Source organism: Peromyscus leucopus, chromosome 12, assembly GCF_004664715.2.
Source record: "Peromyscus leucopus breed LL Stock chromosome 12, UCI_PerLeu_2.1, whole genome shotgun sequence".
Classification (NCBI taxonomy): Eukaryota; Metazoa; Chordata; class Mammalia; order Rodentia; family Cricetidae; genus Peromyscus; species Peromyscus leucopus.
Genome location: NC_051073.1, coordinates 73,726,713 through 73,870,891, shown reverse-complemented (window position 1 = coordinate 73,870,891; position 144,179 = coordinate 73,726,713). Strand labels below are relative to the sequence as shown.

Sequence of the window (144,179 nt, the reverse complement as noted above, 5' to 3'; positions counted from 1 at the left end):
AGCCAGTGCTTTTAACTATTGAGCCATCTCTCCAGCCCCCCAATATTTTTAATGTATATTTTAAAAATTATCAATAGTTAATTTTCATTTGATTATTAAAGTTATTTATTCTTCCCTAAAAAATAAAGAATAACCTTTGAATGAATAAAATTAATTTCTTCCTCTTGCTCAGTAATTTTATGTTAGGAATGTGTAGAAAACACTCTTGGGGTACACGATAATTTAAGGTATAATTTCCTGTTCATATTATTTTCATTGAAAAGTTTTATACAGTATAATCTAATCAAGGCTTCCCGTTCCCCAACTCCGCCCCCCATCCTTTCCACTGCCCCACCCACCCAACTCCATGCCCTTTCTTTCCCTCTCTTAGGAAAGCAAACGAAAGAGGGAAGAGCTCCCAGCCCTAACCAAGGAGGCTTCTGTGGTTGACACTGGCTTGCAAAGGAGAAATTAGCATGGCCCATACTACCTTTCTATCAGGAACTGCTAGAGCTAATTAATGCTTCACTCCAAGTACAAACGATAATAGCAGAATGCTAACGTCTAAGCATTTTCTTGCATTTGTAAGTCAAGTGATCAACTATATAAAGTGACTGGAAATGAGAGATAAGGTGAAAAGGTATGTGAAGTAAGAAGCATTGGATAGTTACTAGATTTTCCTCTTCCGAGTGCTGTATATGGGAGGCTAGTGAGGAAGAGAGGCCTCTACCTGTGAGTCCTTGTCCACCACTGGGACAAAATGCCCAAGACACTCCATTGAAAGGAAGAGGAGGATCAGAGTGTGCTTGCACGTGCCTACAGTCCTGTACGGGAGGCCGAGGCAGGAGTATGAGGCCAGGCTCAATTACAAAGAGAAATCCTGTCAGAGGAGGAAGGGAAGGAGGAGAGAGGGGTGAGAAGGGAGTTGGGAAGGGGAGGAGGAGGATCCTCTTTAATGATGGAATTGATGGGAGGCAGGGGGAGGGGGAAGCATCATCTCTCCCTCTCCAGCTACCTCTTCCTTCGCTCTCCCTCCCACTCACTCTCCCTTCCTCTCTCACTCTCCTTCTCCTCTTTAATCTCCACCTCTTCTCTCACATTATTTAGGGTCTTGTTCTTCCTCTTGTTCTCTCGGGCTCAGTGTGGGAACTATTTAGGAAGACTCTTGGGAGCAGATTCCCAGCTGATCAGTCTGCAGTATTAGTTCCTCTTAACCAGTCCATCCCAGACCTCCGTTTCCCACTTTCCATTCCCATTGCCTAGGCCACTGCTGAAGGAATCATTGGGAAACCGGGCATCTGACTCCACGTTTCCACAAACCAGTAGACCAGTATTCCTTGTACAGCTGGGACCTTGTTCACGCAGACCCCCTGCAGTCTCAAGTCCCAGTGAGCTTTAGCTGGGGAGTGAGGGAAAGTCAGAGGAAAGCAAGGTGTGAAGATATTTAATACACGAAAGGCAAATGTGAGGAACATGAGTAACTGATCCTAAGATTTTTGAAAAGGGGAAATGGTTCAAGAAACAGAAGAGAAAATGAATATCAAATGCATACTTTGCCTATTTCATATTTTCCCCCAGAGATTCTCATATCTAAGGTCTTAATGTTCCCATTAATATTGTTAGTAAGTACTTCAGTTTTCTTACTATTTAGATAATTTTTGATGAGTTTAGACTAATCCTCAATACTACTTGTGATATTTTTATCATCTTAAACAGCTGACTGCATCCTTTAACTATTATCCTTAAGTCTGTAGTTCTTCTGTTTGGAACTATCACTATGTGTGCTGGCCATATTATTCTAACACTTTTCTTACTCAGCTCCCTCAGGGAAATAGTCTCAAAAGCTAGTAAAATCACTTCCTGTGGCCCTCTCAGCTAAGCAGGCAGCACGTCCATCTCATAGAATCACTTCTTTGAAAGTTTTGAATCTCCATTATCCTCCAATTGGCTGTGTCTACCTGTCTCCTGAGTCCTTGAGCCTGTGAACATGCCCTCTAGCACCATGTCCACTCAGTGTGGTCTTTGTGTCATATTCACTCCCATCACCATGCATGAATGCTAACAGTTCAGGTTCCTGAACCCCCAGGCCAGCCTCCTTCACTGGAATCTGTGCGGGAACCCGGGAATTTGCATCTCAGGGCTGTGGCATGTTCTGAGAACTCTTCAATAAACTTGGATGAGGCAGCTTCCGGAATTCACTGGCTGTATGGTTTGCTTTGATACTGAGCAGGCTTTGACACACATTATGGCTACGGTTTCCACCTTTCTTGTGTTTCGTTGAGTATTTTCACACAGCAATAAAAAAAAGGTGACAAACACACCACAAACAAAGCTAGCTTTCTAAAATAGTGTATCTGGTATTCTGACTTTCCTGTACCCCAGCACTTCGGGGGCTTCCCTCTTGTTAGCAGCATCGCTGAAACAATTTTGTGTAACTTACAAACCATCTTTTGTGATGTAGAATAATGTAATGCCTGTATGAAGTGAATAGCTAAGCCTGAGAAGCAAGTTCTGACATGGCTGCTCAGAGCCCAGCCCAAACTAGTCTCCATTAGCTAATGAACTAACCTGAAGGTAGTGTTGATACATTAGTGAACCAGCCCTAAGCTGTGCACCCAGATAGTGAAACACTACCCCCCATGAAATGATATGTGATACCAAAATTGGAACTTTGTCAGTGGCTCCTAGGATCGCACTGCCTTGCTTGAGACTGAGTTCTGTGAGTGGCTCTGGCTTCGGTGACCATGGAACTCTCAGCACTGTGGCTGAGCTTACACTCGTCAGCTTGTCAGTGTCCACTACTGGCCAGTGGTCTCAAGGACCCTCCTCCCCGGTGCCATCCTCCCGGCCCGCCACAGCTGAACGACTTCACAGCAGATGTGGGTCAAGCCTGCAGGGTTCCAAAGCGTCCTCACTGGAGAGGATTCCCCACTGCAGCCCTGCAGCCATATTTTCCGCTGACTAACTGTTCCCCACCTGGTAAGTAGGATTGTGAGAGTCACAGTTACATTTTAAGTGTTAATTACTATCCCTAAGAGATCCATGAAACAAAAAGATGTCTCTGTTCTGCAAGCCCCTTGTCCAAGGACAGACAATTCCTGAAATGCTGGAGGCTATTGTTTATGGGAGATAACAAGCCACATGTTTTCACTCCCCTAAACAAGTATGTTTGCCCCATCTGCACCGGATGTGCTTGATCACAGGTGGGTGGGAGGTTCACAAGCAGGAAATGTGTCGGGATGTATGCTTGGCCCTGATTGGATGTGGGTAGGAAATGCGTTGGGATATACGCTTGCCCTTGATTAGATCTGGTGGGAAATACTTAAGCTGCTGCAAACTGTGACTGGGGCCATTTTTCTGGGGAATCAGAGAGGGACCTGACCAGAGCCCATCCACCTGGCCAGTATTTAACTAAAGCTTGCTTCAAACTTTAAACTGTGGTAATTATTGAATCTACTTTTAAACCAAAAAACCAGTCTTAAATATTTTACATTGGTATGGATTTTTATATATTGATACAAATTTGAGGTTATTTTAGTTATACTGTTTATGTATTTCTACTCTTATTTAAGATATTTTTGTATATTGACACAAATTTAAGGTTATTTTTGTTAGAATCTACAAATGTTTGTACTCTTGTTCAAGGTATTATACCTATACAGCTCATTTAACAATGTAGTGTTTCTAGTCCTTGAAAGTTACTATTATAAACTATTTAGGATAATAAAGAAATGCATGTTAATAGTTAGTCACCTATTACAATCAAACTTGTAGTCATGTTAGGTATATTTTAAAGTCAAGCAGAGATGTATTTTAGATAGACAGTCTTCAAACACTTCGGAGATCTACAGAATATGACACTTAAGAAGTTTTACTAACATAGGGGTTTTTTATGTTAATGAGACATGTCTGCTCCTGGCAGCACCAATCTACTTCAGAGAAGATGATGGGCATTGACAAAACTCCATATGGAGTTTACTTTCTTTGTGGCAAAAGTTAGCCACTGGGTTAAAAAACTGCCCTTGCCTTGACTGCTGACAGTATGCTGTCCAAAATGGACACGCAGGACACAAAAGAAAGTGTCAAATTCTGCCAAGACAAGGCAGGACAGTTCTTCAAAAATCCTGCTTCACAGAAAAGTCTGTCAAATATATACTAGGCCTGCAGGCTAAATATGGGTGACTTGGGTGACTGTCTAAGCATCCAGATGTTCTTGTCATTAGGTAACACTTCACCCCTCTGGGGTCTTTGGAGGGGTTGAAGACTAGATAATCATAGTTAAAGTTTTCTTAGTTATGATAAAAGGTAAATTAGGTATAAAACTTTAGACTCACAAAGATAAGGTAGTTAAAATCTTCCCTCTAATTTTGTCAAATACAAATGGACTGGATATTATAACTGTAATTCTTACTTAATAACTGTTTTTGTTGTGTATATAATCTTACCATGTTAAAGTTAAAACCTTCCTTTTTAATTAGACAAAAAGGGGAAATGCTATGGAATAATCCTTTTGTACACTGTGAACATTTGTCACTCAGATTAGTTTAATAAAAAGTTGATTGGCCAGTAGCCAGGCAGGAATTATAGGCAGGACAACCAAACTAGGAGAACATTGGGAAGAAGGGTAGAGTCAGAGGAGATGCCAGTCAGCCACTGAGGAAGCAGGAGGTGTAGAAAATGAGGTAACAAGCCGTGAGCCACATGGCAAAGCATAGATAAGAAATGTGGGTTAATTAAAATGTAAGAGTTAAGTAGTAACATGTCTGAGCTATCAGCTGAGCATTTATAATTAATATTAAACCTCTATGTCTGTTATTTGGGAAGGGGCTGCTGAAACACAGAAAAACTCTGCCTACAAGTAGTCATCTTCTCAATCAGTGGGATTAATAGTATAAGGAATGTTTGTGTGAATAAATAAAGTATATTAGAAAGGCAAAAAATGTGTGGTCAATCCTAATTGCCAAGGCCCTCACAAACCAGCCATACCCTCTGCACCTCTATAACAGAAAAAAATCCCACCTCCTTGTCCTGAAGGAACATGCTCTTCATGTTCCTAAAATTTCACTAGTCCTAGTTTTTAATCCAGTGCATCAGCTAACATGAAACATGCAAACTGCTTTGACATCTAAGAAAATCAGTTTTTCAGAAAAGTAGCATGTTTATCTTAAAAAATTATGGACACTAGCCCAAGGAGGGTCAGGTCAATTATATTATTTTGGTCATAATTTAAAAATACATACATTCTGGAAGATGAATACCCCCACTTCATCTTCAACTTCAATGGAAAGTTTTTCTTCCCATTGCCATCTGCATCTTCTACTCCATAGAAAAGCTCTTTTTTATATACTTGTATTTTCTAAAATGGTCTTTGGGGGTAACAATAGCAACTCTTGCCATTTTAGGATACCAGCCCTTGAATAAATCTGCCTCCCATCTCTTTGGTATTAGCTTTCAAGCTAATAGACGTGGTCTGGTGACATTTCAGTCCTGGAAGCTAAGATACTCTGCACAGAAGGCTCCCTGTTTCAGAACACTTAGCTTGTAACACATTTCTATGTGATGATTTTGTTAGTGTTCCACTAAACTGTAAGGTCTACGAGTGATGTGGAAATACGTCCATTTCTGCTCAGCATTGTATCCTTAGCGTCAGTACAGTACATGACATAATAAGGATACTCATAAGTATTTAAAGAGAATGTCTGATACTTGGCTCAGACCAGGAAGGTCAGTTTACTAAGACATTTGGGGCAGGTGTCTAAAGTCCACTGTAGCTGGAGGGCTTCTCTCCAGGTTCCCCAAGCCCCGCAGTCCCACAATCCACTTATAAAATAATCACTCAGACGCTTATATCACTTATAAACTGTATGGCCGTGGCAGGCTTCTTGCTAACTGTTCTTTTATCTTAAATTAACCCATTTCTATAAATCTATACCTTGCCACATGGCTGGTGGCTTACCAGAGTCTCTACATGCTGTTTCTCCTGGCGGTGGCTGCAGTCTCTCTCTCAGCCTTCTTCTTCCTGTTTCCCCAATTCTCTTCTCTCTTTGTCCCGCCTATACTTCCTGCCTGGTCATTGGCCATCAGTGTTTTATTTACATAGAGTGATATCCACAGCACTTCCCCTTTCTTCTTTTTTTAAAAAGGAAGGTTTTAACTTTAACATGGTAAAATTACATATAACAAAACAATTACCGAGCAAGAATTATAGTTACAATATTAAAGAAGATGTCCTATCTATCTTATATTTGTGAGTTTAAGGTTTTATAGCTAACTTATCTTTTATCATAACTGAGGAAATTACGACTATCTAGCCTTCAACCACATCAAAGACCTGAGAAGGAACATAATGGTACCTGAGAAATGGTAGATGGATGCAAGCAACTTTCGGGAATCTTGCAAGAGTAGACCAAAACAGCTGGCAGCCTGGACAGTCACCTAATAATGTTTCACAGCATTGTTGGTGCATTCAAATTGGCTACAGGCCTAGAGTATATGACAGACCATTTTCAGAAGCAGGATTTCTGAAAGACCATCTTACCCTGTCTTGGCAGAGTACAGTGGTCGCTTTCCTTGTGTCCCGCTTGTCCAGAAAGGAGAGCATTGCATTTGTACTGTCAGCCATCAAGGCAAGGGCAGTTCTTTGCCCAGTAGGCCATTTTGTGCCAAAAAGACAAACTTCCAAATGGAAATGTCTTAGAAGCCCAACATTCTCTCGGGATCAATTGGTGCAGCCAGGAGCAATTGTGTCTCACGTCAACAGAATTCTAAGTTATTTAAATGCCATGTTCTCTAGGTCTATGAAGTGTTTGAAGATTACCTATCTATCTGAAATATATCTATGTATACCTAGAAGACTTAACTAACATGGCTACAAATATGATTATCATAGATGACTGATTATTAATCTATTTTTAATTATCCATTACAATTTTAAATGAGTTACATAAACATAATACCTCAAACAAGAATAGAAATATATATATATATATATACAGTATAACAAAATTAACTTCAAGTTTGTATCAATAAACTAAAATCTATACCAATGTAAAACATTTTAAACAAGTTGTTCTGTAAAAGTAGGTTCATTAATCTACCCTTTTATCTTATCATCTCCATATCCTCCTATATATCATATCCCATTTTCTTTTTTAGAAAGAGATCACATTTATAATCAACCTGTTTTAAATAAAAATATTGGTTTTTCTCTGTCCCACACCAGAGGGCTCTTCTGATTTGGGACACAAGAATCCCTTAACCATTTTTTTTTTTTTAAAGCAATATGTCTGGGTTTAGAGGGGGAGTGAGCCAATTCCACCTCTAAAGCCAGCTTGGTATATTTGGGAATTTGGGCGTAGCATCTCTTACTACTTCCTGCTGGAGGGGGCGCTGTATCTTATGGGGACGCAAAGAAAATTTTAGACCTATGGGGTAGTCCGTGAGGCTGTATTGTGTGAACCAGTTGCCTTGAAACCGATCTGGATGTTGGATCATCTGGGCCATGGTGTCATCGGAGTCCTTTCAGGGGGTCTTGGCTGGTGAAACCTGATGTATCTTAATCTGGAACAAGTCCACAGCCTCTGGCTTTCTGTGGAAACAAAAGCAGAACCTCTTTTCCAAAGTAACATATCCTTATATCCAAATTTTGAAGTCAAAGTACCTTTAAAATATACATTTTGGCATAACTCAACAGCTTTTGTAATCAAATGGTTTTTTTTAGTTATGAATATCAAAGAGAACATAATCCAAATTCTCTGTGTGGTAGCCATCTTTACGTGACTTATGTTTTATATTACCTCGAGCCTATTGCTTTAAACTGCACCATTCTAAGACTGAAACGGCGCTGTGGCTGCTGACTCCGCCCACTTCAGCTTCCCAACATGGCAGTGGTACGTTTTCCGCCAGCTCTGGGAATCATCAAGTCTCAGAAATAGTGGGTCTAAGCTTTTATCAAAGCAGCGTGTAGCCCAGAAACCTCTTTTTTTTTTTTTTTTTTAAATACTAGTAAAGACTAAATCTACCACACAGCTTAATTTGCCGCTGGCAGATGCCTCATTTCCGCCATACTGCGGGTCAAACGCACCCGCCAGGAACCCGCCAGTGTCCAAACTTGCGTTTTGCGGCATCTAGCTGCCTGTATGAGACAAGAAGCAGGAACCTGGTTTTGGCTCTGTTTAGAATTGGTTATTAAATATTCTCAGGTTTAAGGTGGAAACTCGAGCCGTTGGGCGCCATTTGTAGCTGGAGGGCTTCTCTCCAGGTTCCCCAAGCCCCGCAGTCCCACAATCCACTTATAAAATAATCACTCAGACGCTTATATCACTTATAAACTGTATGGCCGTGGCAGGCTTCTTGCTAACTGTTCTTTTATCTTAAATTAACCCATTTCTATAAATCTATACCTTGCCACATAGCTGGTGGCTTACCAGAGTCTCTACATGCTGCTTCTCCTGGCGGTGGCTGCAGTCTCTCTCCCAGCCTTCCGCTTCCCAGAATTCTTCTCTCTCCTTGTCCCACCTACCTCCTGCCTGGTCATTGGCCATCAGTGTTTTATTTACATAGAGTGATATCCACAGCAGTCCACCTGAGAGCTTGTTAAACCATATAGTCCAGCCGGGCGGTGGCGGTGCACGCCTTTAATCCCAGCCACTCAGAAGGCAGAGCCAGGTGGATCTTTGTGAGTTCGAGGCCAGCCTGGGCTACCGAGCGAGATCCAGGAAAGGTGCAAAGCTACACAGAGAAACCCTGTCTCTAAAAACAAAAAACAAACAACAACAACAAAAAAAAACTGCATAGTCTATCCTGGTCGTGGTGGTTTGTGGTTTGAGTAAGAAGGGCCCCCATTGGCTCTTGTATTTGAATGCTTAATCATGGCACTATTTGAGAAGGATTAGAACAATGAAGAGGTATGGACTTGTTGAAGCAGGTGTGGCCTTGTTGGAGGAAGTATGTTGCTTGGAATGGGCTTTGGGGTTTTAAATGGCTCCTTCTATTTTTTTTTTCTCTCTCTCTCCCTACAGATCAGGATGTAGAACTCTCAGCTACTTCTCCAGAACCATGTCTGTCTGTGTGCCACCATGTCTCCCCCCCCATGATGACAATGGACTAACTTCTGAAACTGTAAGCAAGTCCCAGTTAGATGTTTTCTTTTATAAGACTTGCCTTAGTCATGGTGTCTCTTCACAGCAATAGAATTGTAACTAAAACACTGGTCAATAAATACAGGAACCTTTCCAGGCAACAGGTCAATTCCCTCTCCATTATCCCTTTCCAAACCATAGGAAGAAAATAACCCAGAAATATTACCCTTATACCAGTGAGTTTCAATTCAAACTGGTTTCAGAATTCCTTGGTGCTGAGCAACTGGTACTCCTTGGCAGTATCAGGAATGTCACAGAGCCATTCAAGGCAATAGCAGCCTGCTCTTGAAACTGGTACATATATTCAGCTTTGAAAGCCACAAGGTGATTCTTGTTTCACACCACATACTGACCTCTAAAAAGAAACAGTTCTTTATGCACTTAATGTGACAATAGCTCAGGACCCGCAGAGCTCAGAGATCCTATGGGGTCTGTAAGCACTCTGCACAAGAAAAAAAACTGGTCTAAAGACAATAAAGTTTAGGGGTTGTGATGGCTATTCTTCTTTGTCACCTTGAATACATCTGAAATCCACTAAAACCCAAACTGCAGGGTACACCCATGGGGAATTGTTCTTGACTAGATCATTTAAGGTGGAAAGACCCATCCTAAATCTGGATCCACCTTAAATCTGGGACACACCTTCTGCTGGCAGACTATACATAGGGCATGAAAGAAGGAAGCTTTTGCTTGCCCTCACTCTCACTGGCAAATTCATTCCTTTACTAGCAATTAAAGCAGTGGTTCTCAACCTGTGGGTCATGACCCCTTTGGCAAACCTCTGTCTCTAAAAATATTTACATTACAATTCTTAACAGTAGCAAAATTATAGTTATGAAGTAGCAACTGGAACAATTTTATGTTTGGGGGTCACTGAAAGGATTTTGTGGCAAAAAAGTATCTTGGTGATCCTGGGCCAAGGAATGTCTCAAAAACCACATCATACAACAGACGTCATGCAAGAGATTTATTGGGGAGGGGAGGATATAAATTGGCAGCCTCTGACGAGGATGGGGACAGCAGCAGACCAGGTCATGATGGCAGGCTTTACAGGGGGGTTATGGGGCACGTGCACAGAGAAAATATGATGATGGTGATGGTGGTGGCAGTAGAAACTTGTTGCATTGGCCATTAGTGATGGGGGGGACGACATTGGCACTGAGTCATCGAAGGCAGCGTAGGGATGAGGAAGCACCAGGTTCTGGAATGTGGATGGTTCTGAGTTCACTAACAATTACCTCAATGTGAGGGATTGTATTAAAGGGTCTTGGCTCTAGGAAAGTTGAAAACAACTACATAAGACCCTATTTCTTTGGGATTTTGGTATATACTGAAGACCATCTGAGACATCCAGCCTCATGGATGGGACAACTACTGCATTTTTGGACTTTGCATCAGGAGACAGCCATTGTTGGAACAGTCAGACCATAGCCTGCAAGCTACACTAATAAATCCCACAGATAGGAAGATAGATGATTGATAGATAGATAGATAGATAGATAGATAGATAGATAAGTAGATAGATAGATAGATAGATAGATAGATAGATAGATAGATAAATGCATTTTATCATACAAATACAGGGGGTTAATCATTGTCAATAAAACTCTGAGGCAGACAAACCCAAACCACTTCTACATAGGCTTGCTTCTCAGAGAAACCACTAAATCAGGAAAATTAATCATGTATTATTATTTTTTCCCTGAATGTAGTTGCTACATTTCCAGGAGGAGAAAGGACTATTTCTCAGACCTCATCCACCATAGAGGAATGCAGTTGGTGGCTTTATAGGCTTAACAGTTAGGTATCCAAACTGTTTACAAAACACAGGGTGGTTGGTTAGGCAGTTAGACCTAGTCCCTACTGTTAGGACAAACAGTTGAAGTTCCTATTTAACATATTAAAGTGGACAATGGCCACCAGGTTCTCCCTGCATTCCTCAGTCCCTACCTGTTACTGGGTAGGGGCTCCTGGTTGGCATGCCCCACCCCCTACCCTAAATTTCTCTGGGGGGGGACATTGGGCTGCCATTTCCCCAGTTGCCCTTCCCTTTATAATCCAGCCATTTTGGCTCTCTGGCCCTTTACCCTCCTGGCCTCTTGGTCTGGCTTTCCTCGCCCCCGCCGCCCCCCCCCCCGTTTGGTTTAAAAATGATAAGCAGCGCTGGTTAACATTCGGAAAGGTAATGAGGCACAAGCCACGACAAAACCCAATATCAGAGCTTTATTGGGGGTTGGGGAACAAAAGAACCAGGCCTGGGGAGAGGCACATGCAGAGAGCAGAGAGAGAACTGAGAAGAGAAGGGAAGGAGTCAGTGTCCAGATTTTTTTTTTTTTTACTTTAGAAATGGTTTTATTTATGTACAAATAATAAGCAACATTCTATCCATAAATTCTATTTTCCAAAAACAATTGTTTCTTTAAGAAAATCAAAAATGCTGGGTATGATGGTGCACACCTTTAATCCCAGCACTCAGGAGGCAGAAGCAGGTGAATCTCTGTGAGTTCAAGGAAGCCTGGTCTACATAGTAAGTTCCAGGGCAGCCAGAGCTACATAATATGAGAGACCCTGTCTCAAAAAACCAAAAAAGAAAACCACATAATAAGTTTTTAAAAGTACCACGATTCTTCTGCTTCTAGACCATTGATGGGCTGGAGAGAGCTGGGGGGTAGGGGTGTTGGGCCAGAAGTCACAACTTGGAATTGAGCGTTCTCCAAAGCAGTAAGAAGGTACCATTCCGGCAAAATGTGTTCAACCACGTCCCACCCGCACCCTCACAGGCTGCCTATTGGAATGGCTGAAGCGGGCCAGACAGCCCAGCCTAATTCAGCTGCCTTGTAGCATTGTATGCGGCCAGCATGCAACTCTAAGAAGCTACTAACCAGACTAAAGCAAAGCAAGAGACTGAGGTTGTCCTGAGAACGGTTAGTTCCTTGTTTCAATGACCCTAATAAGCAGATTATCCTAGTGCAAGGAAAATATTACATCACGATAGATTTCACATTAGCAAGACAGTCAGCACAGAAATGTTGCCTGGTGCCAATAAGCCAGAGTTCATGCCTTCATCTACACACAAACTACATAAAAACTTTTGTGTTTATGTAAGCATAGCACAGTGAGGCAGAACATTGAGCTGAGATCTAACACCCACGATGGATGCTTTTACAGGCTGCAATATAAGAAAAAAGCATGTGAATCACCTTTGTCTGAGGGACCTTACATAACCAATCAGTAACTTAGGGACCGACAGTCTCCACTGGGTTCCAGTGTGCCCAGGGCTGGTTGCAGGAGGCACCATTAGGAAGCATCCTCCATGTCCACATCCTCCTGCAACTGCTGGACCATTTTTCTTCCAGCTGCTTTCCTTTGCCTGCAAGAGGAGCCCGGATAAGATGGATGCTCTGCTTGACTTCTTTGACGTCCTGAACCTTCTGAAGCTCTTTGTTTTTCTTCAACCTGTTCATTATAAACTTTGCCTGGCGTTTCTGCTTGATCTCTTCAGCCCTCTTTATTGCATCAATGGTTTTACTCCAGAGCTCTCGCTGGTATTTCACAGGTTCATTTCTACGTTTTTCAAATTCAAATGAGTTGTCCTCAGTGAACTCTTTGCCAGCCGCTTTCCGGAAGGCTTTAGTCTACCTGACCTTGCGTGGGTTCCGCTTCTCCTTGAAGTTCTTATGACAGTTGGATTTGCAGAATCAGAACACCTTGCAGTCATTGCGGACAAACATCATGCCGTGGCCCAGGTAGATCGGCCCGGAACAGAAGTAACATTTCTCGATCCTCATGTTGACTCCGCGTCCAGTGTCCAGCTTTTTAAGGGTCCCGAGAACATGCATAGGCAGGCTTACAGAACTATGCCACACATGCCCAAATTGCATGACCACACCACGCATACTTAACCACTTAGTGCACACTGATGACGTAGAACACAAGACCCCTTGCTTAGCCCCTGAACTGCGCATGTGCAGTCATGCAGCTGGAGTGGGGGCAAAATCCTAACACCCCCCCCCTCACATGGTCCAGCTCAGGGTCATGTTTACTCTGGACTTTCCCAGATGCCCCTGCCTCTGGCTATGCTCTCCCTTTTTTGTCTACAGTAAACCGTCTCCCCCACAATACCTAGAAGCGCTCATGTCCTTCCCTTTTATATTTCTTTTTTTTTTTTAATTCACCTATATTACCCCCTGGGGAAAGAACATCCCTTTTAAACAAACACTGACTTCCCTTTGCGTTTCCAGGGGATCCACAACATCACTTCTTGTCATTTGTCCTCCCGTGGGATGGAGTCTGTGTCACCCAGAAGAGTCACAGTCAAGTGTTCTGGATACTAGGGTGACATCAGATCCATGGTGCATTCTCAAACTTCAATGCTTTAAAAGAGTCATTTTCGTAGCTCTCTTGAACTCCAATGAAACGCCTGAACAGAAGGACAGGGGCCCTTATGCTTTCTCAATATTTGTATGAAAAGAAGCTTCTGTCTGGGCGTGGTAACTCAGGTCTGTAATTCCAATTACTCAGGAGGCTGGAAAAGTAGGTCATAAGTTTAAGGCCTTCCTGGGTGACTTAGTGGAATTGTTTCAATAATAATAATACAAAAAATACTAGAGGTGTAGCTCAGTGATAGAGCATTTACCTAGCATGGTGTGAGGCCCTGAGTTCAATACCCAATAACACACACACACACACACACACGTACACACACACACACGTACACACACACACACACACACGTACACACACACACGTACACACACACACACGTACACACACACACACACGTACACACACACGTACACACACACACACATGTACACACGTACACAAAGAAGGAGGAGGCAGGAGCAAAGAAAGAACATCTGCATTTATCCTGTGACCTGCAAAGCAATGTAAAAGAACTCCAAAGAGAAAAAAATAAAGCTTTTTTTTTTTTCATTTTATGTGTGTGGGTGTTTTGTCTGCATGTACATGTGCCATCTACATGCAGTGCCTGTGAAAGCCGGAAGAAGGTGTCAGATCCCCTGGGACTGGCAGTATAGACAGTTGTGAGCCACCAGACATGGGTGGTGAGAATCAAACTTGAGTCCTCTGCCAGAAAAATGCTTTTAACCACTGAGCCATCTTTCCAGCCGCACCCCAAAAAAAAATCAAAAAAAAATTATAACTCTAAAGTGGTAATTTCTAACTGGGAGAATTATACGTAAATTAAATATTTGTGCTTACTTTTTCCTAACTATCTACAATAAGTGTTTACTACACTTAGAATAGTGAAACAGTAAATGTACTTTAGAATTAATGATTATCACTGTGGGACAGGAGGCAGAGGGGATATGTGGTTTCTGCAACTAACGTTTCCATCACCCTTCCTACCTTTCCTCTTTGGTTCAAGTGTTTCAGTTGGGTTCAAAAAAAAAAACCTTTTTTGGATTTCCAAACTAATGGGACGTCAAGCTTCAGCACACACGATGAAAACATTCTGCTGCCACGTGATGCCTAGATCTGCAGAAAAGAGTGAGCTGGAATCCTGTCAGTGACAATAGAAGACAATGAAGTTGGGAACTGGCAGCTGATCCTCCAACAAGTTCAGCACTAGCTGAGGCCAGCCGCTGGCCGGCAGCCAGCCGCTTCTCACCCATTTGTTTTTAGAACTACTGTGGTTCATGGACATTAAAAGTCTTTGACAATGGAATGGTGTAAACAGCCTAGACATGACCCAGCCCTGGGGCAGAAACAGCCGTGAGAAGGAAGCATGCTGACTTATGACTCAATACTGTGCTCCAGAAGCCAGCCACTGCACCTGCTGAGTAAGACCTGTCCCTAGAGCTTGTCTCCAAAAGACCCCAGGTAATCCTAGGTGTGCTGTGTCATTGCTGCACCACCAGTACCATTAGACCCCAAATCAGAGACCATTGACTAAAATACAGATTCCTCCGCATCATCCAAGACCTGCTGAGTCTAGTTCCCTGAGGTGGGGCAATGGGGTATCTGCGGTTGTATCCAGTCACCAGACGATCCACACATACTAAAGTCTGAGATCAATGGCTTCACAAGTGCTGAAGTCTGTTTCTGCCTCTGTGTCATGAAACCGTGAACATGTTCCCTATCTTAGGAATTAAATCAGTGGTATAATAATTATACTCTCGGGAGGCTCAGCATAGGTCTTCGGTGGACAGCATCATAGTCAGCATTATTTGTTAAGTTTCTCCCAAAGGATTCATACCTACTTGGATTATGAGGGAATTGCTTTGCAAATGCAGTGTTCTACATCAGAAAGGTAATAGAGAAGTGTCCCCAAATGTGTACCCTAAATCTGTTTCCACACAGAAGGAAGATACATGAGATGTGACAAGACATCTGGGGCATGTTATGCCTGAATGGAAGAGACCCCCAAAAGACTATCATGGAGACCAAATCCCATATGTAAAAGTAAAGAGCTTTTATTTTCAAGCTCGGAGTTTGGACTCTGTCCAACACAGTGATGAGAGCAGAGAGCCCAGAGCCCAAACAGGTAGGGTTTTTATCATAGCAGAGGTTAGGGTGAGGGATTTCCAGGGTTCAGGACCCTAATTGGCTGACGTTTGTCTAGGGATATAGGAAATGTTTGAAATGTCAGGTATTTCCCCTTAGATGCAGGCCCCACTGGGTGGGGTCAGCTTATGGCTTTTTCTGGATCTGGGTGTTGTCTGCCAGTAAGCTTGTTACAGAAGCTGTGTCTGGGCCTCTAAGCCTGTCATGGCAGTTGTGTGGTCAAACTATTTTGACCCCCCACAGGGCACATTTCATTTTCCACATATATGTGCTCTAGAACTGGCACAGTTTTAAAGGCACCTGAACAATTTTCCCACATAATGAACGTATTCTTCTAAGGGCATCAGGTGATCCAGGTAAGAAAGAAAAGACCCAGGCTCTTAGCTCAGGCCACTTTACTCCAGCATCTGTTTCTAACCAACAAGACAGAATGAATCGTGCCTTCGCTCGGTCTGCCTAGTCTTAGAGATCTCATCTAGTTGTATAAACTTGTCTGGCTTTCAATATAGAAACATCAGTACTTGTAAAGAATATTTTGTTTTGTTCTGTTTTGAGACAGGTCTTCAGGCAATCTAGACTAGCCTCAACCTTGCTACGAAGTTCAAAATGACCTTGAACTCCTGATCTTCCTGCCTCCACCTCTGGATAACTGAAAGGTTACTATTGTGGAAATAAATGGATAATAACATCCTATTACATTCCAGGTATTCATCCCTACCATATGTCTAACACACTTAATTCACAAGGACTCTGTAAGGTATGAATGTTGGTTTTTAAATACGCAGCGCTGGTCACCATGTGAGAAAGGTCACAAGGCATGAGGCATGACAAAACCCAGTATCAGAGCTTTGTTAGGAGGAGGTGGGGGAATGACAGAAAAGAGTAACCAGGCCTGGGAAGAGACACACGCAGAAAGAGAGAGAGTAGGGGGTGGAGAGCAGAAGGAGAGAGAGGAGGAGTCTGTGTCCAGCTTTTAAGGATTCCCCTGCACATGCGCAGGTGGGCTCACGGAGCTACGCCCACATGTGATTGCGTGACAGTGCTGCACACATTTGCACAATCACACAGCACACTGAAGACGTAAGACATAAGACCCCTCGCTTAGCTTCTGGACGGCACATATGCAGTCATATAGCTGGAGTGGCAGAATCCTAACAATGAATTACAATTTTTTTTTTTATAACAGACTAAAACACTTGGCTGGGCTCTCAAAGTTGGTAGTTGTTAGGACACAGATTTGAGTCCAGTCTAACGCTCATCACACCCCAGACCACCTGTGCTCTCCGCCTAACAGCTGTAGAGTCATGACTATGAAATCCTTCTAGTACCTCCAAGAAACTTACTATAAAACGTCCAAATTGCACTCGGTTTTTACATTTACCTAGTTCTTGTTCAGAACTCCCAGAATCTCCAAAATAAAGAAGGAATAACAATGAAGAAAGGGCTAAAATTTTGTTCCCTGACTGCAAATCCTTTTGGCATTTTCTCAGATGCTAAACATTTTGGACCACTAAATACTTAAGGTATTTACATCTTTTATGTAATGAAAGGTTTTTCCCAAAGATTCTACTGGTAAGGTAACAGATGGCAATGTCCACCATGGGAGGAAATGTTTCATGAGTAGGTGATGTAGCCATTATCAGGGTACTCAGGAGTAATGGCCCAGGAGCAGAATATCTGTATGGGAGTTTGGCAAGATGAAACAAGAAAAGCAAAGCTGTAATGGTAGAAATGAAGAGCACAAACACACTCATTGTATCAGTCTATGCCGGGGTCCAGCCTCCGCTCAGGTTCAGGTCCTGAGATGGGGAAGGGGCATCAGCACAAGGAAGGTTCTGACCCAGGTGCTCAAGTGGCCCCGAATAGCTTGAGCCATCTTTATTTATACTTTGACAGATTTTTTTCTACCAGGCTTATATGAACAGTTTTATTATTGGCTCCTATTTTTCATTAAGAAATACATCATAGTCGTTATAAAAGTCCCCATTGTCGCCCTTTATGCTTCCTCAAATACACTTTCCCATCCTCTTATTCTAGACATAGAGTTCAGCATTTTTGCAAGCTTAACTAAATAGGGAGCCAGACACATCCTACTTTTGTAGTATTTACACCAGCTGGGAGCTACTTGCAGTTACAAAGTTAAAAAGTAATGGACATGGCTACAATGCTTTAAAGACAACAGTATTCTAACCCAAACAATTCCTTCATGTCTCTAAGATATGTTCTTATACATTTCCCTTTTCTATAAGAGGGTCCCATGTCTCAATCTCTATAAAAGGCAGACTTTGATAAGACACTCTTTTCCCATCCCATCATGCCATAGTTCTTTCACCAATATAAGCCCCCATGTATGGTAAAGATGACTCTATCCATCCCAAATTTTGCATTGCATTTTTCCCTCACTGGATCATACCAGATCCTACCATTGATTCTATATGCTTGGTGTCCAGGGAACTTACTCTCAAGAGTGGGCACTATGTGCATTCCTGAGGCTTTTTCCCTATTCTGGGTATGCGTGCCTTACTCTCCTTCCCAGAACTGTGAGATAGGATTAATGTTCCAAGTATTGTTTTCTCATATGTATCTATTACTTTCTACCACTACACTTCCATGAGTTTCCTCCTCCACAAGGTGGTTCCATCTACCTTTTCCTTAGAACAATTATAGAAGCAAGACCCAGTAATTTTAACTGCCTTTATAGAGTCAGAAAAGTTCCTAGGACTAAGAGTTGCAGTTAATAATTCCAGATAAGAAATTCCATAAGCATCAGCCTCCTGCTGATTCTAAGGGGAGAATATTTGAGAAAGAACAAAATTTCCAGGGAAAATTACAGCATGTGGCACGTGTGACTGACAAAATGAAACTAAAAACCGCCCAAAGAATCAACATTATAATGAGAGAGAAAAGAGCCTGCAAGCTGCATGAATTTTACAAATTCCTTGGTCCTTGCCAAGTGAGAATCTGTTTCCATGGGTGCCTTGCCCCGAGGAAACCCACTGGACAGGCAGCCATATGCTGATCCAAGGTCAGGCAGCACAGCTCCCAACAGAAAGTTATAGTCAGAAGAGAGGGGTTGGCTGCCAGGCAGATCCATGTGCTGACCACACACAGACATGCCTGCAGTTTAGTATGGCCCTGTTTATATTCTAGGCCCATTTGTCTCCACTTGTAATGTACATAACAATCATCTGAGGATTGTCTTTAAATTCTGTCTTAGTTAGGGTTTCTATTGCTGTGAAGAGACACCATGACCATGGCAACTCTTATAAAGGAAAACATTTCATTAGGGTGGCTCACTTATAGTTTCAGGGGTTTAGTCCATTATCATCATGGTGGGACCTGGTAGTGTGCAAGCAGACATGGTGCTGGAAAAGGAGCTCAGAGCTCTACACTTTGATCCTCAGGCAACAGAGGAGACTCTGTGTACCACACTGAGTGTAACTTGAGCATACGAGACCCCAAAGCCCAACTCCACAACTTCTTCCAACAAGGCCACACCTCCTAACAGTGCCACTCCCTATGGGTCAAGCATTCACACACAAGAGTCTCTGGGGGCCATCCCTATTCAAGCCACCACAGATACCGATTCTGGTACCATGGAGCTGAGATGCTCTACTTTGATGTGTTTGCATTTGCATAACATCTATGATACAGACTAGAAGATCAAACATTAGTAAGCAAATCTCTAGTACTAGAAAAGTTCTCATGTAGGAAGCTACCTCAGAATAGCTCACAAAGGAAGTCTAAAGGAGACAAAAATGTTAGAAAAACTTCCTAAGAAAAAATAAGAAGGTACTGTTTTGTTGTTGTTGTTTGTTGGGTTTTTTTTTTTTTTTTGAAAGAGATGACTTCACATTTCTTAATTTGTTTTTGTTGTTGTTGGTTTTTTTTTTGTTTTTTTTTTTTTTTTGGTTGTGAGCCTAGCCTTTAATGGCTGAGTCATCTCTCCAGTCCACATTTCTTAATTTGTAATAAACTAAATCTATAAGGACTTAGAATCTGAAAACTGACTCATACCAGGAAGACAGACCAGGAATCTGTTTAATTCTGCTGTGCAAATTGTAAAAATTCACATCATTCTTTTACAAATTTTATATTTACGACTCTTGGGTATGAGAAAGCTTTTGTCAGTTGTGTAGGCCACAGACCTAACACTAGCCAGCTTCCCCAACCTAAAGCATTGCTGTAGCTACTGTCGGTTTCTCTGATTTCTCCCATCTATGCATGTGGTCCTCGGGGACAAGACCGGAGGTGACTGATGCTCCTTGATTTGGTGAATGATTTACCCATTATGACATTTCCTATGTGGCGGTTGACCCCATCAGTGCAGCCCAAGAGTTCTTGACAACCCTGATCCTCCCTTCTCACCTGCATGCTTTAACAATTTCCATGGACTCTGTGCTTCTGGTATTATTTTTCTAGTTGTTAACATGCACACCTCTTTAGGGATAGGACTGAAGTATTGCTGTGTCCAACAATAATGATCAAATGACCTATGACTGTCCAGAGTGACTTCCTCCCCATACACGACAGCATCAAAACACAACCTGCTCCTTTTCCTCCAGTTGTCTCTGTGTGTGTGTGTATGTGTATGTGTATGTGTATGTGTGTGTGTGTGTGTGTGTGTGTGTGTGTGTGTGTGTGTAAATTGTTCCACATGCTTCACGCTGTCTCCAATTATGGTAGATTCTGCTTGCTCTTATAATAAACTAGGCAGGGAAAGTTTCACCCACAGATAGATTAGAACACTGAATAAGCAAAAAGAAGCAACTATCTAGAGCAGTGGTTCTCAACCTTCCTAATGCTGTGACCCTTTAATACAGTTCCTCTTGTTGTGGTGACCCTCAAGTATAACATTATTTTGTTGAGGCTTCATATATAGCTATAATTTTGCTACCATTATGAATCATAACGAGTGTATGGCATATAGGATATCTGTAGGTGACCCCTGTAAAAGGGTCATTTGACCACCCAAAGGATTCTCAGTCCACAGGTTGAGAATCACTGATTTAGAGTTACAAATTGTTTTTCTCTAAGAGAACCAGAAAAGCCAAAGGGATTAAGACTTGTGTATATCTGTTTATGCGCTCTCTCTCTCTCTCTCTCTCTCTCTCTCTCTCTCTCTCTCTCTGTGTGTGTGTGTGTGTGTGTGTGTGTGTGTGTGTGTGTGTGTGTGTGTGTGTGAATCTGGGGTTCAGGGTGCTTGTACACAGACTATTAGAATTGCATGCAACAGATTATCTGTCAAAAACAAAGGTGAACACCACTGAAATGCCATGGATACCGACAGTAAACTGTGATTCTAAAATTCTGCTCCACCACTGAAGAGATGAGGAGGAGGAGGGATTATGAAGAAGCAAGGACATACAAGGAACTGGATGAGGGAAAAGAGGAGAACCCAACTCCAAAGCTTCCACAAGGAAAGTGAAAACCAGATACTTGGACCAAAAAGGGAAGTCTATTAAAAAGAAAAAGAACCTTACAAAACTTGTTCTCAAATTGTCATGGTTGTAGATACAGACTAAGCTTTAGGTGATTTATGTAACAAAACTGGCTAAAGGCCTTTTGTGTTTCGTCACTTTGAGCTAATAATCTTTCAAGAAAAAAAAATAAAAACATGGTTCCACATTATGTATCATCTGTATGTGTGTCCATGTAGGTCTATGTTTCCTTCCTTTTCTTTCTTTGAGAGAGAGCCTTGTTTTGTAGCCTCAGCAGTAATGGTTGCTAGTTGAGCATGAAAACACTCTTGCAGACATATCAATGGCTACCTTCCTCTCTTTACACTTGCCCTAACTCATAACTATGGCCATGTCTAGTTACTGAGATGGGTAGCAATTTGTTTGGCACGGAAACATTTATACTTCTGAGGCAACTCCATCCTCTTTTAATGTGAGAACTTGGGGCTCTGTAACAAAGAAAAGTTGCTTTCAAATAGATGCAGCATTTGAATCCTTTCCTTAGACAGAATGGGTTAGATCTCATTTCCCCAGCCAGAACACCTAGGATACAAGTCCAGTGAACACAGCCTGGGCTAGATTTCTATTCTTGAGAACTTTGGGTTTGGTTCCTGGGTCACAGGTGATAGTTTGTCATGCACTGAAAGAATAATCTCATGGTTCTATGAACTAAGTCATGGTCATCTTTATGCAAATGCATACTGAACATCTTCTAGCCCTACACTCTGGCATTCATTATACTCTTATAGCTCCTTTCCTGTGGGAGGAGGTCTGTACTTCCCAGTAAGATTTAGGAAATTCCTTATCCCTCTCAGCCTCACATCTTTAATCCTTGTCTCCCATTGCCACACAGGTGGAGACTATATAGCTTATATACTCCCTAACCTATATACTTTAGCGTCTAGAGTCTATATCCCCTTGCAAAATCATCTGCAGCTAGGTCAGAGTTGCATACAACAAGAGGTAGAGAGCAGGTAGATTCTCAGGTGAGGCGCCATCAACAGCCAACAAGATCTTTTGCAAACTGGCATAGCTGATGCCCCAATGTGGCATTTGTTTAGCTTGGAAAGTAGTGCTGAGCAACACGCATGCATTCCATTGCCTCTGTGTCTCACACTTCCCTAACAATATCTCCTGTCTCATGAGCCTCTGTTGCAAACACACACACACACACACACACACACACACAAGCACACATACAATTTTAAATCTAGGTTCCATATAAAGAGAAAACATAATATACATCTTTCTGAGTCTAGCTTATTTTGCTTACAATAATTTTCAGTTGTATCTATTTCCCTACAAAGACATTATTTCATTTTGCTTTATGGCTACATGGAATCCAATGTGTCTGTGTACTACATTTTCTCTACACTGGTCTATCTTGTCCCGTGGCTTGTCTATTATGACAGGTGTAGCAATATACATTGATGTGCAACTATCTCTGTACTCTGCCCATGTTAGTTCTAGCTTCAGGTTTTTGAGGAACCTCCATACTGATTTCCATAACATCTGCATAAGTTTACATTCTCATCAGCTGTGAACAAGCATTGCTCTTTCCCTACATCCTTGTCAGCACTTGCTATCATTATTTTCTGACTAGAGTGAGGTGGAAGCTTTTTTAAATATTTTTTTCATGTTTTGACATTATGATTACATCATTTCCTCTTCCCTTTCTTCCTTTCAAATCTTCCAATGCACACCTAAGTCCTTGCTCTCCTTCAAACTTCTGGTCTCTTTTTCTTTAGTTATTGTCACATATGTGTGTGTCCCTAAATACATAGATACAACCTGTTCAGTCTTTGTAGTGTTACTCATATGTACGTTTGCATGGCCGACCATTCAATATTGGATAATCAATGGTGCAACCTAGAGAAGACTCCTGCTTCACTCTCAGCATTCCTTAGTCCTTTGTCTAGACTTGATGCCTCCTGAACTTTCTTGGCATGTCTATCGATGTTGTCTTTCTTCGGGTAATGTTTAGGCACCCATGTTGGTGCAGTTTTTGGTAAGACTTCATGGAGCTCTATTCACTACTCCAAGAACTATTAACGTTAAGTCTGGCTCAGGATTTACAGTGAGAGTTACCATAAAGGATATAACCTTCTTGAGAAACACCACTGTTTTTGTTCCTTGTCCTATCACTGTGACAAATCTCTAAAAAAAATAAAGCAAGAAGAAGTGGTGGTGGCTTTTTGTCAGCTTGGAACAAACTGGTGTTTAAGAAGAGGGATTGTCTCCATCAGACTGGCCTGTGGCTATGTCTTTGGAGAATTTCCTTGATTAATGATCGATGTGGGAGGGTATAACCCACTGAGAGCTGCATCACCCCTGGAAAGGTGGTCCTGGGCTGTACAAACAAAGCAAGCAAGCAAACCATGGGGAGCCAGGAAGCAGCACTCCTCTGAGCTTCTGTTCCAGTTCCTGCCTGCAGGTCCCAACTTGGAGTTCCTGCCCAGACCCCGCTCAGTGATGGAGAACAGCCTGTAAGGTAAAATAAAACCTTTCCTCTTCAAGTTGCTTTTGGCTGTGGCGTTTATTACAGCAGCAGAGAAGTAACTGGAGCAGAGCTTATTTTGGCTTACAATTTAAAAACAGTGTATCAGGGTGGAAACATCAGAACTGTAGGACACTGAGGCAGCTGTTTCTTGTATCTGAGGAAAGAAGGGGAGAGCATTGAATTCTCCTTTCCAGTTTTCCTTTTGATTCAGTCAGAACCCAGCCCATGAAATGATGCTGCCCACATCGAGGCCTCCTATCTCACTTAGCCTGATCGAAGCAATCCCTCAGATGCACACCAAGAGGCTCTTCCCAGGTCCTAGGTCCTGTCACGGTAGGGGTCGGTGAAAACGATCCCAACTGCCTTCTGTTCTAAACGTCACTGTGTTCTTGATCCCTGCCTCCTCTCTCCCACACACGGATCCTGCTGCCACGTGCATTTCAGAATAAGCATGTTACACGTTGCCAGAAGGTTATAACAAGTGTGGGGAAGATGAGTGTGGTGAACTAGGTCTCCGGTGAGGTTTAGAAAGTAATTCCTCACATTGGTGGGAAGGGGTTGGGGACTTTGCTACAACTCTTCAATAAAAAGTGCTGAGATGGTCGTGTGGAACTTGATTACAGGCTGCCTCTGTGTGTGCTAGTGAATGAGAGAGTCAGAGTAGGAAATAATAGACTATATCTCCATGACAGAACTAGAGGAGTAGCTTTGGCAATCCAGGAAGGAAATGAAAGGATACCAGAAAAGAGCATGGGCACAATAAAAGATGCATGATACAGGGAGATGAGATGAACAAGCCCCAGCTACACAGTTTCCTGGCAGAGAGATCAGGTTCTAAAAGGTGACCCAGACCAAAGGCCGGCAGTCCTATACTCAGGACAAGCTGGCAGGCCTAGCTTCAAATCCAGGCACGAGTTTTGGTAAGATGGCAATTCTTCTTCTGGAAGATGGGTCAGTGTTGGAGGGAAATCCCATTGTGACTTAGAGGGCAGAGGATAGAGCCATCATGAGAGAGAATTGTCAAAAGCTGAGCTACCCTAGAGCCCAAGACCCGGGACATCCACAGGCTGGGAAAACTCACTTTAACCTGCTGTAGCCATGGACAAGGGAAGCTCCACAGAGGCATCGTGAATGACCTGAGTGCTGGGCATTGACAAACTAAAGGGCACAGGGAGCAGGAAGCTGTCCCAGGACCTCCCTCAGTGGCCAGAATAGAGCTCATCAACCAAGAATTTCATATCTGAGGTTTGATAGCTCTGAGCCAGAGGACAACAGACATAAAATTCTGGAGTCGCTGTCTTCCACCAGTGGCTATACGGGCCTGAAAACTCTCAAGTACCTGGGATGTTGTGATGCCCACAATGAGTAATTAATACTGAAGAGGTTTTTAAAGTGTAAAGACAGGTCCGTCACGACTACCAGTATAAGTACTATGGTTACTTGACAAATTCTTAACACACTTGGAAGACAGCCCCCAGCTAAAACAGTCACCCCAGAGATACAGTCTGAGGGGTCTCAGGAGGGTAAGCGAACCTGCCCAGCTCACAGAACACAAAACTGAAGACAGCCACTGTGGAGGAGACTCCCACAGATGTCAGAGCTCAAAACAGGCTCAGCAAGGTCAGAAACCACCGCAAAGACAAACGTTCACAAGTCCAGCTGAGACTCCCCTCACTGGCTGCAACTGGCAGTGTCCACTTTTCAAAGAATCTCCAGAAAAAAAACGGTCTACAATTCACCTTTCACTTTTTTCTCTACCTTTTTCCTATCTTTTTCAAGCTTATGATGCCCCTTCCTTTTGTGTGCTACACACAATACGATTTTTCGTTTTATTTTAAAATATTTTTGTTTTTATTGTTCTCCTTTATGCATCCACCTGATTTTACTTACACATTTTTCTTTCCATTTAGGGAAAGTATGTTTTATTTACCTTACTTTCTAATTTTCCTTAATTTAAATTTTCCTCCCACACACCATGCTACCTTCTTTCCACCCTCTTCTCGATAATTAGCAGTATTTTTAGTTTACCTTCTTGTTTTCTGATGCTAATGTTTTTACATTTATTATTCTCTGTATTAAGTGCATTGAATCTTGTTTTCAAACAGTTAAGTTGTTAGGAAATCTCGGCTCGTTTTTCCTTTAGTTGATTTTCCCATAGCCCCCAACTTTCCTTTTGTTATTTTTTTCATTTTTTCTCCTATTACTTTTTCTGGTCTCTTGTTCTTTTCTCTGCTAAGACATTCTCCTCTGTTCTTCTTTCTCGTGTGGTTTCTCGCCCTTGTTTCTCCTGTTTCTCTCTTTCCCTGACTCTGCTCTGTCTCGTTCATTCACCACTCCCATAATTATTAACGTCATAGCAAACTTCAGTTCTACATTAATTGGTGATAAGTGAGTCAGTTCTGACAGACTCAGGTGTGTTTCTGTATCATGTATGTTTTTTACATTGTTGCTGAGACATCAGTTTGTCCCCTCTGTGCTGAGTGGCTCTGGGGACAGGAAACCTTCAAAAGTAGCTACTCAGCAAGAAGATCTCCCCCCAAATCTCAGAGGAAACATCCAAATCAACAAGTACGTAAATTGTAACACATACATTCAATGTGAGAAAGCAGCATGACTCTTACACAATTGTATAATCCTTTGCCTATGAACTCAAGGGAACCAAAACAGGTTAAATATCAAGATTGCAAAAGTTTTAGTAAAAATGATCAAGGACCTAAGAGATGGCCCAAACCGGAAGATGAATTCAATTCAGGGATATGGAGAAGAAAATCTGCAACATTGAGGGCCAAGTCACCAACACAGATGAGAAAATTAGTGTGGTGTTTTGAATGAGAAATGTCCCCCAAAGGCTGGGGCATTCAAACACTTTCTCCCCAGTTGCTGATGCTGTTTGGAGAAGTTATGGGGAGGTGCAGCCTCATTGGAGGAATACCTCACCAGGGGCAGGCTTTGAGACGTCATAGCCTTGCTCTGCTTCCAATTGCTCTGTGTTTTCTGTTTGTGTTTGAAGATGTGACCACTCAGCTTCCCACTTCCTTTGCCCGCTGCCATGCCATCCCAGCTATTACAGACTTTCCCTCTGAAACCAGAATCCAAAATCAACCCTTCCATTTGGGGGAAAGCTGTGCTTTCCTCAGAATCCAGTGGCACACAAAGAAATAAAGAATTTGAATATGCAGCTGTGAAATGAATGAACTCGTGGCTCAAAATTAATTTTTGTTTAATTCCTAAATTTCCTTATTTAAAAATAATCCACAGAACGTTACCACCTAAAATACTGTGAGGAGTGGGACAGGTGGGTCGGAGATTAGAGTGTTTGCTCCATAGGCATGCGGACCAGAGTTCAGATCCCAGCACCCATGTGAAAGCCGAGCGTGGTCTTCCATAGACTGTCACAGACCCCAGCACTGAGCAAGGTAGAGAAAGGAGGGTTGATAGGGTTTGCTGGCCATCAGCCTAGCTAAAGAATGGGAACTCCATGCACTGCACTGCGGGAGGCCAGGCCTCAAAGGAACAAGGTGACCGGCAAAAGACAGGGCCACCTGATGCCCTCCTCTGTCCTCCAGGCACCGCAGGTTCACACCCACAATGTGCATATCACACACACACACACACACACACAGCCCTACTCTATCCCTCTCGGTCTGACTCTGCACACACACACACACACACACACACACACACACACACACACACACACACAGACAAAAGCCAGAGAGCCTGATTTTGCTTAGAAAAACAAGGATGAGCCACCAAGGGTGGGACTCGGAGACTGGGAAAACGGATGGAACTTCACATACAACACTTATTATTTGACATCTCAATCCACTGGACTGTCATAATCAAGACACTTTGGACTAAAAAAATTTCTAAATAGCAAAAATGTCTTTCTCATAGTTCCAGAGGCTGAGAACTCCAAAATCCAGGTTTTTGCAGGCTGTCTGCTAAGGCGTGCTCACCGACTGTTTCCTTTCGCCTCTTTTATGAGGGTACAAATTCCATTCGAGAGAGTAGAGTGTTCATTTCCTAAAAGTCCCCACTTCTTAACACTATCGCACGGGCTCCAACACAGGGAGCCTCTGGATGCCCACCCTAGGCCACAGCACCAAGCGAGTTTCAGTCTCACTTTGTCCTCGGTATTACTGAATTTTGTAGTTTGCGGAATAAACATTGAGTGGGGAAACGTAATGCTCTATATGTCAAGAGCTGCCACAGATCACATATCACTTCCTCCCCACACCAGATTTTCACGAAGCTTTTCTTCCTCCTGGGTTTCCTGACACTGGCGCCATTCTTATACTTGGACTAGAACTGGTTTTGCTGTGGGATGGGTTAAATTGTAAAATGTTTAGCGTGTTTATAGATCCTTGCTTCTTGCCCATTCGCTAGCCCAAACAAGCCCCTGCTGAGTTACGGGGACAAAAAGTAAGTCTAAAGACATTGGACGCCTAAATGTCTAAAGACATTCCACAGAGAACATCTGAGGACGGCACATGCCCAGCAAGGCGTGACTCCCTCCACGTCAGACATAGGAATGGTAACGATATCTGAAACACCGCTGCTGCTGACTCCCTGGATTTTAGTTTGTCTGTGCTGGGATGATCTGGTGCGTTTTATGAGACGATAATGTCTATGATCCATTCCAGATCAAAGATCGTCCCTGAGGCACAGAAGGAGATTCCACACTAAGCCAAGTACCCAGGCACCCACACCAGAAGATAGATGCAGAGTGGTCACCTCTCGGTGTCACCGGAAGGAACTGGAACTTCATCCTAATCTGCCCCAGCCTGTAGCGGGCAAATCCAAACTTTTTCAGGGTCAGGTATTCAGCCCCCCAAACCTCTCCACTGTTGATTGTGAACTCCTTTGTTTTTCAGGAAACACACCACACACACACACACACCACCCATAAGATGTTACAGTATGATGATTTAATCCCCAAGTATGAAAATATTCCAGAATTTCCCTAATTCCCATGTCAGCTAGCATTTTTTCAGTGTAGCCATGAAAGTCAGAAATAGAGATGAATGTGACAATCCCTAAGGGACAGAAAACTTATCTAATCTAAACTCAACCATTGTTAAACCACACTTCAACTTTTGCCTATCAAGCATTTCTATTTTTAAAAACTGGCAACACTATCCAGCAGAGGCATTAAAGTCTTTCTCCATTTTTTTTTTTAATTTTGTATGTGGAATACCAGTGTCCTGTAGGCTGTGACAAACGGTGACCTGGATCAGAAAGCCCAGTTCCAGGCTAGTTAGGGTCTGTCACGGGTCAATTTTCCCAGCATTCCCAAACTAAGGTAGATATTTCAGACATAAAAACATCAAGTGTCATGGTAAGGTCTAAAACTATGCAATAAGAATCTTAATAATAGGTAGTTTGGAGAACATCAGAACAAAGTGATAATACTTAGAATAGCTGTTGAAAGGATCTGCTACACTGGTATCCCTGTGAAGGATGCTTGTTATCCAAACTCACTTTACATAGAGATGTGGAGGTGCATCTTACTCTCGGAGGCAGGGTCTCTGGATTGAGCCCAGAACTCACCCATACAACTAGACCAATTAGGCAGCGGACTCCCGGGATCCCCAATCTCTGCTCTCAATGCTGGAATTACAAGTAGGCTGATAAGACCACTGTCATTTCCATAGGTGCTGTACGTAAATATATATTTATATAATAGTCTGTAAATATATAACAAACTCGAGTTTTCATGCATGCTGTTGGTATGGCACTAACAATCCTGCTCATGTATCCCAACCTCACTTTGCATAGAGATGTGAAGGTAACAAAAAGTGGTTTTTACACACTAGCAATCCTGATGCTGACAGTCTAGAGAAAACTGACATGTCCCAAATTACACTTTCTGTATTCTTCTAATGCAGTCCTCATCTGGGTACAACGTGGGTTTCCTAACTCAGAGACTCTCACACCTGTGCTCACTCCAGACCAGGGCCAAGGAGTCCCCTTCTAACTCCAGCCATTAGTACAATCAATACAGAGGACACTAATAAGGAACAAAGATGCCCCTGTGCCTCTCCTTCACAGTCACCCCTAGTCCCTCAACATACACACTCCACTCCAGATCCCTGAGAAATACTAACCCAACTTTTGATGAAGGTACAAAGTCAATACAACGAAGAAATAATTTAATTTCTAACAAATAGTACTGGAACAACTGGTATTCACATCCAGAAAACAGAACTTTGTCAAATTCCTCCACTTTATACAGAAACTAACTCAAATATATCACAGGTTAAATGAAAACTAGAAAACTCTTTGTCCCAAGTTCCTGGCATACAGCCTCCTAAACTAAGACTTTCTTGAATGATGAGTATCTTTCGTTATTCACTATCAACCCATTGTGTCATCCCAGGGTTTCTGCTGGTGGGGTAATTTAGAGAAGGCCTATAATAGCCTCAGGATAGGTCTTAGAAGCCCCACTCACCAGCTCTGCAAAGCGGGAGATTAAACCTCTTGTGCAAGGAAACTGGAAGAATTTCTCAGTTGGTGAGATATTCTGGGAGGTAGATTGCCTGGGGAAGGCATGGAGGCTCTGGGCCCCACCTGCATACCTTGCCTTGCACATCTCTCCTTACCTGGGACAACTGGAGTTGCAGCCTTTATAAGAAACTAGAATATGCTAAGTAAACTATCTCTCAGAGCATTATGAGTTTTCTACCAAAATGTAGACTCCAACGCTGAAGGTATAAGAAGCCCACAATCTGTAGCCTACAGTCAGTCAGAAATGCAGGAGATACTGGTCTGTATTTATGCACTGGTGTTAGCTCCAGGAAGATGGTTATCAGAATTTAACTGGAGGGCATTTAGTTGCTGTCCAGAGAACTAAACAGTTTCTTGAAGGGGAAAAACTCTCACATCAGCTGTCAGAAGTGTTGGGTAATCAGGGAAGTCTTGTAAAGTGAGAAAAAAGGTTTTGGGGCATAGTCTCCAGAGTAGATAAATACAGTTCTGAGGCATGTACATCTCACAAAATAAAAGTTGATGAACTGGAGGTGGGAATGAGGGGTGGGGTGGGGGGAGGGGGAGGGGGGCGAGAGTGGGAGAGCAGGGGAATCTGTGGCTATTATGTTGAACTAAATGATGTTGTAAAATAAATTTACTAAAAAAAAAAAAAAGTTGATGAACTAGGCACCATCCAGATTTAAAACATTTATTATGCAAAAGCTACAGCTAAGAGAATGAAGACAGGCACAACTGGGAGAATATGTGTGACCTATCTGATTATGCCTTACATCTAGGACATATAAAGAGCTCTCAAAACGCAACAGTAATAGAAACAAACAGTGCAATCAGTGAAGGAGAAGATTTGAACAGAAACTTCACCAAAGAAGATAAACAAATGGTTCAAGTACACAAATGAGATTCAACACCATTAGTTATTAGGGAGCTTCTAACTATGGCCATAATATGCCTAAGTCAACTTTGTTGCATTTATTTATTTATTTATTTATTTATTTATTTATTTATTTATTTATTTATTTATTTAGATTTTTCAAGACAGGGTTTTTCTGTGTAGCCCTGAAACTCACCCTGTAGACCAGGCTGGCATCAAACTCACAGAGATCCACCTGCCTCTGCCTTCCAAGTGCTGGGATTAAAGGCATGCACCACCACCGACTAGCTTCTAAGTCAAATTTGTAAAAAGATAAATTACATTTTTTTTTTTTTGGTAAAAGCATGAGAATATGAAGCAGCCTGAATTCTCATTTACCATAGTTGAAATGTGAAATAGTAGAGCCATTTTGAAAAAGTGTCTTACTGTGTTAACACATACTTACTTACGGCCTGCTCAAATCCTGCATGTGAATATATACAGCAGCTTTGCTTTTAATTGCTAAAACCAAGAAGGAACTGAAATGTCCTTCTCTGATGACCACATAAACTGGAACCTCTATTACGTGGCATAATATTCAGCAATGCAAAGAAATAACTAGTAACACAAAAATGTAAGGACAAAAGCCAGGCTCTAAGACTGCATACTCTGTATTTTGATCTTGGCACTCGGTCAGACCGTAAACCAGAAAGAGTAAAAAATAAATAAATAAATAACTTTGGGACTTTATTGTGTAATAGAGAAGAGCCATGCTTTTAAGAAAAAGTAATTTTACTCCATACAAATTTAAAAACAAATTTTAAAAATGGAATCAGAGCAATCATACCATGACATTTTCCATCTTCTATTATACTTGGGGACAAGGAACATTTTTTTTTTTGTTTTTAAAGTTTTATAATTCTATAAGTTCTGGAAGCAGCATAATAATTTTGAGTGTAAAATTTACCAAATATGTAAACTTGGACTTAAAATGGTTGTTTAGCTGGGCATGGTGGTGCACATTTGTAAATCCTAACACTTCCGAGGCTGAGATAGGAGGATCAGGTATTCGGTTGAGGCCATCCTGGACTGCAAAGAGAGTCTGTCTCAAAACTATACAGATATTGTTCTAGACTCCATAGACTTTATATTTATTTGCCATCTCTTTAATCACAAAATCAATTGTACAAAATATTTTTTTCTGTATTCTTGATATTCTGGCATTTGTAGCCTGAATGACTGCCAATGGGTAAGGACCCTGTTGAGAGCATTGACTTCCATATGCAAACCAATCAATCCCAACCACCTCCTTAACAATGTATACACACCACACACACACAAGCATGCATGCACACACGTGCACATACGTTTCCTCCATCCTAAGACAACCTAAAGTAAAGTACCAGATGACGAGAGACCACTAATATGCCCCAAAGTCCAGAGAAATTATTCAAACTAGCCAGCCCTAAATTCTTTCTGGTAATCTCACTCAACTTTCCTCAGAAATTCAAAGTCTCTGGTTCGACTGGTCCCTGCCTTCTGGTTCAAACTAGGATCTCCCCGTGCAGTGTGGAGCAAGCCCTTTCTGTATGTAACTTATGGGTGTAATGAATTCCTGTCTTCTCTGAGGCACTAAGAACTCTGACACCGTGGCCCACGTTCACATTCTCAGGAGAGTTAGCATAGCCTACCTCTTGGGTCTCCATGCATGTAAGCACACTTATTCTCAATCTTGCAGAAAACGCATGCTCATTTTTCAGTTAGGACTAATGTTTGTTTTCTTTTGGTATTAATTTTTTGTGGGTTTTTTCTATTCTTTCCTCTCCTCTCCTCTCCTCTCCCCTCCCCTCCCCTCTCCTCTCCTCTCCCTTCCCTTCCCCTCCCTCCCCTCCCTCCCCTCCCCTCTTTCTTTGCTTTTCTTTTCTTTGAGATAAGCCTAGACTGGCCAGCACCTGGCCAGCTTAAATGCCTGCTCTTTCATTTATAAAAGAAGTATTTTGTATCTTCTGACACAAACTTGATTGAATGATGATTGACTGATTAACTGATGATTTGGTTTGATTTGGCTGGTTAGTTTTTGAAACAAGGGCTCATTCTTAGCCCAGGCTGGCCTCAAACTTGAAATCCTCTTGGTCTAGCCTCCCAAGTTCTGGGACTGCAAGTGTGTATCACCATGCCTAACCACATGCTAGGTTTACTATTTTGAAAGGAAATCATCTGACAGTCCATAGACTTGGTAGAGATTTTGTAAGAGTGCCTCATTGACCCCACAGAAGTTCTGAGGCAGCTATAACTGAGGTTTTTCCAAAGTTTCTGACTGACATTAAGTAACCACACAGCAATTTGCTGCATCCATGAAGAGGTAAACTGGCAGTCACCTGACTACTCTGTGGCTACCTGACTCACGTGACATTGTATATAACAAAATCCCTTCCGTTAACCTACGAAAAAAAAAATTATTCTCTAATGAGCAGGTTGGGTGGGTCGGGAGGTGGGGAGGATCTGGGAGGAATTGGGAGAGGGGAAATATAATCAAAACATAGTATATGTGATTTTTTTCTATAGAAAAAAAATGAACTGGGCAGAGAACTACTGCAATAGGAGAGGAAAGTGAGGTACACAATAAAGCGCCATGTTTTAGAACAAAATCAGGAAGACAATCTAATGACTGGAACTGTCATTTAAAAGGCAAAATGCATTTTGACACTTGATTCCAACTGGGTAACTTTAATTCTGTGTTCCACATGCAGTAGGATACCAAGGGAATACAGTTTTGTGTGGAGATAAGATACAGCCTACAGGTCTAGCTTACATGAGAGAATGCCAAGGCTCAAAGCCCCATGCTGTACTTACTAACATGGAAATACTGGGGAGATCACCTAACTCCTCTAAAATGCAGTTTCCAACTTTGTAAAATTAGAATAATTCTACAGTAGAGAAGTAGTTAAAAGGGTAAATTCCAGAAGCAACCTCACTAGGTTTGAATACTGAATTCTTTCATTTATATATTATATAGTGGGTTATATTGCCTTTGGAAGGAGGGAATTACACAATCCCTACAGTTTTGAAATCTCTTCAATTGTAAGTCAGGAATAATAAAAAAGTACCTATCTAAAAGACCGTTGGGAGAAGTAAGTGTACATATATACAGACATAATACAACATTGTGTTATTTCTTATGTGCTTGTCATAATGATTAAAAGACACACAGTAATGAAAAACAAACCTTCAGTAGCTCTCTAATAACAGAAAAATATGGTCTTTACCCTTACAATATATATCTGTACATGAATAGGACAGAATATATAAGCAAAGCCTCAAGAAGAATGTAAACAGTGGATTTGAATAACCAGTATTAATCACTTCCAATTCAAGACATAGGAAAGAATGACTAGTAATCAAGGGAATAAAAATAGTCAAAAAATTTAGGTTTAGGGGTATCCCCACTTTTACCAAACAACAATTTTGAAACTAATTTGGTTAATAGGCTAAATAACAGAGGAAAAGGTACACAGAGTACATTAAAAGATACATTATTTCAACAGAGCATTGGGGTTTATGATAAAGAATACTTTAAGAGTAGAAAATACTAATATCTGAAGTTAAGAACTCACTGGATTTTTTTAAAGATTAAACATAACCAAAGACAAGACCAGTGAACTGAAAACAGAGAAAGAGAAGGGAGGACTAGAAAAAAGCAGAATGTGGGTGACGCAGGGTGTGAGGGAACATCCCAGAAGGGAAGAGGAGGAGCATGTTAGAGAAACCGTGTTTCCAAAACTGATCAAGGACTTTTGGAAGCTGATAAAGATGCCAACTCACAAACTTAAACAGGAAGAAAACGTGATCAGACTTATCAGAGCCAAACCAACAAAAATGAAACCTAACGAGAAAATATTAAAGGCCACCAGTTAACAAGGACGCAGAGACTTCACATAACAAACGACCATTGACTTCAACAGGAAGCACAAAAACCAAATCCAGTGAAATACCACCAGAGGACCCGAACTAATATTTAGAGTTCCTTTTAAAAGTGAAGATAGACGTTTCCAGACAACTGAGTGAAGAGAAATTATGATCAGCAGACACACATTTCAGGAAATACTGAGATATTCTCAAAGCTGGGGCGCATGGTAAAATTAGAAGCTAGGGTTTTAAGAAAAAGAATCAGCCTGCAAAGAATAACCTAAAGGATAGAACTTAGCTAGTTAGCCCAACTTTCGTGTCTCTCAAAATACACTAGTGGCCAGACACAATGCTCGTGTGGTGAAGGTGGTAAAACTGGCAGCCCAAATTCCATCCCTAGAACCCACATAAATGTGGAAGGAAGGAACCAATTCCACAACACTTCCCTCTGACCTACACACACACACACACACACACACACACACACACACACACCATGGTATGCAAGCATCAGCGTAGTGCATGTACGCACTGCATTTGAGACAACACACAGAAATAATAAATTTAAATTCGTTTTAAAACCCAACAGTGGTTATTACAAGCTTATATCTTCCTGAGGTAACTGAAATTTTACTGAACTGCCGCAATCTGTGAGCCAAATCTGGTAACAACCGTGTTGTCAACCCAATCTGACTTTCCTAGAACACATTCCTTTGATAGCTAAGCATAGCAGACTCAGGGAAACAACCGTGGCTGAGATCCTAATTTAAATGCTCTCCCTGGCACCTTGCCTACATGGCTTCATACTACAGGAAACAAAACTACTCCTCAGGACTACTTGTGCTCACTGACAACTACCCTGAAATCAGAAACAGATGTAGGAATTTCCTTCGGAGTAGAAAAACTCTGGCTGTTCCTAGGTTCCCATGGGTTTTTAAATATTGTTATCCCAATTAAGAATTAAAGTATTTGCCTGGGTGGTGGTAGCACACACCTTTAATCTCAGTGCTCAGAAGGCAGAGGCAGATGGATCTCTGAGTTCATGTCCAGTCTGGTCTACAGAGTGAGTTTCAGGGCTACACAGAGAAACACTCTCTCAAAAAAAACAAAAGAAAGGAAATACTCATAATGCTTCCCAGTCATGTGGCATTTCCTAGGCATCTTCATTTGGGCAAAACTGGTACAATAGCACATGCACCTCAAACATTCCTTTAGATCTTGACATTCTATAGCTCACTATTGTGTACAGTCCACAGAATGATCTATGATAGTCATACTTGTGGTTTTGAGTGAGTTTCTGAAGTATACAGCAACCCAAAGTAAAAGAATAAATATCAAATAATAGCTAGATGATAGCTAGATTGATGATAGATAGTAGACAGACAGATTATAGACAGACAGACAGATGATAGATACTAAAACATCAAGTCAGATACTCAAAACATCCAACAGGAACAGGCTGGGAAGCCCCTATAAGCATTCAACTGGAGTTGTGAATAGGTAGAGTTCCAGATGAAGCCGAAGGACTCCTTGCCATGAGGCATCCAAGTGAAAGAATAACAAAAGAGAGATAAGACCCCCAACTGGGAGCTTACCAACATCTAGCAGAAACAGACTGAGGAAGACAGCTGGAGCCAGCCTGCTGGAGTTCTCCATTAAGAGCCTCAGATGTGCTTCAGGGGAGGCTTTGCAGAGAGAAAACGCAGATAAACAGACAGAGATAACATCAAACCAGGTGCTCACAACAGCAAAAAACAGAGAAGCCAGCCGGAGCTCCCTACTGAAATTTCTCCCCATGTACAAGCTACCCATGGCTGAACTTGCAGCTTTTCACCCACTGTAGGTACTTTTATATCATGGCATCAACAACAGGAATGAACAGCTATTAGAAATAGTTCACCTTCCAGCCATCCTCAAAACACAGCGGATTTACTCTTGGGCTGTCTTGCTGTTCTCTCTTCCTTTGCGCAGAGTTAGAGGGCGGTAGGCCATCTACAGACAAAGGGCTTCAGAAGAAAACTTTGAAACAAACATGCTTGTGTCTGAAATGTCAGGTTTCTAAAACCAACTTCTCAGTGAGTCCAAGCAGCACATGGCAATTGATCAATACAATGTGTTGTCTTGTTAGGGTTTCTATTGCTGTGGTGGAACACAATGGTGTTTGGCTCACACTCCACCTCACTGTTCATCACTGAAGGAAGTCAGGACAGGAACTCACACAGGGTAGGATCCTGGAGGCAGGAGCTGATGCTAAGGCCATGGAGGGGTGCTGCTTACTGGCTTGCTCCCCATGACTTGCTCAACCTGCTTTCTTACAGAACCCAGGACCACCAGCCCAGGGCACCACCCACACTGGGCTGGGCCCTCCCACATCAATCACTAAATAAGAAAAAGCCCGACACCTGGATCTCAGGGTCCCTCTTTTAAGATGACTCTGGCCGGTACCAAGTTGACATAAAACTAGCCACCACAACTGGCCCCTTGTCAACCCGACACAAAAATATCACTGTTAAGCATGTCTTTTCCTTCCTGGTTCATCAAATTAATATCAACATTACACTATAAGCATTCCAAATTTCAAAAGCCCCACAGTCTTTAGAAATTCAGTCTCTTTAAAAAATCCGAAGTCACCGGGCGGTGGTGGCGCACGCCTTTAATCCCAGCACTCAGGAGGCAGAGCCAGGCAGATCTCTGTGAGTTCAAGGCCAGCCTGGACTACCAAGTGAGTTTCAGGAAAAGGCACAAAACTACACAGAGAAACCCTGTCTCAAAAAAAAAAAAAACCAAAAAACCAAAAAAAAAAAAAAAAAAAAAATCCGAAGTCTACAACTGTTGGCTCCTATAAAATAAAATAAAAAAATTAAACACTTTTTTACTTCAAAAGGAACAGTCACAATTAAATCAAAGCAAAACCAAACTTCGACTGTGTCAAAAACTCAGTGCCCGCTGTCTGGGATTCACTTCTGAGCTGACTCCTCCAAAGGCCTTGGGTCAAGTCTCCGGCTCCGCCCTCTGCAGCACACACAGTTTGTCTTTGAGGCTCTGGCTGGCTCCACTCCACAGCTGCCGCTGCTCTTGGCAATCCTCCCATGGTACTGGCATCTCCAGAATGCGGGGTCTCTTGTACGACTGGGCTGCATTTTCACCAATAGCTCCTTCTGGGCTCTTCAGGGACTCTAGCCCTGCTACAACGTGCCAAGCCTCCGCTCTCTATGACCCCTTCACGACCTCAAAATCAGTACCATCTGTGTAACTCCTATTTTACCAAGTTCAGCTACCAGCACAAGACACAACCTTGGAACTAACACAGGGCAGGAGCCTGGAGACAGGAGCTGATGCAGAGGCCACAGAGGAGTACTGCTTATTAGCTTGCTCTTTATAGATTGTTCAGCCTAATTTCTTATAGAACCCAGGACCACCAGCCCAGGGATGGCACCACCCACAGTGGATTGAGTCTTTCCCCATAAATCACTAATTAAAAAAATGCCCTACACCTGGATTTTATGGAGACATTTTCTCAATTGAGGTCCCCTCTTTTTAGATGTCTAGACTGTCAAATTGACGTAAAACTAGCCAGCACATGTCTGTTGTACCACTGATTCTACATAGTGACTTGGAATCACGGGGACAACGATGCTCTTTTACAAATTCTGTTGATTGTTTTCATAGATCTTGGAAAAAGGTATGAGATATAAATAAGTATGGAAGACTTGGGTAAGGATTTAACTCAATCTGTTGACTATCTTAGAATCTTTGCCATACTCCACCCCCCTTCTCAATCTGCAAGTCTCACTCATTTTATCCTTCGCTGTCTTCTTCAGTGTCTCTTTACAGTAGACCTGAGATCTTCACCTTGAGTGAACTAGCCTCAGACCTTGCATTCTTTTTCTTCTTTTTTCTTTCTTTCTTTCTTTCTTTCTTTCTTTCTTTCTTTCTTTCTTTCTTTCTTTCTTTCTTTCTTTTTTCCCCCGGAATTCCTTGCTCAAACCAAAGTGAAGAATCAGACGTTCTCTGGATATCTTGGCAAGCCAGCACAGAACTGTGCCCTGGGGACAGCAAACACTCTTGAGCCACAGGACAAGGAATCTGCAGAGCAATCTACAACATATGTACTTCCCTCATTCCAGTTCTCTCTGGATCCTGATTCAAAGTTAAAAGTTAAATTTTTAAAAAGTAACTGGATAAGTAGGGAAACTAAATGAATTTTTCATGATATGATGATAAAATTATCCTGTTTTTAAAGAATCCCATTTAGAAAAATATGTTGAAATATTTGCAAACATAATGATATGTTATCTCCTTAAAGACAATGATAGGAGAGAATGTGGGGGTAGAGATTCAGATAAAATATACTTGGCTTGAATAGTTCATTGTTACATCTGAGCACAGGAATTTGGTGTTTATTCTACTAGTCCTTTGTCTTTTGTGTATACCTAGGTTTGATCCCCAGAGAGACCCAACTCTTGAAAGGTGTTCTCTGACCTCCATATGAATAAATCCATATATATACACTTCATACACACACACACACACACACACACACACACACACACGCATTCATGCATGCATGCACGCGCATGCACACACACGTGCGCGCACATGTGTGCAAACACACACACTCACCAAATATAAATAAGAGGCTTCTGTAAGTATACGATAGGAATAAACATATCATCAATATACAAATACAGAATAATATATTAAAACCTATTATCAGTTTTTTTTTCCTGCTGTTCAGTTTGATATAAGATAAAGCAGAATTAAAAGTCCTGGAATAAAAAAGCTTCTAGAAAGTTGTATGGATCACCCCCCCCTTCACCCAAATATCTACCAGAACTTCCTTTAAATTATATTAATTTCAGAATTACACTAAATATTTTCAAATGAAAAATACTAGAAGTAAGAAATAGAAAAGATTCAGATCTTTGGAAGTTGGGGGTGGATGAATTCCTTTTTGTTGTGATGCTGTCTTTTGAAAATGGAGGACAAAAGTCTTCAAGGTTTGATAGTATGGATGGTAATCTTACTCTTGAAAAAGATGGGGGAAGAAAACAAGAACAGAGTAACTATTTCGCACTCTTGACAACCATGCTTTTCCATCTCTAATGTCCACATCAGTCACACAAGGTGAGACCCAGACCCTCACTGTTCTACAAGTACCCTGCGGTGCCCGCTCTGCAGCCTGTACTTGACACAGTCTGTGTGGTTACCACTCTCCACATTGTCTACAGACTGCAGCCTGTACTTGACACAGTCTGTGTGGTTACCACTTTCCACATTGTCTACAGACTGCAGCCGATTGTAGCGCGGAGAGCTGCCTTTGTGGTATATGTCTGTTTGGCCAGACATGGTATTCAATGGTAATTCTAACTCTCAAGGGGCTGAAGCAGGAGAGTCAAAGTTCGAGGCCAGCCTGGGTCTTGACACCCAGTGTCAACATATGACCCTCAAACAACAAAACACAGGTTGGCCTAGACTGAGCCTAGGATTTGCACTGATCCCAGGGAGAAGTGAGGACATTACCTCAAGTGGGAAACTCAAAAACCAAAAACAGACAAGAACCTTTCAACATACAAAAAAGAAGAAAATATGAGTTTTAAAGACAGAAAAATAAAAAATATGAGAAGTGGTGTCTAAATTACAAAATACCCAACAACTAACATATTTAACAAAAAAATAAAATATACAAATAAAAAAATAAGAGTTGAAAATGAAAGAGTAAAAGAAGGACAGAATAGAAGTTCTTAAAACAGGGGCTGGAGGGATGGCTCAGAGGTTAAGAGCACCTTCTGCTCTTCCAGAGGTCCTGAGTTCAATTCCCAGCACCCACATGGTGGCTCACAACCATGTGATGTGTAATGAGATCTGGCACCCTCTTTCATATACATAATAAATAAATAAATCTTTAAAAAAAAAAGAAGTCCTTAAAATGCAAGCTAAATGGAAGGGAAATTATATATATATATAATTATATATATAATATTATATATATATGGAGCAAAAAACTCCAACAAAGCAAAGGGACAGGAATAACAGTTATTCATAATAACCCAAGAAAAATTTCCCAAAACAAACAGACAAAAGACCTAAATGTTCATGTAGCAGACAAGAAAACCAACCCAAACACCACAAGAACACAGCCCACAGAACCAACTACCCAGGACTCATGTGGGCACACAGAGATGGTAACAGCCATCAGGGAGCCTGCGCGGGTCTGACTGAGGCTTTCTGCACATGTTACAGTTGTGGAGCTTGGTGCTCTTGTGGGGCTCCTAACAGCGGGAGCAGGGCTCGTCTCCGACTCTTCTGTCTGCTTTTGAAACCCTTTTCCACCTACTGGGTTGCCTCATCCAGCCTTGATATGAGGTCTAGGACTAGTCTTCCTGGAACTTGTGCCGTGCTCAGTTCATCCCTGGGAGGCCAGCGCTTCTCTGAAGGGAAACAGAACAGGAGTGGCTCTGTGGGAGGGGGAGATATGGGGAGGAGGGAGGAGAGGAGGGAAGGAAAACTAAACGTATATGCATCACACACAGGGATGCTTAATTCTGTAGAAGAAATGCTATTGTGTCTAAAAATCACATGTTAATCCTAACACACTAATAGACACAGAACAATAGACAAACTATCCAGACAAAAACTAAATAGAGACACTCTAGAGTTAAATGAAGTCATAAATCAAATGGACCTAACAGACATCCACAGAACATTCACCCAAACTCCTAAAAGCCTATGAGACTTTCTTGAAAATAGACTGCATATCCGTGCACAAAGCAAGTCTACACAAACATAGGAAAATTGAAATTTCAACTTGCATTGAATCTGACTGCCATGGAATAAAGCTGAATGTCAACAACAAAATAAACAACAGCAAGTACACAGATTCTTTGCTGTCGTGAGTTTACATGGTGTGGGTATTAGAGCGATTCTGGCTACACAGAAAGAATTAGGGGTGCTCCTTCTCTTTCTGGTTTGCTGTTGTTGTTTGTTGTTTTTAAATAATTTAAGGAGACTTGGATCTGGATCTTCTTTAAAAGTCTGGTAGAATTCTGCTGTAAATACATCTGACCCCAGACTTTTGTTTGTTGGAAGGCATTTTATTACTATTTTATTATCATTTATTTATTATGAGTATGTTAAGATTGTGGATCTCTTCTTGGTTTAATTTTAGTGATTTGGCTAAATCTAGAAATTCATCCATTTCTTTTAGTTTCTTAACTTAATGAAATACATTTTCTAACAGTATTCCCGTACACTACTTTGAACTTCTTTGGTGTCTGTTGTAAAGTTTTCTTGTTATTTCTGATTCTGTTAATTGGGGTCCTTTATATTTTTCAGTTAGTTGGGCCAAAAGTCTGTCAATCTTGTTTATTTTCTCAAAGAACCGAGTCTTGGATTTGTTGATTCTTTGTATTTTCTTTTGTCCTATTTTACTAATTTCTGCTCTGATTTTTATTTAGTTCTTGCCATTGACCAGACTAGGATTTTACTTGTTCTTGTTTTTCCAAATTTTTGACTTGCATCATTGATTTATTTATTTGTGTTCCTTCTGATTTTATATAGCGAGTCACACCAGCTTGATCAGACTCCAGCTGCTCAGGTGCAGGCCACCCCAGTCAGAAGAACAGGTGCAAGCCACAACAATCAGAACAAAGACCACTTGCTGCACCAAAGGCCAAGCTAACCTTCAGAAAGCCAACTCCCAACTTGGACAGATGTAGCTAGAGTTTTTCCGCCTTGTCCACAGTCAGGACAAATCTCTGCCACCCGCCAGTCCCACAGCCGCTCAGACCCAACCAAGTAAACACAGAGACTTATATTGCTTTCAAACTGTATGGCCGTGGCAGGCTTCTTGCTAACTGTGCTTATAGCTTAAATTAGTCCATTTCCATAAATCTATACCTTGCCACGTGGCTGGTGGCATACTGGCATCTTCACATGCTGCTGGTCATGGCGGTGGCTGCAGTGTCTCTGGTCATGGCGGCGGCTGCAGCCTCTCTGGTCATTGCGGCGGCTGCAGCATCTCCTTCTGCCTTTATGTCCTTTTATTTCTCCTCTCTGCTAGTCCCGCCTATCTTTCCTGCCTAGCCACGGCCGATCAGGTTTTATTTATTAACCAATTAGAACAACTTGACATACAGACCATCCCCCAGCACAGCCAAGTGCAGACCATCTCAAACACCTGCACTCAGGCCCATGGTCCCAATCATCCTCTATACGGACCTGCTGGGTAACGCCACAAGGAACCCAAGAAGGGCTCCCACAGGACATACAAATCATCCCACAGCAGACAGAGACTTCCAACTAGACGAGAGATCACACCAGCCCCCAGAAATCTAGGCCACAAAGACTAGAAAGCCAAACAGGAAACAGAAAGCAAGGGAAAAAACATCAATTCAACAAAGGCAAACTCAGAAATCTAGGACTAGAACTAATCATTCCAAACCCAGATGCCTAAATGCCATTGTAAAAATGCAGTCAACAACATCCAGGGCAATATGGTACCACCAATGCCCAGTAATTCTGTGACAGCAAGACCTAAATATTCTAATGCAGCTGAAGCAAAGAAAGCGACCTTAAAAACAACTTTATGAAGATGATAGAGGTCTTTAAAGAAGAACTCCCTTAAGGAAATCAACAAATCCCTTAAAGAATGCCATGAAAGCCAAGAAAAAAAAAACAAACAAACAAATAGGTGAGGTCAATTTCATGACCTGAAATTGAAACAGAAGCAATAAAGAAAACACTAACTGAGGGAATTCAGGGAATGGAAAATTTGGGGAAGCAAACAGGAACTACAGATGCAAGCATCACCAACAGAATACAAGGGATGGAAGAGAAAATCTCAAATGTTGTAGATATGAGAGAAGAAAAATATTCATCAGTCAAAGAAAAAATGTTAAATCTAAAAAACTCTTGGCACAAAACATTCAGGAAATCTTGGACACCATAAAAAGAATAAGAATAATAGTAATAAAGAAGGAAAAGAACCTCAACACACACACACACAAAAAAAAAAACTAGAAATATATTTAACAAAATTACAGAAGAAAATTTCCCTAACCTAAAATAGGACATGCGTATTAAGGTACAAGAAGCTTTCAGAACACCAAATAGATTGGATCAGAAAAGAAAGTCCTCTTGCCACCTAATAATCAAAACACTAAACATACAGAACAAAGGAAGAATATTAAAAGTTGAAAGGGGGAAAGGCCAAGTAACATATAAAGGCAGACCTATAAGAATTACATCCAATGTAATTCTTCTCAATGAAGACTCTAAAAGCCAGAAAGGTCTAGACATATGTCTTGCAGACTCTAAGAGACCATAGATACCAGCCCAGACTAATATACCCAGCAAAACTGAATCACCATAGAGGGAGAAAACAAGATACTGCATGACAAAGTTAAATTTAAATAATATCTATCTACAAATTCAGCCCAACGGAAGGTACTAGGAAAAAAAAAAAAAAAAACTCCAACCCAAAGAAGTTAACTATGAAACTTCCCACGAAAACACAGGCAATAGATAATCTCACACTGGCAAAACTCAAAGAAGAGAAACATGCACAAGCACACACATACACACACACACACACACACACACACACACACACACACACACATGCACGCGGTGGCAGACTATCAACAACAACATAATAACAGGAATTAACAATCATTGCTCATTAATATCTCTCAATATCAATGGTTTTAATTCGCCAATAAAAAGACATAGACTAACAGAATAGATATGAAAACAAGATCCATCCTTCTGCTGCATACAAGAAATATATCTAAACATCAAAGATAGACATGGTGGTTGATTATCTTTGTTATCAACTTGACCTGGAATCAGCTAAAAATACACCTCCAGATGGGCTCACAATGGTCTTTCCTGGGAAGACCGAGGACAGATCTTCCCTCCATGAGCAAACCTTTCTGATGTGGCACACTTACAAAGATTGCTGAGGAAAAAGCAGTACTGCTTTTCTCTTGCCTCCGATCACTCTGTACTGGTGCAAGCACCCACTCTGGCTGCTTAGGCAGCTGCTGTCCCTCACTGACATCAGAACCCAGCTTCTTCAGCCTTCTAACGTGAACTGAAGACCGTCCCTCTCCAGGAATCCTCTAGGCCTTCAGCAGTGGACTGCAATGGCTGAAGCATAAAGCCTCATGAGTGATCAGCTGATGGGTTCACAGTTCTCCAACACAGACCACTGTGCTTGGACTATCCAGAACCGATCACATGATCTGTTGCAGAATATTCCTTTACACTGTGTGAAGATGTGTCACTGTGATCAGTTTAATAAAGAGCTGAATGACCAATATCTAGGCAGCAAGAGATTAGGCAGGACTTCTGGGGACAGAGAGGACTGGGGGAGAGAAGAAAGGCAGAGCCACCAGCCAGATGCAGAGGAAGTAGAACATGGCAGGAGGAAAGCCATGTGGCTGTGGCAATATATTGTGTCCCCCAATATATTGTGAACCCTAATAAAACTTATCTGGGTCAGAGAACAGAACAACCACTAGATTAGACATAGAGGCCAGACAGTGGTCCACACCCCCTTAATCCTATCACTCGGGAATCCGAGATCTGTCTGGATCTCTGTGAGTTCAGAGCCACACTGGGGAACAGAGTCAGGAATGGTGACACATGCCTTTAATCTCAGCACTAACCATAGAGGTCTGGAGGTCTGTACAGACAGACAGGAAGTGATGTAGCTGGGTAGAGAGAGGAAGAGAGATACAGAACAGAAAGGCATACAGGTATGATCATACAGGAAATAGATCTCTTTTTGACTGAGGATTTCCAAGTGGTAAGAATGTGGCTGGTTTCTTTCTGCTTTTCTGATCTCTCAGGTTTTACTCCAATATCTGGCTCTCGGGTTTTTTTATTAATAAGACCTTTTAGCAGCCGGGCACTGGTGGTGCATGCCTTTAATCCCAGCACTTGGGAGGCAGAGGCAGGCGGATCTCTGTGAGTTCAAGGCCCACCTGGGCTACAGAGTGAGTTCCAGGAAAGGCGCAAAGCTACACAGAGAAACCCTGTCTCAAATAAAAAAAAAAAAGACTGTTTAGCAATTCATCCTACATGTGGCAGCATGTACATTAATAGAAATGGGTTAATTTAAGTTATAAGACCTAGTTAGAAACAAGCCTAAGTTAAGGCCAAGATTTCATAATTAATAAGAAGTCTCTGTGTCATTATTTGGGAGCTGGAGGTGCTGTGGATATCATTCTGTATAAATAAAACACTGATTGGCCAGTGGCCAGGCAGGAAGTATAGGTGGGACAAGCAGAGAAGAGAATTCTGGGAAGCAGAAGGCTGAGGAAGGGAGACACTGACAGCCGTCGCCATGACAAGCAGCATGTAAAGACACCGGTAAGCCACAAGCCACGTAGCAAGGTATAGATTTATGGGAATAGATTAATTTAAGACATAAGAACAATTAGCAAGAAGCCTGCCATGGCCATACAGTCTGTAAGCAATATAAGCCTCTGTGTGTTTACTTGGTTGGGTCTGAGCTGCTGCAGGACCGGCGGGTTAGAGAGATTTGTCCTGACTGTGGGCCAGGCAGGACCAGAAAAGCTCTAGCTACATGGAGGTACAGAGAAAGACTTGCTACAATGACCAAATATAATAAATCACTTCTTTAAAAATACATATATAACCCTGACTAATTCAGTGTTGGATAATCAGGTTTTTAAACATCAAGTCCTCTTAAGAACTCCAATTTCCCTGAGCCTCTGCATCCCTTCAGCAACACCAATCCAAGGGATATCAGGCATCTCCAGATCATTGGCAGTTGGGCATCTTTTGACTTAAGCCAACCAGGCAAGTACCTTTGGTTAACTATATGAGCTGCAATATTAAACCCAGAATATCTGCTCAATGGGTCCATATCATAACCTCAGCCTGATACAGTTTTATATTCTTTGATTCATATTCCCACACCCTTAAAATCTACTTGCATACATGTTCCCCAGATTTCTGCTTGCATGAATTAGAAAAGGACTTGTTAAGGTCCTTTAGTGGTACAGCACATCTCCTCATGGACACATTTCCTACCTTACCTCTAGGGCAGTCAGTGGTTTTCAACTTTCCCAGTGCTTCAATCCTTTAATATAGTTCTTCATGTTGTGGTGACCCCAAACCATAAATTTATTTTATTGCTACTTCAAAACTGTAATTTTGCTACTGTTATGTATCTTAATGCAAATATCTGATATACAGGATATCTGATAAGTGATCTCCAGAGGATTCACGACCCACAAGTTGAGAACTATTGCTCTAGGGACTTGCTCTGCCTTGAGTCTAAAGGCAAAGATGAATAGATACTGAGGACCGTCAACATTGTTGACTATGTCATTCAGTATTGTCCTCATGGAAAGTCACTGGTCATTCTATGACAATATGGGTTCAATTCCTTCTGGAAAGGGCTGAGAGGGTTGGGAGTGAGGATGCATTCTCTGCTAAAGTTGAAAATATTACTTCCTTAAGCAAAATAAATCTATTGAACCTGAGATTCAATGTCCCTCAGCCTCACCTGGGTCTTCTCACACATCTCAACCCCAAATTACAGGATTCCACTATTTTCTAGCCCATGTCCTCACTTTAACTTCTCACAAATTTCAAGACTGGGACTTAACTGTCAGTCATCCAAGCATATGATGAGGTCCTAGGTTTTATTTTCAGCAACATAAGCTCTACAGCTGGAAGAAAGATTCTCTCCCAGGCACATTGTTTACATACACCTGGAGCTGAGTGATTTTATCCTTGAATTCATTATTTTCCTTTATTAATTTATTCAAAGATCCTAGAAGCAACCAACCAGCATCACTGTCTTCCTAACTTTTCCATAAATAGTCAAAAGTTTTATATACAGTTCCCAAACTCCTTGCTCCTCACAGAGGTGACCAGGAGTGTCACAGTCATGTACCCAGCATAGTTCTTTAAGCAGTTCACACTATGAATTCCCAGGACTTTCCATGCTACTAGAGGAGTCTGTAGGAACCGGGTTTAATCAAGTCAGAGAGCCAGTCACAAGCCCACTAGAGAAATTACTCCTTGCAGTCTGTTCCTCTAAAACCATCCCCAGCACCACACACTGCAGGTGCCCGAAAGGAACACGATGACAGGATGAAGGTGTTTGTTTTGAAAGAGAATTTGTGAGATTGCCTTACAAGATATGGTCTGGACTTTCCAACAGTGGCTGAGCAGCAGAGAGGCTGGGAACTGGGTAGTTAGTCAGTCAATAAGGCTAATGCCTCAACAGTGGTAACCTGCTGCTTAAGGGCTGGAGGATTTCTGGAGATTCCTTGATCTTCAGTCCCCATTAGAAGCCTGGGGGGAGTTGGGTCTTTATATCAGGGAAATAATATAATAACAATGGCAGCAGTAGCAACAACAGCCATGGAGTAGATAAACCCACTAGCAAGTTAGCAAGACACTAAGGCAAAAAGTAAACCTTTTCCCTGAGACACTGTCCTAGTGAGGATTACTGTTACTAAGATAAAACACCATGACCAGAGCAACTTGGGGAGGAAAGGGTTTACTTGGCTTATGCTCCCATATCGTTATTTAGCACTAAAGAAAGTCAGGCCTGGAGCTCAAACAGAGTAGGAAACTGGAGACAGGAGCTGATGCAGAGGCCATGGAGGGTGCTGCTTACTGCCTTGCTCTTCATGGCTTCCTCAGTGTAGTGGTATGAGAAAGAAAATGTGTGACCTTGTTAGAGTAGGTGTAGTCTTGTTGGGGGAAATGTGTAATTGTGGAGGTGGTCTGTGAGGTCTCATATATGCTCAAAATACTGCCCAGTGTCTGAGATCACTTCCTGTTGCCTGTGTAAGATGTAGGACCCTCAGCTACTTCCCCAGCACCATGTCTGCCTACATGCCACCATGCTCCCCACCATGATGATAATGGACTGAACCTCTGAACTGTAAGTGGGCTACAGTTAGATGTTTTCCTTTATAAGAGTTGTCATGGTCATGGTTTTTCTTCACAGCAATAGAAACCCTAACTAAGACACTCCACCTGTTTTGTTACAGAACCCAGGACTGCCCCCACCAGCCCAGGGATAGCACCACCCACAATGTATTGGGCCCTCCCCATCAATCACTAGTTAAGAAAGTGCTGTACAGGCTTGCCTACAGCCTGATCTTCTGTAGGCATTTTCTCAGTTGAGGTTCCCTCCTCTCAGATGACCATAGCTTGTGTCAAGTTGACATAAAACTAGCCAGCACAGACCTCCCTTTATCTGAGCCTACCAGTATCATTCACATCTATGGTAGGACTTCCCACTCAAATAGCCTATCAAGAAAATGACCCATAGGCATGCCCAGCAGCTTACTTCTTAAATGAATCTGATCCAGTCAAACTGGCAATCAAGAATTCACCGTCACAGAGGGGAGTAGTAGAACACGTTATAAAAATAGAGGGGGGTGGGACATTAAAGATGAAAAGATTTAAGAAAGGATGATGGGAGGGGCTTGGCGAGCAAATGGAGTATGGAAGAGGGCTAACCAAAACTAAGGATATATATATGACAAACAGAAGCCCACTGCTTCGTAATCTAATTTTAAAATACAATTTTTAAAGGGGAATTTGAGCAGAGGTACCCTGAAATGCTAGTCCCAGAAAATATGAAGTGAAAATTGTGGTGTCAGGAGCAGGAGTCCCTATGAGTTGTTGGTTCTAGGGGACTAGGAAGCCCCCAAAACAGCACAGTCCATTGCCACTATTCTCAGTTGTCTACCAGAACTGTATGATGAGATCCTACTAGTGAAAACAGCACACAGTTTGGTTGCAGGACGTAGAAGAATCAAACTAGAACAAAGTTGGAAGCTTCCTTCCTGCTAGCTAGCTTTCCTAGCGTCAGAAGATGCTATGCAGTCTGCAAGTGAAGAAAACACATCAACAGTCATATTCAGCTATGAATCCTGTATACATCATAACTGATCTGCTGAGAGAGATGTGTCCACGGGCGCAACAGTGGTATAATGTTTATAGTGATAACCAGCTCATTTTTGATTGGATTTAAGGCCGTTTTTGATGGGAGGGATAATACCTGGTACTATAAACCTAGTCAAAAACCCATAGCTGGGGAGGTCATGTGCCCTAGTGAGAAACCTACAGCTATTGCTTTATTAAGTGTATAAGTTGTCAAACTGCTTTCTACCTTGCATATATAGGTATAAATACTTGCACTTATGCCTATAGATTAGTGCTGCTCTTGGTTTTAGTCAGAGAAGCTTTCCTCTCCCCTCCCCCTCAGTGGGCAGAGGTTGGTACAGAGATTCTTAACTGGTCAAAGTGCTGACCATATCATAAATAACTGTTGAGAGCTCAGCCCAAAATAGAGCATCTATATGTAGTGGGAATCTACGAGTATCTAGGGTAAACATTAGAATGTAACAGTTCTTTCTCACTGTATCTAAGGTAACAGTTGAATGTATTAGTGTTTGTTGAAGGTACCTAGACCTTGAAGAAATCATGTAGATAGCAGTGATTGTTTTCTATGATTTATAGAGCTGTTCTTCTGAGGAGCTTATCCACCTGTTGCATGACTTTGGTCAGAAGACTATCCAGGTGTACTTGGAGGTCTTGAATTATTGGGTACTGCAAACAGTAAAGACAACAAGGACTAAAGATTGTAGGGGGTGTCATGTCTTCCTTCAGAAAACATACAGAATAGATCAAAGGGGCTTTGGTATGAGGAACTTGTTGTGCCCCCAAAGACTACCTTTGTATACAATCAATAAATATGTTTCTGAACTGAGGTTTAGGGTTCAGGTCTCAGAAACTGTTTCTCCCTGCTGCCAGAGAGCCTAAAAATTGCATTTTGGGGTTACTCTCCTTCTTTGAACAGCCCATGCAACAGAGAACATCCGGCATCTATACCACTGAGAAAGTAGAGAAAGTATAGGAGCTGAAGGATCTGGGGGGAACTAGTGTGGAATGATGTGGTCCCTGTGCTCATGAGCTCACTATAGCTGTGATTGCCTACACAAGACCTGAACAAGACTGGACCCTTTATCATCCAGAGAATCATCCATTGTAGCTGTACTTTTAGTTTCTAATGAGTGACTTTACTCAGTATATAACAAACAAACGTAAAAAGACAAATAGAATGTAGCAGATGGATGACTGTCATCAAATTGGATGCTTACAGCATCGAGCAGAAATCAAATAGAGCAGCTCTGCCTAGGCAACAGCTGGAGTGTCTGATTGACAGTCTCGAGTATAGCAGAATGTTGGTTTTGGGGGAGGTTTCTGCAAGGAATCAAGGAGTTAGCCTGGCCTAGCTGTTAATATTATGACCCGCCCCTTGAAATCCCGCCACCTGGTGCCGCCCTGTGTCCTGACATAAAAGCCTCATTTTAAGGAAAAAGCCATCTCCTTCCTCTCTTCTGCTTCTCCTCCCACGAGGTGTGCACCCCTCGACCCCCGCTTCCTCTCTCTTGCTCTCTCCTCTCCCTCTTTCCTATCTTCTCTTCTTCATCTCTCTAGTATAATAAACCATTTCCGTGTGGACGCAGCATCTGGGTCATGAATGACTGTCCACCACTGCCCTGCCTTCATGCCTGCATGGCATGGGTCATCCGGCAGCCCACCACTGCATCTGCCCAGCATGCCCCCACGGTTCCCTGCACAACATGGGATACCCGCCAGGGTGTTGTGTCCCTCCACCTCCCTGTGCAATATATCATAACACTAGCTGTCTTGAGAAACATGCATTGTGGGTTTTTGAGGCTTGAGTCCAAGGCTCCTGGCACTCTGTGCCTTTCAATTCCTGAGAAACTGAGTTACACCCTCAGGCAGTGAGGCATTTAAGGCACCTGTGTTTCTCTGTGACCCTTAGAAGTCAGCAAACCATGTTAAAATTTGGCACAACAATTAGTCTTAAACACTAATCTTATATGACCTATCTAGCTTGCAACCATCATTATATCATGGCAACCCCATTGTATTCGGTTTTGATAAATGTACAAAAAGTCTGCTTGCTTGGAATAAACTTTTCTCAGCCTCAGTCTGGCTGAGACCCCTCCAACTCTGCCTGGTTTTAATTCCCACCAACCATATCAGGATACCCTGGTTCCGTAAGTAAGCACTGTCACTTACAAGTGGTGCCTGAACAGATAAAAGAACTAGCAAGAGGCAAATAGCAGAACATTAAATTGGGTGTCCACAGCATCTGTCAGAAATGACTGGGGAAGCTGTGTGCCACAGTCTTGCTGAAGTTACTGAGAGATTGCCAGGCAGAGCAGAATGCTATCTCTATGGGTGAGCTGCTCACCACAGGCATTTTTATGCGGCTGGATAAACACTAGTAACCTTGGTAAGAAATGTTTTACCTTCCATATGTTCTAAAGGGCACCACGATGTTTTTAACAACCGTAACTATTTGCTATTCTTCTTCCTTATCAGTGTCCAGGGGCCAGGCTGCCCAAAGACAAAGGCTTTGAGGTCACCTGAATCAAACACTTAAGTCTGAGACAAAGCCATCTTGTTTATTCTCAACAGGCAAAACAGGTCACCAACATACTTTCCACTATAATAAAGGGGATTAGTGAGGCCTTGCCCTCAGCTGAAGAGCTATTGGCAGTTAATGGCTGCTGGAGGTAGGAGAGTCATTCTTCTAATAAGTTGTCAGTGTTCCAGTAAATAACCCCACACCCATGCTTATTCAAGCACCATGATTTTAAAAAATGAGTTCAGAGAGAGAGAGAGAGATTATAAGCATGTATAAAATTGTCATATAAAACTTACATCTCTCAAAAGAAAACTAAGCAAACAAATATAAACTTTTTAAATTTAAAAAAAAAAGCAGTTGTATTGTAAAAAAAAACTCCTATACAGCAGACTGAACATGACGGACTGAAATGAGCCGTGAGGTGTCACTGGAAACAACGGCAAGGAAGTAATGATGTGTATGATGATCTGCGTGTGCTGTGCATCTGTATGTGTTTGTTGTAATACTATCAGATACCAAGGGAAGGTTTTTAGTTCCATCTTTCCTTACATGCTACAAATAATTCACAAAGAAATCCCAGGGGTTAAGGGCACTCAGAAAATTGTCTCTGTTTTTTATTTGTTTGTTACATTTGAAGAAAAGAAATACAAACTGAAGACAAAAGAAAAGATCTGGACAGAGCACTCTTCCAGTCTCAGGTTCTCCTGTTACTAACATTTCACCCCAAATTAAGTCTGATTACAAGTTGTCTTCTCACTTCTCAAATATCTGTTCTGTGTCACTATGTGTTCTCTCTCTGTGTCTCTCTGTCTCTGTCTCTGTCTCTCTGTCTCTCTCTCTCTCTCTCTCTCTCTCTCTCTCTCTCTCTCTCTCTCTCTCTCTCTCTCTCTCGTTTCTCTCTGGTGTGTCCTTCCCCACATCTACCTGTAGAAACCATACCATCTTTTTTTCCCCTTTTATTGAAAGTATTTTTTTCTTACATAATACATCTTTTTTGACGTGTTCTTGGACTTGGTTTGCAATTATTTTACTGAGAATTTTTGCATCAATGTTCATAATGGAAATTGTTCTGTAATTCTCTTTTTTTGTTGGGTCTTTAACTAGTATGGCTATCAGGGTAACCATAGCTTTGTAAAATGAATTGGGCAATGTTCCTTCTGTTTCTATTGTGTGGAATAAATTGAGTATTGACATTAGCTCTTTGAAGATCTGGTAGAATTATGCACTAAAACCATCTAGCCCTGGGATTTTGTTGTCGTTGGGAGACTTATAATGACTGCTTCTGTTTAACTATGGGATATACGTCTATTTAAATTGTTTATCTGATCTTGATTTGGTAGGTGATATATACAGAAAAAATTATCCATTTATTTTAAATTTTCTAAATTTGGTGGAGTAAAGGTTTTTAAAGGATATCCTTAAGATTCTCTAGATTTGCTCAGTGTCTGTTTTTCTGCCCCCTTTTCATTTCTAGTTTTGTTAATTTAGATTTTGACTCTTTACCTTTTAGTTAATTTCAATAAGGGTTTGTCAATCTTACTGTTTTTCTTAAAGAGCCAACTCTTAGTTTCATTGATTCTTTGTATTTTTTCTTATTATTGTTGTTTCTATTTTATTTATTTCAGCCATGAGTTTGATGGTTTCCTGCTGTCTATTGCTCTTGGTTATGATTTCTTCTTTTTGTTCTAGAGCTTTCGGGTGTGCTGTTAAGTTACTAGTATGAGCTCTCTCCAGTTTTCTATCTGTGTAGGCACGTAGTGCTATGAACTTGCCTCTTAGACACCTTATTGTGTCCCCTAAGTGTGGGTATGTTGTGTATTCGTTTTCATTCAATTCTAGAAAGTCTTTCATTTCTTTCTTGGGCCATTTTTCATTCCGTAGAGAATTGTTCAGTTTCCATGAGCTTGTAAGCTTTCTATTGTTTCTGTTGTCGTTGACACCCAGCTTTAATCTGTGGTGGTCAGATAGGATCCAGGATGTCCTTCCAATTTTGTTGTGTCTGGTGAGGCTTGCATTATTTATGGGTATGTGGAAGTGCCATGAGCTGCTGAGAAGGTATATTTTTTGTGTTGGAGTGAAATGTTCTGTAAATAACTGTGAGGTCCATTTGCTTTATGATGTCATTTAGCTCCAGCATCTATCTGTTTAGTTTTTGTCTGGATGATCTGTCTATTGGCAACAATGCAGTACTGAAGTCTCCAACTATCAGTTTGTGAAGATCTATCTGTAATTTAAGCTTCTGTAGTGCTTTTTTTTTTTTTAATGAACCTGGGTGCCCTTATTTTTGGTGCATAGATGTTAAGAATTTCAATGTCATTTTAGTAGATTTTTCCTTTGATGAGTCTGTAGTCCTTACCTATCTCTTCTGATTAGTTTTTATCATGAAGTTTATTTTATCAAATACTAAAATGGCTACAGCAGATTGCTTCTTAGGTCTATTTGCTTGGAGTATCTTTTTCCATACTTTTACCCTGAGATGATGTCTATCCTTGAAGTTAACATGTGTTTCTTGGATGCAGCAGAAGAATGGTACTTGTTTTTGCATTCATTCTGTTAGTCTGTGTCTTTATTGGGGAATTTATACCATTGATGTTGAGAATTATGAAATGAGCAGTGTTTGCTGATTCCTATTATTTTGTTGGTGGTGGTAGTGTTAGTGGTGGTGGTGGTGTGTGTGTGTATGTGTGTGTGTGTGAGTGCGCGCATGTGTGTGTGTGCGCGCGCTCTTCCCCTCTTTTGATTTTGTTGGTCTGGGATTATTTATTCTATTGTTTTCTTAGGTGTGATTAACTTCTTTATATTGGAGTTTTCCTTCTAGTTCCTTCTGAAGGGCTGGATTTATAGATAGATATTGCTTAAATTTGGTTTTATCATGGAATGTCTTGTTTTCTCTATCTAATGTGATTGAAAGTTTTGATTAGTATAGTAGTTTGGGCTGGCATCCTTAATGTCAGTGATATAGAATAAGGCCACTACCACAGTTTAAAGCTAAATTTGAAGCAAGCTTTAATTAAATACCGGCCAGGTGAATGTGCTCTGGCCAGGTCCATACCCAGGTTCCTGGGAAAATGGCCCCCAATAACAGTTGGTAGGGGCTTAAAAAGGAAAACCCATAATTCATTGCATTTCCCATCAGGTCCAGTCAGGGGCAAGTATACATCCTTATGTTCCTCCAGCCTGTGAACCTCCTGCCCACATGTGATTAAGGACACTCAGTACAGATGGGTCAAACAAACTTGTTTAGGGAACTGAAAAACATGTGGCTTGTCATCTCCATAAACAATAGTATGGTGATGTGTTGTGTACCCAAATAAAATTTGCCTGAAGATCAGAGAGACAAAGGGACAAGCCACTACCACATCTTATCTCTAGGACTCCTCAGCCTGAAAAGCCCTCAGTTCCTATTTCCTCATGCCTTATGTGCCTTTCTCCACCCAGTCATCTCCTCTGATCTTCAGACAAATTTTATTAGGGTGCACAATATATCACCACACAATAGCCTCCAGCATTTTAGGAATTATCTGTCCTTGGGCAAGGGGCTTACAGATCCGAGGCGTTTTTTGCTTTATTGATCTCTTAGGCATAGTAATTAAAACTTAAAATGTAACTTTGGCTCTCATAGCCCCTGTGGTCTTTTAGAGTTTGTCAAACATTTGTCCAGGCCCTTCTGGCTTTCAAAGCTCCTTTGAGAAGTTAGGTGTTATCCTACTTGGTCTGCCTTTAAATGTTACTTAGTCTTTTCCTCTTGCTGCTTTTAATATTCTTTCTTTATTCTATACATTTAGTGTTTTGATTGTTATGTGACAAGGGGACTTCCTTTTCTGGCCCAGTCTATTTGGTGTTCTGTATGCTTCTTGTGTCTTGACAGGCATTTCCTTCTTTAGGTTAGGGCATTTTCTTCAATGAATTTTGTTGAAAATATTTTCTGGGACTTTGAGCTGGGTTTCTTCTCCTGTCTCTATTACTATTATTCCTAGGTTTGGTCTTTTCATAGTCCCAGATTTCCTGGATGTTTTATAGTTGGAGTGTTTTAGATTTAATGTTTTCTTGACCAAGGTATCCATTATATCTTCAATGTCTGAGATGCTCTCTTCCATCTCTTGTATTTGGATGGTGAGGCTTGCCTCTGGGGTTCCTAGTTGAGTTCCTAAATTTCTCATTTCCAGATTTCCCTCAGTTTGAGTTGCTGTTTATTGATCCTGTTTCCATTTTCAGGTCTTAGAGTATTTTACTCATTTCCTTCTGCTGTTTGTGTTTTCCTAGATTTCTTTAAGGGATTTACTCATTTCCTCTTTAAAAACCTCTGGCATATTGATGAAGACTCCTCTACGGTCTTTTCTTGTGTTCCATCTATGTTGCTATACTCAGGGCCTGCTATGCTAGGGTTGCTGTGCTCTAGTGGAGACATATTGCCCTGGCGGTTGGTTATTGTTTTTATGCTGGCATCCAGGCATCTAGATTTGGAGAGATTGTAATTCTAGGTGCTGATATCTGGTCTTCTATTTGTTGGGCGGGTGTTTTGTTCCTTGGTTTCTGTTGCCCTTTCTGGTTCTTTGGAGAGTGTGGTGGCTGTGTGTTTCCTGGTAGGAAATTCTTCTGAAATCCTGATAGGTGTGGCCCCTGGGGGTTCTAGGTATGGAGATGGGACCCACAGGACTAGTGATGGGTTAGAGGAGGGGAGGTGAAAGGGTGCTCCACTGTGAGGGAGGAAAGCAGGTGTTCCACCAGGATCTGCTCAGTCCCCTGGGAATGGGGACAGGGTGAGGAGAGGCCATAGCAGAAGGTCTATTACAGAGCTGCAGATGAAAATGGTGGGGGGGGCAGTTAGGCTTGGAGGAATGGAGAGAAAGGTGTTTATCTTCCGGTAGCCTACCTGCTTCCTTGGCTAGAGTATCCTGCTGGAGTTGGGGGCTTGGATAAATCAAGGGAACGGGGGAGGTTAGGAGGAGAAGATCTCCTGGATCTTCTGTGTGATCTACTGGAGGTGGATAGGGAGATATAAGGGGGTGCAGCAGGTGGTCTTCAGAGGTAGGGAGGAGACTGGGGTATTGGATTTGTAGAAGTGTCCCGGCCAGCGGGATCTTCAGCAGGGACCCTAGAAAGGGGAATGGCGAATGAAGGGACAAGAGACACAAAGAATTGACAGCAAGAAATATTCTGATCAAGCTGCAAAATTTTATTTTTCTCAGGTGGGTTTTATAGTAAGGAGACCAGGAAACTTTCTTTGGGAAAAGATCAGGGGACTGTTGGGTTGCCAAGCAACCTAACCACAAAACATTGTTACTAATGGTCACTGTAGCAGAAAGATAAGGAAATGTTAAGTTATTTTCTAATAACTCAGGACTTGTCCATGCATGTCAAAAGTTTCTGGTTAGTGGCTCAATACTAGACAACAGAAACACTTAACTCAGGCAGGCAATATGACATGGCTCTTGAAAATGTCCTTGGCATAGAAGAGAAGTGAAAGGTGAATCTCTGCTGTTAGCTTATTTGCTTCCATGGTCAGAGTGGCCTGTGAGTTCCCAGGGAGTGCATGCTGGGGTTAGGGGCTGGGGTAAAGCTATGAGTGGGGGAAGGAGGTTAGGAAAAGAGATCTGTGAGATCCACTGGAGATGTTGGTGGGGGGGGGGATCAGCAGGTGTTTGCTACAGAGCTGGGGATGAAACTGGGCAATGGGGATTGGAAGAGGAGAGAGAGAGAGAGAGAGAGAGAGAGAGAGAGAGAGAGAGAGAGAGAGAGAGAGAGAGAGAGAGAGAGAGGTGAAGATCTGCAGTTAGCCTACCTGTTTTCCTGGCAGGAGTCAACCATACCTTTTTTAATAAGACTATTTTTTAATTCCTGAAACTTTCCTTGTGTTTTGTCTGTTTAGTTGGGTTGTTTTGTTTTGAGTTTTTGTGTTGGTGGTGGTGGTTCCTCCCCTTGCTTTGTTTTTCTTCTTCTTCTTCTTCTTCTTCTTCTTCTTCTTCTTCTTCTTCTTCTTCTTCTTCTTCTTCTTCTTCTTCTTCTTCTTCTTTTTCTCTGACCGATGTAGCTTTGTACCCTCAGAGCTCCTAATACCTCATTACACACCTCACAAAACACCATGGTAGTAGAGTCAAATGAGGTGGTAAGTTTCCTAAGGCCTCAGTATTGCCTCACAGCCATCTCAATCAAGTTCACAGTCCCACACAGGAGGTATTCACAAAACACCTAAGGAAGTGGAGCCTTTCTGTTGTAATCCCAGCTAGCCATAAAGTGAGGTCACTGTTAATTTCAAGCACAGAGGCATCTTTCTCCTACCCTGAACATACTGTTGTTTTTCTATATATCAATTCTTTCTTGCTCTATACTGTGTTGTGAATCCTCTGCAGACTATTTAGGAAACACATTGTAAACTGGGAAGTGCTGTGGTGTCTACTAACCAAGTAATATTTTAAAAATATGCAAATCAAGATAAATAGGACTCACAGAAGCACAAGGCTGGATTTGGTCTTTGGAACCTGTACCAAAAATTGGAGATGAATATTCAGGTCCAATTCACTGTTTGGGGCCCTCTTGCCCTTTGTCTGTGTTTGATGTAGAAAGGAATAACCGGGTAGGAGCTAGAGACAGAAGACTGACTGGTTTGACAGTTACTCTTTCACAAGAGACAAACAGCTTTCTAGGGAGAAAAATAATTCTTCCTAGTTTACCAAAAATTAAACAAGGAACAGGAAGCAAAAAAAAGAAAGAAGGAAATAAAGTCCCAAAGAGTATAATTCTCCCTGTCTCTCTCTATCCTGGTTCAAAGGCAGTCAGGTGTAGTACTCAGTGAGACATAAAAAAAGGAAGTGAAGCAAGATGCAATCCACCCATTGAGGGTTCACTGTTAATGGGAAGAAGTTTGCTACCACTGTCCTGAAATGCAAGTGAGCCACAGAAGCAGTCCAAGTTCACCTGCCTGAACCCCAGGAGACAGAATCCCCAATGAGAAGTGGAGGGTCAGTGGGCCCCACTTTCTACACAACACTGTTCCTTTAGAATGAGCTGTAATCAAACTAGAAATCCTAAAGGCACTTCCTGCGAACCATGTGTTAGGGCACAGCACTCGGCAGAGATCAAAAACCAAAACCAAACAAATTTTTTCCACTTTACAGGGTCATAAGAGAGGTAGAAACAACTTATTTTCGTACACTGTAGTATTCTAAAATGCAGAAACCTGATGATTTAGAAAAATCACAAAAAGACAACTGAGAAAGCAGACTGGGTCGAGAACGGGTCCCCTGAAGACGCAAGATGAGACTGAAGGCCTAAGAATGTGTAGGGATCTACTAGAGAGCTGGGAGAGGTGTCCCTGCAGAGAATGGTTCTGGAGAAGCCCAGAGAAGTTGTCTTCTCCATGCAACAAGCAGCTCCCTCAGAGGCTCTTGTGTTTGCTGGTGTGTTTGCGTTCATGCATATCACAGACAGAAGTGATGAAAGAGATCAAGGAATTGGTGAAATAAAGTGTACTACTGAACTTTGAAAAAGTGCATTAAAAATAAATCCGGTCTTCCTTGAAAGGAAAAAAAAGAGCCACAAAACTTTTTTAGAATAGGTTTGGTTAAGGCAATTCACACCCCAATCTCCACAGATAGAATCAGTACTACAAGTAGCCTCCTGGATAGCCAGTGTTGACCTCCAGATCGTATAAGTCAGGTGTAATCACCAGGGCATACATATGACTGCTGTGTAAATTCTCAGCAAGTTCCAGTTAAGGATGAGGTCATGAGCAATACACACTTGTGGTGAGTCAAGGCCTTCCTGCCCATTTCTCCCTCCTTGGAAAAGTGTACCCAGCACTGTCCAGAATCAGGGTTCAGACCTGACTGAATGGCTCCCCTCCAGCTTTGCTGCCTGAAACATACATACATCTTTCTTTTAGGCTTCTTCCACTCCATATCTAGCTCTGTCTCTATACGAACTGTCTCAATCTTTATTCTGTGGAGCTTTGGGTATATGTTGCCTCAAGTGTCATCCAGAAGTGAGACATGGGTTGAAGTAGCAGAAATAAGAGATGTGAAAACAACATTTATGTTGAAGACTGAGCTATGAGCCGTTATGAGGAGTTTTCAGTTGTGACCTTTTCGATGTCCTGAATCCATGCCTTCATTTCTCCACTGGAAAATGACAATTATAAAATCTGCTCCCTAGCCTTTATATTTAGGAAAGAGAAATTCTACAGTTCTTGGTATGATCAGAATTCTTTGAGCATTGCTCACATATCACAAGCAACTTTACCTAAAAAGCCAGACGAACCCTAAACTAAGGCAATGAACCAGTAACCCTCGCCCATCAGCAAGGCAGTTAGCGTTTCTTCACTCTGCGGTGTTTATTAAGGACTTCTCATGTGTACAGCCTGGTCACAATAGGTTCTTTTTTGCCAATACAGCATTTGTACATGCATTATTCCTGAATGATGGGTCAGGCACACTGCTGAGTTACTGATGAGAATGAACTATGGCCATGGAAAATTCTATTTCCACCCAGCCCTGCTGCATAGGATGTATGGGTCAAGACAGTGAGTCAGAAAGCTGAAAATAATATTTAGCTCATCTGGAAACGCTTATGAGGTAGGTTATAGCATCTAAGAAGTCCTCCTCCATGACATGTTTAAACCTGTCTCTGGAAGAGTGAAGGTAAGGGTACCTTCCTCCCATCAACCTCCCGCAACAAAAATGAGTGAATGGGACAGCAAATGTGCTAATGTCATAGCTCTGGAGATGAGGGACCTGACTGACATCAAAAAAGGAAAGAATGGGAACATAGTGAGGAGACACTGGACCAAAGCAAGACAGAACCCAGCAGGGCAAATGCCAAACCCTGTACCTCCATATCTGATGTTTAGGACTTGAATTTCATGGAACTTGAACGGCTCCCCTTCAGCTTTGCTACCTGAAACATACATCTCTCTCTTAGCCTGCCTCCATCCACATAGTGGGGTTCACATCTCAAACACCAGCACAAAGCAGAAAAAGTGAACTGAAAGTGATGTGTGGCTTTTCATTTCAAAGTCCACCTCAGTGGTGTACTTACTCCAGCAAGGCTGAATGATCTAAACCTCCCCAAACAGCGCCACCAATTGAGGACCAAGTATTTAAATGCCTGAGACTCTGGGGGGGGGTTGGCATTTTCCCTTAATGCTATCACATAAGAGAACTCTAAAGTCAGATTGTCTCACATCTTACTTTGCCACTTAATTGCTATAAGATTTGGGCAAGATACTTAAACTCAGTAGGAGATTCTTCACCTGTCTCCCTGCCTACTGATACACACACAAGTTTGTAAAAGAATAATAGTTGTACCTTCTAAAAAGGTATTATGAGTATTAAAAATAAACACATGGAAAGCATTTAAGCAGAATGCTCACTACAGATCAATGTTCAATGGACAGTGACTATGATCATAATTATTGTGACAAAGAGACCAAATTGCTTCACTGTGGTGTCTCTCCATGTTCTTCTCGACAGTTTCACAACTATAGTAAGTTTCAGAGAGATGTGAGTTAAGAGAATTTGTATCTAAAGAAAGGGTAGAGTTAGGTGTCTTATACACAATGCTAATTATATAACAAATATTTGCTGAGTGAATGGCAAACCATTTTAAGGAACCAAACACCCTAAGTATTCACTAGGATGTGATTATGCTGTATGATTTTGCCCATCTATTTATTTATTCATTTCAGAGTTAGACATAGACCTAGGGCCTCACCCATGGCAAGCAAGTGCTCTACCACTGAGCTACATCCTCAGCCCTTTGGCTTTTATTTAAATTTTTATTTATATTTTGAGAACTTCATACAAAAGTGCAGTATTTACATACTTACCCTTCCCTCTTCTTACTACAGCTCCCACGTCACCTCTCACCCCCACTTTCTTAAATTCATAGCCTCTTTTTCTTTAATTATTATTGCTACATATAATCATATGAATGTATAAATGCAGCCTTCTGGTGCATTTAGTGTTGCTTCATGTTTATGTTTTTAGGGATAGCCATATAGCCAATAACCAATTAGGAGGCTCATCCCTGGGGAAAACTGCTTCTCCCTCTCTCGGCAGTCATTAATGGCCTGTAGTTCTTCATCTGGGGGGGGGGGGACTCTTGTGAGATTTCTCCTATCCACGCTGGTATGTCAATGAGTATTGTTCAGGCAACCACACTGTGGAGGTTTCAAGGGTACAGATTCTCTGTCGTTTACAGAGGACAGAATCTTGCAGCAGATCTTCTGGTCCTCTGACTCGTATAATCCTCCACCCCCTCTTCCACATTGTCCCCCAGAGCCTTACGTGTAGAGGGTATAGAATCAGTTGGGGCTGTGCACTCCATGACAGTTGTTCTCTGCAGTTTGACCAGTTGTAGACTTCATTAATGGCTTCATTGCCTGGAGGGGGAGGGGGGAGCTTCTTTGATGAGGGGTGAGAGCTATACTTTAGGAGTGTGAGTACTCTGGGCATGATTATTTAGAATGTACTTAGAAATTATAATGGTTGCTGAAACTCCATGGTCTCGTCAGCCATGGGTAGTTGGTTCGGTTTACAGTACCAGGCATGAATCCCCCCCATGTTGAGCAGGCCTTGAGTTCAGTTAGATGGCTGTTGGTGACCCTCAAGATATAAGTGCTTTTATTGAACCTTTGAGGATATCTTGCCATGGCAGTCATTATTGCAATTCACAGCTGTCCCAGTTGGGTAGGACTATTGATGGGTTTGCTCTATTGCCTGTTTGCATAGCATCTTCCAATACTTTATGAGCTATTCCCGAGAGAGGAGGCTTCAGGTTAGATCCAGTTTCATTCCTCCAAATCCTGTGTCAGAAGTGCAGGGTGTCTTTGTTAAGAGGTAGCTCTTTCAAGTTCTAGGAAGCACCCAAGGGTGACAGCAATAACCTATACTGTTTGGGGGATTTCCTGTTTTCCCCTGACTAACAACTCAAAAAGAGATTCTTCAGATCTGGTATTGTAATTTTTGTTAGTCTATGGCTCTTGGAGGGAGCATTATAACCACAGGTGATGTAACTTCATTTAAAAAACAACTATACATGTATTATGTATGTATGTACACATATACACTATATGTAATTTTAGGAAAACATAAAATAATAGGATCTCATGGCTTTTTCAAACTTCTTTAGTGTTATTTATCGCTCCCTCTCTTCCTGCATTGGTTTCTACCCACTCATCTCACTTTAGTCTTTCCTTTTTATAGTTGACTGAAGTAAAGCTTTACCTACCTAAATAGAGCAAAGTAGGTGGGATTTTCTTCTGCTTATGTACCATGATTAATCACACACAAGACATTAAGTGCCACCTTGTGATAAAACATAGTAATACAAGAGAGGAAAGGGGGATTGTCTCAAAGTTCCATCCCAGGAAGATAATGAATCCTGTTGTTACTAAGTAAAATAGCATCTAAAATAAAATAGACCTTGCTCTTCCTCTTGTGACCTTTTCCCTTCCATTAAATGAAAGAGATCCAGGTCACAGCAGAAACCAGGAACAGGTGGTGTCAAAATTAGCAAACGAGAGAAACCTGATGATGGAGAGGAAGCCCACCCTCCCAGTCATGACAAGATCTACAGCAGCAGCCTGCACACAAAACAAGTGCTCTCCACACAAAGGTCCTGATCCCCAGAGCGTGGGCCACTGGGCTCTAAACTTCCCCACAATTCCAGCCCACTTCCTCCCTTCTTCCTTCCTGTGACTTCTTCTCTGTTTCTGTCACTATCCTCAGATCCTGTCCAATTTCTCCTTCCAAGACACAAGAACCTAGAAATCCTGGTGGGTAGGTGTTGGCATGGGCCTATAGTGAACCCACAAAGAGTGTGGGCATCCACTGGCATGAAAGAGCTGATCACAAAGAGGAAGATTTGGCGTTCCCGGACATCTATAGGGAGATGTGTGGAGTAACTGTGGAGAGGCAACTACCACTATTTGCCTTGATATCTATGCTTCCTCTCTTTTTCCCAAATAACTGGTTTTAGCTGGGAAAACAGTAGAACTCATTCCCTTGTCCCCTCTGGGAACCCAGGACCCAAGACACTAAGTGTCACATACTACATCTTTTAAAAACAAGTCTCATACTTTTTGATATATTAAAGCCTAGACAATTTAATATAAGCAAGAATAGCCCATCTACAATGCCCTGAGCCTAGCCTATAAACTCGGTCTTTTTTTTTTCCTTTTATTTTATTTTACAATACCATTCAGTTCTACATATCAGTCACGGATTCCCTTTTTCTCCCTCCTCCTGTCCCCATCCCCTTCCCCCCAGCCCACCCCCCATTCCCACCTCCTCCAGATCAAGGTCTCCCCCGAGGACTGAGATCAACCTGGTAGACTCAGTCCAGGCAGGTCCAGTCCCATCCTCCCAGACTGAGCCAAGCGTCCCTGCATAAGTCCCAGGTTTCAAACAGCCAACTTATGCAATGAGCACAGGACCCAGTACCACTGCCTAGATGCCTCCCAAACAGATCAAGCCAATCAGCTGTCTCACCTATTCAGAGGGCCTGATCCAGTTGGGGGCCCCTCAGCCTTTGGTTCATAGTTCATGTGTTTCCATTCGTTTGGCTATTTGTCCCTGTGCTTTATCCAGCCTTGGTTTCAACAATTCTCGCTCATACAAACCCTCCTCTTTCTCGCTAATTAGACTTCCTGAGCTCCACCGGGGCCTAGCTGTGGATCTCTGCATCCAGATTCCTCAGTTCTTGGATGGGGTTTCTGGCACAACTATTAGGGTGATTGGCCATCTCATCACCAGAGTAGGTCAGTTCCGGCTGTCTCTCGACCATTGCCAGCAGTCTATTGTGGGGGTATCTTTGTGGATTTCTGTGGGCCTCTCTAACACTTTGCTTCTTCCTATTCTCATGTGGTCTTCATTTACCATGGTCTCCTATTCCTTGTTCTCCCTCTCTGTTCTTGATCCAGCTTGGCTATAATGAGATCTGGTGCCCTCTTCTGGCCCTCAGGTATACATGCAGATAAACTCAGATATATATATATATATATATATATATATATATATATATATATATATATATATGAGTAATATTTCTTTTTTTTTTTTTTTTTTTTTTTTTTTTTGGTTTTTCGAGACAGGGTTTCTCTGTGTAGCTTTGCGCCTTTCCTGGAGCTCACTTGGTAGCCCAGGCTGGCCTCGAACTCACAGAGATCCGCCTGGCTCTGCCTCCCGAGTGCTGGGATTAAAGGCGTGCGCCACCAACGCCCGGCTAAGAGTAATATTTCTTAACCACTTCTATTTAAATACATGTTATTGGAGTATGTTTTATTTTGCTGTAATTACATTCCTTTGTTTCTCATTATTCTGGGAACTACATAGCCTAAAATTACTCTGTCTCTATTTTTAATTATTTTCCAAAGCATGAAAGCTATTGTGAGTAATGGAAATTCAGAAACAATTGTTTCAAGGAAGAAATAGCCAAGAAAAGAAATAGAAGAGTGGGGTGGAGAGATGGCTCAGTGGTTAAGAGCATGTGCTGCTCTTACAGAGGACCCGAGTTCAGTGCCCCTGTACCTGTGTCAGGTGAATCCCAACCACCTGCAACCGTAGCTCTAGAGGGACCCAGCCCTCTGTCCTCTGCAAACACCTGTACTCACATGCACACACCTATGGACCACACATGCACACAGAGAAACCGGAGAAGTCCTCATAATTAAACCACAGATTTAATGGGAAATGCTGATAAGTGGCCAATTTATTCCCAGGCTTTTTTCCTTAACCACTTTCCATGGAGCAATTAGGAAGCTAAATGCTTGCCTTTTTAGATTCCTTTGCTGATTTGTAAATGTTATGTGACATATTTCTGAAGTAGGACATAAGTAGAAATAGTAAAAAATTTCTGGAAACTTTTCTTCTTTTTGAAAAAATAATGAGTTAAACCAGCATCATAGCTTTCTTTCTACCTGCTTTAGACACAGTCTTGACATCAGGGATCAAGACTTAACAAACAAGAAAACAAACATTTCAAAAGGCATGGTAGCCTAATTGAGTCCAGTACAAAGAATGTCATATTACAAGCTTTTTAAAAAACAAGTAATATTGGCTAAGTTCCCCCACAGCCTGATGCCATGCTCAATATAATCTATAATACAGTAACAAACTGGAATTCAAAACAACCTATTAGTTGTATGTTCATCCAAAAGAATCTAAGTCTAAAGCCTAAAGTGGTTTCAGGCACTATGTGTTCATATTTCCCAAGCAAGCCTTGACCTTATAAATATCTTTTTTTTTTTTTAATATTTATTATGTATACAGTGTTCTACCTGAATGTTTGCCTGCAGGCCAGAAGAGGGCACCAGATCTCATCATAGAAGGTTATGAGCCACCATGTGGTTTCTGGGAATTGAACTCAGGACATCTGGAAAAGCAGCCAGTGCTCTTAACTTCTGAGCCATAAATATATTTTATCAGTTACTTTTCTGTCGCTGTGATAAAATGCCATGCCAAAGGCAGCTTAAGGAAGAAAGAATTGCCTCAGAGCTTCAGGGAGATAAGAACCTATAATGGCTGCAACAGTGTGACAGCCAGCAACAGGAGCAGGAAGCTGAGAGAACTCATCTACAGCCACAGGAACAAAACAAAGAGAGCGAACTGGAAACAGGGTGTGAGCGGGGACTCTCAAGGCTGACCCCACGTGGCTCATATCCTCCAGCAAGGCTGAACCATCTTCCAAAACAACCCACCGGCTGGGAGGCAGGCGTTCAAATACCTGAGCCTACTAGGCTGTCTCACTTGAGATCCACAGATCCCTCGTTCCCCAGCAGCGGCAGGCTGGATTGCAGCACTGGTCGTCAGGCATGGAGATGAGGTCGTGCTGATTTGGGAAGGTACCAGTAAGGCCATCAAGGAAATTTCAATCAGTGGGATGAGAGGTCTGAGGTGGATGAAATATGGTTTAGAAAAGGGAAGGAAATGTGACTCTTTTTGCCTTTTCTGGAATAGAGTAAATTGATACAAACTATATTCTCTCTGTAGGGTAACTATGAATAAGATGGCTCTGAAGCTTCTGGGCAGCAAAGGACAGTCAACCCAGTTACAAGGAAGTAAGAGAAAATCTGACAGAGGATTGACATCCAGACTATACCACCCTTAGCTGTCAGAGAAATGCAAATTAAAACAATTTTGAGATTGCATCTTACCCCAATCAGGAAGGCCAAGAGCAAGAAAGCAACTGCCAACAAAAGCTGGTGAGGACGTAGAGAAAGGGAGAGCTCATCCAGCCTCTCTGGAAACCAGTGTGGAGGAGTCTCAGAAAGCTAGATACAGATCTACCATGTGACCCAGCTATACCACCCCTTGGCACACATACGCCCAACCGACTCAACGTCCTACTCCACAGATGCTTGAGCGGCAATGAGTGTGGCTGCTCTATTAACAGTAGTTAAGGACTGGAAACAGCATAAACGTCCTTCAGCTGACCGTGGGTAGTGAGAACGTGCTATATATTCACCGTGGGATACTATCCAGCTGTAAAGAAAAACGAAATCATGAAATTTGCAGGTTAATAGATGGAACTAGGAAATATTATACTGAGGTAACCCAGACCCAGAAGGACAGACAGCACATGTGATCTCCCATATGCAGCTCCTAACTCCAAATCTTCAGATGTGAGTATAGGACCTGAAGCAAACACAGAAACCAGGAAAACAAAAAGGACCGTGGAGGGGAGGGGACACTCTAGAAAGGGACTATCAGGATATGGGTGATATCCATAAGGGAATTAGGGGAAATGTTTTTTTCCCCTATTGTGGCCAGAGAACAATACAGAAAAAGGGGGAGGAAAGAGGAATGAGAAACAATAAGGATGCATCAAGAACACATAGGGAATTATTATTTTATATTTACTCAAAATTACATATAATACATACTCGAGGGGGGAGGTGTGTGTGATGAACTATACCACTTGGGATGATAATGCTCCCCACAATGGCTCAGTAACAGGCAGGAGAAATCTCTTCTGAGTTGTCAGTTAGGGTGTCTAAAAGTTCCCCCAAACAATATGCCTACTGCTGTTGCCCTTGATGCCTCCCAGAAATTGAAGGTAAATCCCTATCACTAAAGACATCACATACTTTGGGCATAGGATTCAGAAGATCTGAACTGGGACTGTGTGGTGAAATATTTGTTTACATGATGAAGATGTGTCTTTGCCAAGGCACCTTCTGACTGGTTTAATAAAAAGTGAATGATCAATAGCTAGGCAAGAAGAGGTTGGGTGGGACTTCTAGAGACAGAGAGGACTCTGGGAAGAAAGGTGGAGTCACCAGCCAGACATGGGAAGGAGACAGGAGGTGAAAGATGGAAGAGAGGTAATGCCACATGGCATAACATAGATAAGATATGGGTTAATGTAAGCTATAAGAGCTGGTTGAGACAAACCTAAGCTATGGTCCAAATTTTGATAATTAATAATAAGTCTGCACATCATTTTTTTTTTCAGGCTGGCTGTCCAAAGATAGTCCAACAGGAAAGCTTACTACAGGACTGACCCAAAAGCTTCCTCCTTGAGGACTATGCTGCTAAGGGAGGAAAGCAGTCAAGAATCCTATCCAGCTGTGACAGCTATGAATGAACCACCAGGACAATGACCAGCATGGCAAGCTATCCCTAAAAGTGCAATAGTAGTACTTAGATCTTGGTGGTAATCAACAGCTGTCTAATTGGACTCAGGACTCACTGAACAAGAGGGAAATCATGTCCAATATTATTGTGAACCTTTGGTCTCACACTAGTGAGACCATTGTTCTTGGAGGAGGACCTATAATCACCACTTTCTTAAATCAGTCTAATTCCTAACCACATTGTAAATACTTATCTTTTACCCATAGATCAAAGAAGCTTCTGTAATGATGCAAGAGACCTTACAGAAAACCACAACTAGTCAAAATGCAGAGAACAACAGACCACAGGGAGCCCAGCCTGGGCTGATACAGCTACGGCTGACCCTGAGGCTCAGGGAGCATCATGGAAGATGGACCAAAAGATTCTAAGAGCCAGAGGATCAGGAAGTCTGTTGTGAGGTTGTGCCCTCTAGCTATAACAGGGAAGCCATACCCATAAAATCTCAACAACATGGCGGCCTAAACATGGCTGAACAATTCCAACAGTAGTTGGCATCCCAACACAGGTAGGGGAAGTTTCATGGTGCCTCATCCCAGAGGAAAAGACACAAGTAATTGACAACTGCTCAGGTAATGAATAATCCAGTCTTCCCCAAGGATGAACCCCTGATTAGTTATCCAATACCAAGTGGTAAGACCAAGAAACATACATGTAGACAATACAGAACGAACTCGGCAGGTTGTATTTTTATTCATTTGTATTTATATGTAACAACAATGGTTAAAGAAGAGGAGGATGTGAATTTGGGAGTTGGGGGAGGTGAGACATGGGGGGTAGGAGGAATGAGAGGGAGGGGAGAAGTTATGTAATTTTATTTCAACTAAATTATTTAAAGATAGCTTTGTCGTTGTTTTTCCAGACAGATGTAAAACCTGAAGAGAGTCATTGACCATCTTATTCTTTTGTGATGTGAACTTGGACCACTAATGTCACTGTTGCACACTTCCAACTTTGGTCTACATATTGTAATTCAGAATTCAGTGTGTGAGAATTAGAGTCATGTCACCCTTGCACAGTAAGTAAGGAGGGACACAAGTGATAACAAGGTTTCAGGATAAAACCTAGACTCAGAAGACTTTTAACCTCCTAACAAGATCCATCTCTCTTCAGTCCCAAACACCTGATGGACATTTCCTTAGGAGAGCTAGAAACAGGAGAAATTTCTCACAGTAACCACAGCAAATCTCCTAAGTCCTTCAGTCAAGACTCTTCAGGAGCCAGGCATAGTGGCATGCGCTTTTAACCCCAGCACTCAGGAGGCAGGGGCAGGCAGATCTCTATGAGTTCAACACCAGTCTGGTTGGCATAGTGAGGCCCAGGACAGCCAGAGCTACTTAGTGAGACACTGACTGAAAAGAAGGTTCTCTTAGGTGAGCAATGTAACGATGGCAGCTGGAACTGACAATACTCTCCGTTCTTCGTGATAACCTTTCCAGCTCTGTTTTTACTTTCTCCCTGGAAAACAACAGATTCCCTCCAATAGCAAAGCAAATCATCCATGGAGCCTTACCTTCCTCCATAAGGATGTCCTTATTCCATTATAGTATTAGATGAGACTGAAGCATTGAACTTGGATATAATGTTCATAAGGTTCAAGATCTTGGGGCCTCCTACCAGGAACCCCAACGAAGTGTAGAAATGCAAACGAGTCTGCCCCTTACCTGAACGAATGGCAAACCATTGACATTCCTACTACATCCGCTACTACCAAGGGCCTCACTACCTGCTGCATAATTTCATCTGTACAAATGAAGACACAAATTAGCTTAGATCCTTGCAGATTAAAATGAGAAATGAAAAAACAAGCTCCAGTCCTAGGGAAATCTGGCACTTGTGAAGTTACAGCTTGAGGTACATTGTTCCCTTGAGAACTGGATTCCTCGGCTGCTGAACTGTTCCAGGTGAGTGTGGCTCCGTTTACTGGTCCCCAGATGGTGGTGCTGTTGGGAAGGTTGTTGAACCTTTAGCAGGTGGCATGTCACTGGAGGAAGTGGGTCACTGGGGACAGATCTTGGGGTTCTATAACCTGGCCATTCTTCATACTCTCTGTTTCCTGTTTGAATGCAATGTGACTAGTCAGCCTCCTGCGCCCATGCTTTCCCTGCCTGCTCACACACACACACACACACACACACACACACACACACACAGACACACACACACAGACACACACACACACACACACACGCACAGACACACACACAGACACACACACACACATACACACACACACACAGACACACACACAGACACACACACACAGACACACACACACAGACACACACACACACAGACACACACACACACACAGACACACACACAGACACACACACACAGACACACACACACACACACAGACACACACACACACACAGACACACAGACACACACACACACACACACACACACACACACACACACACACACGCACTGCCTGCTGTGATGGGCTGTTCTTTCTCTGGAGCTGTAAGTAAAACGAACTGTTTCTCCTTTAAGCTGCTTTTGCCAGAGTCTTTTGTCACAAAAATCACGAAGGCAGATGGTGTAAAGCTTTCACAGATGAGCCTGGGGATGCAGCCTGGGAGCCCTTCCCACGGCTTTGGGTGAGACTAAGAAAGAAAGAGACCTTGAAGTTCAAACCTGTTACTTTCGAAGTTACCCTTCTAGACGGTACCATTGCCCAGGTGGCTGAGTGCCTTCTCCTTCAGATCTGCATAAGACATTTTAGGGACAAACATCCTTTACCAGAGCCCCTTTCAAGGTAGGTCATAAAATCAAGATGGAATGTGGGAGGGATCCTTAAGTTGGATTTCCTTCCCTCATCTCTCACTTCCTTTCTTCTTACCCTTTCTTTACTCGCTTCCAGAACAAGAGGTTTGTTTTCACTTCAAAATCATATGTTTTGCTACATTGTGTTTTGTCTTTGTTCTGTTTGGTTCTGAGACAGGGTATCAATCAGTATGTAGCCTGGGCTAACCTCAAACTCATGATTCTCCTGCCTCAGCCTCATGAGTGCTGAGGTTACAGGCTTGTACCACATGCTTGGCCTCCAAGCATGTTTAAGGAGGCTTCACCATGTTGCTATTAGCAGATTCCCAAGGCAAAATGCAGACCTTTAGAGGATAAATTTACAAATGTCCTCGAGTAAAACAAGTGACCTATAAACCCCAGGATTTGTATTTCTGGATGCTCTTCAATACAACATGGAGTGACAGTCATATCATTAGGTCCAGAATACAGTAAGTTGAACATGCATTTCAAACATCTAAGCTGCTGAGCACCACACCATGGCAACATGTGTAGAGAGCACAGCTTGGTGGCATTCATCCATGGCCAGAAACGTGATGGCAGTGACAGCATCAAGGTTATTACAGTTACATGTTACTAACCTGGAAAAAATCAATATTCAAAACACTGAGTAAATACTGTGTTATGTCACCACAAAGTCAGAAACTCTGTGCTGAACCATCATATGTCAAGGTCTGTCTCTATATCCAGCTGGGGAGAAAAGCTCAGAGTAGGAGAAGATTCCCCTACTCTGGGCTGGGGAGAGGAAAACATTTTTGTCTTCTTTCTCTCTCACTTTCTAATATTTTATCCTCATTTAATTATTTCAATAGACTCTGAAAGAATAAAGTGGTTATTATGTCTTCAGGCATTAGACACCCGGTTAGATTAAGGCACACACTACACACACAACTTTGTGTACTGATTCATGGTAATACCTTGATATTCTTCCATTGAACACAAAGAAGGTAATATTTGGGAAGACTGCCAGAGCCTTGGTTTCTACTCTCAGCGTTGGTGTGGTTATAGATGATGTTTATAGATATGCACTTGTACATAGTGGGTGCTCAATAAACAGATAGACTCCCCCCATATTTCTCAAAGTTTTTTAAGGGGAAGGCTAAGTATACTGTAAGGGGCAGTTAAGTATATAAGTATACTTATACCAACATAAGTCTCAAGATGTTCCCAAATGAATTAAACCTTTTTTTTTTCTTGGAGAGAAAGAGTCCATTCAAAGCAGAGCTCCTTCATCTCAGTACTTCACCCAACCTTCATTCTTTAAACTTTGGAGAACTCCTACATCACTATTCATCTGGTTAACATAATAATGATGCTGTAGCCATATTTTACATGGTTGTCTCTGTTAGATATGCAAGATGAAGTATATGGTGCTAAAATGGTAGGGTAGCTTAAATTTTTCATAAAAATGCACCTGCACTCACATCTGCCATAGAGCATGAGGGGACAAACAGATGAAACAGATTAATAAAATATGAAGAACCACTGAAACTGATAATGAGTCCACAGGGGTCACTATCCAATAGGTATATATCTGACTCTGAGCAGGCATGAGAGTCAGAGACCCAGCCAGGCAGTGGTGGCGCACACCTTTAATCCCAGCACTTGGGAGGCAGAGGCAGGCGGATCTCTGTGAGTTCAAGGCCAACCTGGTCTACAGAGGAAGATTCAGGACAGCCAGAGAAACTTTGTCTCCAAAAGAAAAAAAGAAAAAATAGTCAGAAACCTTTCTCTTTCTCTCTCCCTTTCTCACAGTTAGGCGTCCCATAAAAATACTAAGCTAATAGCTGTAATATATACTCAGAGGACCTGATGCAGACCCATGTAGGCCCTGTGTTTTCTGCTTCAGTCTCTGTGAGCTTATATGTGCTTAGCTTAGTTGCTCTCCCGATGTCCTCTATGCCCTCTGGCTCTTACAATCTTTCTGCCTCCTCTTCTGAGGGATCCCCTGAACATGAGGGGAGGGATTTGATGGAAACCTCCCATTTAGACTCTCTTTCTACGTAGTATCTGGCTGTCTTGGAACTCCCTCTGTAGACCAGGCTGTGGGTCTCTGCATCTATTTCCATCAACTGTTAAAGGAAGCCTCTCTGATAATGACCAGATAAGGCACTGATCTATGATATAGCAGAAAATCATTATATTGATGCTTTTTTTAATATACCAGGAGTGTTTGGTTTTACCCTGTGCCTCTGGACTATCTTGTCTCTGGTTCTTGGTTACCCAAGCAGTGTCAGGTATGGTTCCTTCTTATGAAGTGGACCTGAAGTCAAATCAGACATTGGTTGACTACACCCACAAGCTCTGTGCCACCATTGCCCTGGCATATTTTGCAAGCAGGACAGATTGTAGGTCAAAGGTTTTGTGATTGGGTTGGTTTCTCATTCGGTAGCCCACAGTGTACCTTCCTGCGCCAAAGAGACTAGAATGTAGTGATCAGGGCTCCAGGTAGGCACCAGCTCCACTTCTCCATGTTCAATGAATTGTGTGGATTTTGTCCTTGGAAATAGGGCTCTGCTGTCAGTTTGCAGAAAGCAACTCTTTCATCTTAGCAACAACCTGGGTCGTTTGGGAATGTCCATATTACTCCCTTGGCCAACAACTCAACTAAATGCAACCCAGTCCAATTTAGTAGAAACTGGAGATAAAGCATGTCCTTGTGATTCTCTGCATTTCCTCGTGTCTGTTGTTATGTCTCCCTTTTTGTTTCTGATTTTGTTAATTTGGATAATCTCTCTCTACCTTGTAGTTAGTTTGGATAAGAGCTTGTCTATTTTGTTGATTTTCTCAAAGAATCAACTCTTATTTATTGTTCTCTTTGTTTCTATTTAGTGATTTCATACTGATTTTGATTATTTCTTGCAGTCTACTCTTGGGTATGATTACTTTTTGTTCTAGAGCTTAAGTGTGATGTTGTTACTAGTATGAGATCTCTCCAACTTTTTTATGTAGGCACTTAATGCTATGAACTTTCCTCTTAGACACCTCATTGTGCCCTATAAGTTTGTGTATGCTGTATATTAATTTTCATTAAATTCTAGAAAGTCTTTAATTTCTTTATTTCTCTCTTGACCGATTTTTCATTCAGAGAAGGGTGTTTTGGTTTTTATGAGTTTGTTGTTTCTGTTGTTGATATCCAGCTTTAATTGTTCATTCTGTCTTTGTGGTCAATGTCTGAAGACTTCTCTGAAGTTCTTTTCTGCACTTGTCTCCCACATAGACCATAAGTCCCTTGTGTCCCTGTCTCCTAAAATAAGGTCTCCCACATGGGTGCTCAAAAGCTTGTGAGTGAGTGAGTGGATGGTCAAACACAATCAGATATAGGCATTTGAGTCTGTGGGTGGACTTAGAAAGCTTTGAAAAAATGGTCCATTTTGTAAAAGAGCTAGAGATTGAGACTCGTGTAGGTCTGAGTCTCCGCTAGAAATGACTTCCTGGTTGCTGAGAAAGAATTCTGTCCTTCTAGCAACCCTGCAGCTCTGACTTATGGATAAAAGGAATCTGTCCTCATCACCCTTTTATAGCTTATTTAAAAATCTCTTCGTTGTCCCAGGGTGGTTCTGATTTGGGCCGTGTTCATGTTAGGACTCTAAGGACTTGGAATACAAGCTGTGCTCTAGATCTTGGCCTTGCATGGGTGTTAGAATCACAATTTACAGGAATCACTTTTGCTATGAGAACTGAATGAATAATGCTTCGGGCCAGAGGCAGGCAGAGGCCCCATTTCCCTTGGTTAGAGTCTTGAGCAAAAAAGCTACCGGAATCGTCTCCCCTGTGCCTACTAGCCGCACCCCAGAACAGGAGCCTGCACAGAGAAAGGGCTGGAGTCCCTGTGCTTCCCAGAGAGTTTTCTTTTTCTTTCTTTCTTTTTTTTTTTTTGAGCTTTAATTCATAGATGAATGATGAACAATCTCATAGAGAACATTTTTAACTTTATTTCTTTTTGAGAATGTCATTAATCAATGTAACAGAATCATATCTACCCCTTGCTTCTCCACACAACATTCCACTCATCGAAAGAGACCCTTCTCTCAAATTTTTGGCTGTTGAATTTCATAACACAGTATGTTCAATTAGTGATGGTAACATGTGCATGAGTTTAGGACCATTTATTAGAATCCTAACAGAAAACACAACCTCACAAAAATTTTTTCCTCCCACGGGCACTATCAACTACCTACAGTTCACCAGGGTGCTGGCGTGGGTTCCTAAAGAAGATCTGCTGTTTCTTTGCCAGGATTTTCACTTGCTTGTTCTTGTGGAGATTTTGTCAAGTAACCAGAAATACAACAGAAACATCTTGCTATAAAGATGGCATTTCCAGAACTCCTTCCTGTTGGCTCTTAGATTCTTCTACCACCTATTCCAAGATGTTTCCCTAAGCCATGATGATGAAAGGACTTGGTTAGATGTCCAATTTAGGTCAGAGTACTTAGTCTGTTTTTCTCAGGACTTCAAACTATTAGGCATTTCTCCCTTGACTTCTATTACATAAATAAGCTTTTATGACCAAGGTTGGGAGGAGCCTGTGTCTCTAGATATAAGCATAAATATTAAAAAATGCATTTGAGACTGTGATCACTTAGCAAATTAACAATAGTGTATTATACTAGGAGCCCTTTTCCATCCCCAGCCGTGAGATATTCAACAGCCTTACAAATTAAGACATGAAATATCTTCCTATTGTTCAAGCTTCAAATTAAATAAGAAAGCATTTAGCATTATATATCTCCTAGCATTATTATTTGTATTATCCCATGATCTGGTCTATATCCTTACATAGAAAATAATTTAATTAGTTTTTGTAGCTTTCTTTACCGTCCTAGATTAAAATGAATGGTTTCATAATTAAATCTTGTTTGTATATACACTCTACATGCCAATAGTTTTTGGAATGTAAAAATAACACATGATTTGTAGTGGATAACTGAAGTCAAATGAAATAATTTAAAATTTTCCATGCCAATACCCAGATACCACACAATTCAATAATAAACAGTAACAAAAAGCAGAATTACATATGTAGAAATGGCTTGTTTTAAATGTTTCATTCAATAGAACTGAAATCCAGGTTTTGTGTTCAAACTTTATCATCCAGTTTATTTTGTACATTTTTCCATAAATGTACATTATCATCCAGTTTATTTTGCACATTTTTCAAAAAGAGGCAGCACCTTTCTTCAAAACAGGAGGCTTTCCTGGGGCCGCAGTCTGGTGGCACCCCCTAGTGGGCAGAGGCATCACTGCAGTCTCTTCAGGTCACCAGGGCATGAGTCCTGATGCCGCAGAACCTGGGAAGTACTACAGCGTGCTCATAACTCCGTCTTTTCTCTCTGAGCTCAAAAGAACAGTTGGTTTTGTTGGTAAGAAATCACAAGTGGATCTTAATCTGGAGCTGAGTCTAGCTGGAGATGCAGACGGTGGAAGACACACACATCACCCTGAAATGTGTTCGGGGCCTCAGCTGTCCTCGGGCTCCAAGCTTCATCCACATCGCCCTCTGTCGGGCAGGGCTGTGTGCCTTGGTGCTCCACACCTGCCACCGTCTTGCTGGTGATAACAGTTTACATGACCTTATGTAAGACATAATTAACACAGCTTTGCTCACTTAGTAAGTGTCCTACCCAGAAGACTATGAACTCGGGTATGTTATCACTATGCAGGTTAAGAATTTATAAATAGATGTAGAATATCATAGTCCCTGCTATACTGCAGGTATTCAATTAAAAAGTAGCTACTGCTTCAACTGTGATTTTCTTCATAGCTAGCTCTGCGTCGTGAGTCCACATCTGCCCTCCTGATTCTCCTCTCCACATTTGCACACGATGTCTTTGTCTGTCTGCTCCCTCTCTCTTACTGACGCTCTCAGTTTCTCCACACTGAGCTTCTGTTCCTCTGGGAATCTCTGATGCAGCTAACTGCTCCGTCTTCCCAAGATCACATTTGCTTGTTCTAAATAACTCTTGGCTTTTGTCCCCAGGATTCTCTGTGCTTGTAATGCACAACTTGTCATTCCCCCATGGAACAGGAGCCACGAGCCCTGTCCTCACTGAAAGGTGGGTCTGAGCAGTGGGAGTGGGCTGAATGCCTAGAGAGCAAGGCTCATCTTAGAAGCTGCGGCCCGGGGCCTGTTGCAACCAGGTGACACCTTGTCAAGGGTTCAGGGATTAGAGACACAAAGGCACAAGTTTGTAGATGGGACGGTGGTGTTGGCTCACAGAGCACATGTGCCGCATGGAAACAGACACCTGACTCATTGAACGTTTCATTAATATGCAGACCCACTCCGGATACTTCTCCAGTCTGTACCCTCATCACCATTTCGGCCCATTCCTGCATCATCACTCCGTAAGTGCCCCTCAAACCTGCCCCGGCCACCATTCTTCCTGCTCCACAGCTGCCCCACATGGCCCCGGTGAACAGGCCAGTGACTGGTCACAGTGTGACCGGTCACTGTGGCTCTAGGCTGTCCCAGAAGGATACAGCTCAGAATGTAAGCACCAAGCCACCCTGCTTCTCACTCAGCGTTGGGGAGCCTCCTCGACTGTGTGGCCTCTTAGGTGATCCTGGGAGTGGGAGGTGAAAGGATTGAGTTTGAGGTCAGCCTGGGCTGTGTAGTGAGTTTCCTGCCAGCCTAAGCTACACACAGTGTAAAATCCTTCCTTAAAGAACCAAAGACTTAGAGCTATGGCTCAGTCATTAAGGGTGCACACTGCTCTTCAGAGGACTGGAGATGCCAGCACCCACATCAGGTGATTCACGGTCACGTGTAACTCCAGGGGATCCAGTGTCTCTAGCCTTCATAGGCACCTGCACTTACATACATGTACACACACACACACACACACACACACACACACACACACACACTCTTTTAAAAATTATTAAAAACACAAAGAAAACCAGTTAGCAAATATTAATAAGCTAAAGAAAAGTTTCCAGTAGGCAAGGGATGTGGCGCAGTTGGCAGAGTACTTGCCATACAAACATGCAGGCCTGGGTTCAAATCCTCAGCACCCACATAAAAGCCAGGTGCGGTTGTGCTCCTAGTGCTGAGGAAGTAGTGACGGGACCCCTGGATCTCACTGGCCAGGTTCCATAGGATTCTCTGTATCAAAGCTAAGGGAGAGAGTAGGTGAGGAAGACGGCAGCATCAACCTCGGGCCTCCGATGTGTGCGTGTGCCCATGAACATGTACATAGGCACACACCACACCACACCACACCTTTTTTTTTTCTTGTCGGTGTTCTTTAATCAAAGTCTGACCCTGAAGACACAGCACTCCCATAAGAACCATTGGCAGCCTGACCTAAGAGCCGCTGTCTTTCCTCAGGGGTTTCCAGGGACAAGTGGCTTGCCCACCTCCCTGGGTACTCGGCCATGGGGCCTGGGCACAGCAGGGTGAGCCGTCTTGTGAAATGGTATTTCTAGTTATGGAGGGACTGGACAGCTGTCCCTCTGTCTGTGGGCAGGTGTGTTTGGCTGGCCAGGCCAACTTTCAGAAAATGTCTCCTCCCACCATGGGTTCCAGGGATCAGACCATCAGGCTTGCGTGACAAGCACTTTTTAATCCACTGAGCCACCACAACCATTTTGGTCTTGGATGAAGGCACAGGAAACATACATATCAAATCTGTGTATGTCAGAGAACCCAGGCTGCTTGTGCCCAGCAAACACAGACCCAGAGGGTTGTAGGCTCATGCAATCCCGCTTGGGTTCATGTAGATAGCACCAGGTCACACAAAGATCCACCATGCCGTGTTGGCCATCTCCCTGGGTAGTGAGGCCTTCCCATACTCTTACGGTACTTGGCTGGGCTGTGAGGTGCCCAGTGAGCATAACAGTATGCACATGTTCTTTTCTAGTACCCAGAGCAGGAGACTGTGAATCTCTTCATCCCAACCCAGGCTGTGGGTGCTATCATCGGGAAAAAGGGGGTGCACATCAAACAGCTGGCTCGATTTGCTGGTGCCTCTATCAAGGTAAGATCATTGCTGCCAGCTGCCTGTCCTCTTGGTCTCCTGGTCAGTGCCAGACAGTTCTTACACCACCCAGAGACAGAATCTGCAGAATGTATTTCCAGGACCCTTCCTGTCTGCTCCCATTCTTCATCATAGTCCTTTCCAGTTCCACCAAACAACTACGTTAGAAGAGAGATACTAGTACTGACCAAACCAGGTCCTCTGAGGATTGGCATTGTCCCCTCTTCTCAGAGGATAAAAGAAGGCTGAAGATCCCGCCACCCCAGCTGAGGGGATGCGCTCGAGTGGAAGGAGCATTTGTGCTAGCACTCAGCACATTGGTGCGTCATTAGTCCATGCTTCAAGGACTTACAGACTATGAGAAAACAAATTGAATGAAGAACTTTCTGGAAGGTGCTGATAAAATCATGGGCAGACAAGAGCTGATGGCATCACCTATTAAGAGGCCAGGACTAGGCAGAAGGCTAGGGAAGTCCTCTTGGCTTGCCTCTCTCGGTTGTCAAGGATTGTTTGCCGTGGGCCTGCTTCAAGTCCAGCTGTCAGCTCTGCTAAGATGCTGAACACTGCCAGGAACACTTCCCACTGCTGTGGAAGATAATTTGCTACCATGAGACAACCCTGAATTATGAAACTGAGTCTCATGACTTGGAGAGAAAGAATACTTACACTTTCTCCCTAAGAGCTGGAGTTTCTCCCACAGCAAGTATGACAGAGAAAAAAAATAAACAAACAAACAGGAAAACCCAGAACATTCTGAATTGTGCAGAATGAGGACTGCAGTCCCATTGGCAAAGAACTGCACCTTGCTGCACCCTCAGCCTGCATCTGTCTGCTTGCAGTCAGAGACTCGCACTCACACAGGGTGAAGCCTAGACCGGGCGGCTGTGATGCGGACATGCAGTCCTCTTTGCCCAGTAGCCTGACACAGGTAGCATCCTGGCCTAGACAGTGGAGAAAGCAGGGATGAGAACAGGCTGGCTGCATCCAGGAGATCTTTGCTGGTGCTCAGTGCTGTAGTCTGAGATGCTGAAAAACCACAGTGAGACTATTTGGACCAAAGAGCTTTGAGGGGTTCCTTCATCCAAGCCCTTTACTGGAAGAAGTGAGACACAGAGACAATAGGGACTGAGCAAGGAACCTAAGTGGGCAGCCTAGCTCTTAGATATAAATTCCATTGACCTCTAGGATCCTGACCATCTGCTATTGCTGACCACAGCAATAACTTCCCCATTTGCTAATGCTTATGAGAAATGGAGCCCAGGAGGTCTGACTATCTACCCATGGCCACAAAGCTACAGAGTGTGACAGCCGAGACTTGCCCAGATTGTCCTGTTTCTGCTCCACGGCCTCCTCCTCCCGTAGCAACCTTGCTGATCTTCAGAGTCATTCCCAGTTAACGCCTTCAGGGAAATGAAGAGCAAGGGAGTTCAGGCGCAGGTCTGATCAGTCCTGTAGGCATTGCTCCACAGCATTCTCAGGTAAGGACTCTGTGGTGGTATTGTGTTCCCCAAAATATTGTACACCCTAATAAACTTATCTGGGGTCTGAGAATAGAGCAGCCACTACATACAGAGGCCAGAAAATAGTGGCACTCATACCTTTAATCCTAGCATTCCAGAGGCAGAGATCTGCCTGGATCTCTGTGAGTTCAAGGCCACACTGGAAACAGCCAATCATGGTGACTCATGCCTTTAAATCCCAGGAAGTAATGGCAGGAGGCAGAAAGGTATTTAAGGCATGAGGACAAGGAACTATATAGCCTGGTTAAGCTTTTAGGCTTTTAGCAGCCATTCAGCTGAGATCCATTTGGATGAGGACACAGAGGCTTCCAGTTTGAGGAAACAGGTGAGGTGGCTGTGGCTTGTTCTGGTTCTCTGATCTTTCAGCATTCATGCCAATACCTGGCCCCAAGGGTTTTTTATTTTTATTTATTTATTTTTTTATTATTACTATTATTATTATTATTATTATTATTATTATTATTATTATTATTATTAAGACCTTTTAAGATTCATGCTACAGGACTCTGTGCAGGTGGTAGATCTTGAAGTAGACAAGGCTTCCTGCCACCTTTCTCAGGGCCAGCCTGCCCCAGTCTCCATCCCCTGAACAGGCTGCGGCCACCACCAAGAAATAACAGCCCACCATGGAGGGTGGTCCTCGGGAGCTTGCTTACTGCTTTACCTATGTCTTCCATTTGTCCTCATGCCACAGAGTAAGTAAGCAAGGCCAGAGGAGTCTCCAGAGGTCTCCATGAAGGGGTCCTTCTTTCTAGATCAGTACAGGTGACACCATGCAGTGGATGAGTGTTCCCAAGGAAGCTGGGACACAGCACTGGACCCTGAAGTCCCAGGGTAGACCCTGGCTTAGAGGCTAGATAGGGTGAAAATGGAATCAGACCTCTGAGTGAAGGTCTCTGAGCTTTGGAGACAGTATACCACAGAGCAGAGGGAATGGCACCTCCCTGACCCTGGGTTCCTTCTGCCTGAGCGGCCCTGTAATGGACGATGTTCCACTATCTTTTGTTTGCTTGCTTGAGACTTGGTCTCATAGCCTAGCCTAACCGCCACCTTACCTTGGCGCCTGTGATGACCTTGAAGTCCTGATTCTCCTGCTTCCACATGCATGTCGTTCTGGGTCTGGGTTACTTCTCTCAACTTGACCTTTTCTACTTCCATCTGTTTACCCGCAAAGTTATTTCATTTTTCTTTGTAGCTGACTAGTATTCCCAGCATGTATGTGCCACATTTTCATTATCATCTATTGTAGGACTTGTTTCCAAACAATAAAAACCAGAAGCTTTTGTAGTTTCATGGAGTCCCATTTGGTCAATTGCTGGCCTTCATCCTTGGGCAAATGGAGTCCTGTTCAGAAAGTCCTTTCCTACACCTGTATCACTAGGGTATTACTGTTTTCTTCCAACAGTTTCAGGTTTCAGGTTAAGGTCTTTTATCTGTTGGGAGTTTGTTTTTGTGCAAGGTGATAGAGATCTAATGTGTACTGCATGTGGACATCATTTTCCTAGCACCATTTGTTGAAGATGCTTTCTTGTTTCCAAGGTTATTTGTTTGTTTTGTTTTTGAGTCTTCATCAAATAATAAATGGCTGAATTATGTGTGCTCATGTTTGGATCTTTAATTTTGTTCCTTTGGTCTACATGTCTGGATTTTTGCCAATACAAGGATGTTGACTGTGGGTTACTTGTATATAGCTTTTACTCCCTCTAGCTTTCTATTCTCTAGTACTTTTATCATGAATATTGCATTCTGTCAAGTATTTTTTCTGCATCTATTGAGATGATCATGTGATTTTTGCTTTTAAGTCCACTTACGTCATTTATTTATCAACTTGCATGTGTTGAGCCATCCGGGCTTTCCAGGGATAATTCCAACTTGGTGGATAGTCTTTTTGATGTTATATCTGTATTCTGTTTGCAAGTATTTATTATTTTTGAGTCTATGTTCATCAGGGATATTGGCCTGTAGTTTTCTTTTTGTGTTTTGCCATTACCTGGTTTATGTATCAGAGTGATACTGACTTCATAGGAGGAGTTGGAGCACTCTTTTGAATGGTTTAAGAAGGATCTTCTTTGAATGTCTAGAATTCTGCTGTAAATCTATCTGGTCCTGGACTTTTTGGGTTTTGTTTTGTTTTTTGAAACAGGGTTTCTCTGTGTGACAGCCGACTGTCCTGGAACTCACTTTGTAGACCAAGCTGGCTTCAAACTTGTCTCTGCCTCCCAAATGCTTTTATTGCTTTTTTAGGATACAAGAAGTTATTTCAATCTTTTTGAATTTGTAATCATTTGTGTCCCAGGATGTGGCCTATTTTTAGAAAAGCTTCCATGTGCTGTTTAGTAGAATGCATATTCTTTGGTGTTTGGATAGACTAGTCTGTAGATATGTTAAGTCCATTTAACGTATGATGTCAATTAATTCAGATGTTTTTGTCCAGATGATCTACTGGAGAAAGTGGGCCAGTGAAATTGCCTACTATGAAAGGGTTAATGTATGGTGGGGTGGCGCAGGCAGGGCAAAGGGTCTTGTGAATGGATGTAGGTAGGGCAGGTCTTAGTGGACATCTAGAGGTTGACTTCAGAAGAGGAGAAGGTGGTGGGACTGGCTGTGGGACCCTGGAAGATGTGGGAAGTCTGGGTATGGAGTGGGGTGGCCAGAATTTTTATTCTTTATCTGAGATTATAAAAGGTGTCAGATACTTAGGAATCACACTTTGACTGCCATACGTGTGTGTAACATGTTTGACATATGACATGTGTGTGTCTGCAGAAGGGGTGGTAGAACTTTACTTTATATATTTGAATCACATGCCCCCAAGAACTCTGTAGTTCTAACGGTTTCATGTAAACAGTTCCATAGGAGTCTTGGAGACAAGGACTCAATATCTACACTTGAAAGATGCTAGGCTAAGACATTTAGCTAGGTGTAGTTGTGCGTGTCTGTAATCCTAGCACTCAGGAGGCAGTAGGTTTGAGGACAGTCTGGACTTTAAAGTGAGTTCCAAGCCAGCCTGAGTTATAGAGACCTTTCTCAAAACAAAAACAAAGACATAATTTGTTAATGTAAAACCTTCGTGTTGGCTATGCATGTTCAGAAAGAAGACACACTTCTCACATTCACTCAGCCAGACTCCTTTGTGTTTCTAAATCTGAGTGTGTGTGTGTGTGTGTGTGTGTGTGTGTGTGTGTGTGTGTGTGTGTGTTGGCATTGCATATGGAGGTCAGAGGACAGCTTTTGGATGGTGGTTCTCTCCTTCCCCTGCAGGTTCTAGGGAGTGAACTCAGCTGCTTGTTGGGCCATCCTGTCAATCCCAGATTCCGTCTTATCACCTATGTAGAGAAGGAACAGGACTTCTACTGGAAATGCCAATGTACAAACAGAGTGATTACCCTACAGAATTCCATTCAGGATCTGGAAGCTTCTAGCCCATTTGCCTAGGTTTAGATGGATCATTTGAATCAGCCTGTGCCTCTCTTTCACCCTTCTTCCCTCCCTCCCTCTTTGCCTATTTCCTGTCTTTAAAAACCTTTCATTTTGCTTTCATGTCATTAAGAGCAGTGTTTTCAACTATGGCTGGGGAGTCTATTCTGTGATAGCAAACTTGCCCAGCACACCAAAGCCCCTGGATTTGCCCCCAGTACTTCGAAATGAAAAAAAAAAAAAAAACTTAAAAAGAAAATTTAGAGCTGGACATCCTGGTGCATGCTTTTAATCCCAGCACTGGTGAGGAAGAGGTGGGCAGACCTCTGTGGATTCGAGGTCAGCCTGATTTATATATTATAGGACAGGTGGGGCCCTGTCTCAAAATTTTTATTAATTATCTGGGGGGGGGGTTGTGCACGTGAGTACGGGTGCCAAAGGAGGCCAGAAGAGAGCACTAGATCCCCTGAGGCTCGAAGCAGGTGCTCTTTAAGAACTGAGCCACCTCTCCAGCTGGTCCGACTGTGTGTTTGTCTATGTGAGTGTGTACCATGTATGAGTGTGCAGGGCCCAGAGAGGGTGGTGGATTCCCTGGAGTCAGAATTATAGGCCCTTCTGAGCTGCCCAGTGTGGATGCTGGGATTTAAATGTATGGTCCTCTGCAAAAACAGCAAGGGCTCTTAACTGTTGAGCCCCCTCTCCAGCCCGAAAAAGCAAGCATTTCACAAAATAATTGTGTACATGCATCATATATTGACAATAAGATAAAATATATTAATGAGTTTCAATACAAAATCTAAAAGGCCACTTAATAATTTACTCATAGATAAAATTAGTATCTATTCCAACACATCCAAAATCATCCAAGCACGTGTGTGTGTGTGTGTGTGTGTGTGTGTGTGTGTGTGTGGTGGGTTTTTTTGTTTTTGTTTTTTCGGTTTGTTTGTTTGTTTTTGGTTTATTGAGGCAGGGTTTCTCTGTGTAGTTTTGGTGTCTGTCCTGGATCTCACTCTATAGACCAGACTGGCCTCAAACTCACAGAGATCCTCCTGGCTCTGCCTCCCAAGTGCTGGGATGAAAGACATGCGCCACCGACACCTGGCTATCCCTGTGTATATTAATTAAAACAATAAGTTAGCAAGCCAGCTGTGTCTCTACCTTACAAATAAGTTCTAAAAACTTATTTGAAGCCGGGCGGTGGTGGCGCACGCCTTTAATCCCAGCACTCGGGAGGCAGAGCCAGGCGGATCTCTGTGAGTTCGAGGCCAGCCTGGGCTACCAAGTGAGTCCCAGGAAAGGCACAAAGCTACACAGAGAAACCCTGTCTCGAAAAACAAAAAAAAAACAAAAAAAAAAAACAAAAAAAAAAAAACTTATTTGATATGGAGGTCTTCTCAAAATTAGCTCACAAAGCCATTTAAATGTGGCTTGACTGTGGTTGATATATTGTGCACCCCAATAAACTTATCTGGGGGTCAGAGAACAGAACAGCCGTAATATTAAACATAGAGGTTAGGCAGTGGTAGCACACGCCTTTAATCCTAGCATTCCAGAGGCAGAGATCCATCTGGATCTCTGTAAGTTCAAAGCCACATTAAACAGCCAGGCATGGTGACTCACGACTTTAATCTCAGGAAGTGATGGCAGGAAGCAGAAAGGTATATAAGGTGAGGACCAGGAACTAGCCTGGTCAAGCTTTTAGGCTTTTAGCAGCCATTCAGCTGAGATTCATTTTGGATGAAGACTCAGAGGCTTCCAGCCTGAGGAAATAGATCAGCTGAAGAACTGGCAAGGTGAGGTGGCTGTGGCTTGTTCTGTCTGTCTGATCATTCAGCATTGATACCTGCTCTAGGTTTGTTTTTATTAATAAGAACTTTTAAGATTTGTGCTACAGGTTGACTACAGTATTTTACGTTGTTTACGTATTTGGGGTTTACTGTATCTTCAGGAAGACCCCCCCCACACACACACACACACACAAGGCCCCAGCATCATGTGCATCTTCTCGGTGTAGGTGAACACCCAGCATCCCCTCAGCAGTCCCCAAGTTGTGTCCAGGACTCGGGAGAGAAGGAGTGGGGGTTCTAACAGCCTTAACCAACTTGGGTAGGATACAAAATCTGCAGGGGTGGTTGGACAGCTTTCCTCCACCCCAACTCCAGGTAAAGCACAAGCGTAAAGCAGTCGACTGCAGAAGAGAAGTCACCAACACTATAAATTTCTTAAAATTTACTGTGGGCTAAACAGAACAATGCAACACTTTTTCAGGTCCCAAAATTGAAATTTCACACACACACACACAAATCCCTGGCTTTAGTTTTGCTGACTCACTAGTTACACCAATAGCTGTTTTATCACCTATTTTTATTTCATAATCTGTTTGACTGTAACACTTCTATTACCCACACACTTCTCACACCATGGGTTGTGGTGCCTTAGCCTGGATTCCGGAATTCAGGCAGAGTACTGCAGCTGCAGCTTCACATCTGTACTCGCTACTTTGCTGTTGTGTAAAGACTTACTGTGTATCTGCATGAGTGTGGTGTGTGCACATGCCTGCAGACATGTGCACGAGGCGGCCAGAAGAGGGGTCAGTGTCCTCCATCACTCCTCCTGCTCCTCAGGGTCTGGTCCTCCTGCCTCTATTCCCTCAGAACTGGGATTACAGATGTGAGCAGCTACCCATCTTATGACATGGGTGCTGGGCTGAGACTGGGAGTGAATTCTCTCTAGCTTCCTGTTCTGAATTAAGAATAGCTCTCGCCGGGCGGTGGTGGCGCACGCCTTTAATCCCAGCACTCAGGAGGCAGAGGCAGGCGGATCTCTGTGAGTTCGAGGCCAGCCTGGGCTACAGAGTGAGTTCTAGGAAAGGCGCAAAGCTACACAGAGAAACCCTGTCTCGAAAAATCAAAAAAAAAAAAAAGAACAGCTCTCAGGGGCACACATGAGTGAGAAGCTCAGAGGATGCCCCTCAAATACCACATCAACCACAGCACCACTCACCTGAGTGGAGAACAAATCACCATCCAAGAGAACAAAGCCAACAGAAACAAACCTTATCCAAGGCCCTCAATTCCTTTTAAAATCTACTTATTACTATTATGGTGCACCTGTTGGTGTGTGCCAGTGTGCAGGTTAGAGGACAATTTGGGGAGTCAGTTTTTTCCTTCCATGGTGGGTGCAGGGGATTAAACTCAGGTCAGGCAGCCATCTTGGTATGTCTGTGCCATAAACTCTCAGGTAGAATTCTAGCATCCAATTTTCAGCAGTGTAGACACAGTCAACGTCTGAGCTTCTTTGGTTATAGCTGGATCCCGGCATCACTGGCACAGCTCCTGGGGGGGGGGGGGCAGGAAAAGGGTCTAGGCTAAAGGAAGGGATCTCTGTACAGTCTGTCCTATGGAGGAAGAAGCACAAACAGTTCACCCCTGAACCACTGGACCACATGCTCTCAGGGCTAGCCAGGCCACCAGGTCTCGTTGGGTAGGCTCAGTCATTTGGGTCCACATCACAGGCCCAGCTTCCATACCAAGGCCACTTCAAGTCTCAGAAAAAGCAGATTTCAACTGTTACAACCTCTAAGCAGCTTGCCCAGGATTCTCAAGAGCAGATATGTGCATCTGTATCTAACATGCATGTAGCTTTTCCGAGTTTATCTCTTCTTTTTGTTTATTTCCAGAACAAGTTTGGAAAGTTGAAGCCAACAAAAGAGGAGAGATTATCAGCATATTCTAGGTTCTGCCAGACAGTCTTTTATTACATGATAAAAGCAACACTAGGCACTAGCTCTTGTAAAATATGCTCTGACCAACTTTCTGAAATTAAAAATGCATAACCACATCTGTAGGATTTTTAATGAACAAAAAAGTTAAATACAAACTTTCATATGCAAAATAGATGACTGTAAAGATGACCTCAGAGCCAGGTACTAAATCTCTCTCCGGAGGCTCAGTGGGACTGGAGTAGGGCATGCTAATGAGCCAAGAACTTAATTTCAGCTTTATATATATTTATATATTAAAAAAAAACTCTGAGGAAAAACAGGCTTAAATTGAGGAGCATCTTCTGAAATAGACGGTTCAGGCCAGCCCTTTACCATTGTGAGGGTCATACTCAACCACACCTAGGATGAAACATTTATGGTCACAGTTACTTTAAATCCAGTTTCGAGAGGAAGCCAAGCTACTTCAGTTCTAAAAAAGAAAGTCTCTAAGATGAGCACGCACTGCTCTGAGGACGCAGAGACTGAGGTCCTTGGCCACATTTCCATGAACTGTGCCTGTGTCATAGCGGCAGAGCCTCTAAGAGGCAGCCAGATCCCCACAACACAGCAGCATTTCTTCTGGTATTTTCAAGCCTCAAAAGGGAGAATGTTAACTTCATGTCGGCAGTTCCTACTCCAGCATTCGAGAAGCTAGTCAACACCCCCTTCCTCCCCCTGCTGAGGTCCCTCTGCAGCAGAGGGTGGCAGTTTGATTACATTCTTTTCAGAAATAAATAGTCCAAACAAATTATTATAGTTAATTATAAAAGAGCAGTGAGAAAAGGGCACTGCCCAGTGTTTGCAAATGAGTGAGTGAATGAATACATGGGAACAAATACACAGAAAAAACAATTCATAGAACAAAGCCTGCATTTCCCACATTCATATGGAAATAACTCTTTAAAACAAACAACATTAATTAGCATTTGTTCTTGTTTGGGGTGAACAGTCCAGGGCTCTGGGCAGGCACAGCCTCACAAACAGGGCTGCAAGCAGCCCCTCCACACCTCAAGTCAGGGCTACTGTGGAGAGGCTTTCATGCACTCTTGATAGCCCAGTACCTGTGAAAGAACAGAAATGATACGGGGACTTTTAACCCATAATGCATGAGGTATATGGAAACATCCATGAAAGAACCACCAGCAGCTAGAAGACCCAGGGCAGGGCATTGTCACAGCAACTGCTGGTGGAGGATTTCCCACACCATCTTCTTCCGGAAGAGAGGCATCTGGTGCTGAAAGGAATCCCACAAACAACAGTATTATACACTTCTGCACACAATATCACAGCATGACAGCCTTTAGGTGTCATCACATACATAAAATAGGATGCACATGTCTAGCAATCAGTTTTACATCATGTATAAATTTCTGAAGCACAATAGGATTTAGTTTTAGCCAAGAAGGCTTTCTTGTCCTAATCTTCCCGCCTATACCTCCAGTGCTGGGATTATAAGGCATGTGTGCCATGTTTGACAAAGGTTCTTGTTTTATTTTGTTTGTTTGCTTGAGAAGGGTCTTGCTTAACAGCCTAGGCTGCTATGGTCAAGAGCTTCTTCTGCCTCAGTCTCCCCAGTTCTGGGATTATAAGTGTCCCACACCCAGCCTATATACATGCATTATGTGTGATTACACATACATATATATGCACTTACAAGTTAGAAAAACCAAAGCTGAATATAGAATCATATACTACAGGGACAATAATAAAAATAGCAGGAAGAAGAAGAAGAAGAAGAAGAAGAAGAGAAGAAGAAGAAGAAGAAGAAGAAGAAGAAGAAGAAGAAGAAGAAGAAGAAGAAGAAGAAGAAGAAGAAGAAGAAGAAGAAAAGAAAAAGAAGAGAAGAAGAAGAAGAAGAAGGAAGAAGGAGGAGGAGGAAGAGGGGGAGGAGGAGGAAGGAGAAGAAAGGAGAAAGAAGAAAAAAGGAGAAAGGAGAAAGAAGAAAGAAGAAAGCACCAAATGGGAATGTCTAAGCAGTGGCACAATAGGAAACTTTTCTACATTCTAAGTAAATATCACTTTAAAAAAATAACTCGTGCCAGGCAGTGGTGGCGCATGCCTTTAATCCCAGCACTCGGGAGGCAGAGCCAGGTGGATCTCTGTGAGTTTGAGGCCAGCCTGGTCTACAAAGCAAGATCCAGGACAGGCACCAAAACAACACAGAGAAACCCAGTCTCGAGGGGAAAAAAAAAAATCACTTTTATATTAAAAAAATGACCTTAGGGCATGATGGTATGGCTCCCTAGGAGAGGTCTTGCCTAGTATTTATGAGGCCCTGGTTTCAATTTAAATGACCTTTATTTAAAAAGCAGGAAAAAGACAGGTGGTGGTGGTGCACGCCTTTAATCCCAGCACTCCAGAGGCAGAGGCAGGTGGATCTCTGTGAGTTCAAGGCCAGCCTGGACTACAGAGTGAGTTCCAAGACAGCCAGGGCCACACAGAGAAATCCTCTCTCAAAAAATTAAAACAAATAAACTAACAAACCAACCCCAAATAAATAGAGGGTCTCACCTTTGGCCTATTTGCGGTGCATCACTATACGTAGGGGGAGCTAGCTCTCTATCACACACTACTGAGTTTCCGGAAGATGCGTGTGGCAAAAGTCTTAATACATGATCATACTTTTTTTTTTTTTTTTTTTTTTTGGAGACAAGGTCTTTTATTATGTAGCTCTGGCTGGCCTGGCATTCACTATGCAAACCAGACTGGCCTGAAACTCACAGAAACCCTCAGGTCTCTGCCTCCCTAGTGCTGAGATTAGAGGCATGTACCATATGCCCAGCCTTAACATGATTCTTAAGTTATTTTAAATAGTTCAAGACATCCAAGGGCTCAGCAGACTATACACCTAATATGCACAGTGGTGCACACTTATAATCATAGCAATCAGGAAACAGAGGCAGGAAGATGAGAAGTACCAAGGTCATCCTTGGCTACATAGTGATTTCCGGGCCAGTCTTTGCTTTGGGAGACCCTGTGTCTCTCAAAAAAAAAAAAAAAAAAAAAAAAAAAAAAAACTCACATAAAATATTACTTTATTCCTAGTAAAGGTGAGAGTGTATTCTCCGAGATCAGAAAGTATGAATTCAGCAGGGCAGCCCTGGTTACTTCATGTTCCTCCAAAGCATTTAGTTCTACTAGTCAATGAACAGTTTGTTTGGCATACAGGAGCTATCAAACAGAGGTCTATGGATGAGAAATATTTCTGATTGGGGTTAACTCTGGCTGTAGAAAGATTGAGAGTCCACTATCAAACAGAAACTTAAGGGTTCCTGATATACTTGAATTTCCTCTCAAGTCTGACATCTTTCAGAAAGGAAAGCACGTTCATTTATGCTTCCATCTTAGACCTGGGGCTGAAATCCTCACAAGGTGGGGCTTCTCCTCGATGTCATCTATTCTCACATGCCTCCCTTTAGCTAAAAACAGTAACAATAGGAACCAATCAAAAATGGAGTTCAAGGATAAGCAAATTATACCACCAGTCATCAAGAATTCTTGGTCAAGTCCAGGAATACAGCCCATGATGGAGCATGCACATCACTGATTCTAAGTGGGGCCTCACCTAAGGTTCCTAGAACAGTCTGTCTGTGAGAAGAGCCTGTCGTGGGCCAGGCACTGCCAAAGGACAAGAACAAGCAAGGACACGAGAAGCAGCTTGGACTCACCTGAGTAAATGTGATAGGTTTGTCCCTAGAAATATAATCTGCATATTTACAAGTAAACATTCCACAATCACTCCCATTCAATTGCTGAGGAATCTCCTAAAACAAAACAAACAGAAAGGAGGAAGAGGTAAAATATCATTACATACACACCCTTAGTCTCTCTCTAAACATTACTGTGGAAAAACAGTATGACGATGGTGGATAAATCTGGTGTTGCACACACACAGATGCACACACAAACACAATCACTCTTATTCTTTGTGGTATAAAAACCCTAATCATGACACAGCATATGAGGCCCCATAGAAACATCTGACAGAAAAAAGAAGTAAAGCAAGTGAGAGTTCTAAGCGAAACAGAACCCATCAGACATGATGGGGGTGGGAGAAGGAGGAAGAGCATTTGATCATGACAAGAACACTAGCGGTGATTATTTCAGATTATTGTAAACTTTAAATGTGCTTGAATATGACGCATATTTACTTCAATATGAAGAGGTCTAACTGAACATTGGTGCAGCCATGACAGGCTGCGGACTAACACTACTGGGACTGGGCCTCACCATTACAATAACCAGGAGAAGCCACAAACTTTACCCTGTGTGAGACCAATCAGAACTGAGACAAACAAGCACTAAATGCTCTAGAACATGAAGGACAGCTTACACAATCTGTCTATAGATCACCAGTTTCCTTGCAGCAATGCCGGTACCAGTCACTGTTTGATACAACTGAGCTCAGCGCTCTCCCTGGTCCCTGTGTCGGAACGGATGGGAAGTCCAAGCTCGAGCTTGCAATAAAGGTTCTTTGCTTTTGCATGTGAACTCTGACTCCTGGTGGTCTCTGGGGGCTCATGACGCAGGCATAACAAATACTGCAGAGGTTACACGGTTTTAACAACCAAGACAACTGCCTGTTGCTTAGAATCCCTAAAGTTTCAAGTGAGATGAGAAAACCATCTCAGAGGTTTTAACCAACTAGGATCACTCCTTGAGTTATGTCCCTGAGGCAGAAACAACTAGGAGCAAGCAGCTCTAAGAACATCAGAAGATAAACTCATATGGAAAAAGCTGTGTGCCCAGGTCTGTATCATCCCAATCTTGGCTTGACATGACTGTGGCCATCTTGAAATGTGACCCTAACTGAGCCTGAGTTGAACCTGGTCAGTTTTCCCAGCATGTAGTTTCCTAGTATACTGTGGCAGGTAAAGCCATTGGAATGGTATGTGCGGGAGCTGTAGGACCAGACTTTGACACTGAGAATACACAGAATGTGCCTTTAGTCTCTAATATTAGCTCAAGAAAAAACAGAAAATTATTGTTAAAAGGGGCCATTTCTATTGTGACCAAACCTTCTAAGCCAATCAGAGGTAGCCACTGGGCCTGCTGCCACTTTGTGCCATGCTTCTGTCCACATGAACTATAAGCTGCAGTCTGTAGTCAGGGGTCTGCCTGCCTTTGATCTCACAGTACCCTGGGGCCCATTTTCAGACACAAGACTGGATTTTCCCAAAACAGTTTATATTTAAAGCAAGATAAAAGACAAGAAGCAACTATCTTGGCTATACTGAATGGCTATAGGTTCAGAAATAGGCCACTTAAGAAATATAAGCTGGGGCTGGAGAGATGGCTCAGCAGTTAGGAGCACTGACTGTTCTTCCAGAGGGACTGGGTTCAATTCCCAGCACCCACATGACATTTCACAACTGTCTGTAACTCCAGTTCTAGGAGACCTGACACCCTCACACAGACATACAGGCAGGCAAAACACCAATGCACATATTAAATTATTTTATTATAATAATAATATTATAAAAATATATATATAAAAACCTTAGGACTGAGATTGTATCCACAGAGCCTAAATTTAATCTTTAGTGTCACACACAGACACAGACACACACACACACACACACACACACACACACACCCCAACCACACTTCCGGAAATTGTGTGCTTACAGAATGAGTGAAACAAGAAAGAAACACAGACAAGTGTCACTTACATGTGGCTTCATGCTGTAGTGGGTCCACTCTAAGAGATTGAGATCTGTATTTCTTTTGGTCTTACTTTCATCCTGCAAATACTGACTAAAGAAAACAAAAACAAATAATGAATGTATCACTGAAGGCCCAGGAGACCACTCGCTGTGATTAAAAAGGACTTGGTGATGTTCAGCAGGGATGTCATTCTCAAATCTGGATCTACTGGCCTTTTAGAAATGTAATTATATTTTGATTTTGAGTTTTAGGTTTTCCTTTCCTGCTAGTAAAAATTAATTAAATTTAAAAAATTAAGTAAGTAAGCAAAGAAATAACACCAGATGTGTAAACCCCAATGCATTAATGAGGAACAGAAGAAAAAAAATCAAGACAGCAGAACTCCTCTAGAAATGATTAACCACACAGTAATGGTATCTAGTGAGAGTGAGCTACATGAAATCCCAGAAAACTCAAGAGAATGATAACAAACGTCTTCAAGAACACAAACAGATGAATAAAATAAAGGTGATGGATGTTATGAAAGAAAAAAAAAATCAACAAAGAGAGAGACACTGAAGAAAGCCAAACAGAAATGGTGGCAAGTCAAAATTTAAAACTGTGGGAGTCTCAGCAACAGAACAAGTCAAGGAGAGGACAGAAGAGAAAATGAAACAACCCCACAAGCTAAAGATCAAACAATAAAAAGGTACTGGTGGGAAGTCCAAGATATATGTGACATTCTGAAAAGATCCAATTTATGGATTATAAGGATAGAAGGAGAAATCTCATTCTAAAGACACAGAGGCCATTTTCAAAAGAATCACAACAGAAAATTTCCTAGCGTTAGGAAAACAAATGCCAATCTCGATACAGGAGGCATTTAGGACTGAACAAACCAGAAAAGTCCCTCCCTGGTCATATTACAGTTAGAATGCTACAGACACAAACAGGAAGTATACTGAAGGTGGGCGGCAAGAGGGAACACTAAGCCACAGCCCATCTGAGTAACTGTGGGAGCCCACAGAGGCTTCCTTAGTGAGAACTTACTCAGGATCAGAGAATCTGAGCTGCTTCACCCAGCAGGGCTGCAAAATGGGATGATTTCACCACGGGTGTGATTACACTTGGCTGGACGGTGTGCTTTGATCTTGCAAGCAGGTGGTCTTTTGCTTGGCCCATGGCATGTTATAAAGGCCCTTTTCAATGAAGGACAAGGCTGGTGGGTATTGACCAGGCCCTCCCGAAGCTATCCTGTGTTTCTGTCTTTCTTCTTGTCATCTAGGTCTCTCTTTCCATCTGACATTCCTTAATTCCTCTCTCCTCTACCTAAGAACCCTTCAAAAGGTAGGAGCAGCCGGGCGGTGCGCTAGCACGCCTTTAATCCCAGCACTTGGGAGGCAGAGCCAGGCGGATCTCTGTGAGTTCGAGGCCAGCCTGGGCTACCAAGTGAGTTCCAGGAAAGGTGCAAAGCTACACAGAGAAACCCTGTCTCGAAAAAACCAAAAAAAAAAAAAAAAAAAAAAAAAAAAAAAAAGCAACATTGGGGGCTGGAGAGATGGCTCAGAGGTTAAGAGCACTGACTGCTCTTTCAGAGGTCCTGAGTTCAATTCCCAGCAACCACATGGTGGCTCACAACCATCTGTAATGAGATCTGGTGCCCTCTTCTGGCCTGCAGTCATACATGCTGTATACATAATAAATAAATAAATCCAAAAAAAAAAAGGTAGGAGCTGGACCCCCACAAATAATATCGATTAATCAACAAACTTTAAAATCCAGAAAGGCTTGGGATATTTTATCAAGTTCTGAAAGTTAACTGCCAGTGTGGAATAATATAAGCAGGCAAAGTTACCTGCCATTACTGAAGGAAAAATAAAAAATTCTGATAAAGATAAAAGTAATTTATGACTATACCAAGCCAACTCTGCAGGTGATTGTTAAAGGGATCCTGACTAAAGAGAAAAAAAAAATCTACCCATGAGGCTCAGGCCAGATGAACCATGCTAGAATTAAATACTAAAGAAGGACAACCCCAAACAGAACAAAACAAAATGGCAGGAATTTGATTCCCAGGTTTAGTCTTAACAAACCTAGGAAAACAGAAGTAATTCCTTGTATCCTATTCATCACAATGGAATACGTCTACAGGTGAACATCAAGAGAAACCTTAAGGCACACACAACTGATGTTGATGAAGCCAGTGGAATATGTCTACAGGTGAACATCAAGAGAAACCCTAAGGTACATATAAACTGATGTTGATGAAGCAACAGACTATTGAACAATGAATGGGTTCTAGAACTAAATGACAGTGAAAACAATGTCTCAGAACCTCTCGGACACAATGAAAGCAGTCGTACAGGGACCTTTACAGCTCTACATGTCAATGAAGAAATCAGAGACATTGCAAATACTATGAATGATACACCTTAAAGGATTTTCGTAAAAAGGAAAAAAAAAAGAATAAGCCAAACCTCAAGTAAGTAAATGAAAAGAAATCTTTATGATCAGTCTAGAAATTAATAAAATAGAAATGAAAAGAAAAACAATCATTGAAACTAAGAGTGGGTTCTTTGAAAAGATAAATAAGATTGACAAACCAAACTAACCAAAAGAAAGAAGACACCAACTTATACAATTAGAGGTGAAAAGGGAACCATCACACCAGATACCAGTGAAATGAAAAACATCAGGTCTGGAGGTTAGAGACAGCTCACTGGGTAAAAAGCACTGGTTGCTTTTCCAGAGGACCTGGGTTAAATTCCCAGCACCCACATGGTAGCTCACAGCTGGTCTATAATCTAGTCCCAGGGATCTGATGGCCTCTTCTGGCCTCCTTGGGCACTGCAAAATATGATGCACAGACATACGTTCAAAACACCCATACACATCAAACTAAAATAAACAAAAAACATAACTTACACAAAACACCAGGTCTCATGTTGAAAATACATATTCCACTAAGTCAGAAAATCAAAAAGAAATGGATGAATTTCTAGACAATGTGACTAACCAAAATTGAACCAAGATGAGATGAATAGTTATAAAGATCTATAACATGCAATGGGATTTAAGCAGTGATTAAAGCTCTCCCAACAAAAAGCAGTTCAGGCCCAGATGGAGTCATGGTGATGTTTATGAAGCCCTCCAATGCTTCTCAAGCCACTCCATAGAAATGGAAGAAACACTTCCAAACCAAAGGCAGATAAAGATATGGGGTGAGAGAATCAACAAACTAATTTCCTTGATAAACTTAAACTTAAAATACTTGCAAATACATCAAAAAGATCATTCACCATGATAAAGCTGGTGGTGCAACTTGATCAGAGATACAGGAACGCAACAGATGTGAGCCAATAAATGTTCTAAGTCACACAAATGGAGCCGAGGACAGAAACCCCATGGACATCTGGACAGATGTAGAAAAAGCGCTGACAAAACCTACCATTCCTTCATGGTAAAGGTTCTAACTTGGATTAGGAAAAAAAATCGTAATATAATAAAGCCTACATATGACAGCCTACAGCCAACATGATATTAAATGGGGAAAACCCTCAAGGCATTTCCACTAAAATAAGGAACGAGACAAAGGTGTCCAACTTTTCCACTCTTCTTCAGTACAGTCCTGGAAGCCTTAGCTAGAGCAAGACAAGGGAAGCACATAAAAGGATACAAACAGCAAAGGAAAGATGCCAAAGGCCCCTAAAGACTAAGCAGAAAACTTTTAGAACTGATAAACACGTTCAGTGGCAGGACACAAAAGCAACACACAAATCCTTCCTATATATCAATGACAAAGAAACTGAAATCTTGGAAGTAATCCGATTTTTTTTTTTTTTTTTTGGTTTTTCAAAACTGGGTTTCTCTGTGTAGCAACAACCTTGGCTGTCCTGGAACTCACTCTGTAGACCAGGCTGGAGTCGAATTCACAGAGATCTGCCTGCCTCCGCCTCCCGAGTGCTAGGATTAAAGGCATGTGCCACCATTGCCCAGCAGTGATCCAATTTTTAACAGCCTCAAAAAAAAAAAAAAAAAAAAAAAAAGTACCTTGGAATAAACCTAATTTCAGCATTTGGGAGGCAGAGGCCAGCCTGTTCCACAGAGTGAGTTCCAGAACAGCCAGGACTATTACACAGAGAAACCCTGTCTTCAAAAAAAGAAATGTGACACACTGCCCCCCACCTCCCATTCACCCCACTCCCACCCCCCCCTACCAAAAAAAAAAAAGCATTTTAAAGTCCATATGGAAACACAAGAGACCCTGGAGAGGCAAAGCAATCCTAAGCAAAAACCAAACCACTGAAGTTATCACCATACCTGATTTGAAGTTATATTACAGGTCCATATTAATAAAAACAGCGTGGTACTGATATAAAAACAGATTCAATGATTGAATGGGATACAATAGGGAACCCAAACATAAGATGATGCAACTTCAGCCACTGAAGTTTTGACAAAGACGCCCAAAATACATAGAGAAAAGACAGCATGTTCAACAAATGGTACTGAGAAAATTGGCTATCTACCCACAAAAAAAGAAAAAAAGAAAAGAAAAGCAACTAAACTAAAAAATCAATTCCAAGTGGATCTAGGGCCTCAAGCTAAGCCCTGAAACTGCCAGGGGAGAAAGGAATACACTGAAATATAGGCATGGGTAAGGACTATCTAAACAGTACTCTGACTGCTCAGGAAATAAGGCCAATCTCATCCACAAGTGTGGTCTCATGAAATTAAAAAGCTTTTGACAACAAAGAAGGCTGTCAATTAAGTGAAGAAGCAGTCTACAGAATGAGAGAACAATCTTCAGAGGATTCTAGAATACACAAGGAATCCAAGGACCTACACATTGAGGAAAGCCAGTTATTAGAATGGGACTGGACAGAGAATTCTCAAAGGAGGACAAACGGCTAGTATGCACTGAAGAAGTAAGTGTTCAACATGATTACAACTACTCTGAGACCTCACCATAGTCAGAACGGCTACGGTGAGAAACAAATGCTGGTGTGCACGCAAGGAAAGAAGGCCTGATACACTGTTGGTGGAAATGTAAATGGTATAGCCACCATGGAGTTTCTCAAACTGCTAAAAACAGAACTTCCATGTGTCCCAGCTAGACCACTCTTGGATGCACCCTAACGACTCCATATCCTCAGAGAAACTTGCACATTCGTGTTCATTGCTGCTCTCTTCACAATAGCCAGGAAGTAGAATCAGCCTAGATGTCTATAAACTGATGATGATGATGTGCTACATATACACAATGGAGTTTTATTCAACTGTAAGGACAAACGAAATTGTGAAATTTACAAGCAAATGGATGGGACTAGAAAATGTTAGTTAAGTGAGGTCACCTAGACTCAAAAAGACAAACACTGTATATCCTTTTTCACATGTGGATACTAGCTTTTAATTTTTATATCTGTGTATTATATAATCAGGAAACTTGAAAGGCCTAGGAGAAGGGCAGGGGCTGTGAAGTGGGGCATGTTGGGAATGCCTGAGAAGAATGCCTAAGACGGGAGAGTGGGCGATAGATATGATCAAGATAAATTATTTACATTTGTAAATTAAAATTGTAAATCAACAATGAACTAAATCGTTGTTACAGTGTGCCTTTCCTCACTTCAAATTAAGAAACAAAGTGGACTGGACTAAAAAAGTCATCGTCATGAAATACAAAACAAAGCAAGAAGACAGTTTTCAATTCAAAGAGGCTAAAGAGACAGTAAGTACACGTCTGAACTCTGACTGGCTCGGGGCCTATGGGGAGAACGTTTAGAAATGTGTGATAAGGGCTTATGTGCCTGTAATCCCAGTACCAGGAAGAAAAGACAGGAGGACCCATGGGTTTTGCTGTTCAGTTAGTCTAGCCTAATTGGATATCGTGTCTCAAAGCAGGCAGATGGTGCTCCTAAGGACAACACCCAGGGTTGTCCTCTGGCTGCCACACAAACCCAAGTACCTACGCGTAGCCATCCATACATACATGAACTTGCACACACATACACTAAAAAAAGACTTTACTAATAATTAACTTCTTAAGCATGGTTAACACCACTGCAGTTATAGAAAAGAATTCCTTACAAGGCTGGCCTTGAACTCACAGATCCCTGTGCTTCTGCCTCCCAAGTGCTGGGATTAAGGTATGCCCACCACAACAAGCTATAGAGATATATTCTTTGAAAAAGTATTTGTGTATGAGTTTTTTCCTGTAGTTATGTGTGCCATATTCATGACTGATACTATTGAAGCCAGAAGAGGGCAATGGATCCCCAAAACTAGAGTTAGAGAGAGTTGTGGGTCACCAAGCAGATGCTGGGAACTGAATCAGGGAACCTTTGCAAGAACAACAAGTGATTTTTTTAACTACTGAGCCATCTCTCTACCTCAGGAGATATATTCTTAAATACTATGAGTAACTCATTTTAACCTCAATTTTAATTTTAATCTCAAGGTCCTCAAATTCAACAAGCTGGACCACCTACATGGAATACAGTAAAAACTGTGCAAGACTAGAATGTACATTCTCAACTGGAGAAACACTGTCCCCAGCAGGGCTAAAACTGGCTTTCAGGAGGTAAACATTTTAGGTATCTTAAATGTTTTATAGCCTTCTAAAGTTGAACCTAACAAAAAAGTCTTTCTCTATTTGTACAAAAGTCCAGACTGGCCTCCAATCCAAGATGCTCCTGTCTCAGCCTCCCAAGCTTGGGTCAAAGGCATGAGCCACCATGTCCGGCCACAAATAAGTCTTTTTCTTTAGTTTTTTTTTTTTTTTTTTTTTTTTTTTTTTTTTTTTTTTTTTTTTTTTTTTTTTTCTAGACAGGGTTTCTCTGTGTAGCTCTGGCTGTCCTGGAACTCACTCTGTAGACCAGGCTGGCCTTGAACTCACAGAGATCTGTCTCCTCTGCCTCCCAGGCGTGCACCACCATGCCCAGCTCACAAGTAAGTCTTAATCCTTAGTATTACTTGTTCTTATAATGCAGAATTATTTTTTTCTCCTAATGGAAAGTATGAGTATCATAAAGAAAAGTAGATTCTGCAGCTGGAAAGAGGAAGCTCAGTGAATTAGAGCATTTGCTCTTACAAGTGCTGACTGCTCTTTCAGAGGACCAAGGTTCAATTCCCAGGACAGACACAGCAGCTCACAGCTGTCTACAACTCTAGTCCCAAGGGGATTCATGGCCCTTCTGGCTTTCATGGCCACCAGAAGGTACATGATGAACAGACATACATGGAGGCAAAACGCCAATACACACAAAATAAAAATAACTAAATTTTTGGGGGCTAGAATGAAGGCTCAGTGGTTACAAGAGCATTTGCTCCTACAGAGGACCCAGGTTCAGTTCCCAGTCCCCAAATGGCAGCTCACAACCATCTGTAACTCCATTTCCAGTGACTCTGATATCCTTTTCTAGCCTCAGTGGGCACAAGGTATATACAGATATGCTGGCAAAAACACTCATACACACAAAATAAAACTAAATAGTGTGTGTGTATTGCACTGAGGGATTAGCTACATCCAGGAACCTTTCAAAGATAGTAAGAAGAGTATAAATATAATAAAAGTATTAACAAGCAGCACAGAACAGCATACTGTGTGATTTTACTAGGAAATCTCTATGCAGAGGACAATACATGTATAAACACACATGTCTACATTTAATACTTTTACACAATAAGTACTATAAGGATCATAAACAATTTAGTATCTTCTGAGTATTAAATATTTCTTCTCTATACGTTTGTCTAAGTTAGCCATCAGTAAAAAAGATCTATACTAAAATATTGAGGAAAAAGTAAAATAAACTATTATTAGTAATTTCTCTGTATTAGTTCTTAGAGAATTTTGTACTATTCTGATCATACTCCCATCCCTCCTCCAGTCCTCCCAGATCTATCCTCCCTTCCCTACTCTCCCAACTGTGTGTCCCCTTTTATTAAAATAAACAAAACCATCATGTCCAGTTTGTGCTGCCCACAACTTTTGAATGCATGGCTTTCTTCTGGAACCGTTAAGAAAACTGATTATCTCAATAACTGTTCTTTGTAAAATGAATGTTGCGTTTCTGTTCATCCTTACTAAAGTTAAAAGCAGGAGCTGCATTTGCCATAGTTGCCAAAGTTTAAAAGACTATGGAGCTGTCACTAATGTGACAAAACACCATGACTAAATTAACTTGGGGAGAAAAGGGTTTATTCGGCTTACACTTCCACATGTAGTCCATCACTGAAGGACGTCAGGTCAGGAGCTCAGAGGCAGGAGCTGATGCAGCGGCCACAGAAGGGTGCTGCTTACAGGCTTGCTCCACATGGCTTGTTCAGCCTGCCTTCTTATAGAACCAGGACCACCAGCCCAGAGATGGCACCACCCACAACTGGCTGGGCCCTTCCCCGTCAATTGGGCTTGCCTACAGCCCCATCTTATGGAGGCACTTTCTCAAATGAGGTTACTTCCTCACTGAACTTTAGCTTGTGTCAAGCTGACATAAAACTCTCTGGCAAATTGAGCTTATTGATGCACTTTAAATACACAACCAATCAGGACAACGAAGAAATACCTATGCCTTTAAGGGAGGTTTCTAGCAATTACTAATGGAGTCCCCCTTCTCCAAGGTTTTACTTTCTATGGTTTCAGTTATCTCAGTCCAAGAATATGAAATGGAAAATTCTAGGAAGAAGCATTTCATCATTTTTAAACTGCACACTATTCTAAGTAGCATGAAGAAATCTGGCACTGCCTGCTTTACGCACAACATTCACAATATACACCCAGGAGCTTCTGAAGTGTGGGTCATACCATGATATAGGGCCATGTGACTAAAGATGGCAGCCACAAAACTATGGCAACAGCAGGTCTCCAAATGTTCACCAACCAGAACCAAATGTTGTGTTTGGTTTAATGATATTATGAACTAAGGAGGTGTTGGGGCAGCAGTGGCCCATGCTGCATCAGCAGCACCAGCCATGGTTCTCAAGACACAGCATGTGTCCTGTGTACTGCCTGTGCCGTCACACACCAACCACCAACCAGAGCTGACCCAAATGCCTCACCTCAGCCTGGAGACTACTGCACATTATGAATGCCAAGTTTTTTACTGTACAGTTTCCCGCTCCTATAGAAACAAATCTGTCTAATTATACTATTTTTCTATCCAGCATAAAAGCATCAAATGAATGTATCTCTGGGTTGTATTCAATGTTAGAATGTCTGATTTTAAAAACTGCTGTTTGTATCAGGCTGTGGTGATGCACACCTTCAATCCCACCACTCAGGAGGCAGAGGCGGGCAGATCTCTGAATTGGAGGCCAGCCTGGGCTACAGAGCGAGTTCCAGGATGGGGGGGGGGGAGTCAGCAAGATGGCTCAGCTGGTAAGGGGCTTGCTGCCAACCCTGGCCATTAAGTTCACTTCCTAGGCCCATCTCTTATTAGAAAATGTTTGACTGTATGAACACTATTTTATGTGCCTGTGTACCTAGGAGCACAAAGAAATTTCTCAGGTGGAAAGAGAAGTGGGCAATGTTTAAGAAGCCCTGCTCTATACCATCATTCTATACATAATTGCAACTGTTCGATTAGCAGACCTACTATCAGGACAGCAGAATATCTGTGTCCAAGTAGCAATTATTTTACTTAATAATGGCTCCTAAAGGCAAAAATAACAACACAAAGGGGGTTCCTGAAACACGGGAAAACAGATGAACTTCCATACTTTGAGACAAAGCAGTCCACACAGGTTGGTTCTGCACTGCTGTAGTTGTAGATGCTCACCTGGAATATACACCTAACAACACTGGGGATTACTATACTTGGAATACTTGCCTGCACAAACCACACACTTTATTTAAAAAACATCCCTGAGTTCTATGAAATGAGCCACAGAGATACAAGGTGACTTTAGGATTGCAGGCCAAGACTCCCTGGCTAACAGTTTTTCAGAACACCCAGAATTCCAATTTCAAGGAAATCTAATTCCAATCGGGATTCTAGAGAATGCCTTCCATGGAAACACCTGCAAAGCTGCCGTCCATGATTTAGCAAACAGAAACTCTCAGCTGAGATCAGCTCCTACGTTAGTTTTAGACAAACAGGTGGATTTAACGAAGTCCTGAAGAAGCACTTCCTATCATTACATGTTACTCATACTACACATTAAGACAGCCACTCAGAGCGTCCTAGTATTAAGCAGAAGAGAGGCCATCCAATGGAGGAAAACAGCACAGAAGTAAGACTTGCAGATTTTACTTACAGAAGAACCTCACAGATCCTGTGGCCTTTTTGTCCCATAGAATCCAGATATTTAAGACACTTTTTTCTTAGGTCCATTACCTATGTGGAAAAAGACAAAAATTCTTAGACATCCTTTTTTGCTGTTTGAACCCAGCCTGGGTGAACGCCAGCTCCTCCTCCCTCAGCCTCCTAAGTATTGGGATCCCGGCATGTGCTATCATACCATGCCAGAAACATCGTAAACACAGCAGTATGATTTTATTTCTAAAAATAATACCATTTTAAATTTTTTAACACATGTAACAATATGAACAGATTTATGAACTTCTAGTTCATAAACAGATGGTTTGAGATTAACAGGACATACTTCAATTCCTCTACAAAGGCCTAGAAGCTGTTCATCAGGCATCAATAATCCTCCTAGTAAGGGATTTTCCCCTGCATCTTTCTGATAAAAGTCAAAGCTCTTCCTCAAAGCATGCCTTGCAGCTTTTGAAGCTGAACAAATCAGCACTTAGAGAAAGGACTCTGCAGAGCTTGCCTTTCGGACACTGTTGGCCTTTCATTTCCTTCACTGGAGAGTGAAACAGCCTTCGTTGTTGAGGACAATCATCTACACTAGGGCTGCAATCAGCAGGAGAATCCTTTCTTAGCTTGTACGAGGTTCAGGGATTGATCCCCAAGACAAGAAAGAAAGAAGTGTGGACAGAGGAAAAGGGGGACAGGAGGGGGAAGGAAGAAGGTGAGACGAGAAGGTCAGGGAAAGAAGGGAAGTAAGGGAGGGAGAAGAGAGAAGGGAAGGGGAGAGGAGTCTATAACCAAGTGCCAACAATTAACCCTCTCAACTCACCACCAGGCTCCAATGCACCTTCCGATGAATAGGTACCAGAACAAGTTCTTGTTCAAAGAGATTTACCCCTTTGGTCCATCTTTTCACTGCTTGGTAACCCCCAGACTTTAATTTAGGATAGAAGAATGTACTGAATGCATGAAGTGCTGGATAGCCTTGCTTTTTACTCCTTTCCACTAAAAGATTCATATAAAAATTAATGACCTGTAAAATACCAAGAGATTAAAATTTGGAACATGGCCGATACATTACAAAATTAAATTCCTATCTGAATCAGAAAGTGAGATGCTTAGGGAAAGGGCACTCCATGCAAGAAGTCAGAAAACAACTGTTCAGTACAAACGAGCAAGACAAAGAAGGATAAAGGGCTACAGACTGAGCTCAACGGTACAGTGCTTGCGTAATGCATACAAAACCCTGGATTCAATTCCCAGTACTAGACCATCTCCCTAAATGAAACGCAGCAAGTCATGTGACTATAATTTTGAAGCACGTGAATCACATTTCTATTCAATAATGAAAGGGTACATGCAACTGTTATGCAGAAAAATGAACTATTAGCTATATCATTACCTCTAAAATCAACCTCAATTCTGATATATTTCCCGGAAAGAGAAATGTCAAGATATGTATGAAGCTTTTGAACAATAATTTCTTCAAATATAAAGTATTTTTCAAAAATTTTACAACAAGCATATTTATAATTACATTTACAAATGACAGTACTTTCATATAACTAGGCTTGTGACACAGGAAGACGGAGCAAATGAGAGAAAATCAAGGACAGAACAGTTGGTTAACTGAAAAAGTAGTAAGAAATAGGCCAGCCTTTGCAGAATATGTACTGACACAAACAATAAATTGAGTGACTTTTTATATTTATTGTTTGCTATGGCTTGAACACATATCAATCAAAAATTCTTTAAGATTTATTTTTAACTATGTATATACATGTGGGTATATGCACATTGAATGCAGGTTCCCATGGAGCCAGAGACATAAGATCCTTTATAGCTGTTAAGCCAGGGGACGTGGGTGCTGGGAACCAAACGAGGGTCTGCAGAAGAGCAGCAAGCACTCTTAACTGCTGCATCATCTCTCTTGTCCTTTCTCTAGACTTACTCAGTGTGATGGCGTAGGCAATGACTCACTCATGAGCACTCTACCCATGGAGAGACTACCTTATAAAGCAGCTGAAGGCAGAATGAGCCACAGTTCCCTTCCCTTCCCTTCCCATGTGGGGGGCCCGAGCACCACTCCCCACCACTGTACCAGCAGCAGACAGTGAAGCTGCAGGCATCGAGACTGGGCTGTGTGGAACCAGAACTGTGTGCAATGCCTGCCTTTAGTGGGGAGGACAAGGTCTCACTATGTAGCCCCGGCTGGCCTGAACTCTCACTATATACACCAGGCTGGCTTCAAACTCAAGAAATCTGCCTGCCTCTGCCTCCTGAGTTCTACTGGATATAATGCATGTGCCACCACAGCCACCTCACTACATTTTTAAGGAGATGTTTTGCACTAACAAGGTGGTGCACAACTCAGTGGGAGAGTGCTTGCACAAGATCCTAGGTTCAATTTCCAGCATGAAAAGAACAGCAAAACAAACAACCCCTGGGGCTGGTGGGAAAGCCTACGACCCAGTTATTCAGGAGGATACGGTGAGGCAGGAGGATCACAACAGGGTTCAAGGCCTGTCTGAACTATGTAAGATAAGGCCAGCCTGGACAACTTAGTGGAAGCTTGTCTCAAAGTAGGAGATAAAAGGAAAAACAAAGGGCAGAGGACGCAGCTGAGTGCAGACCACTTGCTTGCCTAGCGTGAGAGACCCCTGGTTCAATCCCTGTCACTAGACAAAAGGCAGCAAACAGAAACTGAAGTCGCTCCCCAGGTCCTTTTAACTGGGCAGAAGTCACTTTGACAACAGACAGTGGATGACTACACAGAATGACAGTCACAGGACAAACAGACGGAACTGACCTCATCATTGAGCCACTGATAGTTCTTTAAGGTCTGGATATCTCCTCGGGTAATTCGCAATTTGAAAGCGCTGCTTAGGATCTCATCTGGTGGTCCATGGCCCAGGGCATTACTGATTTCCTTTTCCATGTCCTGAATTAGAAGATCCAGAGGATGTGACTTTAGCATAGAACCACTATCAGGTATCAAAAGCCTCAGAATGAAAAAAAAAAATGCCTTTCATCTCAGCAACACCTGGTGATCTTTGAGAAAATCCACTATTCAAGAGTTACGAAACTGCAGTGTAAAAACATTCAAATTTTCAACTATTAAACAATCTTAATAAGCTAGGTAGTGGTGGCACACGCCTTTAGTCCCGGGAGGCAAAGGCAGGTGAATCTCTGTGAGTTTGAGGCTAGCCTGTCTACAGAGTGAATTCTAGGTCAGCCAGAGAAATCCTGTCTCAGGAAAAAAAACCAAACCAAGCCAAAACAGTTAAGTAATAATGGCTATCCTTCCTTGAATTATTTTAGTGAATTATGCAACTAAATGTATATTTAGCTTATGAACCCAATCAAAATTATTTCCATTATTGTTTTTTATCTTTCCACATAATTTTGTAATTAAGACTTGATATCTCTACCTCTGTCATGGTTAGCTTTAATGTTCATCTCGACAGGACCTAGAGAAGAGAATTATAGCTAGTGATCACCTACATTTAGTTGCCCTGTGGGCATGTCTGTGGAGGACTGTTAAGTCAATTGATGTGGAGGAACCCAGCAGAATGGAGAAACAGGGCTGAGTGGTCATGCATCTAGACACTCACTCTTTGCTCCTGACTGTTGGTGTGATACATCTAGCTAAAATACACACGCTCAAACCTGGAAGTGAGAGCAAAAATAAACCCTTTGCCCCCCAAACCACTCTGATCCATGTTATGGCAGTAGAGATGAACTACAAGAACTCCTGTGCAGAGATCACTCTTAAGTGAACTCCTCCACACATATACCAAGACAACAGGGGAGGAAGATCCAGGATGAGGAATCCCCTTTAAAAATAAGAATTTTAACTACTTTCATTTCCAATTTTTTTTAATAAACTTTCATTATATTCAAGTACAGTAATCAATTAAAAAAAGGGATGTTTTAGAAAACCATAATTTTAAAAATGTTCAATACATTCATTTGATACCATATTTTAAAACTCAAAACATTTGAAGGGTAGAAAAACAATCAATTATGGGCAAGTATGATAGCACATGCTCACATTCCAGCAGCAAGAGGACAGCTATGAGTTCCAGACCACCCTGGGCTAAGTAACAACCTTGACCCAGTTTCAGAAGAGAGAAGAACCAAAACTAAGTATACTTGTCCACCAAGCCACCTTCCCACAGACCACAGATGATCAACACAGCAGCACAAGCCGACCCAGAGTCCAGCTCTTGTTTCGTTTTTATAACTTCATACATTCAGTCCATATCTGGAGAAACTCCTCAGAACACAGCATGCATGTACGTCTAGAGAAACTGGCTGGTCTAAAGCAGCCACCTTTCTCTGGCCCACACAGGAATTATACCTCTGTAAGTTCAGAGAGGTCTGCTCTTCTCTCCTTCTCTCTGCTAGGGAAGCTCTTCTCCTTTGCCTCGAGCACTGACATTCTCCTCCTGAGTAAGCCATTGCTTCCGCTTCCAAGGCGAAGTCGGGCAGAGACTTCTTCGGACAGGTCGGGCTCCAGTTGGTGTCCCCTTGTCTGACCAAAAGAGTTCCAATGTTGACATGCTTCATCTTGCACATACACACTACTACACACTACATATGGAATATAAAACGCTGTACAAGTTATGAAAGAAAATACAGAGCTAACTGTTTTCTAGTTTTACCTCTCATGGATTTTCATTTTGGGTGGTGAATAAGTGCATAAAAATATATTTGATAGTGAAAGTGTCAACTCCAATGTGAAGCCACACAGCTCTGTTCCAAGTGGCCTTTGTAAAACTGTACATACAGTTCACGAAGATGTACAGACTTTGGGTCTGCTTAGTTTTGGTGCATGGTGTTTATAAAATTAAGAAAAAGTGCAAAACTCTGACATTAACTTAAGAGAGAGAATATGAGAACTGGCACCTCTCCAGACAGTAGGACAGACTCAGCCTGTCTGTCTGCTCTGGCAAGGGTGGACAGAAGCTTCAGAGTTAAACAAAGGCCCACAGGGCATATCAACTGAAAACTGAAACCCTCACCATCCCTCAGGGAGTAGGAAGGAAAGCATGTTCAGTTCCTATCCCAATCTAAAATGTGACTAAAAGGTGTTTATGAAGTCTAGAAAGGCACAAACTATGGCCTGCAGAGCATTATACAGCAAAATCGACTTCTGTCCTTATTCAGGGTCAGCCTGTGTTAGTTAAACCTGCTTCAATTTACTTCTTCCTCTTTCTGCATTGGGGTTGGAACCTAAGACCTTTAACACGCTAGACAAACACTACCACTGAACTACAGTCTAATCCTCTATTTTGCCCCCATATATAAAACCCACACCTTACAAGAGTTAGGAAATGGATTTAGAGATAACTCTGGAGTAGAGTCACTGTAGTCTCAAGATACCACTGAGCATTCTTCGTTCTTGCTGACTGCCAGGCAGTCCCCATCCCCTCCTCCATTATATAGAATGAACAGCTCTCGCTGTATTGTCCAAACTTGTCCTCCCCAAGTGCTAAGACTATGAGCACTCTTTGTTTTCGCTAAATCCATGATAAATAATAATTAAACACAAAGAGTCGATTTAGAATCACTAGAAACAGAGAACATTAGATAAGGGAATGTTTTAAGACTTAAACTCTTTTGTAATTCGATGTAACTAAAATGTGAGTAACGTAAAGATTCAGTTGTGCTGGGCGGTGGTGGCGCATGTCTTTAATCCCAGCACTCGGGAGGCAGAGGCAGAGGCAGGTGGATCTCTGTGAGTTCGAGGCCAGCCTGGTCTACAAAGTGAGTTCCAGGAAAGGTGCAAAGCTACACAGAGAAAAAAAAAAAAGATTCAGTTGCATTTAATCAAGAAATCTTTTCCTGTGTGGGGTGTGGCAGTGCACACCTGTAATCCTATCAGAGGGATTAATTAATTAGTTAATCAATCAGGGGACAGAGGGAAGTAGATCTCTACAAGTTTGAGGCCAATCTGGTCTATACAGTAAGCTCTAGGTCAGCCAAGGCTACACAGTGAGACCCTGACTCAAAAGGTAGACAGAGAGAGAGAGAGAGAGAAATATACTTCTGCCAGATACTAAATTTTTAGCAAAATACTTTGTTATTAAAAACCTGAGTATGAAGGCTGGAGAGATGGCTCAGCAGTTAAGAGCACCGACTGCTCTTCCAAATGACCTTGGTTCAATTCCCAGCACCTACATGTCAGCTCACAACTGTCTGTAACTCCAGTTCCAGTAGACCCTACATCCCTACACAGACATACATGCATACAAAACACCAATGCCCATAAAATAAAAAGAAAGTTAAAACAAGACAAAAAAAAAACCCTGAGTGTATATATAGAGATCACTGAAACACTGACTCTAATATTTACTTGCACTGAAAATAGACCAGGCGGTGGTGGCGCACACCTTTAATCCTAGCATTCGGGAGGCAGAGGCAGGTGGAGTTCTTGAGTTTGAGGCCAGCCTGGGCTACAGAGTGAGTTCCAGGACAGGCTCCAAGGCTACACAGAGAAACCCTGTCTGGAAAAACAAAACCAAACAACCAAACCAACCTTTACCAAGGGCTTCTACTTACACCTTCCTTTTCCAGGCGGAGTCCCACCATCTTGTCTGTATCAGCTTTCCCCTTCGAGTACCTGAGAAGGAAACCGTCAGATTTACACTTCTGCTGTTTAACGTAGTGCGTATTAGTTCCAGAAGTAAGATTTACTAGTGGTGCACATCTGTAATCCCAGAACTCAGGGAACTGGAGGCAGGAAGATCAGTTGCTCAAGGCTACACAATGAGTTTGAGGCTAGCCTGGGCTAAATTGAGATCCTGTCTCAAATTCTTTCTTTGATTTTTAATTAGGATTTACTAATCTCTGAACAAAGGTGGTCTGGAGGGCTGGGCTGGCCTGTCCTGTCCGACTCCTGGCCTGCCGCAGATAAACCATGCCACTCTTTCTAATGCTTCCCTCACCATGATGGCTGGCCTCTACAACTGTGAGCTCAATCAACCGTCCCTCAAGTCGTCCATTGGGCACTTTCACAGCAGTGGTGGAAATAACATGAAGGACTGGTGTCAGGGAAGTGTGGCTGCTGCTGTAACTGACCTCTCTGTGGATCTCACAGTTCTACAACTAGTCTGAAGGAAGGACCCAGGGAAAATGGAGATACAGGAGAAAGCACTACTCTAGAATGCTGAAAGCAGAGCTGAATGGAGATTCTGACAGGTGCTGAGAAAACCACCATGCCGACAGAAATGCAGACAATGGACTGCACTCATGAGGTTCAGACGGGGACCTTGGGACTACAAGTTGAAGAATAGCTCGATTTTCTCTGCAACCCAGAAGCTTATCTCAGGGCGATTTTAAAGAGGATGGGGTATAGGAAGAGGTGGTATATGCCTGTAACCTCTGCACTCAGTGGGCAGAGGCAGGAGGATCATGAGTTTGAGGTCAGCCTTACTTACGCAGTAAGACCCTATCTCAAAAGACTGGAAGAAGGGGCTGAGGACATGGATGAGTTGGTAAAACACTGAGTCTAAGTCCAGCACCCATGTAAAAGCTGGGTGCTACAGCACATGCTTATCATCCCAGCTCTAGAGAGGAGGGGACAGGAGGCTGAGGCTTGCTGGCCAGCCACTTTAGCCAGATCAACGAGCACCAGGTTCAGTGAGAGACCGTGTCTAAAAAAGAGTAGAAAATGACTGAGGAAGACATCTAATGTCTCCACCTCTGACCTCTGCACGCATACACACACATCCCCTCCCTGCCCATTCTCTTGAAAAAAGGTGGGTGGGGAAGCAGTGACCAACTGAAGAAACACAGCTCAGCAGTCAGGATGTGGCATGGCCAAGCTTACGGAAGACTTCAACCAAAGGATGACAGTGATGAACGAGGAGGATGCAATTATTTAAAAGGATTGGTACTGCTAACTCACCCCAGCCGCCCTGTCCCCCAAAAACCACTCAGCAACTCTTCCCTAGACTAAGAAACTGGCCCCATGATTAAAGCACAAAAATGTGACCCTGCCTTATTGACTGCTTTATTGTTATCAGAGCAGTTTCTTTGTTTGGTCTGCTTTTTGTTTCTGGAACTCTTACACTTATGTATTTATTGGAGGGGGTGAAAAGTTCAGTGATACACAAGTGTAAAACAGAAGGCAACCTCAGAAGGTTGGTTCTCTCTACCATGTGGGTTCTGGGAATCAAACTCAGGTCTTCAGACTTGGCGGTAAGCCCCTGAGCCATCTTGCCAGCCCTGTAATGTCATTTTGAAGGCTGCCTCAAGAAGAAAGGTACCTTCCTTGCAGAGAGTTGCCTACGGCCATCCACCTAAACACTCAGAGGCCATGGCAGTTGTGGTCCAAGGGAGCTCAGCTATTGTCAAGCTGGTAAGACATGCTGTCCATGTGGTGAACTTGCAATGGTAATCATGACTGGATTCAGAATCACCTAGTAGACAGGATATGTCTATGAGGGCTCACCATTCCAGACTAGAAGCTGGGAGGAGACTGGTGACAAGCAAGCATTCCCTTCCTCCGCTTCCTGATCTACCACTACCTTGCCGTGCTTACCCATCACAATGGGCTGAACCCTGAGTCAAAATCAATCCTCTACAACACTGCTTCTGTCAGAACTCTGCTCACAGAATAGACAGTAACACCTACTCAACTGATCTGAGACGGTAATCCCAACAAGCCTTTGAAAAGTTGTAAACTTCAACAAACTTTTCAAACTTTCCTGTACGATTACGATTTCTGTTTGGATATTGATATACCAATTTCTTTCTACTCTTATAAAGTACCTAAGATTCACAGCACGTGATAGTTACTACGTGTAGTGAACTATGCACAATAATTACCCCATTGTGAGTTCTCTGAGGATACATTTATGCCTTTCTGGAACCTATCCTGGCCATTTAATTTATAAATAATAAACACATGTTTCCTTAAAATGGCTTTGAGTTTATATAGTCCTCTAAACCAATGGTCAACAAATCTTTCTGAAAAGGACCCAGAAATAAAATTTCAGGCTTTGTAGCTTCATTCACACTTCCTTCCCTCTGTGATTTACCTAACAAGAACAGATGGGCCAGATTTGGACCCTTGGCCACTCCTGGCAAAGTCTGCTAATAAAATAACCACCCAAAGTCCTAAGGAGAGCAGGACTACGTTCACTGTTCCTACGCTTGGGACAGTGGCCACTGGAGATGCCACCCACCCATACTCCTAAGAAACACCTACTTCCTCAAACCCCGATGGCTAAGAGATGAGGGCAGCCTGGAAGTGTGTGACTTAAGAACTATTTACCTACTTACAGTGCTGACTAGTTAGCCGCCTGAGGAGATCCAAAGTTCCTCATGGTTATTCATAAATGTAACTTGTGAGAAGACTTACTCTAAATGAAATCTTATAATTAAATGGGCCACACACCTCTTCTCACTTCTCATTGAACAGAGAGGTCCCCTTGTTTCAACAACTCTGTCTGTAGGAATAAAAAGAAAGATCTTTACTAGCCAGTCACAGGTTGGAAATTCAACTCTCAGATTCAAAGTATCAGGACATTTGTTTGCACTGATGCTAATGTGAACTCCAAATCCACGGCTGCCTCACACACAAGCACCTAAAATACATGTAACTTTCTCTTCCTTCAATATACTCTTGAGCACAAATTGATACCAGATCATCTGATAAGCTAGTCATTCAGTGAACAATTCTTGGAGAAATATAAGGAAGTTAATATGAAGTCAGTTAATTTTAGTCACACAAAATACACTACTATACGGGCATTTCACAATTCAACTTAATCTTAAAGCAATTTTCTTTTTTACTTATTTATTTTTTTTTTAAGATTTATTTATTTATTATGTATACAGAAGAGGGCGCCAGATCTCATTACAGATGGTTGTGAGCCACCATGTGGTTACTGGGAATTGAACTCAGGACCTCTGGAAGAGCAGTCGGTGCTCTTAACCTCTGAGCCATCTCTCCAGCCCAATTTTCTTTTTTAAAATAAAACTTCAGGTCTGCTAGCCAATGCCTTGCAGCCTGACAATACTTACAGCCTGGTATACCATCTTTGAGTAGTGTGCCAATTTTCAACAAGCATGCTCTTACATGAACTACGGTCAATATCTTAAGATAGAGCTAAATCTAGAACTCACACTGTTTTGGAACAAAGTGGGTTGTTCTGACTCCATGACTCTGCTCCTCCACCCAGCCTTTGGTCTTTAATGTGTCCATCTGACTTCTCTGAGAACTTAGGAAGACAAAAGGAAGAACATCAGCTCAGGCACAAAAGGAAAGACCTCAGTCACAGTGGAGAAAGGACTAACATTCCGACCCACAACACCAGGACGACAATGAAAACCCATATGATATGCAATAACCAAAGTTAAAACTCCCAAATGATAATTTATCTTTTCTGTATTCAGTAAGCTAGGCAATTCTGTGACTCAACTTGATAGTTCTATACTTCATGGGACTCTGTGTATTTGCAATCACTTGTTAGGATTACCAGGTGAACTGAAATTCTGAATTTATACCTTCCTGCCCATTCCTCCAGATAAATGTAAGACTAGACATCACTTCCTTTTGCTGCTGTTATCTACCTGTTCAAATAGCTGGCATATTTAATTAACAAGCAATCACATAAACAAAGTTCTTATGACCCAGTTAACTTTAATCTTATTTCTAAGTAGAAGATGCTAAAATGCAACCACTAGATGCCTCAGAAACTGTATGTGTGTGTGCGCGTGCGGTAAGAAAAATGAAATACAGAAGGAGAGGCTGTGAGGGAATAAAGAGAAAAAAGTAGAGAAGGGACAGAAAGATGAGCAGAAGAAAGGAGCTAGGACAAAGGCAGAGAGACAGAAACTGTGGGAAATGCTCGTGTTGAGGAGGTTGGGCAGTGATTCCCTTTCTGTACATGAATAAGAGTTCATGTGAGTTAGATATGGTTTCCAATGCATATAATCTCAGCATGTGGGAGGCTGGGGCAGGAGAATTACAAGTTCTAGGCTAGCCTGTGCTAGACAGTGAGATCACACTATCAACCACAACAACCACAAAAAAAAAAAGGGTTTGTGTAGGCAAAGGACTCTAAAGCTAACAGGAAATCCCATTTTGTAAGCCACTACACTACAGCGTCAGACAAACTATACAGCTGGTTCTCTTCACACCCGCACCTCTCTAAAAACAGGACAAGGACACATGCTACAAAGTGTCCATCCTGTCAACTCTCACCTGTGATGTGAAGCGACAGGAGGGAGAGTGCTTCCATGACCACCTTCTTTAAGTCGCTCCAATAGCTTTCGATATTTTTCTCTTTCATCCTTTTGGACACCCTGAATAAAAAAGTAGGCATGGTCAATAGTAGCACATAAAGCCTAAACTCAAATCTAACCATACATTGGCCAGTGAGATGCAGTCCACTGATGGACTGTATTTGGGGCACACTGTTCTTAAGTTGCTTTCATTAAATACCAACTTTATAAAAAATTTTAAAAATCCCAAATCCTGACCTCTTTAGAAAAAAATGAATTAACCTGGAGCTATCCCCTTTAGGTAGGCCATTTGCTTTTCATCCTACTTTAGTCATTACATTGTCTGCTGGATCACCAGTTCTCAACCTGTAGGTACCGACCCCCAGAGGGTTGAACACCCTTTCATAGGGGTGCCTAAGACCATCTGCATATCAAATGTTCACATTATAATTCATAACAGTAGCAAAAATTACAGTTATGAAGTAGCAACAAAAATAATTTATGGTTGGGGTGGGGGTCACCACAACATGAGGAAGTGTATTCAAGGGTCACAGTATTAGGAAGGTTGAGAACCGCTGTGCTTGATCTTGGAGGCATTTACGTCTTTGACAGAACTTTTTTTGTTGAACAAAATTGAGTTGACCAGAAATTAACAGAAATAATCCACTTGATAATCCGAGTCCACATCACCAATGGCCTTGCAGCCACATTAATGTGCAGTCTCAGGCTTTATGGTCCATGGTCACCCTCAGCACCTCACCCAGCTGACCTTGCCTGGCCTTCCTGGACAGTAAACTCTGATTCTTTTCTCCAGTCTCCACTGCCCATTACTCTCGTTCTGCCTGCCATAAATGCTGACGGCTCTGCCCACATCTCATCTCACACTACATTCTTCCCCTGAAAAATCTTATCAGCTCCCTTGAATTAAATTACATCAATATGTAGAAAATTCAGAAACATGTCTCTAACCCTGCCTTCTTCTCAAAATTCCCATCACCTATATCCAAGAGTCTACAGGAGAGGTCTTCTTGCGTGTTTCACGGGCACTTTAAACAATGTCCAAAACTGAAGTCAGCATCTTCCCCCTAAACACACAGGGTATCTTGGTCAGTGACATATATTTATCCAGAACTGAAATCTGGGCCTCAGGCTTTCCCTGTATGCCATGTGTGATTATTCTCAATTAACAAACGTGTCCTTGCTAAGACTGAGACCCACTGTCCTGGAATCTATCTGCTTAGTCCTGTCTCAGATCTCCTAAAATACTCAGGCTTCTCTTCTGAAAACCCACAGAGGGCCTCTGGCCCACTGCTCCTTGGCCTGTTTGCTGAACTCTAAGTTATGTAAAACTCCTGAAGGCAGGGGCCAAATCTAGGATACACATCCCCAATTCCTGAAAACTAGTGCAGTGTCTGGGATTTGAATAAATATTTCGATGAGCCAAGCAAATAGCTCCCAAACCATCTACCAAATTAAAACAGCGGATGGTATTGGGAAATGCCAGAGACAGAAATCCTCCTCAACATTCCTGGACTAAGTGAAGCTCTCCAGAGAGAAATGAAGGACTATCTCTTCATTACACTACGCACTCTGAGAGGGGAGGAAAAGCAGAGTGACACATCAACATCATTTAGCACCTTCACTTCATCACAGTTACTGAAGTTATAAAACTAAGTTAGGCAGGACATGACGGTGCATGTGTCTAATCCCAGCACTCAAGAGGCAAAGGCAGGCAAATTTCTGTGAGTTAGAGGCCAGCCTGGGCTACAGAGTGAGTTGCAGGCCAGCTCGGGCTATGTGGAGACCCTACCTTCAAAATTAAAATAGAAAAAGCAATTTCTTTCTAACAGGATTCTCTCGTTCTTCTAGGTGGACCTAACATCTGAAACTGACTCAAACTATGCGTGTCTAGAGTAGCTCTGGGTCGATAACTGTGCAGCAAAAGTACTTACTACGAGTCAACGCAGGCTGGGGAGGCCAGCAAGGGACGGGATGCTGGGACACTCAGAGTCACTGTAACCCTCCAGTACCTTTTGAATTGTATGCCACAGTACACAAATTATTACCCAAATTATAAAGCCACTAAAAACATTTAAGGTATCAGGCTGAAAGGGCTTACCTCCTCCACAGTGCAATGGGGCCGCCTCACACCCTTGCCACCCTCTTCAGAGATCATCTCTGTTACACCCTGCTCCTGAGGTTTCCATGTTAAGGAACTCTCTGGATTGCTTTTGCTATGGCGACGGCCACTTGGTCTTCTATTATAGCCTTCTGATCTCAATGTAAAACTGGAGAATAAAAGAAAAAAAGAGAGAGAGAACATATCATTGAATTGGGATTTATTATTCTTCTGTTCTAACTTAAGACTGCTAGTTTTTAAACAATCATCATTTGCAAAGTTAGATATCCCAGCATTTCACTATGGAATGTCTGTCACATGAAAGCCCTCCTCCTCCCAGCCAGGACTCCAACCCTAACTCCAGATTTAGTTCCCTACTGCACACACCTCTCCCCTAACAGTGCACTTCCCTTTACTCAGTGTGCACCACTGAGACGTCAGCTAATGTCAGCAAATTCTATGCTGGGATGTGCAGCATGCCTATAGTCGTAGCCATTCAGAGGCTGAGGCTTAAAAACTGTTCCAAGCCAAGACTCTAAAACCAACTGGGCAAGGACAAGACCCATCTCAACTGTTAAAAGGTGTGTGTCAGGTGTGGCTAGGGGGGCATACATCAGTGGTAGTGTTCATCTAATATGCAAGGCCCTGGGTTCAATCCCTAAAACTTGAAAGGAAGAAAAGGGAGGTGGAAGGGGGAGGGAAGGGAGAGGGGAAAGAGGAGGAGGGAAGGGAAGGGAAGAGAGAACGAAATGGGAAAGAAAAGGATGGAGAGGGAAGGAAGAGGTTAATGATTAATAGAGAAATGAAACATGACAATAAAGCTGTGTCACTGCTGGTAGTGATACCACCTGCATCTCTCCTTGCTATTGCCAACAGCACAAACTGCTAGCACGGCTCTTGCTAAGTGTCTGAAAAGGATAGAGCATGCCCAGATGCTATTTTCACAAAGACACTGTACTATCTCTAAAAACATCCACTGTTCCTCAAATGGAAATACTAATGCCTTACAAAGAAAGGTTAAGGAGACATTCAGGATCAAAGCAGATTTTTAAAAGGTGAAAAGCAAATAGTATGCAATCCTGAACTGGATCCTGGTCCTGAAGAGGGGAAAAGTTACAATGGAAAAATTTAAATAAGACATATTTAAAAAAAAAAAAAAAAAAAAAGGTGCCAAACTTTATAACCTATAATTATATAAATCAATGTCCTCATCCTTAAGAAATAAACTCAAATATTTAAGAAAAAAAGGCAGGAGTCCAAGTGCTAACTCTCAAATGGTTTAGAAAAAAACTGCACGTACACATGACCAAGGAAGAGAAAGCGGATGCAGCCGAGCACCAGTCAGAGTGGGGTAAGTAAGGGTATCTGCCTGAGTGAACTTCAAATCACCGAAAGGAAACGCAGAGCAAAACTGACAGCATGGAAGGGAAAATCCAAAACAGTAAAAACATCAACACTCTTCAATCACTAGAAAAGAAAACCAGAACTATATAAAGCACCATCAGACAGCGAGACCTAACTGGTATCTATAGACTTTAGTCAGCAGTAGCGGACTACACATTCTGTTGAAGACGATGTGAAGCACCTTCCAAATGGGTAATACTGTAGACAACAGCTGAAATGTTAAAAAACTTAAAAGTGAAATCAATGCAAATTATATTCTCTGAACATAAAAGGACTAGCCAGAAATCACTATCAGAAAGATATAAGGACTATTCAAGTACTTAGAAACTAAACAATGTACTTTGAACCTTGTAAATGAATAACAGAAATGAGATAAAATTGTAAATGGAAGGGAGACAAGCCAGTCTTTAAGCTTGGTGGATGTCAAATGATGATCATGGGGAAACTGACCGCATAACTACGTGTTTAGAGAATCAAGTTCATTTCTAAATACATGTCTCATGAACAAGAATATCCCTCAAAGAGTAAAACTGTCAAGCATGCAACACACACTTATATTTTCTCCAATGTTACTGAAAATTTCTTTTATAGCATTCTAGGTAGAATCCCGTCAGATTCCACATTGCATCCTGTTGCTGTGTATCTTTGGTGTGCTTCCATCTAATAAATCTTTGCCTTAAAGATAAAGTACAAGCCTGTGGTTTTGTAGAATGCATTTTAATTGTAAAACAACTGTATTTACTCACAGGTACGTTTGGATGATCAGTTTCTACAAGAGCTATGGTGTCTCTTTGTGCTATGACAACTATTTCAATTTGAACTTTTATTAAGGTAGTACCAGGCAGGGTTCTCTATCAAAAGCCACCCCCCCTTCATCATTAATAAGGATTGGGGGAGATATTGTATGTCAATGTGAGTATCCTGGGCCTTATCAAACCCCCACTTTAGCTCAACCATGACTCATCCGCAGTCACCATTACTGAGATGGTCACAGATGGCAATCTTTCTCCTCTCTTCTGCACTCAGTCAGCATTTTCCTATAAAGATCCTCCTTTTCCACAATTTACATCATCCGTTGGTATTTGTGTTCTGAGCTTTATTAATTTTGATGTTTAAATTGCCCCCTATTTGGCCACTGAATACCTATCAAGTTTTTTTCCCAAGTCAGGCTGGCATTTCACCAGTTTTGGGGCCCCTTCATGTTCTAATACAAGATACTCTTATGTCAATTTGTACTTTCCCTCCTGGCTTTACAATGTCTCTTTCATGTAAATTCAGAGGCACCTGGCTTTTAGTTTCTCATTCTCTCTCATATTCTCTCTCATATTCTCTCTCATATTCTCTCTCTCTCTCTCTCTCTCTCTCTCTCTCTCTCTCTCTCTCTCTCTCTCTCTCTCTCTCTCTCTCTCCAGGGTCTCACTGTGTAGCCCTGGCTATGCTAGAACTGTCTATGTAAACCAAGCGGGCCTTGACCTCAGAATCTCCTGCCTCTACCTCCCAAGTGCTGGAATTAAAGATGTGTGCTGCCATAGCTGGCTTTCACTTAAGATGTTTTAAATTACCATTTTATGCATACATGTTTTGTCTGCATGTGCATCTGAGCACAATGTGCACACAGTACTTGTAGAGGCCAGATGAGGACATGAGAACCCTGGAACTTGAAAGCTACCATCTGAGTGCTGGAAACTGAACATGGATGGGTTCTCTACAAGTGCTCTAAAACACTGAGTCAACTCTCCAGCCACTCACCTTTCACTTGTAATTATAAGTCAATTATTAGCCAGGGATCACCAGATGTGTGCGTTTGTATGTGTTCACGTTTGCACATGTATGCTTGTGCATGTGAAATCAAGAGGCAACATCAGGCATCTACCTCTCCACCTCAATTTTTGAGGAACCTAGGAGCTCATCAATTCTGCTAGACTGGTTGGCCAATAAGCTCCAGCATTTGCCTGCTTCTCCCACTTCTGGCACTTGGGTTAAGGATCTGTGTAGCTGTGGGATGGCTTCTACATGAATGCTAGGAATCCAATTTAGGTCCTTGTCTTTGTACAGCAAGAACTTGATTAACTGAACTATCTCCAGGCCCACAATTTTATTCTTTCTTTTAAACAGGGTTTCTTTGTGTAGCCTTGGCAGTCCCAGAACTCGCTCTGTAGACCATGCTGGCTTTGAACTCAGAGATCCACCTGCCTCTGCTTCCTGAGTGCTGGGATTAAAGGCGTGCACCACCACTGCCCCAGCTCTGGCCCAGAATTTTTAATAAAGAATCTAACTTGAAAGATACAACTAAAATAAACCAAGGCAGGCTTAAGGAGAGCCCTGGGGGCTAATGGAACAGAAAAAGCAGGGTCAAAGAAATTTAAAAATAATAAACAGTTTTTGAGGTAAGAAAAGGCACTGCACATTTATAACTGGAGCAAAATACTTAAGAAAAAATTCATGCAAAGTGGAGAGGACTTTTAGAATTTAAAAACCATGAGAGCTTAAAAAAAAAACAGAAGGCTAAAACAGAAAAATTGAGAGTTGGACTACACAAAGAGTTCAGGACAGCCTGAGTTACATAATAAATTCCAGTCTGGCATGGACTATGTGGTTGAGAGCCTATCTCAAACAACAATAACAAAACCTAAAAAACAATCAAATCCACAAGCAATAACAAGAGAAATCAATTAAACATGCCATGGGGGGGGGGGGTTGTTTTTTGAGACAGAGTCTCTTTACACAGCCCTGGCTGTCCTGGAACTCACTCTGTAGACCAGGCTGGCTTTGAACTCAGAGATCTGCCTGCCTCTGCCTCTGCCTCTTAGTGCTAGGATTAAAGATCTCAGCCATCACACCTGACAAAACATGGCTTTATAATAAAAAGGTAAAAGAAGAGACTATGAACTTAGACATCCACGCAACAGCAATTCTAAAGAGTGACAATAAACAAGGGACAGCTCCATGGGCAGAGGGGCTTGCTGCCAGGACTCATGGTGACCTCCAGTCAATCCCTGGGGCCCACATGATGCAGAGAGAACCAACTCTCACAAACTGTCTTTGAACTTACACACACACACACACACACACACACACACACACACACACACACACAATTTAAAAGAAAGTGAACTTCTTTTTAAAATGGCTTTCAGGGAGGCTGGAGCGATTGCTCAGGGGGTAAGAGCTCTTGCAATTCTTGCAGAGGACCAGGGTTCAGTTCCTAGCACCCACTGAATGTTTAATAACTCTGTAACTCCAATTCCAGGCATTCTAATGCCTTCTTCTGACCTCCAAGGGCACTGCATGCACATGATACACACAGGCACAAGAAGGCAAAACACTCATACACATAAAATAAAAACAGATATTGTATTTTCATTTTCACTTAATTCTAGGATGGTTTTTATTTCCCTTTTGGTTTCTCTCTTAACCCAACTTCCATTCAGCAGTGCGTTGTTTAGTTCCACGAGTCTGGGCAATTACTGCTGTTTCTACAGTTGTTGATATCCAGCTTTATTCTTTGGTGGCCTGATAGGATGCAGGATGTTATTTCAATCTTCCTACATTTATACTGAGAGTTGTCTTGTGTTCTACTATGTGGTCGTTTTTGGAGAAAATTACCATAGCTACTGAGAAGAACGTGCATTCCCTAACTAGACACCACACACTACCAAATAAAAGAGGAATGGGTTACCTCTTTTTTGAGTTGCTGGCTAACAGGGTCCCATAGACCAACCCCCTAAACATTGGTTACCCTTCAGAATTTGATGAGAATACCCTATTGCTGAAAAACACCACACACTTGAGTCAGGGCACAGAGAGAAATCTAGCTGGTACTTACTCACTGAAAGCTTAAATCATATTGGCTAGCTTTCACAGTGCTAGAAGGTACTATGCATACCCACCACAGAGGAAAAGTAATCACCAAACCCACCCAGCTATGAACCCAGCAAGCTACAATAATGGTGCAATAATAGCCCAAATGTTATGGGAGTAGCCAACCACATCATGAGATAGAACCCATTCCTGACACTAAGGCCAAGAACCTGTGACTGGATAGGGCATGGGCTCTAAGGGGAAATTTTAACTACTATTATTCTACTAATGGATATAGCAATAAAAATGACTCTTAATGACTCATGTCTATAACCATCAACCAGTGTGCCCCTCAATCCTCATCAGACAAGCTTCTCCTGGGGATGGCTGTTAACACAGAAACCCACAATGGACCAATGTGCAGAGAATAAGAGACCTGAATGATCAGTCCTAAATGTGTGTCTATACCACACTTCTTCCCTCAAGGTTCAGGGATCTATGCAGAAGAGCAGGAAGGAATATAAGGGCCAGAGGTAGTAGATAATGTCAAGTGTTTTCCATACACAACAGGCAGATGCATTTGTGAACTCACAATGAGACTGTGACAACATGCACAAAAGCTCTGTAAACTCAAGCCAGACCAAATCCTAGCATGGTGGTAGGTACAAAGTCCTATCCCTAGCTTAGGAGCTATTGGTATTTGGCTGCTTCTGGGAAAGTCAGTTTTCTTCAATGGAGTGACACCAGGTACATGTATCATGTTCCAAGGCAGGTCCCATACTCAGAAGTAGCTAGCAACACAAACTGGACTTGATGAGAGAGCGGGGAGCGGGGAAGGGGGAGGGGACACGACACATGAAGTTGAGTGGGCAGAGAGGAAGGGGAGGATCTGGCTGGGAGAAGTCGGAAAGGGGGGATGAACATGATCAAAATACACTGTGTGAAATTCTCAAAAAATAACTAAAAACATTATTTAAAAAAATAAAATAGGGGTCTACAGAGATGGCTCAGTGATTAAGAGTACTAGCTGCTCTTCCAGAGGACCAGAGCTGGCGGTTCAACGCCCTGTTCTGGCCTCCTCAGACACCAGCTATAAACAGACAGATACCTATTCAGAGAAAGCACACATAGAATTATTAAAAATAAAAATCTTAAAATGGTTTTCTTTTTTTTTTTTTTTTTTTTTTTGGATTTTCGAGACAGGGTTTCTCCTTTTCCTGGAACTCACTTGGTAGTCCAGGCTGGCCTCGAACTCACAGAGATCCGCCTGCCTCTGCCTCCCGAGTGCTGGGATTAAAGGCGTGCGCCACCACCGCCCGGCGCTTAAAATGGTTTTCAAAACCCAATCATACTATGGACATGTAATACAGTTGGAAAGGAAACACTCAAATTCAAATCTAACTAGTCATATGATATTCAGTAAGTTATTACCCTCAGAGTGCCTACTTAATATTATTTTACAGAACAAAAGTGGAAATGCCTAAGCAGCAGTGAGTTCCACTTACAGAAAAGCAGACTTGAACACTTACCCAAAAGAAGGCAGGACTCTGCGTGGCTGATCTCGGGTCACTGTCACTCTGATCTTTGGATAGTCACTAATTCCATTAGGAGATTTATTACCTTTAAGAACATATTTGTAGTGAGAGGAAAAAATATTACAGTGAACAGCCTGCATCAGGACAGGAAATTTGTGTGGTAGAACTAACCATCTTATCTCTTTAAAAGCACAGGACTCCAGCATGAAGTTACAAAAGTTAAGGGAAAGCAATGGCAGACTAGGAAGGTAGCTCTGTGGTACAGTATTACCTAAGATGGATGAAACCCTAAGCTCAGTTTTCACTACCACAAAACCACAACAGCCATCAAGTAACTGATATGAAAGCAATGTCTAAGTCAGATTCAGTTGGCATAAACTTCAAAACCGGGCACTACAATAAACCTCCCTCCCCACGTTGTTCTCAGCTATTCTGGTCCCAGCAATGTCAAGGAACCAATACACAGGGGTACAAGTTTACTCACCTTTGCAAGTCTGCGCCATAAGCGGTACCCTAACTCACAAGTGTGAGGAGCATAACTACAAAGCATCATTTCTCAGCCTCTTCTACTTGTGGCTTCTGAACCTCAACTTCTGTAACACTCATTTTCACTAGCGTCCTCCTTTGTCTCTCAAACTACAAGTCTACCTACATGGCAGACACTACAACCGTATCCAGAACTCTGGCTTCTTCTGAGCTTTTCCCACAATCCTATTTTGTACAGTACATACAATTACAATCCCCCTTCAGGGTGTAATGACAATATGCAAGTCTATACAACTGCAGGAATCAGGAATTAGGGTTGTTCATTAAATATATGATGAACTCCAAGCAAGAACAAGGTCTCCTGCTGTTTCTGACAGTGTTGACTCAGTGCCTGGCACATAGTAAGCTCTCAACGATATTTTTTTTAAGATTTATTTTATTGTTTTTAATTATGTGTGGATGTGTGTGTGTGTGTGTGTGTGTGTGTGTGTGTTTATATCTGTGTGTGAGTCCAGAAGAGTGTACCATATCCTCTGGAGCTGGAGTTACAGGCAGTTGTGAGCTGCCTGATGTGGGTGCTGGAATCTATACCCAGGTCCTCTACAAGAGCAGTACACGATCTTAACTACTCAGCCATCTCTCCAGCCCTTTCTTGTTTTTTAATCAATGAGACTTGATCTGAAGTCACATTAATATATAAACAGAAAGCACAGTAGTCAACTCAAGACAAGAATGCTAAAATTAAGCTCCAGGTTGAACATCCTTATGCGAAAACCTGGGTGCTGATGCTGAGGTTTCCAGTTTCAGATTTCAGATCAGGGATGCTCAACTGGTGAGGACCATGCAAATATCCCGAAAATCTGAGACACTGTAAACCAGAGATATTTCTAGTCCCAAGGATTTAAGGTAAAACCTACACTTGTTTTGTTATGGTTGTTCTTGCTTTTTTTTTTTTTTTAAACCACGTCTATGTAGCCCTGGCTATCCTGGAACTCACTCTGTAGACCAGGCTAGCCTCAAACTCAGAGATCTGTCTGCCTTTGCTGCAGGAGTACTGGGATTAAATGTGTGCACCACCACCTGAATGGCACCCAAGGAACAACATCAAAGGCTGTCCTTCAACTAAAATACTCACAGTGCTCAAGACTTCCGACTTACTCTTACTTACTTGCGGTTTGATTAAAAAAAAAAACAAACCACAACTGTGAGTTAATGTCCCCTTCTCCAGATGAGAAAGTGAGACACAGACATTAAGGAACCTTTTAGAGTTCCACGTCTGGTAAAAGGTAGACCTTAGCCCTACTTGTTTTGATGGACAGTAAAGAGACTACGCCTTTATTCTTCTCCTAATCCAAAGTGGTGCTTTCCTCTCACACTCTTCTGACTTAGGGGACACAGGCAGAAGTACAGCTTAGCGAGAGCAGCTGAGTGCCTCACCCAGTTTCAGCATGCTGTTGCAGGATCCAGAACCCGTCAGTTCACAAGACGAAGAGTTCGAAAATACCTAAAAGAAAGCAATCACTTCTGTAGCACCCAAGCTTGCAAATTTAAAATCGTTTCTAACTTAAATAATATTCATGATTATTTTCAAGCTAGCACACAGAAATAACATCGTTAAGATAAAAAAAAGTTGTCAAAATTGACAAAACAGTGTTTAAAAGATAATTACATTTTCTCCACAAATACTTAAATAAGCTAAAAACAAATTTCCTTTTTCAAGACTGAGACTCGCTGTCCAGATCAGGATGACCTCACACTCACCCTACTCTGTTCTTCTGTTTTTTAAGACAGTGTTTGACTCTGTAGCCCAGGTTGGCCTGAGACTCACTATGTAGCCAGGCTGGTCTCAAGCTCATAACGATTCTTCTATCTCAACCTCCTATGAATTACAGGCATTAATCACTGTACCTGGCCTTTTCTTTTCTTTCTTCTTTTTTTTTTAGGCAAGGGTCTCACTGGGTTGTCACAAATGGTCCTGAATGTCCAAGGTCAGCCAACTCTCGTGCAGCAGCCTTGTGAACACTAGGATCACAAGAGTGTGCCATCAAGCTAAGTGAGCCAATATTCTTTCTTTAAAAAGTACTGCATTCTTGTGTGTGTGTGTGTGTGTGTGTGTGTGTGTGTGTGTGTGTGTATGCATGTGCCTGTGCATGTGTGTCTGCGTGTGTGTGCATGGACGGAGGTCAGAGGACAACTTGTGGGCATTAGCTCTCTTTCTACAGTGTGGGTCCTGGGGATTGAACTAAGTTCATCAGGTTTAGCAGCAATCCTCAGTTTGCTTTAGTCTTTACTCACTGAGCCATAAATATTTTTATGATACTTAAATTTTTAACCTTTAATTTCTTGACCTTCATATCAGAGCTAATAAATGTATGTTCATTTCTGGAAATAAGTCAACCTATATGTAATTCCCCAAAAGACTAGAATATTTTTTAAATTCAATTTACAAACATTACAGTGTGTAGGGACTCAGTAATAGACTCATGCTTAAGACATACAAGACCCAGGGGCTGGAGAGATGGCTCAATGGTTAAGAGCACTCACTGCTCTTCCAGAGGTCCTGAGTTCAATTCCCAGCAACCACATGGTGGCTCACAACCACCTGTAATGAGATCTGGTGCCCTCTTCTGGCCTGCAGGGACACATGCAGGCAGAATACTGTATACATAACAAATAAATAAATCTTAATAAAATAAAATAAGATATACAAGACCCATATCACACACACCTATAATCACAGCACTCAGGAGACAGAGGCAAGTGGATCTTTAAGTTCGAGACCAGCCTAGTTTACACAGTGGGTTCCAGGATAGCCAAGGCTATGAAAAGAGCCAAAAACAAACAGACAAACAAAGGATTTACAAGGTCCTGGGTTCCATCTCCACACAGAAAATCAAAAAGGGAAAGGAAAAAAAAAAGACCCATATCCAAGCCCCATCTCCACTGACCTCTCCTGAAGGGGCCACATTCCGTGTTCCATTACACGCAGAAGACACCATGGGTTTTGTGGTCAGCTGTAACGGCAATCTAAATAAACTCGCAACATTGTAGAAATTGTTTTTCACGTGGTGAATGAAGCAATCTAGAAAGTACCAACAAATTATAAAAATGGAGCACTAATTGGAGAAAAAAATTCATTATGTTTTGAAAAGAACCTATCTTAGTTTTTAATAAAGTCTCATGTTTGAACACTGAAACAAAACTGTATCTATGAAAGTATTTTGGGCCATCAGGATAGCTTAGTAACACTGCTTGCTATGTGAGCCCAGCAACCTGAGTTTGATTTCCAGAACCCATGTAAAGACTGAGGGAACTGACTCCACAAAGTTGTCCTCTGACCTCCACAGGAATGCCACGGCACAACTCCACTCACACCTGTGCATCATACACACATGAATAATAAATACCTTTTCCAAACAAACAAATGGAATTCTTCTAACACATGAATTTTGTTTTAATCAACTATCACAGCTGTGATTCACCAAGAAATGATCTGAAATAGCAGCTTTTGAGCAGTAAGCTTTGTAGAACACATAAAATGAAACTTTATGTAAGTTGGCAGAGATGAGGTAAGTGAAAAAGGCACATACATACTGATGGTGTGGAAAGCCTGGAGAGAGCACTAACATCACTGTCAGTCTGTCCTTGCTTCCCGGGCAGGCAACAACAGGACTATAAACAAAGCCCCTCCTAAACCCTGAGTGAGTGAAGTATAATACATACGGCTCTTGAGCATCTAGGACAAAGAAAAACTGTCCCACCACTGAACCTGACGCGTTGGACAATCTCAAACTCACTTCTCCCTGGTACCAAAGATTACAAAATAGAGAAGTAAACAAATGTGGGGGGAAGAGGGGAAATGGATTTCAGTGCTCCTCCACTTCCTTTTTTTATAATACTACCTCCTTACTTCCTTCACATCTATGTTTCCTAGTTTCCCTTGTACTCACTAATTATAGTGTAAAGAACTAGTTTCTACTTCTGAGAAAAATAGTCTAAATTGGTGACTTTAATGAAGAGTTTCAATATAGATAAAATATGAAATAAATACTCTCTAGAAAGGGGAACAGCTCAAATAAGCGAGGAAATGTGTTGGTCAGGTGGAGCAGAGTCCAACTTGGAAGTAATCCACTTGTTTGCTGACTACAATGGTGCATACTTGTAATTCCAACCTTCAGGAGGCTGAAGCATCCTGTCCTAATTAGGGTTACTATTACTGTGATGAAACACCATGACCAAAGCAACCTGGACAGAAAAGGGTTTATTTGGCTTACGCTCTATCATCACTGTTCTTCTTCAAAGGGAGTCAGGACAGAACTCACACAGGACGGGAACCTGAGGGCAGGAGCTGATGCAGAGGCCATGGAGGACTGCTGCTTGCTCCTCATAGCTTGCTCAGCCTGCTTTCTTATAGAACACAGGACAACCAGTCCAGTGGGACCACAGTGGGTTGGGCCCTCCCACATCAATCACTAATTAAGAAAATGTCCTACAGGCTTACTTGCAGCTAGATCTTATGGAGGCATTTTCTCAACTGATGCTCCTTCTCCAATGACTCTGGCTTGAGTCAAATTGACATAAAAATAGCAAGCATACATCCCAAGTTCATGAGGTGAATCCCAAGCTGGAGACCAGCCTGGGCAACATAATGAACTTAAGGATAGCCTGAGCTACATATGGAGACCCTTTCTCAAAAAAGAGAAGTACTAACATTTTCAAATTATTGTTTTTCATTTCAAGAATTGAGAGACAATTCCAGGTTATTCCTACAATAAGTTGAGGATCATTTCTACTCTGCTGTGCTTTTGAAGTGGGCAAGAAAAGAGCATTAATGATTGATGTTTACTCCACAGACCCCAGAAGACAAGACATATTTCTTGATAGTAATAATATAGTAGACACTAAAGTATTGGAATGTTTTATTTTCCTACAAATTTTTATCAAAAAAATGGGTATATCCCAATACTGTGTTAAATTATCCCGATTCATACAAAGGAAGAGCTCATCTGTAAAGACTCAGACCGCCCTGTGTTCCTGAGACTCTGGCTTTCCCTGTAAACTCCTGGGTCTGTTCTGAGGCCCTCCTTCCTTCCTTTTACCTCTGCTGTCTCTGCTCCCCAAAGCCAGCTAGCTATCCAATGTAAAAGCCAGAAGCCAGGTGTGGCTACCTAGTACTTCAGTTTAAATTAGTGAAAAGGAAAAATTCAGTTCTTTATTGAGGTGTGATGGCTCACATCTGTACTCCAGAACTTGGGAGGCTAAGGAAAAGTATTGAGGCCAATTTGAATTACTTAAACACAGACACAGACAGACAGACAGACAGTCAGACACACACACACACACACACACACACACACACACACACACACACACAAAATTTTTTAAATTAAAACCTTGAAATGTGGAGTTAAACTAGCCACATTTCAAGTACTCCACAGTCATTTCCCAGGAAGATCAGCATGCTGTGCTATCCAGCTTCATCTCCAGTTCAGATTCCTTCCTCTTGGTTTGCAGTAAGGAAAGCAAACACTGCATTCAACAGAAATGATGGCGTGGGGTGATCCTCAGAAGAGAAGTAAACAATTACCATACACAACCAGCCCAGGAACCTTCTCTAACACCACCAAAGTTTGGTTTTGTTTTGCAGTGCTAGGAACTGATCTTTGGGTGTTGCATGTTAGACAATCACTGAGCTTTTTCCCACCTATTATTACTTTACTTTGAAACAGGGTCTCATTAAGTTGTCTAAGCAGGCTTTGAACTTCTGATCTACCTGCTTCAACATCCTCAGTAGCTAAGACTATAGGCCTGTGTTAACCAGGCCCTGGGTACCACCAGTTGTTTTTCTTGTTTTTATCTTTTTTTTTTTGTAATGTTGCTTTATGTATTTTACTACATTTAATTACAAGCTAATATTTATTTATATTCATTTTTTTAAAGTAGTTCACTTTTTTCTTAGTTAAAAATGATGGTAGACAGATCAAGTACTCATTTTTTGATTTCCTGTAATTGTGTAAGATCAAGACATACTCAGTATTTACTGGATTTGAATGAAACATCAACAAGTTCCACAGTGAACCAATACATCTGGAACAGACCCAAATTCCCAATCACTGTTGAAAAAAGGAAACATACTGTGTAGTATTCTACTGTGCCTTTCCCTTCAATTTGTGTGTATTCTCTTCTACCAGTAAGACACAAGAAAGTAGATTTGAGATGGTTTCCTTAGCAAAAATAAAGAAAAATTAACTTTTTATTATAGAAGACTTCAGAACTTCAAACACACATTCAACACACATATCTGAAAGACACAAGCGGTCGCCTCTAGGAAAGACAATGGCGCAGGGAAAGGCAGGAAAGGGGCAACTTTTCACTGTCAGAACAGTTTACCTTTTGAATTTTGTTCCATGTATGTATTTTTCCTACTAAAAGAAATGAAAGCCGGGCGGTGGTGGCGCACACCTTTAATCCCAGCACTTGGGAGGCAGAGCCAGGCATATCTCTGTGAGTTCGAGGCCAGCTTGGGCTACCAAGTGAGTTCCAGGAAAGCGCAAAGCTACCGAGAAACCCTGTCTCGAAAAACCCAAAAAAAAAAGAAAGAAAGAAAAAAGAAATGAATTTTTAAAATGTAGTACCTAATCTTGGTCTTTTAGCTGGGACTTCATCAGTGTCCACTGTAGCAGAAAACAGAGTGCTGTAAAGAAAGGAAAAGAAGTATGTATATACATATGTAATACATGTATTTCTATAAATAAACTTACCCAGAGCTGGAGATGTGACTCAGTTGTACAGCATGTAATTTAATATGTAAAAGACCCTGGGTTCAACATCGAACACCAAAACAAAAACTTAATACCATACTACATTCCTTCTTCCAACTACTAGTCATAGATGAGATGAAACGTATAAAACAGAAAGCTGTTTCTAAATCTTAGGAAAAACCCAACACTCCCTACAGTGTAACAATGTGTAATCTGGTCAAATTAAACCAATGAATCATTTTTTTTGAACAATGATCCCAAAGACAGACATTTTTTATTTCAAGTGACAATGTTAGCAGCCTTAAGAGGTTAGGTTATTGGAGGGGCTTCTGGGGTAGAGTGCTTAACTGCCCCTCCCCACCCTTACCCCAGTGCTGAGGACTGAAGACAGGACAGGCATGATAGACAAGCACTCCACCACTAAGGCACACTTCTAGTCCCTAAAAGGAGTTGCATTGGTTTGGTTTGTTTTTGTTTGGGGGGGGCGGGCATCAAGACAGGGCTTCTCTATGTAACAGCCCTGGCTGTCCTGGAACTCGCTCTCTAACCAGGCTGGTCTTGAACTCACAGAGATCCACCTGCCTCTGCCTTCTAAGTGCTGGGATCAAAGGTGTGGGCCACCACTGCCCAGCAAGTTTTTTTGTTAGACTCGAGCCCCTAAATATAGTAAGGAACAGTGGTGTAGGCAACTAGAATTCAAGGCTGGCCTGGACATAAACACACACAAAGGGGCAGGGGACGGTGCAATGAATGACTCTGATGGACCATGAACCAGAATAACTGTGAGATTAACAGTCCCCATTCAATAAAATACGCAGTTTCATGGTACACCAGACCCAGCATTAAACAGTCTGCCCTTACGTAGTATTATAAACATCACTTTAGGAACTTTATAACAAATTATTCTTCTCTCTGGAATATGTGCTACAGTTTAGCTAACAACCAATTCCATCAGTGACCTACATTCCTAGAATCATCTATGAATCATTTTGTTCTACTTCCCCTAAACCAATCTTTCGTCCATTTCTCTTGACCTGGAAACACAAAAATAATAACCATCATCATAATGAATGAAGCAGACACAGCAAAGTAAGGAAAGGAAGGAGAGAAGGATGGGAGAGACTTATGGGGAATATAGAATTTGCACCGTATTTTAATCTCTAGACAAATCCTTAATTAAAGGGGAAGACTGTAAAATAAGTAAAGGAGTAGATGCTAAGTAATAACATTGGCAATTTCCCTCTAATTTTGACCAAGTCTTGGAGTGCGGTACCTACTTTCTTTCTGCTTCTTACACCGATGCTAAAGAACGGGACCATTCTCCTCCCCTCTGGCCCCCCACACACGGCTACTGTCAAACAAGACGACCGCTGTTCCTTGGTGCGAAGAGAACAGTACTCGAAGTCAAATGACTGTGGGCAAACTCCTAACCTACTGGCTGGTCCCTCCTTGCGCTGCCCGCCCGCTATGGCATCGGAGACCGGAGCTGTACGGGGCGAGCAGCACCGCGCCGGCCTCCCGCTGCCCCTCGGCTCACAGTTAGAGGGGCGGGCTCGCCCCAGGCCTCCGCGGTCCCGGAGCCGCCGGTTCCCACAGGCCCGCGGCGCCCAACGCCAGCGCGGGGGAGGGGACCGGCGCGCGGCCGCCTTACCTGCTCGAGCGCCGCCTCTTGAGCAGGGCGCGGGCCCCGGGCGCGGGCCGCTCGCACAAGCGGAGAATGGTGCCGAGAACCTTAGCCAGCCATCTGTACATTCCAGGCCTGAGCAGCAGCGGCGGCCGACACACCCCGAGACGCGAACCCCAGAGCTGTCGCCGCCGCTGCCGCCTTCGCTGCTTCGGCCGTAGCCAGGTTCAGGCACGGGCTTGTGACGCCATCAGACGGCCCGCAGATTCGACGTTTCCCGGGGGCTATGGGCGGACCCTCTCCGCGCTGCTGACGTCACCTTCTTCCGCCCAACGGGAAAAGCAGCCTCCGCAATCTGCGCACGCGCAGCCTGGCCCCGCTCCTTGTAAAGTCTCGCAACAGGAAGTCGGCCTGGCCGAGCGGGCTCTTGCGCAGACCTGATTGGCAGGATGGTGGGCGGGGCTTTCTCTTTGGCGGAGCCAGTCAGGAGTCGGCCTCGGGACAAGGCCCACAGACCCAGACCACGTGTACCGCTGCTGAGTGGTGAGAGCTGCCTGAGCCACCTAACAGTGTGGGCACTCTGTGAAAGAATGCACCCCGTGAAAATAGGTCAGGTTGGTTGTCGGATGTTTAACGTCTTACTCTCCATTTTGCATGTACATTGGCCTCATATGTTACAGGGATTGTCGCCGTCATGTTCACAGCAAGCAAAGCAATAGGGAGTATGCCTGTCATAAAAGCCAAAGGTATATAACAATTAAATCATGTGCCTAAGATAATAAAGCTGTCCACCAGCATTTGAACAAGAGTCCAAGTACTAGGGCCCATTCGACATTCTTAAAGTCAAGCCTAGTGGGAGAGACATTTTCACAGATAATTATAAGTTAGAATACAAGATAATTAGCTGCTGCCATGAATACGGGTGCAGGGTGCAAAGAAGCCAGAGAAAGGAAGACCACATGCTGAGAAGGGAGGGCAGAAGGACGCATCCTTAGGAAAGTGGTGTGGGATATTTGTACACTGTGCGAAGATGTATTGTGATTGGTGTAATAAAAAGCTAAACGGCCAACAGCTAGACAGGGAGGATAGGCAGGATTTGGGGGGAAGATGAGAAGGAATCACAGTCGTGAATAATCTGAGAGAAATGCCAATGATACACAGAAGGAGTCAGACATTCAGAATGAAAGAAAGGTAAAAAGCCACATGGTAAAATGTAGAGAGTAGAAATGGGTTAATTTAAGTTATATTAGTTAGTTTGGAAAAGCCTAAGCTAAGGCCAAGCTTTCATAACTAATAAGTCTTCATATTATTATTTGTGAGCTGGTGGCCCAGTGAAAAATCTTACTACGTGTGGTACCCAACGTGAGGCTTAGAAAGATTCTCAGCCTTTTTGGGTTGAGGAAGGAGAGAGGTCACTGGTCACTTCTCCGAAGCTCGCTGATCAATCAAGTTCTTATCCTGATATCTGACTCCCGAGTTTTTATTGATAAAGAATAATTAGATAAACGCTTCATCTGACGTCCAGTGTGGAGCTGGAATATTCATCCACATAGGGCCCCAGAAAGCAATCTCTGGGGTAGGCTCAGCATACAGAGGCATGGCTCCTTTAAGAGGTCCTGCTGAGCAGCTGAGCACTTGAGCAGCCGGCACTGTGTACACAAGCTTCCTGCATCTCAGACTCTACACCTTCCCAGAGCTGGGGAAGTAAATGCCTCCAGGCCTAGCTGCAGGCAGGAGGCTAGCCCTTGACCAACTGGAGGAGGGGGTGGGGAGCTGGAGCCAGCCATCAGAGCCATGGGGTCATGGCCTCATCATTTAAGGCTTGGCTCACATGGTCAGAGAGGGCTACAGATGCACAAGAAGCCAGGTCCAAGTCAAGAAGACCTCTGAACAGATAGAGTATACTTAAAAAATGTTCTTAGAGGCAAAGAAAGAAAAGAAAAATTGATATAGACAGTCATAGAAAAAACTTAAAAATAATAAAATCTTTAAAAAGAGAGTAAAGTAATTTAAAAAAAAAAAGCCAAGTAAGAATGGAAAATGTTATAACACAGGGAGTTTGGACCTTATATGGTGCTTTGTTAATTTTGAATATTTTTTTGTTTATTTATTTATCTTTATTTTTTTTTCTTTAGAGGAAGACACCCAATGTCAACCTCTGACTTTTTTTTTTTTTTAAAGATTTATTTATTGTGTATACAGCATGTATGACTGCAGGCCAGAAGAGGGCACTAGATCTCATTACAGATGGTTGTGAGCCACCATGTGGTTACTGGGAATTGAACTCAGGACCTCTGGAAGAGCAATCAGTGTTCTTATCCTCTGAGCCATCTCTCCAGTCCTAATTTTGAATATTTTGAATGCTAATAAACAGAGGGAATTCTGGGAGAAAAAAAGAGAGGCCAGAAGATGCAGAGCAAGCAGGTTGTTCAGGAGGAGAGGTAGTAGTCACGAGCCACATGGCAGAACATAGATTAATATAAATGGGTTAATAAGTTAAAGGAGCTAGTTAGGAACAAGCCTAAGCTAAGGCCAAGCTTTCATAATTAATAAGAAGTCTCTGTGTCATTATTTGGGAGCTGACTGGTGGGAAAGACTGGTTACAGGAAAGCTTCAGAAACAAGGACTGAATGATACCTGCAGCCTCCTAATCAGCTCCTCTGCTCCCCTCAGCTGTCAGGTCGCCATCTCATTATCATCCCTGTGAACATAGAGCTCCCACTATCAATTATCAACTATGAACAAGTCCCACATTGTTTGGTGGATGGAAATCCACGCTCCTCTCAACAATTCTGAAGATGCGTCAGAGGTTTTTATACCCTACAAACCTTTCCTTGACTGCGCTTCAGTTAAGGCCAACCTCCGGGCTTGCTGGAGTTCAACCCAAGTACTTCCCATGCAGACCCCTCCTTTCAACAGACTGTGTTCCAGGATTCAGCTGCAAACGTCCAGCAGGAGTGTTAGTATTCTGATTTGCCCTTTGGAGACCCGCCCAGCGTCCTGATATAAAGTCCCCTTTAAAAGGAATACTGCCCCTCCCCCGCCTCTCTCCATTCCCATGAGGTGTGTGTTGTGCCCAGAGAGACCCCCGAAGATGAGCTTACCAGGATGCAAAAGCAAGGTTTTATTGGGGAGCAATTCAAGCCTAGGCAGGGACCCCCGTCAAGCTATCTAACACAGTGGAGGCTGGAGGAGGTGCCCGTCCCTCTGCAAGCTCAATTTTTAAAGGCAAAAACCACAAGTTTACATCAGTTAGGGGTGCTAGTATGGGTAGAATTCTGATTGGCTCGATTCTAGGGACTTTCCAGAAACCTTATCTTTATCTTACATCTAAGGGGGGTAGATGCCTGTCACCATTCCTCCTTGGCTGCCCTCAGGTGAGGACATTTCTGTGGTTAAGCAATCACCATGGAGACTAGGGTTGGGATACTCTGTACTTTGCACTTTCTATTCCTGGAATCTGGGTCGACTGGTTCCAGTAACTCAAGGCCTATACCTAAGATGGAGAACGTTTAGGCTTTATTTTAAAAATGGAGGAGCTTTGGTTCTTCAGTGTGCACCCTTTGACCCCTCTCCCCTTCCTCCCTTCTGTCTCCCTCTTTCCTTATCTTTCTTTTCATTTCTCTGTTATAATAAACTCATCTCCTCATGGATGCAGCGCCTGGGTTGTGAATGACGTGCCGCCGCCCGCAGCTACATCTACCCAGCATGTTTTCCCTCATGCATGGGATACCCTGGTGAGCTGGGGGGTCCCCTGCATGCAGTGTCATAACAATGAGGCCACCAGCACTCTGGCCTGTGAGGTGTCTGGAAGAGCCGATTCTAAATGCCCCTCAATTTCCCAAAGAATAACTAAGGCCAAGTTATGTTACTGAAAGTTTGTAAAGGGAAATTAAAATAGATACTTTTTCTTCTGAAAGCTTGATAATTTTAGTCTGTGTAATGTACTAATAGAAACAACCAAAAAGGAAAAAAAAAAATCCTCATATGGAAGCACAGGAGCCACACAGAATTAAGACAGAGTTGAGTTTTGAGCTAACCGAAGGAAAGAGAGCTTGAACTTCTAGAAGAAGGAAGGTACAGAAAGAAAGCTCTCCCTCATTGAAGAGTGTTGTTAGTATGTGAACTAATCTGTCAAAGTGGAAGAGAGGATTAAAAACTCACATGAACTGGCTCACCAACTACAGCCTCCAGGAACTGAATCCAACTCCAGATTCTCACTATGGACCTTTCTGGAGCCCTGGCTCTACCCTCCTTGGCCCACTGGTCTCTATCCTTCTCATAACAATAGTTGCTCCATATCTCTTCAGGTTCCTTTGGGAGAGAATTAGTTAAAGTGGACTATGGGGGTCTAGCCCCTCAATAGTCCTATCCCAGGGTCCAGGAAGAATCTACGACAAGCGGATAATCTAATCTTTGATGATATTAAATGAATCTATATACACGAAACTCTTTAGTTCATACACTTTATTTTTCTGAGTCAGTTCTCTCTCTACATAGCTTCTTTTCTGTTCTTATACTTAGATCCTCTCTGTCCCTTCTCTTCTTGTCCTCTCATTGTCCTAGTTTCTACTAAGCTCTTTCCATCTCAACCTCCTCTTCATCTCCATCCTACAATCTGCAAAAAAGTCTGCCTTGCTGCTTTCTCCTTGAGCTAGGAATCTTGCCTCAATTGCTTCCCTCCACCTGGTATGTAAAAACCCTTTTGTCCTGAGTCAATTGCTCTGGAATGCTACTTGGCCTGTGAGAGGAAAGAGAGTCTGAGCTTCATTTGCACAAGAAATAAAGCTATGCATCTAGCCTGTCTTCAAGGTGGTGTCTCCAGAAGGGTGTTTACCTTAATTCAGGAGACTTTGCTGTTTTTGGCCTAAGATGCTTCAGAAGTATTTCAGATAAATACACTGTTAGGAGTTCTTGGAAGCATACATAACATACAAGAAAATCATTGCAGGAACTGGCTAATATATATACAAAAGCTAAAATATCACCAAGACTCCTTAAGCCATGGCTTGACCCCTGGAAAAGTTCTTGACTTCCCAGGTAGTAGCTTTTGTGATAGTGGCTGAATTCCATTACATATTCCTTCAGCTTGCAGCAATTAGTGAAACAACCCAAGGGTCAGTAAACCAGATGCTACCATTTAGGGGATGGGGTCGACAGTTGTGGGTCTCTGTGTTAATCACCATCTATTATAACTAGAAGCTTCTTTGATGAGGGTTAGAGATGCATTAATCTATCTGTATAATGATGTTATTAGGAGTTGATTTAATAGTAGGTCAATATGTCTGGGCATAAGTTTTTGGTCTGATGGGGTCAGGCTTGGGTTTCATCTTGTGGAGGACTTAACCCCAATCATAAAGTAGTTGTTTGGGGCTGGAGAGATGGCGCAACAGTTAAGAGCATCATTGGCTGCTCTTCTAGAGGTCCCAAGTTCAATTCCCAACAACCACATGGTGGCTCACAACCATCTATAATAGGATCTAATGCCCTCTTCTGGCATGCAGATATACATGCAGAGCACTCATGCATAAAATATAAATTTAAAAAAAAGAAAGTAGTTGTTTACTCCCATGATATCCATGCTACTATGCACCAGTGGGCATGACTTGCCAGGTTGATCATTGTTGTGGCTTGCACGGTTCTCAGCTGGGAAAGACTGATGGTTTTACATTTCTCCTCCAGTAGCATGAAGTACCTTCCTACTAGAAACTGTGAAAGCTGACAAGTAGGGGTGAAGCGTCTGGGTTAGTACTTGCTCAATGTTCCCATGGTCTGTGACTTAAGCACATGATGTCTTCAGCAGCATTAATCAAGAGCATCGGCCTGTAATATTTGTGGATCTGTGGAACCTCAATGGGGCCAAAAACTCCAAAAGAAGTAATCATTCCTGACACTGGACTTTTTTTGTTTGTTTGTTTTGTTTTGTGTGTTTTTCCAGACAAGGTTTCTCTGTGTAGCTTTGTGCCTTTCCTGGAACTCACTCTGTAGCCCAGGCTGGCCTCAAACTCATAGAGATCCGCCTGGCTCTACTTCCCAAGTGCTGGGATTAAAGGCGTGTGCCACCACCGCCCAGCTGACACTGGGCTTTTTATTTGTTAGTGCATGGTCTCTTGTAGGGGCATTGTTGCCTTGTTATAAAAAAACTGGATTTTAACTCTAAGGAATGTGTGTGTGTGTGTGTGTGTGTGTGTGTGTGTGTGTGTGTGTGTGTTTGTATTTTAGGTTTCCATATGACATTTTCAAAAGGTCTTTAGTGTTATCTATTCCTCCCATACTCCCTTCTCTACCTTGCCCTCCACTCCTCCAACCCCAATTTAACCCTTTCTGTTCCATTATTCCCTTCGAACCCTTTACACACATATCAATGTGGCATTGGTGTGGAGTTTTGAGAGTGAGGAGCCCAAAAGGACCCCCTTTGCCCAAGGGCTACCAATGCAGGGAAACCTTACTTCTATCTCTACCTCCTCCCCATTCAAGCTGGTCTTCCAAAGTACTTAATGCAAGACTCCACAGAAGACAACATGCCTGGACTCTCAGTGAGAATTGGTCTTTGCTGTTGACAAACTTACAATCTCATCAAGTATTGGGAGTGGTTTCTCAGAAGGGAAAGAGCAGCTTCCTTTCAAATAAACCACATATTAGCAAGCTGCTTTTGAATGAGAGCCTCTCTCACTCACAGCTGAGTACCAGTACTCAGGATGAAGGCGCATGGGAATATCACAACACTGCCGTTCTTTCTCTGTTACTTCAGTAACACATACATGAATACAGTGTTGAACGCTAGGTATTATGGCACAGGCCTGTAAGCCCAGGCCTTGGGAGCCTGAGACAGGAGGATCACAAATTTCAGACCAGCCTGTTCTACATAAGGAAACAGCATCCTGGGCTGGAGATATGGCTTAGCTATTAAAGGGTAAGCTTATAACCAAAAATATAAGAAACAGTATCATATGTCATAAAACTCAATCCAAAACACAACTCTCACCTCGAAGAGGATAAAAAAATAGTTTGACCTGGCACCAAATATGAATAACTATGGCTCATCTTGACTCAATTCCATGGTCCAATATCATGAAAATTTTATAGTAACAGAACAAAGAAAATTACAAATCAAGACACTTTTAAAATACATTGGTGGGCTGGTGGTGGTGGCACACGCCTTTAATCCCAGCACTCAGGAGGCAGAGCCAGGCAGATCTATGTGAGTTCAAAGCCAGCCTTGACTACAGAGTGAGTTCCAGGCACAAAGCTACACAGAGAAACCCTGTCTCAAAAAACCAAAAAATAAATAAATAAATAAATAAATAAATAAATAAATAAATAAATAAATAAATAGATTGATGGAAACATTATGTAGGCAGTTCCCAGAAGACCAGGAAAATCTCAGCTATAGGCTTCATATTTTATCTGATGGCATTCTTAGCATTTTGGTTGGTAGGAATTAGGGGTCTGTTTAGATATTCTAAAGCATTTACCTAGTGGTTACAAACGTGTTAGGTCACATATAGAAGAGGGCAATAAATAATAATAATAATAATAATAATAATAATAGTCTACAGGAAAAAATAATAGTATAGTTTTTTGAAACAAGATTTCTCTGTGTAACAGTCCTGCTGTCCTGGAACTCACTTTGTAGATCAGGTTGGCCCTGAACTCACAGAGATTTGCCTGCTTCTGCCTACTAAGTGCTGGGATTAAAGGTATGTGCCACCATGCCTGGACAGAAATAATTATTAAGGGCACTAATGATGGCCCGATGTAACTTTTCTCTGGACTTGCAACCTTCAATCAGTCAGCCTATGTAGTCAGAGCTTCTTTCCAGGAATTCTTGTTCACAAACAAAAAGCTGAAATAAAATTATAAGTAAATGTAATTTGAAACATTAATTATGCATGTGAAAACTTCCAGAGCTTTGAGATTATAGGTCATTCATAATCCCAAGGCCTCATCAACAAATAATGCCATTTAGCCTGGCCTGAATCCTTAGTTACCCTCAAGAACCAAAACAGACTTCACTCATGTATTAGTTTCTGCCTTTAATCTGTCTGCCAGTTGGTGCCTTCGGTGTCCAGTAAACTATAGAACAAACACTGGCCACTGCTTGTCCACTGGCCAAAGAATGGAATTACCTTAACAACCCCACCACTACCACAGCCATTTCTGGCCTGGGAGCTTATCAGAGGACAAGAGCAGAATCCCAAGGCCATGTGTAGTAACAAGGACATTGAGCCTTCTCCTGGTGGCTTGGCTAAACTGCAGCCTTGTCCCACAAGAGGGGTACTTTTCATTGCCTAATTTTCACCATAGCCAGGTGTTCTGGACACACACACACACACACACACACACACACACACACACACAATCTATATTTTTTATATATGGACTTCCATAGGCTTTCTCCATGTATTCTTAGCTTGGCTAACCAGCTCCTTACCCTCTGCTCTCCACACCCCCACTGATGCCCCTTTAGCCTTAGTCTCTGGTATATTCCACCTCTCGCTTTGTGTCATCTGTGTTTTTTTCCCCCTAATTCAATTTTTTCCTTGGGTTGTGTTTTAGGTACTTTTCTGTGACTGTGATAAAACACCATGACCAAGACAACTTATAGAAAAGAGTGTTTACTTGGGGCTCACAGTTCCAGAGGGTCAGAGTCCCTGACCCTCACAGTGGGGAGCATGGCAGCAGAAAGACATGGCACTGGAGCAGTAGCTAAGAGCTTCTATCTTAATCCATAAGCAGAGAGAGCTAACTGGAAATGGTGTGATTGAAACCTCAAAGCCCACACACAGGGACACACCTCCTCCAACAAGGCCACATCTAATCCTTCCCAAAATAGTTCCACCAACTGTGTTCAACTACATGAGCCTATGGTGGACAGTCTCATTCAAACCACCACATTCCACTCCCCGGCCCACACAGACTCCTACCCTTATCATAATGAAAAATGAATTTAGTCCAATTTCAAAAGTCCCCATAGTCTATCACAGTTTGTCTTAACACTGTTTAAAAGTCCAAAGTGCCTTCTCAGATACAAGTAACTCTCTTAATCGTAACCCCCTCTAAAATCAAAACAAATTACAGACTTTCAACATACAGTGGCACAGAATATATATTACCATTTCAAACATAAAGAAAAAGGCCATAGTGAGAAAATATTGGGCCAAAACAACACCAAAACCCAGCAGGGCAAACTCCAAATCCTGTAGCTCCACGTCTAATGCCAAAGATCTTCAGATCTCCTACTCCTCTCCGCTTTGCTGACTGCAACACCTCTCTCTCTCTCTCTCTCTCTCTCTCTCTCTCTCTCTCTCTCTCTCTCTCTCTCTCTCTCTGTCTCTGTCTCTCCTCTCTCTGTCTCTCTGTCTCTCTCTCTCTCTCTCTCTCCTCTCTCTGTCTCTCTGTCTGTCTCTCTGTCTCTCTCTCTCTCTGTCTCTCTGGCTGGTTCTACTGCCTGTCTGCAGCTCTCCTTGGAAGATATCCCACAGCTCTGGGACCTCTAGCATCTTGGGGTCTCCCACACAATCCAGGTTTCAGTTTTATAGCTTCACACAATGACCTCTCAGGGCTTAAGTGTAGGGACTCCCCTGCCACACGCCTGGCCTCAGTGGCTCTCAACTGCAGAGGAAGATTCCATAACCCCTTTACTCCTGTATCTTTCATAACTGCCACCTGGCTGACACTGCGTGGGATGGAGCCTGGCCCCCTCCTTGAATTACAAGTGCGTAAGCTTTTCTTTGTTGCATGAAGTATCTGTAACAGGCTTTCTCTTGGGCCACCACCCAGCTCCTAAATCATGACACAGAGACTTATTAGTTATGAACGCTTGGTCTCATCCTCTGCTTGTCCCACCAGCTCTTATAACTGAAATTAACCTGTTTCTCTTCATCTACACTTTGCCTCGGGGCTTTCTACCTTTCTTTCATTCTGTGCGTCCTACTTTCACTGCTCGCTGTGTGTCTGGCTGGCTGGCCTCCTCTTCTCTCCTCCTTCTTGTTCTCTCTGTCCACCAGCCTCATCTATCCCTCTTTTGGCCATTCAGCTTTTCATTAGGCACAAAATGTTCATGAAAAATGTTCTCTAGCCTACTCACTAATGTTGTTCCCCTCGGAAGCCTCTTGTGCTGGGCCTCTAGAGTCCACATTGCTCTTAGCAGTATTGTTTTCCACGCTACTTACTACTACTACTAAGATGGCCCATTAGGCCCTGCTTATAGCAGTGAACCTCTTTCATAGTCCAGAGTCTTCCACATTCTTTCTAAAAACGGCGTGGTCATACCTGCCATACCAATAGCCCACTTCTGTCTTAGCTGCTTTTATATTATGATAAAACACCATGATCAAGACAACTTATAGAATAAATGGATTAGCAGTGGTTCTCCACCTTCCTAATGGAGCAACCATTTATTATAGTTGCTTGTGCTGTGGTGACGCCCAACCATAAAATTATTTTCGTTACCACTTTGTAACTATAATTTTGCTACTGTTATGAATTGTGAATATATGGTATGTAGATGACCTTAGGTGACCCCGTTGAAAGGGTCATTCGACCCCTGAAAGAGTCATGACCCACAGGTTGAGAATTGCTGATCTAGGGCTTACAGTTTCAGAGGGTAGGAATCCATGACCATCCTGGCAGGGAGCATGGCAGCAGGCAGGCAGGCATGGTGCTGGACCAATAGCTGAGAGCTCATGTCCATAGGCCAAATCCTCAACTGGACTTGGCAGAAGTGTGTGATGGGGGCAGGTAGTTTTTGGCTAGCTACAAGATCTATATATATATATATATATATATATATATATATATATATATATATATATATATAAAACGCTTCATAAATTTGCGTGTCATCCTTGTG

The 144,179-nt window shown here is 42.3% G+C and overlaps 1 protein-coding gene, 1 non-coding gene and 1 pseudogene across 2 annotated transcripts in view; all 3 read right to left on the bottom strand.

Annotated features, from left to right (window-relative positions):
* Positions 1-12,310: 12,310 nt before the first annotated feature.
* LOC114684258 lies at positions 12,311-12,907 on the bottom strand (annotated as a pseudogene).
* A 75,510-nt stretch (positions 12,908-88,417) lies between these two features.
* On the bottom strand, positions 88,418-133,587 carry Senp2 (SUMO specific peptidase 2). Its single transcript, XM_028858756.2, has 17 exons — positions 133,352-133,587; positions 131,575-131,633; positions 127,888-128,021; positions 126,377-126,443; positions 124,448-124,538; positions 117,714-117,882; positions 115,575-115,675; positions 114,494-114,588; positions 113,763-113,814; positions 110,921-110,981; positions 108,717-108,890; positions 107,163-107,294; positions 105,183-105,386; positions 104,352-104,431; positions 94,124-94,208; positions 92,120-92,215; positions 88,418-89,685 (listed from the first exon to the last, which is right to left on the bottom strand). The coding sequence occupies exons 1-17, from the start codon at positions 133,450-133,452 to the stop codon at positions 89,623-89,625; spliced, it is 1,764 nt and encodes a 587-aa protein (XP_028714589.1). The 5' UTR covers positions 133,453-133,587; the 3' UTR covers positions 88,418-89,622.
* A 10,550-nt stretch (positions 133,588-144,137) lies between these two features.
* LOC114684265 overlaps positions 144,138-144,179 on the bottom strand; it is a 108-nt gene continuing 66 nt past the window's right edge. Inside the window, exon 1 of the small nuclear RNA XR_003733281.1 lies at positions 144,138-144,179. This exon is cut by the window's right edge and continues 66 nt beyond it. This is a non-coding gene — a small nuclear RNA (U6 spliceosomal RNA).

Bases quoted from the DNA above. Each gene is read 5' to 3' on its own strand.
- Senp2 (XM_028858756.2), bottom strand. From the start codon at position 133,452: ATGTACAGATGGCTGGCTAAGGTTCTCGGCACCATTCTCCGCTTGTGC. The intron at 124,539-126,376 runs GTGAGGCACTCA...ATGTTCTTAAAG, and splicing joins CAACAGCATGCTGAAACTGG to GTAATAAATCTCCTAATGGA. The intron at 105,387-107,162 runs GTCAGTTCCGTC...GGTATTTTACAG, and splicing joins ATCAGTGGCTCAATGATGAG to GTCATTAATTTTTATATGAA.